This window comes from Pseudorasbora parva, chromosome 13, assembly GCF_024679245.1.
Source record: "Pseudorasbora parva isolate DD20220531a chromosome 13, ASM2467924v1, whole genome shotgun sequence".
Taxonomy (NCBI): domain Eukaryota; kingdom Metazoa; phylum Chordata; class Actinopteri; order Cypriniformes; family Gobionidae; genus Pseudorasbora; species Pseudorasbora parva.
This window is the reverse complement of record NC_090184.1, coordinates 32,388,510-32,497,150: the sequence shown is the minus strand read 5'-3', so window position 1 is coordinate 32,497,150 and position 108,641 is coordinate 32,388,510. Positions and strand designations below refer to the sequence as shown.

At 38.0% G+C, this 108,641-nt stretch overlaps 5 protein-coding genes across 7 annotated transcripts; 4 read left to right on the top strand and 1 right to left on the bottom strand.

Annotated features, from left to right (window-relative positions):
• The first annotated feature begins 8,035 nt into the window (after window positions 1–8,035).
• notch2 (notch receptor 2) lies at window positions 8,036–70,202 on the top strand. Its single transcript, XM_067413980.1, has 34 exons — window positions 8,036–8,376; window positions 31,205–31,286; window positions 46,779–47,044; window positions 47,784–48,125; window positions 49,815–49,937; window positions 50,241–50,474; window positions 50,620–50,775; window positions 50,945–51,130; window positions 51,245–51,358; window positions 52,351–52,464; window positions 53,160–53,393; window positions 54,136–54,246; window positions 55,806–55,998; window positions 56,271–56,416; window positions 56,509–56,622; window positions 57,100–57,219; window positions 57,372–57,524; window positions 57,685–57,913; window positions 57,999–58,200; window positions 58,637–58,790; window positions 58,971–59,155; window positions 59,622–59,754; window positions 59,854–60,096; window positions 60,187–60,299; window positions 62,078–62,583; window positions 63,558–63,908; window positions 64,006–64,148; window positions 64,247–64,451; window positions 65,298–65,388; window positions 65,480–65,633; window positions 65,752–66,074; window positions 67,293–67,440; window positions 67,540–67,637; window positions 67,743–70,202. Exons 1-34 carry the CDS (start codon window positions 8,304–8,306, stop codon window positions 69,129–69,131), a joined length of 7,428 nt encoding a protein of 2,475 aa, XP_067270081.1. The 5' UTR covers window positions 8,036–8,303; the 3' UTR covers window positions 69,132–70,202.
• Window positions 70,203–71,817: 1,615 nt separating this feature from the next.
• On the top strand, window positions 71,818–79,753 carry slc35a3a (solute carrier family 35 member A3a). Of its 3 annotated transcripts, none has more exons than XM_067413983.1 (9): window positions 71,818–72,006; window positions 72,114–72,190; window positions 72,878–73,100; window positions 74,671–74,825; window positions 74,919–75,041; window positions 75,125–75,299; window positions 78,177–78,295; window positions 78,461–78,594; window positions 78,713–79,753. In XM_067413983.1, the coding sequence occupies exons 3-9, from the start codon at window positions 72,911–72,913 to the stop codon at window positions 78,801–78,803; spliced, it is 987 nt and encodes a 328-aa protein (XP_067270084.1). In that variant the 5' UTR covers window positions 71,818–72,006; window positions 72,114–72,190; window positions 72,878–72,910; the 3' UTR covers window positions 78,804–79,753. The 3 variants fall into 3 exon arrangements, with proteins under 3 accessions (XP_067270084.1, XP_067270083.1, XP_067270082.1); XM_067413982.1 differs by having other exon boundaries at window positions 72,091–72,190; XM_067413981.1 differs by having other exon boundaries at window positions 71,818–72,190.
• A 142-nt stretch (window positions 79,754–79,895) lies between these two features.
• fam78bb (family with sequence similarity 78 member Bb) lies at window positions 79,896–89,818 on the bottom strand. Its single transcript, XM_067413984.1, has 2 exons — window positions 84,166–89,818; window positions 79,896–82,832 (listed from the first exon to the last, which is right to left on the bottom strand). The coding sequence occupies exons 1-2, from the start codon at window positions 84,426–84,428 to the stop codon at window positions 82,310–82,312; spliced, it is 786 nt and encodes a 261-aa protein (XP_067270085.1). The 5' UTR covers window positions 84,429–89,818; the 3' UTR covers window positions 79,896–82,309.
• A 7,652-nt stretch (window positions 89,819–97,470) lies between these two features.
• foxe3 (forkhead box E3) lies at window positions 97,471–98,824 on the top strand. The gene has a single exon (XM_067412712.1). It carries the CDS (start codon window positions 97,475–97,477, stop codon window positions 98,738–98,740), a length of 1,266 nt encoding a protein of 421 aa, XP_067268813.1. The 5' UTR covers window positions 97,471–97,474; the 3' UTR covers window positions 98,741–98,824.
• Window positions 98,825–103,336: 4,512 nt separating this feature from the next.
• Window positions 103,337–105,613, top strand: foxd2 (forkhead box D2). The gene has a single exon (XM_067412711.1). It carries the CDS (start codon window positions 103,776–103,778, stop codon window positions 104,883–104,885), a length of 1,110 nt encoding a protein of 369 aa, XP_067268812.1. The 5' UTR covers window positions 103,337–103,775; the 3' UTR covers window positions 104,886–105,613.
• Window positions 105,614–108,641: the final 3,028 nt, after the last annotated feature.

Genomic DNA, 108,641 nt, shown 5'->3' with positions numbered 1-108,641 from the left:
CAATGGCACTGGCGTATTTAAAGATATGTCAGTGCAAGTTTAAAACCAGCCCAACCAGACTGGGAGACCAACAAAGAACAGAAAACCAGCTTTGGTTAGTTTTTTTGGCAGCAGGGACTATCTGTCGGTTCATGAAACCTGTCTGCAAACAGTTATTTTTGCAATTCTGTTTAAAACCTCAAGAGGCACAATAACTTAAATTGAACCTGAAATGTTCCATTAATGAAAACCTCTCCAATATGCCTGCAAATAGTCTGTTCTGCTAAAAAAGCTTGCTGGTTCACCTGCAGTAGAGCTTACTGTGTGTCAAGAAGCTGCAGATGGCAGTATTAATAGTGTCCTATCTAGATTAGCTACACTGCTGTGGGGGTCTGTGTTGAAGTAGGAGGTGTGAATACCATTCATGCCTGCCATCAAGTTGGATTTATGACACAATTAACCCTTGGCAGGAAAAACACCAGGCCCACTTACTTTACACTTTCCCCAATATCATGTACTCACACATGCATATATATATATACACAGTATGTGTTTATACTGCCTGTTATACACAAATCTGTGTATATTTTAATATTTCAACACTTTTGTCACCAGTCTTTTACTTAATTTATCTCTGTCTCTCTCGCTCTCTCTTATTCCCTTCGGACTGTGTGAGAGGCTACCGACCATAGAGAATTACTTTGACCTCAGTGCACTTTTAAGCCAGTGGGACCAGCCTCAGAAAATCAAAAGGGGCGGCATTCGGCATGAACTCTAAAGCAAGCGATTTGCCATACCCCCGACTGTAACCCACATACGCACACTCGTAATGGATCGTCACAAGGGTTCTCACATCAAACCCTAATCAATTACAGTTGTTACATTGACATGGTGCTTTTTCCTCATAGGTTCATCTGTAAGATGTTTAACTTTTTTATCTAAAAGAAAGTTTTTTGTTTTTTTTATGTAAGGAAAAAGCTATATAACATATATTCCACAAAACAAAATAATAACTTTAGACAAATTATCCTGTTATTCTCTTAACTATCTTCTTAATATGGTGTGTTGGTTCTTTAAACATCACATAATAGGTTATTACTATTAATAATAATATGTTTGTATTAATAATATATACATACACACACACGCTGTATTTTTATTAACTCTTTATAATAATAAAAGTGATAAACATCTTACAGATTCTGCAAGTATTATGTAAATATATGATCTGTATGTGTCCACATGCAGACTTTGACCTTGATCTCACTAATGGGTCTACGGCTGAAATGCTATGGCCTTCGTTCTTCATGTCTGTAGGTCAACGCTCATAAACATGAGCGTTCTCCGTTTCCCACAGTGCTGTATAAATAGCCCTTCTCACCGTGTATGTGATGGCTGAGTAGACATCACACTCACAACAGCAAATTCCGCCCACCTGCTCCGGCCAAGACCCAAGGTCCGCTTACAGGACACGAACAAAATTCTCCCCCTTAGGAACCTCACAGCTTTAACAGTCAGATCTCTCCTTACACCTTCTTCCAGTAGCCTCTATACTGTCTTTGCCCCTCTGAGGACCAGTTTTGTGCCAGGCTGTGTCAGAGGGACCGCAAGCCGAGCCCTGACCACTTGAGAAGTAGTGTGATCTGTGGTGATCCCAACACTTGCGCAAAGTGAACCTGATTCTTGAGAACTTGGCTTTTGTCCATGCTACCATGGCTGTTTTAGTTTGAAAATGCCACGCGAAATCTCATAGCCTCTTTTGGGCCCTATTATTATCGCCATATTACATTTCTTGAAAATGTTAAAGATTCATCAGTAATTTACCCCATAAAAGGAGCACATTATCACAGGAGCATATCCCCCCAACACTGCAAAAATGAGTGATATTACTTTTATTTATTATAAAAAATAAATAAATAATGATATTACAAAATGAAATTTTTAGTGAACAGCTCTTAAAGGAACCTTTTTTTTCTTGGTGTGAAAAACATTTGAATAATCTAAAAAAACATGTTTCCACTAAATAACTTTTTGTGGAATGGTAAGGTTCTATACACTGAAAAAAACAAGTAAAATTTGCAAGAATTTTTTTTTCACGCATATTTTTAAAGTAAATTTCACTCTACTTCACTAAGTTAAGTAGAATGAATAAAGAAAACATGTGAACACACAAGTCATTTTGACTTGGACTAAAATGTTGAGTAATGTCTACTTAGTTGAAGTGTCTTTTGCAATACACTTTCCATGTAACCACGCGTTTAAAGCTTTACCTAGAAACATCTAAGTAAATATTACAGTAGTAGATCTAAACTCAGTACCCACCCGAACACAGAGACCACTATACTTGGTACACAATGACTGTGGATCGTTTTTGAGTATGAATGTCATTTTGAGTAGAAAATTAACTCCAAATGTAACAAAATGGCAAACTAAACCAACAAAAGCAATAAAACATTGTAAACAGAGCTGGAAAACAATGTAAATCAACCTTATTACTTATTCATGTCCCAATGCATGATGGGAACACCATTATAAGAAAAGTTGAGTAGTTTTACTTTATTTTATAATGTTGATATTCACACTTTCATTTCTACAAGCTTAAAATGAGTACTAACAGATTTTTTGATTTTTTTAATTTTATTTTTATTATTCTTGTCTGAACAAACTTTTCAGAAATTACCTTTGTTTTTAATGTAGTATTTATTTAACCACAGAATCATTTTTTTCAGTGTAGATGTTAACGGTTCTTCATGAAATCATCGAGAGCCTTTATTTTAGGAGTGAAGTTGATTTGAAGTTCAAAGAAATGTATTTAGGTGTCTTTATTAATTGGAAAAAGCTATGATAAAATGTTTAAAGCCTTGAGCATTCAGGTCTGAAATTGCACGTAGAATTTGCATGATTTGCAATTTAAATTGTTCTTTCTCTCATTCCTGCTGTTCAAAATTTTAACTTTAGTTGCTGTGTCTGTTAATGACAGTTTTTCTGAGAAACGGTGGTCAGTGATCCAAATCCAGGTCATTTTCCTGTTCTCCTTCTGCCTTTGGGTAGTTGAATTTTTAGCATGATGTTGTCAAACTGTACAGACACTCCATTGTGTTCAGAATCAGACACACCTTACATTCAAAAGAGCACAGTTTTCCAGGTTCATGTGTGTCATATTCATAATGCTGATGCAAATGACAGGCCCACTGCATCACATTACAACAGCACGAAAACTCTTTCTATTTAATTCCCATTATGGAAAAAGATAGGCCTATTTTATGAACAAAACTATGCCATTAATTCAAGTCACATGATGCCATTTATATTAGATTTTGATTAGTCACGTTTTTTTTTGTAAAAAGTCATGTGATGAACTAATGTTCATGCATGTATGTTAAAAATACATTAGTAAACATGTTAAACTAATCCATGCATTGTCTTTTCCCAAGCAGGCCTCATCTAACTGGCTGTTTTCCAAAGGTTTGAGCTTTCTGTAATGACACTAGGAAATAAAGGGTTGGGATAAGTAGGGATGAGTTTCACACAAAAAATCCCTTAATCGTTTTTATGTTGCATATTTGGAATTGCTAGAGAAGATCTTAAGCCTATGTGATCAACACTCTCTCATCTTGCAGCCACTGCTACAGTTTTTGCAGTGCCATCAGTTCAGGTTGAAGTGTAAAAGAAGGTCACAGGGGGAGTTAGATAATCTACCACTAAATATACCCCTAACTTCCTTTGCCCGCTCTCCCGTTTCATTTTAATGGAGCGAAAGATAGGTGATGCTTCCGCCGGATTATCTGTCTATCTATCTATCTATCTATCTATCTATCTATCTATCTATCTATCTATCTATCTATCTATCTATCTATCTATCTATCTATCTATCTATCTATCTATCTGTCTGTCTGTCTGTCTGTCTGTCTGTCTGTCTGTCTGTCTGTCTGTCTGTCTGTCTGTCTGTCTGTCTGTCTGTCTGTCTGTCCGTCCGTCCGTCCGTCCGTCCGTCCGTCCGTCCGTCCGTCCGTCCGTCCGTCCGTCCGTCCGTCCGTCCGTCCGTCCGTCCGTCCGTCCGTCCGTCCGTCCGTCCGTCCGTCCGTCCGTCCGTCCGTCCGTCCGTCCGTCCGTCCGTCCGTCCGTCCGTCCGTCCGTCCATCCATCCATCCAGTCTGTCTGTCTGTCTGTCTGTCTGTCTGTCTGTCTGTCTGTCTGTCTGTCTATCTATCTATCATTGGACGGACATGCAGACTACAGACTCCAATACTGTTGCACAATCCAGGATTCTCAACACATAATTCTTTGACTCCCTCCTTCTACATCTTGAACTCACAAACTATTTCCTAACTGTAGTCTGCGTTTCACATTCAGATGGGTCTCCACAACAGTAACGTGACCAGATGTGAAAATCTATCTGATGTCTGTCTGTCTGTCTATCTGTCTGTCTGTGTTAATTTTCTCAAACTGGTAACTTCGTCCTTAAATGTCAAGGCAGAGTTTTCGGTGTGTACTATAGTTTCCCACGCTGATGAAGGTTGGGCAGAAGAGGTGGGGGTTTAGGTAGCCAATCGTGAGGCAATCAGTCTTCTGATGCCACCTAGCCGCCATATATCAGTGTTTTATCCGGCCCCTTGACGCATTACTACTGAGATAAATCACCCTCTGGATGGCAGGCCATTAAAAATTGTCCCAGCATTTTGCAGATGACCTTTGCCTTATCATGGGTACATTCATTCATTTTGATATTTACATTTGCAGCCCTGGCATCAAGTGTCCATCATTCTCAGATAAAGTTTGAACGGTTGTATAAATTTGAGGCCAGTCTATAAAGGTTCTTTACTTGTATGCCATTGAGGAACCATCAAATATGCTGCTTGATGGTGCTCAAACACTTGCAAAACATATACGTATTGAGGTTTTTGTTGTGTGTGATGAGTTTGACGTGCAAAATTGGCAGCTTTACTCTGTTCCCTTTACTGCGGAAAAGATGCTTTAGATCCTGCTCAGACATTTTCATTTTCTAGACGTTTAAAATAACAATAAATGAAACTTAGTTTTACAGATGGGTTCTGCTGACGTATTGCACAGATGTTTTTTTTTTTTTTCTTGGCTAAATGAGTATAATCTGAGCTCAACGGCACAGATGGCACACCCTAAGGTTGAAGCCGTTGTTTTTGTATGGACTTCAGGGGAGATTCCAAAAGAAACTCCTAAAAATGAATAATAGATTAGAATTGTTCAGTGTGAAGCCATGAAATAAATGTGACATTGATAAAACAAACAATGTACGAATTATTCAATATTTTCCGTAAAGATTACATTTATGGAAAAATGTGTATGTCAGCCAAGGCCATAAAAAAACAAAACAGACTGTGATAATCAAATTCCTCTATATTTGCAATAGCAGTAATTTAAAATCACATGATGTGCATCTGAAAAGGTCATCCTTGAGGAATGAGCTGCAGACCTGCAAGCTGCCTGGGTCTGGAAAAATAGGGAAAGAACAGACTACGGCACCCTGGAGAAAGGCATTATGGCACAGCAATCCCTTTATTGCAGTCAGTTTGAGAAACCAAAGCTGGACCCCCTACAGGGAAACTGAAAGGGTTAATTTGCTCTATTCAGTGCAAAGTCTTTCATCAGAAAGGAATGGAGGACATGAACAAAAAAAGGGATTGATTTGTTTATTTTGCCTTTACAACAGGAGCACATTTATGTTAACGTCTTAAACAATGATGTCCACAGCACATCTTTGATGATCTCAGATGGTACTTGATTTATGAGATATTTGTGTTGTAATGTTTTGATGTAATATTGGTGGAAACAACTGGGGCAAGACTCACTGACTGAATTTTTCCATGTCAGCAGGTGACTGGCCACTTTTGTTAGGACTCTCAAAAGCTTTGAATGATGCATATTTTAGGATGCTGTGTTTGCTGTTATGCAAAGATCGAAACTCAAGAGAGCTTGATTATGGTTGTACTACTGAATTGCTGCTTATTTATATTTTGTTTTTACTTGAATCAGACTTGAGTTGGACTTCAAAGTCATCCTGAAATCAAAATGGACAATTCTTATTTAATGGAATATCGCTGGATTTATTATAAATATTTATCAGTGCACATTGACAGGTCAGGGCTGTATGGGCAGCAAAATGTGGGCCAACACACACATAAAGACACACACACACACACACACACACACACACACACACACACACACACACACACACACACACACACACACACACACACACACACACACACACACACACACACACACACACACACACACACGCACACACACACACATATATATGTGTGTGTGTGTGTGTGTGTGTCTTTATGTGTGTGTTGGCCCAACACACACATAAATATATATATATATATATATATATATATATATATATATATATATATATATATATATATATATATATATATATATATATATATATATATATATATATATATATATATATATATATATATATATATATATATATATATGTATGTGCATGTTGGTCCACATTTTGCTGCCCAAACAGCCCTGACCTGTCAGACTCCCTGAAGATGTGCTGTGGTATCTGGCACCAAGATGTTAGCAGCAGATCCTTTCAGCAAGTCCTGTTAGTTGCGAGCTGGGGCCTCCATGGAGCTGGCTTGTTTGTTCAGAACATCCAACAGATGCTCGATTGGATTGATATCTGGGGAATTGGGAGGCGAAGTCAACAGCTTAAACACGTTGTGCTCCTCAAACCATTCCTGAACCGTTTTTGCTTTGTGACAGGGCACATTATCCTGCTGAAAGAGGCCACAGCCACCAGGGAATACCATGAAAGGGTGTACATGATCTGCAACAATGCTTAGGTAGGTGGCACGTGTCAAAGTAATATCCACATGGTTTCCCAGCAGAACATTGCTTAAAGCATCACACTGCCTCCACCAGCTTGCCTTTTCCCCATCCTTGTGCCGTGTTCCCCGGGCAAGCAACACACACGCACCCGCCCAACCACGTGATATAAAAGAAAACGTGATTTATCAGATTCAACAAACTGCAACGCACTGTGTATTCTGATACTTTTCTATCAGAACCAGCAATAACTTCTTGAGCAATTTGAGCTACAGTAGCTCACAATTTGGCATTTGTCAAACTCGCTCAAATCCTTATGCATGCCCATATTTCCTGCTTCTAACTTCAAATTTGAGGACAAAATGCTCACTTGCTGCCTAATATATTCCACCGCTAACAGGTGCCGTGATGAAGGGATACTTAAGTTATTCACTTCACCTGTCAGTGGTCATAATGTTATGCCTGATCGGTGTATAGGCTGTAGTATATGTGTTTTAAATTTAATTTCAATGTCCTTATTATCTTAAAAATAGCTTCCTTTTTCTCCTATAACAATGTGTGGTCATTTGCTCCTTTATTCCATAGCAGTGCTTCAAGATGATTGCTATGCAATAACCACTCATGACATAATTTGACACATTAATCTTTACATTTGAAATTGTGAACAAATCTGCTTTTAATTTATGCTAATATTTAATCTAAATTAAGCATCCAATAAGTCATTCAGGTTTATTGGGACAAATACTATAATGCACAAATTACAGATATTAATGTTTCAAAAACAATAATAACAAAATTGGTTTATTAATGTTACCGCAACAACACAAGTTTGGTATTAATCTGTTTTCTGTTTCTACACATACATCTGGAAAATGTGAAATACGAGGATTTAACACATAAAACTCCCTAAATCAAAACCCCCAGAAAAAGGGGAGGGTAATTTATGAAGTAACGTCAACGGGTGGAGAGGAAAAAGTATTAACGGGTTAATTTTGAGTCATACTCTTCTTTGCCGAATAAGTGAAATTCCTCCGCCACGGAAACAAAATATATTTGTAACAAAATCGAGTTCTCTTCCAAAACCCACTCAGGTTAAAATAAATGCACAGTTTAACTTTAAATATTTGTAATGACTTCTAGGAAGTAAGCTTTTGAGAAGCTCGTTTTTTATGGACTCATCGCAGACTATAGATCCGCCCTTTGGGTAGGCGGAAGAACATCTGCGTTTGCGACTTCAGTGACTGGGACGAAAAGAAGAGAGAAGTTCAGAAAGTTTGATCACAGCGCAACTACGTGAAGAAAACTCTTTCTAATGAAGGCACTATACGGATTTATGTGGTCAAACGATACATTCTGACAGCAAAAAGACAGCTTCTCTTTCGAGTATAATTTTTTTTTCGATCTTTGAAGATCATTTTACGATTCGTTACGCTTTAACCTGACGGAGCACAGCCTCGCGCTGGCGACTCTATGTGGATTTTACTCAAAGTATGGGCCAATTACCCGGTGTCTCTTTGGGCAGAGTCATCCTTCTTGTTATCTGCTCCCTTAAAATAACATATGGTAAGTACTAAAACAACTTTTATTTCAGAACACATGTTTAAAATAGCCATTCGCGGTCAGTACGCATCTGTACGGCGATGTGAAGCATCAGCGCTCACGTTTCAGTTCTGCACGGCCTCGAATGGCGTGTCATCCTCACGTTATTTAAAGCGCATTAATAAAGAAACGTGTAAGATACGTCATCTGTATAGGTATAGCATAAACATTTCAATGGTCCTCGAGATTTTTTTGCTCTGAGGGTAACACCTCTGCCCAGATGTGAGAGAGTATGAGCGGAGAAATCCGCCGCGGCTCTCAGTAACGTTATGTGAATTCAAAATGGACACGTATAAAGGGGAAAATATGGACCTTTTAGAAATATGGAGGAATCAACCACTTTTGTTTTTTTCTTCAAGAGGAAGGAGTAAAGCTTTTTACTGCTAATATTTTGGAATAGGTGTGTGTGGACTGCGGGCTTTCGGTGTTTCCAGAAAGCTGCAGTTGAATGATGGGTTGCATATAAGGTTAGTTGTATTTCCGAAGAAGTTTTCCATCTGACGGCTGTTTATTTATGCTTAGCAGCTCATCTCAGCAGGTTTCAGACACAAAGAGTGCCAGTTGTTGCATTAGAGGCTCTTGTTTGGAGGAGATGGAATAATGTCACATATGACTTCAATTCCACATTCAAATCAGACCCAATCCCTCCAGAATAGAGCCTAACGAAAAAAAAGACAATATAATGACTGCAGGCTCGGCAAGAAGAGGGAGGAATGCTGCTGTTGGTGTTTCACATTCCTCTCTCTCTCTCTCTCTCTCTCTCTCTCTCTCTCTCTCTCTCTCTCTCTCTCTCTCTCTCTCTCTCTCTCTCTCTCACACACACACACACACACACACACACACACACACACACACACACACACACACACACACACACACACACACACACACACACACACACACACACACTCTCTTCTCTTCCCTCTGGATGCACTCATTATCACAATGCTGCAGCTTGCCCATTGTGTCCCACAGATGATGTTTCTCCTTGTTCATCTGTATTGAGTATCATTCCTTGGGGTGGGATTGATTTCGCCTTTCTTTCCTTGCCTGGCATGTCGCCCCGGTTGTGTAGGTCGTTTCAAGTCGCATGTATTTGCTCACATCAGCCGTTACAGCGTGTGCAACAAGAAGTCGACCCATTGTTCCCGCCTGCAAGCGGCATGCATGGTGCTCAGCCACGGTTTTGACCCACTGCTCCTCTCTGGTGTGAAATATGATTTATCTCTGGCAAACTCCCACTTCTCAGAACACAACGGGTCAGTTATGAAATTGCCCACGGACATGCATATATCACGGATGCCCACATCCCACCAGCTGGTGCGGTGGAGGTCTTGACCGGGTCGCTGGAAGAGGCATTGTTGTGTTATGATGACATTTTAAAATAACGCTCGTTCAGGATATAGCGAGTGAGTATTTTTGTACTTTTATTGTTTTTGTTTTTTAATGTGTAGTACCCAGCGAACTGCCAAGCACTTTCTTGCCATTTCATTGGCTGTTGTTTGGTGCCAATTAAAAACCTCAAAGGTGATGATTTGGAGTCTTGTAGTGTGTATTTTGCTTAAAGGGTTAGTTTACCCCAAAATTTAATTTGTCATTCATGACCCTAATGTCGTTCCACACCCGTAAGACCTTCATTCGTGTTCGGAACACAGTTTAAGATATTTATGTTTAGTCCGAGAGCTTTTCTGTTCCTTTAATGAAAGTGTATGCACACTATAGTGTCCATGTTCAGAAAGGTTATAAAACATCATCAAAGTAGTCCATATGTGACATCAGTTGGTTAATTAGGATTTTTTGAAGCATCGAAAATACATTTTGGTCCAAAAAAAAACAAAAAACGATGACTATATTCAGCATTGTCTTCTTTTATGGGTTTGTTTTCAATCCTCAAACAAAGATTAGAAAGGTCATGAATCAATACGCTGATTCATAACCGTTCAACTCTTTATCTGAGGATTGAAAACAAACCCATAAAAGAAGACAATGCTGAATATAGTCATCGTTTTTTTTAATTTTTGGACCAAAATGTATTTTCAATGCTTCAAAAAAATCCTAATTAACCAACTGATGTCACATATGGACTACTTTGATGATGTTTTATTACCTTTTTTACCTTTATACCTTTATTACCAGTATAGTGAGCATAAACTTTCAATGAAGGAACAGAAAAGCTCTCAGACTAAACATAAATATCTTAAACTGTGTTCCGAACATGAATGAAGGTCTTACGGGTGTGGAACGACATTAGGGTCATGAATGACATAAATGTCATTTTTGGGAGAACTAACCCTTTAAAAGTACCTGGATAATGATGGGAGATGCCTTTTACTTCCCGTCTGTGTTGTGTGGATGCCTGGACTGATCATGTAAAAGGAATTGAAGCTCGTAATAAACAAAACTCCACAACTGATGTGTTGCCATTTTTTTGGTTAAGACTGTAGGAGAATGCTGCGGGAGGCCAGAAAGGAGTGAGAGGCTCAAGCTTGTTAAATCCATGGATTAAAACCCCAGAGCAGGTTAACAAATGAAGTGGGAATTAAGACGTTCTGCATTCCTGCCACACGGCAATGTGCTAAGCCTGGCACCAGACACACATATACACAGTGCAAGCAGTGTGTGTGTGTGTGTGTGTGTGTAGTAGTAGTTTTACAGGGTTGATCTGAGAACTATACCATGTCATGCAGCGCCATTTCCTCCTTAGTTCAGATAAGGTGGTAATGTGAAATCATTCTCATCTGCAATGGCCTTGTGATTAGGAATGCACCCATTAATATGGTTGGTATTGGTAAGCTATAATTAAATTGTAAACTATTTTGTCTGAATTAAAAAGAAAACACAAATAAAATCAATTATCATATACACAGAAAAATAGGGTGTCAAATTTGTACCTTTACACTGTAAAAAATTATTTAGAAAAAAAGTTACCTGGTTGCCTTAAAATTTTGAGTTCATTGAAATTAAAATTTTAAGTTAATTCAATGAATTTTTTTTGAGATTTGACAACCTTTATTAAAATATTATTAAAAGATTTTGTAAGCATATTGGGTAATTGTGTGTGTTTTATTTCTGATGACACATGAAACATGCCAAATTGTGCTATTTTCATGATTTATCAAATTATTTATGTGGTCCAGATACAATCATATTTTGAGTTTCTATTTTTTAAACAAATTTCCTTCATTGTATCAACTCAAATTTTTAATTTCAATCAACTCAAAATTTTAAGGCAACCAGGTTACTTACTTTTTTAAGTTAAACCAACAAAAATCAACAATTTTTTTTACAGTGTAGGGGTACAACAACTTGTAGCTGGGGCAATACCCTTAAAAGAACATCTTTGTACCTTTTCTACTCCTAGATGAATATTAGTACCTTTGAGTACAAATGCGTACCTTAAGATACCTTTTTGTGGTAAAAATGGCACAAAGTTATCCTTTTAAGGGTACTGCCCCAGCGAAAAGCTGTTGTACCCCTAAAGGTACAATTTTGACACCCTATGTTTCTGTATAATTGCTACGAGTAAGTTAGGTCACCATTAAATTGTACTGTATAAATGTTTTATTTATTTAGAGATGTAACAGTGTTAGTGTTTTTTAGAGATTTTAAATGAGTGTTAGAAGATTTTGAAGGTAGTCTAATTCAATGTGTACAAATAAATAAAAACCCTTTGGCCAATATACTGTTCAAAAGTTTAGAAAGAATTTGAAATGTTTTTGAAAGAAGGCTCTTAGGCTGTGCTTATTTGATGAAAAATACAGTAAAAACGATAATATTGTGAAATGCTTAAATTTAAAATAATGTTTCTATTTGAATATATTTTAAAATGTAATTTATTTCATTTTAAATATTAAAGTAACATTTTCAGCAGCCATTACTCCAGTCTTCAGTGACACAAGATCCTCAGAAATCTTTCTGATATGCTGATTTGGTGCTTAAGAAACCAATCTTCTTATCAATTTTGGAAACAGTGCTGCTTAATATATTTGTGGGAATGTTTTTTTGTGGATCTTTTTTTTTTTTTTTTGTCTCTTTGCTGAATAGAAAGTTCAAAAGAACAGCTTTTATTTTAAATGTTTTGTAACATTATGTTTTTACTGTCATTTTTGAATAATTTAATGCATGCTTGTTGAATAAAACAAAACTCTTACTGACCCCAAACTTTTGAACAGTAGTGTATAATATCGATTGGTACAGTAAATAAGATCTCTAATATTATCTACCAATATGGCACATTCTTACTTTCTTTTTGTTGTTTGTGCTTGTGGTGAAAGTGTTCATTTAGATTGTTAGTATACAGCCAGCTCTCAGGATACTTTCATTGGAATGTTGTTGCTTTGAGAATTACCAGGTTTCCTCCCAAACTAGACACAGCCTATCATTAAACAATCAGGGTGCTTTTTAGCCACATGTGACGTACAGATTTAATGAGCGCCACTGAAAACCTCCCTTTGTCTTTATGTCATCAAATCTGTATGCAATTACGCCCCCTGCCTCATTACAGATGGCTTCAGGAAGGGTTTATTGTTTGTTGCCATGTTAACGTTTGACAGAATAGAGAGCGCTTGCTGTATATACAGAAATGCCAGGAAATGGGGTTACTTCCTCACTCAGCGTGAACAACTTCCTTCTGCTGTCCAGCATGGATGTGGGCCAATGCCGACAAATCTCTTCTCTTTCTCTCCTTCTCTCTCACTCTCACTCACTCACTGAGTACTTTCCTCTCAAACCAGCCCCATCAGACTCTCATAATTACTTCCCCATCTCTCTCAGCAGCTATTAGCACTAACAGAGAGCGAGGGAGAGACACACACACGAGCAGAGATGTCCCTTGGGTTCTGGGTTTGGTCGCGGGGATGAGGCAGTGCTTTCAAACAAGCAAGGCGTACAGCTGTGAACCAGCTGCTTTGTGCAAGAGCTCCGACACACTCATGCTGCTGCCTGATCCACGTCAGGAAGGAGGAGAAACAGATCGTGTTTGAAACACTCCTTGACCTTATTAGGGGCTGTTTTCATGACTATTGATTATTGTCATGATTAGAGTTTTGAATTCATAATTGATACATCATTTGTGGCTTGTTTTAGAAGAGTTGTGCTATTACTTCTTGAGTAGTCCCACAAAAGCATTAAAATCGAGTTATTTTGTTGCTGTTGTCATTGTCAAAGGCAGATGAAAGGTTACCAACACTTACGTCTGACTGATACAGAGTTGTATAAACCATGTATTTCATGTGTTTTTGTGGGCGTAGTGGTGGGCAGCTCTTAATATCACAGCTGTTTTATGTATTCAGTACTAATTTCCCTCAGCTCGGCAAAGCCTGAGATTTAATACAAGACAGATTTTGTGTTGAAAAAGTTGTTGAATGTAGTTTAGAGAGTCCTTGATCCCAATCCTGCATTTAGTGGGGATAAAAAGGCATGGGACTGCTTTTTATTAAAGGCAGGTTTGAGTTGGCTTTAGATTGTACACCCAACTGTTCATTGCCAGTAAACACACACACACACACACACACACACTCTGTCTGAATGCTGGTGTTCAGTTCTGCATACGCACACACATTTGGTTATGAATCTGCTATGTAGATGTTTTGCAACTGATTTTCTAACCAGCTCTGAGAGAGTTACACTTTCACATCTGGTCACGTTACTGTTGTGGAGAACCATCTGAATGTGAAACGCAGACTACAGTTAGGAAATAGTTTGTGAGTTCAAGATGTAGAAGGAGGGAGTCAAAGAATTGTGTGTTGAGAATCCTGGATTGTGCAACAGTTTCCTGGAGTCTGCATGTCCGTCCGTCCAATGACAGACAGACAGACAGATAGATAGATAGATAGATAGATAGATAGATGGATAGATGGATAGATAGATAGATAGATAGATAGATAGATAGATAGACAGACAGACAGACAGATAGATAGATAGATAGATAGATAGATAGATAGATAGATAGATAGATAGATAGATAGATAGATAGATAGATAGATAGAGTAAAACCCTCTTTGCTAAGTTGCATCTTTAAATTCAACCTCTTTAATTCACCTCCAATATTAACAAACATACATTTTTGACTATTGCATTGCATCATGTGCTGTTTTTTAAGTTAGAAGTTAGAAATAGTCTGTGTGTCTCAAGACCCATGTATTCTATTGCATTTCGTTGCGCTCCGTCTAGCTGTTTTTGAATGCAAGAATGCATGTTATGCAAACACTGCCTGAGAAACGCATCCAATCGGGATCAGGTGCACCTTCGAAACCAGTGGTTCAGGTCAGGAAACACAAAATTACATATTTGTTTGAAAATGATATAGTTGTGCACATTGTTTTCTATCTGATATTATGATTATTCGTGGAACATGCAATCCAGTCATTAATTTCTGAAAGAACTAGATTGTTAGTGAATAGTTTAACAGAAGGGAAGAGGAATATATGTTTGTTTTTAACAAATAAATGTGAATTGCTTTTTAAAATTATTCCACGTATCACCCTCCCACTTCTCTTAGTTGGGTTCCTCTCCTCTTTTTCTCATGTTGTCCTAACATTTGCCCCTCTCTCCATTCCTTCACACCCCAGGGATAGAGCTCTGGCCTCATGAATGTCGATAAATGAAGACAAAATGTTTTGCAGTTGGTTAATCACAGCCCGGTTACTCTAAACAGAGTTCGTGTGAAAGTTTTGGTTGTTGTTTGCTTGTGAGGAAACTCAAAATAAACACAGAGTGAATTAGTCTTGTGAAGAGCAGATGTCTATACAGAGACTTTTAAGCCCATGTAGCTTTCTGACATTGGAACGGTTCACTTCTGCTTGTCTGATTATTACTCAATAGGCGGTTCAGAGTAGAGTCTGATCACAGATCGGGATGCAGTGAATCATGTTGGCTCTAGGCCAGAATGTTGATCGCAGCAGGTGTGCAGGTTTCAGCGCAAGTGCCATGTTTACAGTAGGCAGATCCCAGGTTTAGATGTGCATGAGGTTTAGAAGGTCGCATAGGATTTAAAAACGTCTCTTCAGTATGCCTGGAAGTGAAGAGGAGTTACAAAGAGTTCATTTCTGAAAGCCTGTCTCAAAATCCTTTGAGAACTTCCTCTCCGGCGGTTTGATGAAGCGTATGAGGAGCTTGTCAGACCAGTCAGGGCCAAGCCTCTCTCTGTGCAAGCCTCACCCTTAACTTGTGTGTCTCACTCTGCTACATTTTCTTGTTTTGTCTTCATCATGTTTGCCCATGAGACTTTGTGACCACACTCTTAGAAAATAAATGTTGTCACAATACCATAGTTTCAGTAGTCTGTAGCCGCACCAGTTTTATTCCACAACTCTTTATACTAATTTCAATACCACAGCAAAAACCTGTATGCTATTGAAAACATTTGTAAAAAGTTAAATATTAGAATAAAAAACGAATTAAGTTAAAATTGATGGCACATAGCCATCAAATATTTTTCAATTAAGTAACCACATGTTCAAGTTTTTTAGAGTAATTATTTCTAAAAGTAGTTTCATTCTTCTAATTAACAAAAGAAAATATATTTTTTTTAATTGTCCATGCAATAAAAGTCAGGGTCAATGATTTTGGACCCCATTTACTTTCATTGCATGGACAACATTTTTGATTGCATGAAACTTTCATCAAAAAACCTTCTCAATGTTTCACTGAAAAAAAGAAAATCATATCAGTTTCGAAGTGACATTAGAATAAGAAAATGATGTATTTTTTTTAATTACATTTTTTCATTACATTTTCCTTTAAAGTAGGACATTTATTATATTATATTGTATTATATTGAAAAAGTAAAAAACTATAAACAGGATATTCACACATACATTTATTATTAATCTACAGAAAACTCCTTTCTAACTCTCTTTGTTCAATGTTCATTCAAAATGTAACTATTGGGAATGTGCACAAATACTTGGGTACTTGAGTACTTTGACGTGACAGCGACGATTGATCATAAAAACAATGATCTTAGTGACTGAAAAATACATTTCTGTATTTTCTGACTGATTGACTGATTTATTGCAACATTTTGGGCGTTACCTGGGGTCTGATTGGTCAGCGTTAAGGCCAGAGTATACTTCGGCCATCTGCGTCTGTGCACCGCCTGCATGAGGACATATTCGCCCTCAGGAGGGTTCATGGACGTCTGAACACCCCGCTTGCAAGTTGAGTATACTTTAAAAGTGTGCAGACACAATTGATGCGTCCACATGCACTAATTGAAGTATACCCTGGGCTTTAGACAGCATGCTGTCCAGACTAGTTAAATAAAGTGAAACTATGGATTTGATAATGCCTGGGATCACTTGATCAAGATCAAGTGCAAGCTGTGCAGTGCCATTCTGCCATGTTGTATTTCAATAAGAACAGTTAGTGAAGTTCTTTGTGCTTTAGTTGCCAGTGTTTCAGCATTTTTTTTTTTTTTTTAAGGGAAGAGGGCATCCAAAAGAGGAGTTTCATTTTGGAGCATTTGCATCCTTTTATGCCGATCTAATATAGTTATTTTATGTTGTATATATCTGAATAATCTCATATAGGATCCTAGCAAAGCGCCTCAGTGTTCATTCATACTTCAGTGGTAGCTCAAACTAGATTATTGATTATGATTGGTTTTTACAGACTGTCATATTCCTTTTAGATGTTTCTTGATAATATTAGTCCAGCAGTGTTATTTTTAATCGTCATTTTTTTTCAGCAGTAGGATTAAAACACGCAGGCCGTCTGGAATCACTACATCACAAGTAGATGAAAATACAGTTAAGTGCAAGATATGCAGCACCAATCAGCCACACAGTTATTACACATTATAATGAGGACACTATAAAATGTTGTGAATTCTTTATGCTTAAGTGGACTGGGAAGTTGTTACGGGAAGAGCACATCCACAACGGGAGTATCTCAAATTCACTTGCATTTTCGTCCTTTTGTGCCAAATGTAATGTTTATGTTGTCGTTTCTAGGAGATCTGATTCATCTGATATCGGATGTGCCATATAGAACAGGCTTCAGTTTACTGGTGTTGATTCACTCTTCAGCTTTACCTCATGCAGCTATTACTTTTAGATGTTGCTTTTTCGAAAACAGCTAAAGCTAAAGCAGAGTGGAGAGCCATATACGCAAAAAGAGGATTTTTTTGACTGAACTTAAGGTGCTGTAATGAACATTTATTAAAAAATATATATTTATATAAGAGTGCATTCACAATCCAGTTTCCTTTGGTTCCACAGCTGCTCTCATTATGTTCTCCATTATTGCCTTGCCATCTTGAGCACACTTGACTCCTGCTCTTGCCTTCTATTCTTCCCTCTCATATCTCCAGCACTCCAGTTGCCCTCCTCTTGGCTCTTAAATCTCTGTGAAAGCACAATTTCACACTCAGCTTAGCCACTTCTCCCAAATATTTCCCACCACAGTTGCTGCCAAAAGGGGTGCAACCAAACGCCTTCTCCAGTTGCAGACTTTGACCTCACAGGACATTAAATGCGTGGCACGACACTGTCTCTTCACACGGTGCCTATAGAAAGCATTCATCTTGCTTGTACTTTTTCATGTTTTCCTGTTATACAGCATTGAATCGCAGTGGACTTAATTTGGCACAGTGTTCTCTCAGATAAAAAGAAGACTCTTTAATGTTAACGTAAATGTTGATTTTTACACAGTAATCCAAATATATGAAACAGTTTTCATATAGTAATATAATAATATCATTGCACCGCTGCATCCATGGCACAGCAGCAAAGTTCCTGCATTATTACGTAGGAATGAGAGTGTAGTCCCTAGCCATATTTAGGGCCCTATAAAATTAAAATTTTATTTTTTCCCAAATTCAGTTTTTTTCCCCTCAAAATTCTGTTTTTTCCGTTTTAATTTTTGCAAATTCCGTTTTTTTTACCCTTTACTGTTATTTTGGTGAAAAAAGAGTGTGCTTTTAATGTTAATATAATAGAACATAAAACAAAAAATAGGAATGACCTTAAATGTATTGAGGTAACAAACATCACATTTACTTTTTAGGACAAATACTGCATGATGCAACATAACACTGCACTTCAAGTACTTCAAATAATAATGGTTATTAGCTTTAAACTTTCCGGTAAAATACATTATATTAGTTTATATCAGTTAAAATGAAAGTACTCCATTAGCTTTTTCTTTCAAGTAAAAAAATTAAAAGAAGAACTAAACAAAAAATCATAAGTATCATCTTATACATACAGTACTATTAAGTAAAATATTTAAAGCTGAAAATTAACATGACAAAAATAATAAATTTCACCATGAAATCATGTAGTGAATTGTTCTGTGTGTTTAACAATAACCATTATGATATCCAGAGCTGTGAAAAATAAAAATACACGAAAACACAACACTGCCAGAAGTTTTTTCCCCAACTTCAAAGGCCCCTTTAAATTATTAAAACTAGATGGTTATCTTAACTTTAAGGTTACTTTTATCATGTAAACTACCCATCATGGTAAATGCATCTGTGTTTGGAACATAGGGTAACACGGTCGCATTTGCAGCAGATATGCATTGCTGCCTACTGTGCCTATCAAAAATCAAAGCACTAGATGACAGGGGTCGAGCAGAACACAGGAAAATCTGACAGATTGGACTATATTTGTCTGTATTTGCAATACACAAGCCGCGGTTCAGCTGTGCGCGACCAATGCTGCCTGTGTAAAAGCAGAACGGGCGCATGGCTCCCGCTCTCCATACACAAAGCTTCTGCGCTGCCTGGTGCCTGCGCGCAGTGTGAAACCAGCGTTAGCGTCGAGTTTCTTAACTTTTTCGCTGACGAAAGCAGAGCCACGGAGACCAACTTTGCCATACTTTTAGTGTTTTGAAGGGGGAGCTAAAATGACGGGAGGGGTTGTGTCGCGAAGATTTGCTTTCCCCGCTCTGCATTTTCCTCAGACATGCGTTCTCCTCCCACACAAAACAGAATTTCATTACCAATATGTAAAATTCCAGGAAAATCTGCGTTTGCCACTAGATTCCGCGTTAATATGCCAATTCCGCGATTCCGTCCGCGATTCCGTGATCGCGGAAATTATAGGGCCCTACATATTGGTCTAGAAAATCGCAACTTTTAGTACACGATGTAACTATACACATCACAACATGTAAATAGGAAAATGTTGGCGTTATTTAGTTACTTTTTGAGCAGTAGGCTAGATAGAACCATTTACCTCCAGTCTTTGTGCTAAGTAGGGATAGCTCGATACCACAATTTTGGCTTCGGTACAGTACCACAATCTAATACCGAAGTACCTATATTAAATCGATACCATTTTAACAATCAATATTGATAGTCTGATATTGGCACGGGTATAGCATGAGAGTTTATAAAGAGGGAAATTACCACAAATGTTTATTAGTAAATTAATCAACAAAGATTATCACATCAAATCAGTCATTTGAAAACTTTCTTGTGAGAAATAATTTCAGCAAAAATCTCTCAAAATTAACAATTTGCTTCTGACTTCAAAAGACATCGCACACTAAAGCAATCCGCATGCTCCAATTCAACATTTTCACGTTCGTTTCGGGATGGCTAAGTTAACGGAAATCAATTTTGAACATGCAAGCGATTTTATAGCATTTTGTAATACGTCGAGGAGCTTATACGAACGACGCACACAAGCCTGTAACTTAGGCTCACACATTCAAAATTAAGTTTTCTTTAACAATCAAATACACAACATTATGAAGAAATGTCCGTCTTTAGTGAGTATTCACAAACACAGTCGGTTATGTCTTACGCGAATGTAAATAGTGCAATAGTAACGTTACGCGTGCAAATATTATGAGATCTAAATGTCATTTGGTTGAAACGAACGCTGGAGATTATGATATTCGATCTCATGTTATGTATGTGCGTTGATCAATGTTAAAAGAAAACAAATGTCTAAATTAAATGGTTTGAGTGATGATGCACTGATGGTTTGAATGACCTGTCAATCTCTTAAGTCTTAAAGTTAGGATAGTGACAGATGCTTATAAGTTTGATGGTTCTTCATCACTTCATCAGCAAAGTTATTACAAATTTTACTTCTACTCCTCTCTTTATTAATTCGTTTTGAGCATCCAATTTGAGTGAGATTCAACTGCTGTATTAATTTTGTTCATCTGTGTTGTTGTTGTTGTCGTCACATTTGCTGGTTTCAGTTTGGGTAGCGCACTAGAGATTTTTTTATCCATTTATTTTACATTTTACGTATTTTACCTTTTTTTATAAACTGCAAGAAAACCTCTACAGAATGGTTGTCATAAATAAATGTTACCAGATTATTGGTTGATTTCTCAAATATTGCATGGCTATATTTTTAGTGCTAGCAGTCAAAAATAAAAATAAATATTGAAATATTTTTTGGTGATGTTTTTTGTTCTTAATGAGAATCACCCATAAAAGAGTAAGCTACATTTTTAATTTGCAGGGTGTAAGGTGGAATAATATTCATAGCATAATACTCACTACTCTTGAGTACTTTTAAATCGGCTACTTTTTACTCCTACTTTGAGTAGTATTTAGGACGGGTACTTTTACTCTGCTTAAATTAAATTTTTTGACAAGTAACAGTACTTCTATTTGAGTATGCTTTTTAGTACTCTTTCCACCACTGGTTACACCCCTATTCATAAGTATTCACCAGCTTAAATATGACGTTAAATCATCACAGGTGCAGTCAAATTGGTTTTGATTTTGACATTTGTGTGTAGTCACAGGTAATATAAATTAGCCTTTATTTGGATTGTTCACCTTCTGATAGTCAGTATTAAGGCACCACATATAACATTTAGATAAAAGGACACTTCTAGCAACTCTGTTTTTAAGTAATAAAAAAAGCCACTGTAATTTTTTTTCATATATCTCAGCTGCAGTTTGCCAGAGGTCATGTGGGAGACTTTAAAGTTGACTGGAATGGATGATGGATTTGGATTTGGGTTCTGATGGGACCAAAATTGAGCCAAACACTGTGCGTGAACAGAAACACGCTTTTGAAGTTTAGCAGTAGCAGCATTGTGCCGTAGAGATGCTTTTTCCACAGAAGGTCTTGAACAAATGAAGAAACCTAGAGGGAAATGCTTTTGACTTGGGAAGTTTATTTTTTTTGAGAATAAAATGGTCCAAATATAATCTAAGGGTCCTTTCACTCTGGCAATTTTTGTGTGCACCAGTATTTGGTTGGTTTGTTTGGATGGATGATGTGAACGCAATTTTCTGAGCTTGGATACACACCCATGATGATCCTACCAAGTCCGTCATTAGATTGTGGTCTATGGTAGGGATGTGCGAGGCTAGCCAGCTAGTCGATTAAAAGATAATGCTTCTGCTGCTAGAACTTGCATTATTTTTTGCTTTATATTTTTACACAGGCTACATTTAAATTACCGTCATGTTAATGTTAGATCTTGAAATTAATATATTATTTTTAAAAGTGTATATCTGCAGCGGAAAACAAAATCATTTAATTTAACCTCAGGTTTTGCATGTGTTGGTTTTCTCTGGCACTTGCAGCGGGGTTTATAGAAATGTCGACTCGGAAGTTGAGCAAGACTTCAGTGTGGGATTTGACTGTTCATTGATTAAGTGTTGGATCACATATACAGACTGGGTAGGGTTAGGGAATCATCAAGATGCAAGAATGATTCTGCATTTATTTAGTCTAAGTGGTGATTGATAGTGGATAATAATATATAATATATGAATGGTAACAAAGTCGTATGTTGACACTCGCGCAGCCTCGAGGAGAAATCAAAAACACATGAGCACAGCTTGCACAGAGAAACTAAGTAACATACTGTGGTAAAAATTCTAAATCTGGAGTTTTTATATTTATAACAATACAGTTAACCCGCATCGGTTTGTGGGCGGGGAGGTTGATGCAAGTGGGCGTGTCTCTACTTTTATTTACTTTTGTTTTATACAAACTATTCAATCAACTATCATAAACTGCATCATTTGAAAGCTAAAAGATTTATGTTCTGAACTAATTTTTGCAATAAATACACCAAAAAGGAAAGGGTTAAATGAAATGCTGAAGCACTAGCTATTTAAACATTAGCATAATAAATGCAGTACTCCTCCTATCGTGCAGATCAGATCGAACAAATACTCCTATCGTTGATCGAACAAATACATGAAACAACGGCATACATGTCTGTGTAAGAGTCCACTCTTCAAATCGCATCCCACTTTTTAATCAACACCAGAGAAATAATATGGAAAAAAACTACAATTCTGTAAATAGGTGCATTAGTTTTTCAGGAACTGTAAATGTATTATAATTAGCAGTTTATTGCAGATATATTTGAATGAAAAAACTACTCTTTACATTTACCAATATTCTGGTATAAATGGCCCTTTTGAAAGGACGCCTATTCTTTTTTTTCTTTTCTTTTTGTTTTACATAAAAGCTTACAGAAGCTAAATTTTTGAGAGACTCATCCTCAAATTTGAATCAAAACATGATCAGACATTTTATATTTAGGCTGTTTTCAGAGCCTCAACATTAAAATCTCATACATGTTCCCCTTGTTTTACTCTGTTCCTATACTACTTTAAGTTATTATGACTCTTGGGTAACACAATTTCAAGTGTCTAGTTTAAAATAAGACCAGCTTTATAGACCATAGGGTTTAAGAGCTGCAGACATTATGTCGTTTTGAGAAAATTCTCAAAAATAGGGGCGCAGGTTAAGAGGTTAAACAACATCAAACAAGCAAGAGTGCTGTTTTCCTGAAAACCATCACTATTGAAAATGTGACACCAATTTCATATGACAGTTCCATAAACAATTAAAGGGGTGTGCATGCGATTTCACTTTTTTAACTTTAGTTAGTGTGTAATGTTGCTGCTTGAGCATAAACAGTATCTGCAAAGTTACAGAGCTGAAAGTTCAATGCAAATGGAGATACTGTCTTATAAAGTTATGGCAGTTTATTGCCTAAAAAAACTGGTTTGGACTACAACGAGCTTCTTCCTGGGTTGGTGACATCATAAAGCCTTGCTAGTCCCCGCAGATGTGACTTCTGCCATTAATGGTAAGGGGGCCTCATTCTTAATTAATTTTTAATCAAGTTTCAACAAATCAACTCAGTGAGTGCATTTACATGCACATCAGTAATCAGATAACTCACAGATATCAGCTTATTGATGTGATGACACACATCATTTTTTAACTTTTCTTACTCTGACAAGTGAATGACAGATTAATGTTTAAGGCCTGGCTTAGTATAGTATGTCGGTTAACACTAGAAGATCTCATTCTCAACATTGACTTATTTGGTGGTTTTAGGTGTTGTTTTTATCTGCACATGCAAGTTGTTTGGCCAAATAAAGATGTGAGTTGATGAGAAGACCACATCCACCATGTTTTCAATTTCCATTTGCTGACGTTAAAAGGTTTAATTTCATTATGTAATGTTGTGTGTTTTAAGCAGCTGGTGGGTTCTATATGGTGTGATGAGCCTGTGACTACTCTTTTTTTCCTGAGATTTAAGATCGATGAAGCCAGATTTTAGTCTTGACTTTATCACACAATGTTCTTGATTATTTTCCACGGTGTTCAAGACTTGCCATTTTTTGTATCATATTCTGTTTTTCAGTGCTAGAGTTCCAAGTGTTATTAACTACATGTTGCTGGGCTCAAAGTTAAAGAGCTTTAGGGCTTTTACGTAAAGTCCCGTTTTTAGATGTTGGCTTTATGCCCAGGCCTCGCTTGCTTTCTCTACACTTTTGCACACAGGGATATTTTAAGGCCCGGTCAAAGTACAGGAAGTCGGTATTAGCACTCAGTGCACTTCCTGTCTTGAGCTGTAGTATGTTACTTAGTGTCAGTGCTGCATTGAAGTCAACTGACCTGCCACCTAGTGTCTCAAAGGAAAGTGTGGGCTGGGGCTCACGTCTATTTGCAGAAATTGTGCCTTTAAGCTGGCTGTATAGAGTTTAAAAGTTTTAAGATGTAGTCTAATCATAATCTTTGATAAACTGGGTACGTTTATACATTTCAAATGAGTTTGTTAGGTTGAATTTGCTCAAGTTATGTTACAGCAAGATGCTCATTGGTGTCCAGATGCTTCGTATTTTGAGAGGAAATAAGTCAAAGTCTCTGATCTGTTAGGAATTTCCATCTTGAATGAACTTAACACATCGTTGCCATAAAGGGTTACGGGTTGTTTTTATCTTCACCTTTGTTGCTCTGCCACTTTGTCTCTCACCTCTTTCCCCTAACAAATCCACACGCTGTAGTGTTTGTATCAGATCAAGTGGTGTGGTTACAATCTACAGCAGCTTTTTTCCTTTGCTTTGTGTCGTCAGAAGAATTTTGCCACATTCTTTGTAACATCCTGAAAACATAAAGCAGGTTTCAATATATATATATTTTTTATTACTAAGAACCAGTTTGTAATACAAGCACCTGATTGTATGAATTAGGGATGCAGTGTTAAATCTGTGATCATTTAGGTGTCAGCCATCATTTTTAATATTTTTTTATGGTTTTTTTAAAGATTTGTTTCATATCAGTCTGATTGGGTCTGTATTCAAAACTCATAACATCAAGCAATATAAAAAGTTTATAGACCGAAATCTTTTTAATGCTTTTTATGCAAATCTCAACAAAGGATCACTTTAATTCTCCTCAACTCGAGCTTCATCTATATTTACCCCTACCCTTCTTTACCACTTTCAATGACAACCTATATAAATAAAATAATTTAAACTACTGTTCAGATGTTAGAAGAAGTGTTCTGTGCTCAAACATCCAAAGTGCTTACCAAGAAAGCTGCCTCTCAGACAGTGTGCGGATAGCCTATTAAATCAAGTTCTCTTTCATGTCTTCCTGTGCTTTAACAGACGAATACACACAAAATTATCAAAATACCCATATAGGCAATAGGGCTAGGTAAAAAAATATAAATTTCTCGATTTTAATCAATTCTCATTTTTACAAACTGATATCGATTCTTAAATCCCAAGAATCGATTAGTTATCCTGTATTCAGTTGATTCAGTTGAATGAACAGGACATTGTAGCACTCCTCCCATCCAATACATCGCCATATTTTTTTTCTATTGATATAAAACAAAGTCTCAGATTTCAAATTAGGTCCATTTTATTACGAAATTCAAAAACATAAATACCGTTTTGACACTGTGGGATGAGATCGCTCTTGTGTAGCTTGACTCAAGAGAACATGAGTGCACATAAACTGATCTTCTCTTCCACCTTAACACCAGTTACAGTGCGAAATAAACATTTAAACATGAATGAGCATCGGAAAGTGTGTTAAAAGTAGGGCTGAACGATTAATTGGATTTGCGATAATGTCGCAATATGATAAAACAAGATTTTGTTACCGCAAAGCCTGGGATTACAGTCTAGTCACGTGACGTGAGCATTACACAGTCTGCAGAAGAAGCTTCAACTTGGCACGGCCTACCGCCTACAGGACAGAACAGTTTGTGTTTAATCTATTTAATATTATGTTGATCATACTATACAATAGGCGCGTGGGAGAAAAGATTCTCTCTCCAATGATTCTGGCTCATTTCTGAGCTTAGATTTTAACTGCAGGTGCGCAATGGCGCTGCTTATGTTTTAGAAACACCCGTATTCTGCTAGCTTCCATTTCACCATTTCAGCTCTCAATCTCTCTCTCTCTCTCTCTCTCTCTCTCTCTCTCTCTCTCTCTCTCTCTCTCTCTCTCTCTCTCTCTCTCTCTCTCTCTCTCTCTCTCTCTCTCTCACACCAGTTTGCCCCCCCCACCACCAAACCCATTTAAGAGGGTTTGATGATGTCATGGTTAAGAATAGAATTTGAATATTATCGACTGAATGAGAATATTGAAGTGTGTAATGCAGTGCTTATAAATTAAAAATAGCAAACTCACTGACAGAAGGCTTTTAGTTTCAAATGCTCGCGCCACGCTTTATGAAGAGCGCTCGTGCATGCTGCTCTGTGCGTCTCAAAATGCTTTTATGACGCATAATTAATGTAAACACAGTCAGCAATGTCTTAAGGGATTAAACAGACAGGACAAACCACATCTTATATTTTAAAAGAGATCTGTGCATTAGTGTGACTGTGAATGCAGATCTCCCGCTGTCTGATGTCATCTCTAATAATCAAACAACAGTAAAGATGAGAAAATCAGTCAGATAAGTTTAAATACTGAAATACTCTTTGGTCATTGCTTGTAATATGTCTTTGTTCCTCTTTATTATTTACTAGCTTTTATGTTTTGGTGCAATATTAGTTTATTTATTTAAATTCTTAACATGCACTTGTTTTAATTAAATTTGTTTTTAATTACATTTTTAAGTACTTAATTAATACGAAAAAAGGTCAAGAATTGTTTTGGAATTGGCTCGTGAGGTGCCTAGAGATTCTTTGTTGAATAATACAGAAGATAAATAGCTTAAAAAATTATTGCATATTAAATTGCAATATTGGTTAAAAAAAAAAAAACGCAATTCGATTATTTTCCCAAATCGTTCAGCCCTTGTTAAAAGACAGAGTACAACTTACCGAAATCTCTATTATGTCACATGGAATCACCCGATCAGTGTTTCAACCGTGGAAAGACATCAGTAAAACAGCTGGTAAACAATGTCATATAACGTAACATTTACCACAGAAAAACCATATCCAGTGTCCATAAACTCATTAGTCAGCTAGAAAAATTAACTCCAGATAGGAGCATTTTGATATTCGCACCTTATTACAAATTCATTATAATTTTTTATGTAATGCATGTTTGAATAAATCTGGCAAGTTTTTGACACAATTTAAATGTTTATATTTCATATAACTTTATTATTGTAAAAATTAAGTGTATTTAAAGTGTTTGTATACAAATCAGTAAATTTTTCTTTCAACATTATTGTAGCCTAATGTTTACAGCATTAGTTAAGAGATTTGTTTTCCTAGAGAAAATATGCCATGCATTTTTACTGATATAAATCCAACATAAATTATGAAATTTGTGTCAATACCTAGCCATAATAGGCAAGTATCCTTGTGAAACATAGTTGGATATGTCTTAAGTGAACATAACTAGACTAGTCTCCCAACCTGACTAGTCTCCCAGTTCCTGCCGCTGAAAACATCCCAACAGCATGATGCTGCCAACACCATGCTTAACTGTAGGGATGGTATTAGCCAGACGAGCAGTGCCTGGTTTCCTCCAGACATGACACTTGCCATTTAGGCCAAAGAGTAATTTTTTTGTTGCATTAGACCAGAGAATTTTGTTTCTCATGGTCTGAGAGTCCTTCGTGTGCCTTTTGGCAAACTCCAGATGGCCTTTTACTGAGGAGTGGCTTCCATCTGGCCACTCTACCATACAGACCTGATTGGTGGAGTGCTGCAGAGATTGTTGTTCTTCTGGAAGGTTCTCCTCTCTCCACAGAGAAATGGTGGAGCCAATGCTGGAGCTCTGTCAGAGTGACCATCGGTTTCTTGGTCACCTCCCCGACTAAGGCCCTTTCCCCTGATCGCTCAGTTTGCCCAGGCAGCCATCTCTAGAAAGAGTCCTAGTGGTTTCAAACTTCTATTTACGGATTATGGAAGCCACAGTGCTCATTGGGACCTTCAATGCTGCAGAAATGTTTCTGTACCCTTCCCCAGATCTGTGCCTCGATACAATCCTGTCTTGGAGGTCTACAGACTATTCCTTGGATTTCATGGCTTTGGTTTGTGTTCTGACATGGGTGCGTTCCATTCGACAGGGTACCTGCGCAGTGTCCACTGCTCCCTACTACCTGAGCACAGTATATCAGGTGCAGTGGACAATAACAATCACTGACAATAATCAGTCTTTTAGAACGCCCGGCAACGTCATTAAAGAAAGGCAATGACGGGGTCATGCAGATTATTATATAACATAAATTAATATTGTAATTTACTTTCCTTTCAAATTTCAAACCATATAATAAAAATATACATTTACAAAACTCACAGTATGTATCTAAAATATAATCAAAACATTGTCTATTACTTTTATTAGTTTACATAAACCTGTATTGACTATTAACAGATTTGAAGCTGCACCTGTTATCCAATATGAAAATACATTTTAATTTGCTTAACTATGTATAAATGTATTCTTAACCAATGGTCTTTGTAGCGGTCTCATCTTGTGCGCTTTCTTTAGTGCAGCTGCATAGACAGTAAACATTCCTGTGATAAATAAAGAAGAATATATATATATTAAAAAAAGACAGCCCACGGCTGCTTCTCACCACTTTTAATTTGTTTGGATATTCATATATATAATATGCAAATGTAACAGTTATTGCCATAACCATTCATAAATACTCTAGTTTGTATAATAACTGTGTATATTCAAATGCTTACATAAACTCCTCCATCATAGAGCTGTTTAAAACTCCTCTAACAGCTCTGCTCCAGCGTTAGTTCAGACAGGTGGTGCTATGCGCAATTACAGTTAGTGGATTTTTACTCTCCATTCCATTTGGATTGGAATTTCACTTAAGATGGCAGAGTCCGTTAAACATGAGGAAGTAGTATGTCGCAAAGCTTGCATGCTCTTCTGCTACACACTCAAAAGTATGTACTTTTTCTTCACAAAAAGAGTACATACTTTTAGGGCATAGTATAAGTAGGCGAATTGGGACGCAGCATGTGTACTTGTGTAATTTGTGTTTAAAAAGTTTTCTTTACTTTTATATATATATATATATATAAATAGTACAGGCAAAAAGTTTGGACACATTTCTATTTGTAATGTTTTTAAAAGAAATTTCTCCTGCATTTATTTGATCAAAAATACAGAAAAAAATGTATATTGTGATATATTGTTACAATTAAAAATATTTGGTATTCTATTTATTATACTTTAAATTATAATTTATTTCTGTGATGAAAAGCTGAATTTTCAGGATTGTTACTCCAGTCTCCAGTGTCACATGAGACATCCAGTCTATCACATGATCCTTCAGAAATCATTCTAATATTCTGATTTATTACGAGTGTTGGAAACTGCCTAATATATTTGTATAGTGTTAGAGAGTGTTCTGCTGCCTAAGATATTTGATGAATAAGAGGTTCAAAAGAACTGCATTTATTCAAAATAAAAACATATTTTATCGCCTATACTATCACTTTTTATCAAGTTAACACATCCTTGCTGAATAAAATTATAGATTTTCTTTCAAAAAAAGAAAGAACAAAAATGACTGACCCCAAATTACTGACGAGTAGTGTATATTGTTGTTACAAAAGATTTCCATTTTTAAAACATTTGCTTCTTTTTTTTCTTTTTTTTTACTTTTTAGTCATCAAAGTATTATAAAAAAGTATCCCAGGTTATGAAAAAATATTAAGCAGCAGAACTATTTCCAACTTTGAAAATGAATCATCATATTAGAATGATTTCTGAAGGATCATGTGATGCTGAAGACTGGAGGAATAATACTGAAAATTCAGCTTTAGATCACAGAAATAAATGATCATTTAAAGTATAATAAATTGAAAACCAATTATTGTAAATTGTAATAATATATCACAATATAATTTTTTTTCTGTATTTTGATCAAATAAATGCAGGCTTGATGAGCAGAAGAAACTTCTTTCAAAAACATTACACATAGTAATGTGTCCAAACTTTTGGCCTGTACTGTATAAATACACATTTGAGAGATTTTAAACAAACTTCTTTTACGTTTTCCTGATCTGCCACCGATTTGATTTCGCCCCGCATCTCAGTCTGGAAACCTGTACATTCATTTCTACTGCTTCTGTTACACTTTTGCGGGAACCAATCACAGACTGGCTTATCTACCTGGCACGCTTTTGGCGGGTTTAACACGATGACAGATGGAGAAACGATGGGTCGTTGCCCATTGATCACACACCTCTTGTGGTCTGATTGGTTGAATGACTGTCCAATTGCATACAGTTATTCAAATAATGCCAGCTGATCACGCCTCTTGTGCAGTAGAAAATACAGAGCAGGCTCCTCAGACCAATGTTCAGTTTTAAATTGAGCTTGGTCTGATGATAGCCAGACAAATTGTGGGGTATTGTTTGTAGAATTAGGAAAACATTAATGAATTTAATCCATTTTGGAATAAGGCTGTAACATAACAAAATGTGGAAAAAGTAAAGCGCTGTGAACACTTTTCGGATGTACTGTAACAACAAAAGAAAATCACTCACTGCTCTTCTTGACTAGTTAAACCCTGCTGGATCAGCTCTAAATATTCACTCTGCTATTAAAGTAAAGATACAATATGATACTTATATTTTTATGTTTATTTTTATATGTGTATCTTTCTATGTATATTTAAAGCATTACTTTAGCGATTAGCATATGGCTTTCTATCAGTAGATGAGAGCTGTAACCTCAGCTTATTCACAAAGAGTGAAATCTTACTCCTGCTGCGTTTGTGACACTCACTCACTGGCTAAATCACAATATATTGAACACACACCTTCAGTTTTTTATTGTAGTGTCTGTTCTCTAACTGATCTGATTTATGAATGTGAACGTGGTGGTGAGAAAGTGATCAGTGATTCAGTAGCGGTGGCTTTGGGAATGTCCTCACAGGGCAGCGAAGCATTCTGGGTCTTTCAGCCCCATGAGACAAAAATTTTTTTTCTGTTTTTTCTCAGTCAAATAATTTCACATTTCTACTACATTAATGACCCAGTTTAAATACAGATTCATCTTCCCAGCGCTGAAGTACCCCTTTAAATTAAATAATTGTACATAATTTCACATGAAATATTAATTTGAGTGTTTCTGTGTCTCATGTTTCTTCACAGCTCTGCAGTGTGTGGACCCCGTGAAGCCCTGTGTGAACAATGCTACATGTGTCACCTTTCACAATGGTACAGGCTACTGCAGGTAAGACAGGACGATGATATTTAAACTCCACTGTCTGAAGCTCAATGAGAACTGGAAAAATCCAGTGGTGAGACTGTGTTGCCTAACTTCATTTCTTCACAGCAGTAATGAAATTAGATCACCCTAAGTATTTAATATTGCCAAATCTGCTCTCCTGACAGAGTTGGAGTCCTCCCACAGTACATTAAGAAGTGTGGGTCTTAATAATTGCTTTGTGTGTGTGTGTGTGTTTGCGGTGCATTTAAACTGCCTCTGCGTATAGGAAAAAACTATGCAAAGTGGATTTAAAAAGACGAGTAACAGTTTGGAGTGGAAAAACGGTAAAATGCATCCAATTGTTGTGGTTTCAGAGTTTAAAATACACACACACACACACACAAACACAAGTTTCCTTCACTGTTAAATGCCGGTTCCTTTACGGCTGTTGTTCGTTGAAAGCTGCTTGTGGTAACTTGTAATTGTGCTTTTTATGCTGTATGATTGAGGGTTACATTTATTGCTTTACCCAAAATAAACACTTGCTAACAAACCTATCATGTTACATTTCTATGGGCTGTGAAACACAGAGGGACTATTTTCCCATCATTGAATGAATCCTCTTTCTACAATATACAGCCAGAGAAGCAAATTCTGCATGTCTTACATCACCTTGACAATATTTTGCACTTTGGGTTTGGGTTACAGGAAGTATGTTCCTACTGTCGCATTTCCAGACTTAACAACCTGAAAATAACAAAGAAATAGAAACCACATCTGATGGTAAAGCTCAGCATTGCTGTAAATCAGCACAGGAATGCACAGAAAGTTAAGCTCAGCACCACGCCAAGGACAAAATCTTCAAAAAATATTTGAGACATAAGTGGAATTTTGTCTAGGAATTCCTTGGCCTCTACGGAATGGAGTGACATTTCCCAGTGTCTGTAATTGGCAACCAAAAGTTGCAACCTTGTGATTTTGACAAGAAATATTGCCAGGAAAGTGAATGAGTCACGCCTTTAGCGCAGCTCGGATTGAGCAAGATAGATATGATAAAACCACATATTTATCACACTTCTCTTTCCTACAATTAATTCAACACATCCACCTCAGACAGACTTCAGTGTTCAGTGTGTGAAGAGAATCCTGGTCATAGCTACAACATTTTATTGATGGTTTCCATGGAGACACGTCAACAAAATGGCTTGTGAACAATGTCACTTGTTGCATTTACATCAGGAATGGTAGCCAATGTTCCCAGTTAATTTAGCCATTAAAACACTAGAGAAGAGTTGTAGGCTATACAAACAATTAAGTTTTTATTTGAGTGTAATTATTATATCTGAAAATAAATAACAATTAAATCTAATAGTTTCAGCTCTGTTGTTAATTTTAACCTATTTTGTTCAAATGTAGTATTGGTGCATCTCATTGTTGTATTTTTCATCTTTGTTTTGATTTGTTATATTAAATGCGATATCATAGCTCAGAAAATTTTGTCTTGAAAGAGTTTGAGAAACATTTGAGTTCATATTGAAATCTTTAACTTTTGATTGTACTTATAGACTTTGGTATCTTAGCAAGTCTGAGAACAGTTTGTGATTTTGATCCACTGATATCAAAGTTTTTTTTATTCATCGTTATCTGGAGTTTTTTTTAAATAAATATTGGCGCATACTGGATATTTATTTGATACTGGAATCACTGTAATTTTAATATTATTCATATAGTATTATAATATTTAATAATATGCTGCGTCCCAATTCGCCTACTTATACTACGTCCTAAAAGTATGTACTCTTTTTGTGAAGAAAAAGTATATACTTTTGAGTGTGTAGCAGAAAAGTATGCAAGCTTCGGGACATACTACTTCGCCATCTTTAACGGACTCTGTCGCTTAGTTACGTGCATCCCGTCACCGTTTATCTGCCCTGTCAATCATCGTCAGATTCGTCACAGTTCAAATCCTTCACATTCAGTTTAATCTCCTACCGCATCGGAGAGAAATGTAGCCGCTCGTTGATCTGCCATGTGTGTGTCTTTAATGCAGAGACTCTCCTCATATATTTACAGTTTAAATATAATGATGCATTTAAAAGTTAATGGCCAAACGTGTCATTTCAAAAGTTCTCAATGCTGCTGCGGGTGAAATATAATGTGACAACACTGAATAAATATATTTTTGTCAGGTTAAATATTGATAGTTGGTCACTCAAACCCCTTTATCTAAACTTCTCTACTTAACCGTCGAACTCGCACATCCGTCATGTTTGTAGTTTTTTAACGCTTTTTATCCGCGTTTGTAGTTCTAATCAAATCCTCGTCCAACTCGCAATGGGTTGTGGGCAATATCAGCCGTTAGAGTGCCCATCGATCCATACTGTGAATTCGGACCGGAAATAGTAAACCATCCGGGAATCTTTGGAATACTCCTTTCAACATACTACGATTTGGGACATACTAATTCTATTTTCGAGTACTATTTAGGATGGATAGTATGCGAATTGGGACGCAGGGCTGGTTTCATTTAATTTTATTTCAAGTTCACTTATAGGTTTTAAAAAATGTATTGATTTTTGTGTTTAATACAAAATAATTTATATTTATATATATATATATATATATAGGCCATAACTATCAGCTTATCGGGATTTACTATCATTAAAATATTGGTCCATCTCTATTAATTTCCTAAACTCTACCCAACTATTAGTTGAGAATCAGTAGCTGTCAGTATCTCTAGCAACTCTCCAGTTAATGTAATCACTAAAATGGTTTGCACTTGTTTTTTTTCTATGAGTAAGGAGGGAAGGTGTTTGTAAAAGAGATAAGACGAAAACAAGAAGATTGTGTATTGTCATTCATGCAAGTGTGATTTGTTCCAAAGTTTTTGTTAGGTTCTTCCACTTAACTTTCTGCTGTGAAAACCAAAATGTGACCTTCACAGGCTGACATGAATCAGGCACACCGGTTGCCGCTGGATTCGACAGCATTAGACTCTCTACAGCTCGAGTTCTTGAATGCTTTGAAAGTTCATCTCGGCTTGACTTTTTTGAGAATGCAGGCATTCAGCAACCTGAAATGGCTGCCTGGGTGTGCGTGCGATCTCAAAATGGAACAGGCTGACACAAGGTACTCTCAGGAGTTACTAATACATTCTGTGTAGGTGAGGTGACACCCGAGAACCAAAGTCAACAGGGTGTTTTTCAGTACCCCCCCACCCCCCTGCCACTGAGAGCTCTGTACAGGAAGAGCAGTGTGACAGAGGTTGGCAGAGCAGGGTGTGTGTGAGTGGTCAGACCGGTGCATCTGCAAGCCTCCAGCCAGGGTGTAAGAAGCAAGCTGTGTCACCTGTGTGTCTTTGTCATTTTTGTGTGTTTTGTGTGCGCATGTGCGCGTCTGTCTAGTTTCATGTGTGTGTGCCATTGCACTTGAAAGTTTGTGTGGTGTAGGAGAGAGACACATGAGGAAGCCTGCAGGATTTCCACTGCAGCACCACGGTTTTAAAGCACATTACCTGTAGAACAAAGAAGAATCGAGTATGCATCAGTATGGTCAAATAGTTAGCTAAACCTGAATGCATGATGAAATAGTGATACAAATAAGTAGTTTATCTGGATTTCTTTAACCACAGTGCTTTAAAGGAGAAGAATTCAGAACTGCAAATACAGTAGTACAGTATTCTGCTGACAGATAAGTTCGAAAACATCTGCTTTAGACGATGTCTAATTAAAAACAATTTTGTATTTATTTTTATAAATATGTACACTATCGTTTAAAAGTTTTTTTTATAAGTCAGATTTAAAAAAGAAAGAAAAAAGAAAAAAAAAGAAATTAATACTTTAAATCAGCAAGGACATTTAAATTGATCAAAAGTGACACGTAACAGTTAAGGCCCTTTCACCAAACGTGAAATTATTGATTGTCGCCGTCTAATTCAGACCTGCTCGATAAGTGGTGCTGACCGAGAATGCATTTTTTCCCTTGTTTATCTCGTAGGTTTTTCCATTTGGATTTAACCTTGTTCGCTGCACAACATTCTAGGGATCGACCGATATAGGTTTTTTTGTGCCGATATCGATATTTTATTTTATTCATCAGTCTTAGCCGATGACCAATACAGACTGCCGATTTTCTGGAGACGATACTATTGCTCCCTCAAATTACATCATAAAAATGACACAATAATCACGATGCTAACAAATGTTACAAGTCTCAATTTAAAAAAGGATAATTTATTAACTATTAACATCCTAAAATAATAGTTTTTTAGTTAACATGAAATATTAATTTGAGTGGCCTGTCAACATTTGTGTGTCTTTACTCGTGGTTTATGATGACATGATTTCATTTATGGACTATTGTATGTGACTAAACCTTAGCGGTAGCAAGCAAAACAGTTTTGCACGTCAGACTAGTGTAACGTTATACATAGAACAACAATGGCGTAGCGCATTTGAATGACGAAGCACACTTTGTGAGAACGTCCCCTAGGTTTATGTTTGGGGTGGTTTTACAATAAACAAACTGACACCTATATTGGTCAGCTACACAAATGTATTTAAACACACACCATAAATCGCATGCTCCATTGATAAATTAACTAATGTTATACACGATCGTGTTATTTACTGATGTTTACTTACGTGACGATAACCAACAACACAGACATTTGAAGCAGTTTTACTCACCGCCTGTTTCCAAAGCAGGACCGTGAACCTTTATCGTTGGGACCGCTCCATCAAAAACACACTTCTTTGGTAACATTGGGATTTCGTGAAGTCCTGTGACAGTAGTGACCGCGGAGATCCACTTTTGCGACACTATTGAAGCGTGATGTTGTGACGCTTCTTGTAATTTCTGCGTTCAAATCGGTTCAAATGCAGCGCTGCCTTCCCGGAGCTGTGCGGGCGTGTTAAAGTCGCTTGATATCACCCATAGGAATAAAGTGGAGCGCGGCGCGACAGAAGTGTTGCACGGACAACTGGATCTGCACCTTGAGAGCAGTGTTTATGGACATGCATTTCCTCTCTCGCTCTAGTCACGCGCACACCCTTCCGGGAGAAGTGCCCCTACGGCCCATACAAGGACCTTCCGCTCTGTCGACGCCAAGCCGAGCCATACTGGAAAAAAACTCTCAGAAACTTGTGAGAAACCAGAAGGAGTATTTTTGACAAAGAAATACTCCATCAAACGTCCAACTTAGTTTTTGAAACTTTGTCTATGTTTGGGATGGGAATCCAAGTCTTTAACAGTGTAAAAAGCTCAGTATGCAGAAACAGCATTTCACCCCCCCTTTAACAAAAAATATTAACTAAAATGTTAGCATGTAATTTTTTTTTTTGGTTATGTTAACTAATATATATATATAATTTTTTTTTTTTTTTTTTTTTTAGTTAATATTTTTAATATAGTTAAAAAAATAATATATATATATATATATATATATATATATATATATATATATATATATATAGTAAAAACAGGTGAAGTAGAATTATTTTGTTATTTAAGAATATTTAAGATATTTGGCTTAATGTTTTGTCTGTAGAAACGTTTATCTCAGATGATAATATATGGAACTGAAAATGAAAGAATACAGGACGTCATCATCCGGCAGTTATGATCACGTAATATGATTGACAGATCTAGACCGCATGAGCCCTCTGTACACTGTTTTAAGCACTTCAGATCTCATAATTCAGTTGAAAAAGAAATTATATTCTGTATAAAGAAATATGAAGTAAATGTAAGAATAAATCTGTAATCGCACACCAATGATAACAAGAACTCAACATCTGTTCTCTTTCGGAATACTTTTATTCTCTGACTGGTTTTCAAAACAGCGCCACCAATCTCACCCATTTGTGTAGCAGCGGCGGCTCCGGGCAAATAAGTGCAGCCTTTGTGAGAAAAAAGACTTCCTTTAAAAACATTTAAAAAGTCTTCGTGACCTCAAACTTTGGAAAGGTATTGTCTTTTTGCACATTCCTACCTAAAGAAGCATGATTCTAAGTCGAATTAAGTCAAAGATTTTGCAACTTGCAAATGGATCTGCACTGATCTGAGCCAGAGCGAGTGAGTTAGCAGTAACAGAATAGCTGGTTGTGTGTGTGTGTGTGTGTGTGTGTGTGTGTGTGTGTGTGTGTGTGTGTGTGTGTGTGTGTGTGTGTGTGTGTTTTGAGAGCAGAACAGACTGAATACCTGAGCTCACTACTGCTCTCTGCCCAGAATCTTATTTTCCCTCCTCCACATCAAACAAGATCTCTTTGTCTTGGCCTGCGTAAGGGGTGCAAACTTATTAATTTTTTACCCCTCACTTCCTCCCCCCCCTCCCTTTAGCCATTCCACCCCCTCTTGGTCGGAAGGGAGAATGGAGTCAGCGTGGCGTTTGTTTGATCTGACAGGTAGAATGTGCCTGCAGGGAGAGAGGAGCTGTACGGAGATGTCTTTTAGCGCTCAAGAGGGTGAAATAGGAGATGTGTCTGCCTGTTGGTGAGAGATGAGGTAGAAAGAGAGATTACCCTATCAATACACTCTGTGTCAATCATATCTCTCTCTCTCGCTCTCTCACATACAGTCCTTTTCTTTGCTTTCTTATTTTATTGTTACTTCATCTCTCTTTTTAAAATATTTGATTAATATCATCCCTTCTCTTAACATGCTATATTATTGTTTTTTTTATTTATTCTACCTTCCTTTCATCCCTGTCCTTCTTTCACCTCTCTCTCTTTCTGTTTCTCTATGTGCCTGCAGGCTGGGCTGATTTGTTTCAAAGCCACATTCAAAGTGTAATGGCCCCAAGAAAAGCGTCTGCCAACCAGAAGCTCTAGTCATAAAAGAGACACAGAAAAAGAGAGCGAGAGGGAGCATAGGCGCTTCAGGAACTTGTACCCGATTCTGTATATAACACTCAAGCTAAAGTCAACAACTCGGCTGTGTGTGAAGAGTGGCAAGCAGAGGCTGTGATTTACTCAAAGACCCTCATGCACACGTTTAGCTAGATGACCTATCTAAAGTGACCTTTTGTTTGTATTTGTTTTTATATGTGACCCTTGACCACAAAGCCAGTCATAAGTCTCAAGGGTATATTTGTGGCAATAGCCAACAACATTGTATGAGGCAAAATTATTATTAAGTAAAGATCATGTTCCATGAAGATATTTTGTACATTTCCTACCGTAACTGTATCAAAAATAGTATATGCATTGCTAAGGACTTAATTTGGGCAACTTTAAAGGAGTTCTCTATATTTCTTTTTTTTTGCACCCTTAGATTCCAGATTTTCAGTTGTATCTTGACCAAATATTGTCCTATCATAACAAATATCAACAGAAGTTTTATTTATTCATCTTTCAAATGATGTATAAATATACATTTCCATACATCTACCCTGATAACTGGTTTTGTGGTCCAGGGTCACATATGCTCAGTACAATATCAGTATTACAATAATTTTGATGCCTGGGCTGTGTGAAAAGTGCTTTTAGGGGTGCTCGGATTGATTGGCAACCGATCTCAATCGGCCGATAATCACTTTGGGATGATTGATCGGCGGTCTCTAAAAAGGCCGATCTCATAAACCGATCTAATGCTGACGACACAAAGACGCACGCCTGCCATGAGAGCGAGGGCATGACATGTAGTGGCACTGTCTCGTTCTCTTTCTGCCATGGGTAAAATAACTATAATGCTGAAAGTGAGTTACAATTCATATTTCTGTAATAAATAACTTACGAAGTCATTTGAAAACTTTCTGTGAGACTCAAGTTCACAAACAGCGCTCTCGCTCTCTTTTCCTCTCAAAGTGCTCTAATGGCTTCACATCACCGCATCGCATCTGCACTAAAATCGAGCTGTTGACACGGGACACAGTTGACACAGGTTTTGTCACTTGCACAATCGGGGCAGTGTCGCATTGTCACTAAAGTTTATCATTTCCATTTAGTTTTATATTTTGCCAGTGCAGCACTCGCGAGCTCTCCAAAAAAATCTGGGATCTCACACACCTGTCACACACAGGCCGTCTCACAAAAAGTATAGAATGTACAAAAAAAAAAATTTTTTTTTTGAATGACCAGATGACAATGGCAGAATTTTTAGTTTTTTTTTACAAAGTTAAATGTAAGTCAAGTTTGTTTTTGTTTTTTTAACTACTGCTGATGGGCACAATTCAGCTTAATCCTGTTATGAGATTAAATGCAAATGATCAACAATAAATATAAAGAATAATTTAAAAAATAATTACTAATTTAAAAAAAAATGCTTTTTGAAGTAAAAAAACTAAACGATCTTTTAGGGCATCCTTTAAGGAAGTTTTTTCAGATTTCTGTCTCTTCTGAGAACAATTTTGTCCCTAGTCTAGCTGAATAAACTGGTATACAAACTTAAAGTTTACAGTTATATTTATTCACTTGGCTGACACTTTGATCCAAAGCAACTTTGCAGCATTACTAGCGCCTTGTTTACCACTTGTACTAAACAGTTTGTATGTCGTTTAAACTTTCTGCCTTTCTGCCCAAATATCCACATGAACTCAGTTGTATAAAAAAAATTACGTTTCTCACACAGTAAACATGCTACCGCTTTCTTTCTCTCATTATTTTTTGTACAAATTGCTACCAAGCTCATTAAGGGCAGTTTGATTTCCTGTAGTCTGAGGCCTCACTAGTTGTGTAAGTGTGAACGTAGGTACGTGTTTGAACCACACTCTGGTATGAAACACTTTATCATGAGAGAAAGTTTCTCATCCTTGCCAACTAATATAAGTGAACTACTGCTGTAGGCTAGAAGGGGCCTTCCCATGTCAAGCAGAACCTGAGTGTATTGAAAACATTCTCACAAATTCTCACAAATGTTTCCTTTCGCTGGAGGCCTCGCACAATAGTGGGAAATGTGGCAACCAGGCCCTAAACCCACGACACACTGTGCTGACAAGTAGAGCTGAGTGACAGAAAGATGACATGATTATGAGAACAATGACCCACACACACACATACATAACTTGGGGTGTTAACATTGCTGAGGTATTAGGTTACACAGCTTATAGTTTTGACTGTGATTTCTGATATTTTGTGGTCTTTCCTAACTGTTATACTGGGGTGGAGGGCGATCTGGGTTTCTGCTGACACAAAGGTTGTGAGTTCAATCCTGAGCAGGGACCTTATCCACATTGTGTCCTTGAGAACGGTACTTAACCCTGCGTTGCTCCAGGGGAACCGGCCCTACAATTACAGCACCTGAGGCTCTTGGAATGAGAGCCCTCTGGTAAATAGCAAGCAATTAACTAACTAACTACTTTAAGAGTTAGAGCGTGTTAGCATTTCATTGCGAGAAGGTTCCTGAAAAAAGTATAGTGTATGAGTTTTTCGTCTGTGGATACCTTGTTTTTACCGTTACTGAAATACGAAACAAACATTTGCATTCTCCTCAGCTACTCACTGAACAAATCAACAAGTAAGATTAAGACATTTGAAAATCTTTAGATTTCTTATAACTTTCTAAGATTGCCATGTTAAATCAAAGGTTATTAGTGTTAAGAGTTTTAGTGAGGTCCCAGGGCATGATTCCTCATGATGCATTTGTTTGTTTGTTTATTTGTTTATTTCTGCAAAATGTTTTTTGTGGTATCTTACTTATCATCCTCACATGCAAAGTTGGTTGATATATGATTTATTTGATATTATTACATTTAAGCATCTGGAACCATGTCAGTTTTTCAGAATTTTCTAATTCAAAAAGGCATGGGACATCAAACTAACTTAACTCAACATACTCAACATCAACTGAAATATTTTCTATTCCTGATCCTGAACAGTTCACCAGGCTCTTAAGGGTTGTGACTGTCATATTTCAGAATGTCTGAAGGCCAGGTTTTTCCTAATATCAGTCATTAGAACAGAACACATTTTACATGGGGAAAACTGATTGTTTGGACAATAATCGAGAAGGGCCAGACTTTAAATTTTAAACTTGATTCTAACTTAAACTTGCCCTTATGGAAATGTACCATATGTCTTGTATTTGTTAGCATTTGTTACAAAAAGGACATAATTCACAGGTAACCCCCCCCCCCCCCCCCCCAAAAAAAAAAACAAAACAAAACAAACAAACAAAAATAAAACAACAACAAACAAAAAAACACAACTAAAAATAATAAAAGCTAGTCCCCTATGTTAAATGATTCCATCTGTTAACCTAATGATGGTTAGTCAGCTCTTTTTGGTTAAGCCATCATCGTGTACATGGGCATGTTGTTGACCCCATAACCTCCAGGGGATGTATAAACCTTTCCTGTCATCTAGAACAAAGACTTCTGGGTAATTGCAGATAATTATCTTTATTTTAGGAAAACCGATTTTTTTTTCTTTTTTCTTTTTGCAACATCCGATAACAACAGCATGATTCATTAGTCCTCCGGTTTCACAGACAAGTTTAAGATTAAACCTCGTCTGTGAAACAGACATCACAGACAAGGTTCCCAGATTAAAATGCATGTTTGAGCTGTTTTAACTGAAAGGAACTTGCACTGATATATCTAAAAAATTGCCAGTGCCATTGTTTTGTCTCGAGATGCACGCCAGTAATGTTTTTTTTAAGGCATGTTTATAAAAACTACTTAAAGTTATAGTTCACCCAAAAATAAAAATGTGATGTTTATCTGTTTACCCCAGTGCATCCAACAGGTAGGTGTCTTTGTTTCTTCAGTAGAACACAAAAGAAGATTTTTAACTGCAACCGTTGCTGTGTGTAGGTCAATGATGTGAATGGGTAACGTTCTATGAGAGCAAAAAAAAAAAACATGCACAAAGAGCCCGTTGCGTCATGACGACACATATATTTAGACACAAAACGATCAGTTTGTGTAAGAAATCAAGCCGTATTTATATAATTTTTTACCTCAAATACAACGCTATATCCAAAAGCCTGGAACGCGCTTCAAAGTCAATATCCACGCTCTGGCTTGTATACCCAGAGCATGTATATTGACCTTACCGGAAGTGAAGCATGTCCCAGGCTGTTGGATATAGCATTGTATTTGAGGTAAAAAAATTATATATATATAATTACATTTAAATGGGCCCATATCTTTTGTGTTCTTCACCCATTGTAGCTGTGGATTTGTACAGCCAAGTTTTGTTAAGTCCAGATTTGTTCAGTGTGTGTTTTGCTGCTCAGACTTTACACTAGCACAATGAAGCTTTTCATCACAGCACAGACAAAAATGGTACAGTAACCGAGTGAAGTAAAAAGAAAGAGACCATAGAAGAGAGCAGGAAAAGAAAGAGCGAGGGAGGAAGAGTATATTAAGGAGGAGTATATAAAGAGCAGAAAACCCTTCCTTCAGTGAGACATGCTGTTTTCAGATCAGATTTATAGCACATATGTACTCGAAGTCACGCTCAGCCTTACCACAGCACTTCTGCCTACTCCACCCTGCCCTCCTTCTGTCCTTCAGTTTCTTTTTTCTCCCTTCTCAAAAAAGGAGAATCAAAATGCACTTTTGTTTTTTTAAAAACTTTTACTTATTTTGCTCTTTCTTTCTTTCTTTCTTTCTTTCTTTCTTTCTTTCTTTCTTTCTTTCTTTCTTTCTTTCTTTCTTTCTTTCTTTCTTTCTTTCTTTCTTTCTTTCTTTCTTTCTTTCTTTCTTTCTTTCTTTCTTTCTCCCTCCCTTTCTTGTCCCTCTTTGTGGTTCAGCCCTCCCTGTCTGTGTTACTCTTTTCATTTTGCACCCCTCCCCCTGCCTCCGCTCTTTTTCCCTGTTTTTCCTGTGGTCCTTCGGCTTTCTAGCGAAAATTAGAGAAAGCCAAGGCTGTAGAGGAGGGCTTACTACTTCTATAAATACGGCCAGGTCTTCCTCAAGATAAAGAAGGGAGCATTTTTAGTTACCTTTTGTGTAAGAGGTAAAAACATTTTTTAATTCCGCCCACTCCTGGTGAAACCCACTCCCACTCGACCCTGCTGGTTTAGATAAGATAATCTCAGTATTGTGGGGCAAACTCTAAGGTGGGGTTTTTGCACAAGGAAGTGAGTGAGTTGTAATCAAATTCTTGATGAGGTGCCTTGTAAAAATTTGAGCTAGAAAGAGTTTTCCCCCACCCAATCACCCCAGGCCTCGTGGATGGGACATGAAGAGGTCAGTGAGCCAGAGAGAGAAGAGCGCTAATATGAACCATCTGTAGAAATCTGACACCTCGGGAGAAAGAGCGAGAAAGAGGGGGAGACAGAGGAAGGGAGAGAGAAAAATGCATGAAGGATAACAAAGAAACCTATAGATGAGTTTAGCTGCCAGAGCCAAGTTTGGTTTTTAGATTTAAATGTTTGTGTATATAAATCATCATGACTGTCATAAATAAATTCACTAAATCGCAATAAGCATTGTGCTTGAATAGAAATTGACATCTACTTATTACCACCTTTATGTATATTGCGATTTATACAGTACAGATTTTTTTTTAAGCACACATTTTTTACAGCGATAACAGGAAAATTATTCAATGATGCAAACAAAGTTCATTTTGGCTGTACAGCAGCTCTAAAAAATACATTCATTGTTCAGCTGAAGTCAGTTTAGTGTTGATTCAGTTCTGTTGTAAAGATCATCAATTGTTCAATTAGTTTTCATTTAATTTATAAAGCAGTTCTGCACAAAATTGTTATCATCCAGCTTAGTTCAGTCAATTTCTGTCCATTTTATTATGAAATTCCACTTTACTACTATTTACTGCACGTAATGAATATTAATGAACATCAGAATGTATGTTGAAAGATACAGTACAACTTACCAAAATCTGTATCATGTCGCATGTAATCACACAATCATTGTTTCAACCACAGAAATGTCAATAAAATCTGCTTGTAAACAATGTCATGAAATGTTACATGTACTGCAGAAAAGCCATTCAATAAACATAAACGCTATAGTTTTAAAATAATTAGATAATGTTTAGTTATACATTTTATTATATAGAAAAACTATAGAAAGGAGAATTTTGCTAAATATATGCAGTGTAGTCATTCATTCATCAGTATTAAATGTATGTTTGAACAGCCACATTTAAATGTGTATTTTAGAAAAACCGAATTGGAGTAGAAATATAATTATGTAATTATTAGTTAGTATTATAACGTTATTATTATAAAAAACGTCCTTGTGTTTACTTTAAGTGTTTGTATACTTGTATACAAATCAGTTTATTTTATCTTTTAATTTCATAGTAATGTAGTACCAACTAACTCCCTTTATATTCTATGTACTGTAACTGATATATATATATATAAATATATATATATATATATATATATATATATATATATATATATATATATATATATATATATATATATATATATATATATATATATATATATACAAATTAATTGATATTTAATCCAATATAATTGAACCGGAATCGACTCAATCGAATCACAAGCTTGTGAATCGAAATTAAATTGAATCGTAAAATTTGTGTCAGTACCCAGCCCTATTTATTGTGTTTAAATTCAGGGCTATAATACCTGCAACCCTTAAAAATGTAGATTGTGGTCTGTCTGAACAAGCTTTTCCCTGGTGAAATCAAAGTGGAGATAAAGCGAAAATCCCTCCATGTCTTTGAATGGTATAAAGTGACAACGGTCTGAAAGAGGCCTGTTCCCCTGAGTCCAGCCTGTTTGCTTGTGCCGAGTTTAAGTGTGTTTGTTGTTGTTTGAGTGTCAGCACCGCTGTGATCTCGTGACCAGAGGGTCGCTGTGGGTCTATACACACACACACGCGCACACATGCACACACAGTGAAAACAGAGCCAAATCACATTTCTGCAGTCTGACAGGATGCAGGCTGTAGAGTTTATGCCATTCGTTCACCCTTTTAATATGGGCTTACATATATACAGAAGATTAGAGAGGGTGGGACAAAATGCATGAAGGATAACAAACAGACTTTTTTGATGAGTGTGTGTTGAAGTGTAGTGTAAAGATGTGAAATCCTGTGTTAGTGAGTCCAAATTTAACACCATCTTGCTCAAATGCTAGTACTAATGCACCCTTTTAATTACATTTGAGTACAAATTTTTCTTGATAAAAATATTGACAAATACTATCTCATAGCTGTACATTTATAGATAGAATATACATTTATCTTATCATTTCACCCATTGTTTAATTTTAGACTGTGTGTGGTCGAAATAACTTTGCAATTATCCTGAGCCAAGAACTCTGCAACAGTTTGTATGTGTGTGTTCGGTGTATGATCTTAGGAGACACGCTTTGGGCAACGGGCTGTTTGTAATCTCAAGCAAGTGTGTAAATGCAGTTATACGGGCGTGACTACACACACACAGGTTGTCTAAAGGGCTTCTTTTATCCCTCATCTGTGTTACCTGAACGTCCTCTGGGAGGCCGGCACCTGCATGGCAGCAGGCCGTAGTGAGACATACACAGAAACACTTTACACTGCACTGAAACTGAGTTGGTTTAATGCTAATAAGAACATTTTCGCTTTTCTTTCTTTGCCTCGTCTCTCTCTTTCTCTCAATCAAACTCTCTTTTTGGGAAGTCTATGGATAGAGAGAAACAGACAGAAGGGCAGACAATGTTTTTTTCCCCTCAATCGTATTTTGCAATCATGTAATTTCCTCTTTGTGAGTGCTGGTCATGTGCTGAAATCTCTGTGCAGTGAGGAGGCGGAGGCGGAGGAGTAATGTGTTTCACTGTCTTGTGACGAATGATGTGAAACTCATTCTGCATGGTTTAACATCTATTGGACAGAGTATTGGACACAACTTATAAGAAATAAAGTATTGGAGCTGTACAGTCTCCACCCTCTTCTGGAAAGCAGGACGGGGAGCGTCAGCAGCTCATTTGCTTTCAGATACATGCACAAAAACAGCATGTTTTTTCTTTTCGATTTAAAAATAGGCATTTACAAAATGTTATAAATATTGTGGGGTATTTTGAGTTGAAGCTCACAGACACTTTCTGGGGACTCCTGATAATTATATCTTGTAAAAAGGGGCTTGTAATAGGTCCGCTTTAACACATTTTATTCAGTTTGTGCTCCTACACTTGTATATTTTTATTTTTTAAAAGAGTTATGTAGAAAATGTTGTGTGTGTGTGTGTGTGTATCTGTCTATATACACACACAGTATATTTATGTATTAGATTTAACAATTTTGTCTTATTTGCACAACCTCAGATTTTATAACCATAATAAACGGAGCGCTATAATAAACGGAATATGCAAACACTCTTTTCTTGCTACGTGCCGTCTTCTTTTTTCATTAACATTTATGGAAATGCCAGCGTTTTGTTGATTCCTTATGTGTTTAAAACGTTTTAATGTTTAAAAAATGTTTTTGTTACAATAGATGCTGTCTTGACACCATGCATACAACAGTATAAAATGCCATGATTAGGCACCTATTATGTAGTATGACTCAAAACAATTGAATTAGATCGCAAATGATTCCCTTAAAGACCCTGAATAATATTTGTGCCCTGTTTCTGTGTGTTTCAGGTGTGCTCCTGATTTCTTAGGCGAGTACTGTCAGCACAAGGATCCTTGTTATGTGGGATATTGTCTGAATGGAGGAAAGTGTACCGTGAGCGTAGCTGGTGTACCTGGGAGTCCCAGCTGCGTGTGTCCTCTGGGCTTTGCGGGCCAACGCTGCGAGATGCAGAAAAACTCCACCTGCTACCCCAACAACCCTTGCACCAATGGTGGGAAGTGCTCGCTTCTCCCTAATGACCAGTACAAATGCCTGTGTGCCCGAGGATGGACAGGTCAGATCAGTCTCTTGCTTCCCATCTGTTTTTCTCTCTTTTTCCCTCAGAGACCGTCTTAATAGGCTCATTTTCCAAGTCCCTTAGAGTTAAACAGTTGAGTTTTAGCGTTTTTGAATCCATTCAGCCGATCTCTGTATCTGGCGGTAGCACTTTTAGAATAGCTTAGCATATATCATTGAATTGGATTAGACCATTAGCATCACGCTTAAAAAAATGGCCGAAGACTTTCAATATTTTTCCTATTTAAAACTCGACTCTTCTATAGTTACACCGTGTACTAAAACCAGCAGAAAATGAAAACTTTTTTTTTTTTTGACCGATATGACTAGGAACTATTTTCTCATTCCTGCATAATGAGAGAATAGAATAGTCATGTTTTAGTCTCCAGACTTCAGAATAGTCAAGTTTTAAATAGGAAAAATATTATATTTGAAAAAATAAAGTCTTTGGTAATTTCTGAGCGTGATGCTAATGGTCTAATCCGATTCAATGATGTATGCTAAGCTATTCTAAAAGTGCTACCGCCAGATACAGAGATCGGCTGAATGGATTCAAAAACGCTAACTCAACTGTTTAACTCTAAGGGACTAAAAAAAAGTGAAGTGTTCCTTTAATGTATCTAAACAGCATTGTTGGGCATTGTAGGATGCAAACATTTAAATGTGTCTATGCCAAAAAATGTCAACTCACTTCTTTTCTTTTTTGTTTTTGTTCCATGGTGACATTATCTCCTCAGGTCAGCATTGTGAGCAAGAAGACACATGTCTGTCTAGCCCATGTGCCAATGGTGGTATGTGCCATGCTCTGCCCAACCGTGAATTCTCTTGTACCTGTCCTCCTGGTTACCATGGTCCCCGTTGTTTCAATGACACAGATGAGTGTGCCATCTCCCCATCTCTGTGCAAGAACGAAGGCATGTGTCTGAACACTCCAGGTTCATATCGATGTAACTGCCAACCTGGATTTACCGGCCCACACTGTGAGAATGTGTATTTGCCTTGCTCTCCATCCCCCTGCCTCAATGGTGGAACCTGTCGACAGATAACGGACACAACTTATGTATGCCACTGTCTACCAGGTTTGTTCACTCGGAAATTAAATATATAGCTATTTTGACCATAGCAAAACAATACAGGATTTGAACAGAAGCTAACATTATATATATATATATATGTGTGTGTGTGTGTGTGTGTGTGTAAAGATGTGGGATATACACAACCATTTAAAACCAAACAAGGATGCTACAGTCTGCATTTCCACTGCGGTCTAAAGTACCATGAAGATTAGGCAAATTAGTCTGGTGATGTAGGACTGCGCGCGACTGGTCCTCCCAGCCAGCGACGGACAGCATTAATTTTTGCGCGACACTAGCCATGTTTAGGCTACATGTACATTTATTTGTCATTCCGATTAAATTATTCCGATTGAAATATTTAGTGGACTGTTTACATGAGACGTTATCTAGACCGATCTGGTGTTTACATGTGCCGACTTTCAATCGCAATCATTTTGTGACATGCAGTTTGTCTGCGCATCAGAAATGTCGACACTGTCCTCTCCAGCATCTGGAATGTGTTAACTGTAGCCATAGTAACTCTTAATGGCCACCAGGACTAATACGGTATTATTTAAGCTATTTATTTGTTGTAAAGTGTAATAATCATCAGAAAAAATGCATTATTCTGTCAGGTGCAGTTGAAGTAAAAACTGCCTGGGACAATATATGCTGTCAAGATGAGACGGTGTAGCCAGACTATGTCTGTGTCATTTCTTACGAAATAAAAAGTTTACCCCTCAGAAAAATGAACTTTCCTCTCTTGTCAACATTATAGCCTGGTGTGAGCGCGGTGCATGCTGTCACGTCATGATTACATGGTGAAATTAATAATATGGAAGAGTATGGAAGAGATTCAAGCTGTGCTGCATTTGTTGGTTATGTATTGGTTTACTAAAGAGGTTATTAACAAAACGGCGTAAAAAGAGCACTATGGTATTCTGAATGCATGTTCAGCGCCCAAGTCCCGCCCTCAAAAGTTTGAAAAAGTACTACCTCGCGAGCAGGGCCATTTGGAGGGGGAAATATTTACCCGGAACTTCATTTAGACCTTAGTTCCTGTGGTCGAAACGTACCAAGTACCACCCCAAAGTTATTTTTCCACCGCAGAATCCTAAAGAATCCTAACAAAACATTTCCTCAAACATTTAAGTAGCACAAGGGTTTTCAGGATTGATAATAATAAGATTTTCTTGAACCACAAATCAGCATATTAGAATGATTTATATAGGATCATGTGACACTGAAGACAGGAGTAATGATGCTGAAAACTGTATTTTTAAATAATAAAAATTTTGCATTACAGTTTTTACTGTATTTTTGATCAAATAAATATAATGATATAAATGTTTGCTTATATCACTCACACCAAATACAATTTATTTTATAATTTATACAATTTAATTTAATCACAGTCAAAACAAACTGTTTCTTCATTGAATCACATGCTGTTTGAGACTACAATACAAATACTTTAAATTAACTTTATCAGTTTAGCATTTAAAGAAAGCCGTGCTGGCAAAACAAAGCAACAGGCCAAAACTTCTCTCTCACCTCAGGCAGCGAACACGAGCCGTGAGAAATGTCTGTTCAAGCTTTAAAGTTGAGTAATTACGTTTAATAATGCCAGAGTGAGACAGAGCACCATTGTGTTAGCAATACCTGGGATTGAGAGTGAGTTCAGGAAATGTTCTCTGATTTTTCTGTAATCAGGTTTTAATGGAACAAATTGTGAGGTGAACATTGATGATTGTCCAAATCACCGCTGTCAGAATGGAGCCACATGCATGGATGGAGTGAACACCTACAACTGCCAGTGCCCACCTGAATGGACTGGTATAGAAATGGCTTTATATTCTGTTTGTGTGTTTTTATGCATGTTTGTTCCCTCTTGTTCACTTCTTCACTAGTATAAATGGCTCACAGATGTTGATTCAAAATGTATTTAGTCAAACTGATTCAGGTTTATTCACTGATTCATTGTGAAATTTGACACAATCTGAAATTGGTGAATTGTTTTTTAATCAGGTTAATGAAACAAACCGATTCAAAGAAACAATTCCTTAGTGTGACTCATACTTTTCAATGCTGGCCAGAACCTGAGGTTAAACCTTATTTACAATGTCCTTTTGTTTCCAGGTCAATTTTGCACCGATGATGTGGATGAATGCAGATTGCAGCCCAACACTTGTCAGAATGGAGGCACGTGCAGTAACACACGTAACGGCTACAACTGTGTATGTGTGAATGGCTGGAGTGGCAGTGACTGCTCTGAAAACATTGACGACTGTGCAGCTGAGCCCTGCACCGTTGGCTCCACTTGCATTGACCGCGTGGCTTCCTTCATTTGCAACTGCCCTCCCGGCAAAACTGGTCAGCAAAAACAACCACACATCCTAAAATGATTGTTTTAAAATGAAATAATTAATATATGAAAAAGAATCTGTTTACTGAAGAAGTACACTAAAAACATCTCAAATCAGTTGTAGTAACCACAGCGATTATTTCTATTCTCAAGGTTTGCTGTGTCACATTGATGATGCCTGCACCAGTAACCCTTGTAAGATGGGAGCTCAATGTGACACGAACCCTGTCAATGGAAAATTCAATTGTAACTGCCCCTCGGGGTACAAGGGCAGCACATGTGCAGAGGATATCGACGAGTGTGTCATCGGTGAGACAGCCTGCAGGAAATTCTTACAACTCTCTTTTTCTCTGTCTGTCGGTGTTGCTTCGTATGTCTTTATTTCTCATAATTTTCCCCTTTATGCACACATTACAGTGTGCTGGGCATTTCAATTTCTTAAATTTTCTCTCTCTGACTTTCTTTTTCAATCCATTAGGGCCAAACCCATGTGAGCATGGTGGCTCGTGTAAGAACACAGAGGGCTCATTCACCTGTAACTGCGCTCCGGGTTATACCGGCCCACGCTGTGAGCAGGACATTAACGAATGTGGCTCTAACCCCTGCCAGAATGATGCCACCTGCTTGGACCAGATAGGAGGTTACACCTGCATCTGTATGCCAGGTACTTGCGCACACACTCACACACAGTGTAATCAGGTGGATGGTGATGTTGTTTTGGCTCCATGTCCTCATATTCATCTAGTGAATGTGTGTGTGTGTGTGTTTCCTCCCATAGGGTTTGATGGATTGCACTGTGAGATTGACATTAATGAGTGTGCTAGCTCGCCTTGTCTCAATAACGGTAAATGTCTAGACCAGGTCAGCCGTTTTGTCTGCGAATGTCCTCAAGGTGAGTACAATAATTGGAGCATTGAACCTTTATGACTCGGAATAACTAACATTGTCTACATTCGCACAGTGTACGCCCGCTTTAACACAATATTTGAAGGCCACCCATAAGATTTTCTGCTGTAATTATGACAAAGCTGCCAACATTTATTTATTACCAGAAACTAGGAGTGTTGATATAGTTAAATTAATTAACAGTGAATCATTTTGTGATTTAAGAAGTTTCAAGAATTCAACTTTGTCGTCACAGGATTAAATTAAATGTTCAAATATATTAAAACAATTATTTTAAATTTTAATGTCACACATTTCAAATGTAATAATATCACAATATTACTGTTCTACTGTAACTTCATAATGAGTGGTAACACTTTAGTTTAGGGTCGAATTCTCACTATAAACTTGCTGCTTATTAGCTATTTTGCAGTACTTATAAAGCCCATATTAAAGATCATGTTCCATAAAGATATTTTTGTAAATTTCCAACTGTAAATACATTTAAAAATATATTAGTAGTAGTAATATGCCTGGCTAAGGACTTAATTTGGACACCTTTAAAGGCGCCTATAGCAGCTTTATTTAGATTTTTTTTGTTGCATCCTCAGAGTCCGGAATTTTAAATAGTTGTATTTCTGCCAAATTTCGTCCAAACTATACATCAATGGAAAGCTTATTTGTTCAGCTTTCAGATGATGTATAAATCTCAATAATAAAAAAAGTACCCCTATGACTGGTTTTGTGGTCCAGGGTTACATTTACCAATGCTTTCCTGCAAATCATATATACCCACAAAATAACACCCACAATAACGAACCTCTCATAGTATGGTCATCTAATTTGCATAAACTTTATTGCAACTCATAGTTCAGTCACTCATGTCATTCAATATCTCCAAATCTCAGTGACGAGTTGTATGTGTGGAAACTCCTTAATATATGCTCTGTTGGGTACTGTTTTTTGACATGATACTGAATGTGAGTGTTTTGACCACAGGTTTCACTGGAGATATGTGTCAAGTTGACATTGATGAGTGTGCCAGCACGCCGTGCCACAATGGGGCCAAGTGTCTCGACCGTCCTAACGGCTATGAGTGTGAATGTGCTGAAGGTAAAAACAATCTGACAAAAAATGGGAAGGATAGACAAGACCATTAACAACACAATTTTCCAATACACATTATTTATATATATTTAAATTAAGCTTAACTGAGTGCTTAGTGTTGTTCAGTGACTACCCCTACTAGTCTGAGTGCTGAAGTGCTTGAGCCTGACAGATCGCTAACAGCTTCCTCCAAGAAAGACTCGACTTTGATTGAGTGTAATTAACTTGAAGGGAACACTGTAAAACTGAACATAGACATAAAGAAAATGTCAATGATGTCTTTGCATCATAATTCAGATGTTACTTTCAGATTCTAGCATACTGAGCATGTTCGCTTCCATACAGATGGCCTTACAAACCAGCACTTCAATATTACCTTATTGAAAATACAATTTACACATATCTTTCTTAAAATAGCTTTTTACTCTATTAACAAAGAAAATATTAAAGTAAATACTCACAGATATATTTTCAAAGCCTTTTTAACACAAACCTGCATGGTATAGAAAATTGCTGAATTTGTTCTGATGCAACACCAAATACGGCAACTCAAGAAGGACAAAATTAATTAAAATGGCAATTTTCACTACGGGATTGTTTTACTGAGGTCAGCACATTGTAAGTTATTAGTAAATGTTCTAAATTCTCACAGAGCTGAGCTTATTATACTAATTCCTTGCCTTGTATGCTGTTTTCTTTAGGTTTCACAGGGCCATTGTGTATGGATAACATTAACGACTGTGAACCTAAACCCTGTCACCATGGTGAATGTGTAGACGGAATTGCTACCTTCTTTTGCAAGTGTCAACCAGGTTACATGGGCCCCATCTGCAGCGAGCAGATACGCGAGTGCCAGAGTGACCCCTGCCAAAACAGAGGACGCTGTGTTGACCTGGTCAACATGTACCAATGTAACTGCCAACCGGGTACCTCAGGTGAGTCTTGCACATCTTTATATCTCACAGATTCTTTACATTTGTGTTACTGTCTGATATATTCTCTTGTACCAAAATCTAGTCTTAATTTAGTTTATCGTGACCATTATCCACCCTTTAGAATTACAGAGGCTGATTTTTGTCACTGTACATTTGAAATGTTTGCATGACCTCTGTTTTGATTGGCTAATCTCTATGTAAAGTATGTGACGTGAATTTACTTGGTCATATTTTAATGTGCTCAAGCCTCTGGCATCAATAATGAATGAACCATTTTTGTTTATTTTCCATAAGGAGTCTGGGTTTCTGAGTGTTAAAGTATGTCTACATAGTGCATCAGAATCTTATTTAAAAATAATAAGTTACACTGTCTATCAGACAAAACAAAGCTCACTAAAGCCCTCTGCTGGACACTTCCTCTTACTACACACACACACATGTATGTGTGGTTTATGGGGACTCACCATATGTGTAAAGGTTTTTATACTGTACAAACAATATTCTATCCCCTTCCTCCCTAAAGAGGAATTGTCCTCGTAAACCATGTTTACGCTGAAATACCCTTGTCATTGTACACATTCGTTTTCTCATACCATATGTAAAAAAAACACACACACTCTGAAAAAAAAACCAGCATTACACATTACAGTTGTTTAGAAACTTTTCAAAGGCTGCTGTATGAACTGGATTAGTTTTATTTACCTGCCTGCATTTCCTTTGACTGTTTTGTCATTTGTCATAGGCGTGAACTGTGAGATTAACCAAGATGACTGTGCCAGTAATCCCTGCCAGCACGGGACCTGTGAGGATGGAATCAATGAGTACAAATGTGTGTGCGAACCTGGATACACAGGTTTGTTTACCCGCAGATACATAAAATACACACTTGCAGATGAGATTCATTCATTAATCATGAGCAGATCCAAGTTCTGTGTAAATAGAACATAAACATCATAATATAAATCTTATAAATCATTATAAGCTTTACCTTTAAAGTCCCAGTGAACCTGAAGTAGCAAGTGAGTTTTCTACAGTTCTGTGACATATTTCCAAGTGAATCAGAATAATGAATAGAGGGCAGCGTTCCTCCTCTCCATTGATTGTTCATAGCAGACTAATGGTTGGAGGGGAGTTGTTATGCATTTTCAAATCTAAGCTGTCAAACTGACATCATCTGAGAAGGAACACCATTTCCAGACCGGTAATAATTTTTCAGATTTTGATTAGAGGGGTACTTCAGCGCGGGGAAGAGGAATTTGTATTTAAACTGGGTCATTAATGTAGTAGAAATGGGAAATTGTTTTTGAATTTGGTGCTTTCTAGACTGGGACTAGCATTCCCAGAATGCATTGCTTCACTGCACTGTGAGGGCACTCCCAAAGCCGCCGCTACTGGATTAATGGATCATTTTCCCACCACGTTCATTTTCATAAAATCAGTTCAGTTGGAGAACAGACACTACAATTAAAAACTGAATGTGTGTGTAACAGGGTTCTTTGATGGAAGGAAGGAGGCGGGAACCGGCGAACGTTCAACAAACTTTAAATAAAATAAATAAACAAAACGAAAGTAAAACCGTGGGCAGCCCCTCACAGACGACTGCCCGCCATACACACACATAAAAACGCAGGCAGCCTCTCAAGGAAGACTGACTGCCCACACACACGTAAACAAAACATAACATAAAATCCAGGCCTGGTCCTCTCTCGTCTTCCGCTGCCTTCGCTCCTCCTTTTATGCTCCTGTCACTTGGCCGCGAGACGAGACCGGTGTGCTGCGCACCTGGTACTCATTACCACTCGTCACTGGCCCGCTCTCGCGGTCCCTCGCCCCGCTGCTTGCCACATACCCCCATCGCCCCTCGCAGACCGGGGAGCACTCCCGAGACTGTGCTCTACTCCCCCCGAGCGAGTGCGATCTCCCATCCCTCATGGGAGTGGGTTGAAAACATGCGGAAATAGTTCCCTCTGCTGGCTGTAGTCTAGCCTCTGGCCAAAAAAAAATCTCTTTTCTCAGGGGAATATGAGGAGGGGAAGCACAATCATTTGAATATACTCCAGGGTTTCAACTATGCTAATCGCTGAAGTAAACCTTTAAAGATTACCATGACAAACTATTTTTTTATTTGTATTAAATTCTATGGATTAATTGTTCAGTCTAAGACCTGTAATATGTGCTTACAAAGTAAATAAGGTCAATTTTGATTTCATGAGGACTTTAACACAACCGTTTATGCAAAAATGGATTATATTTATATATATTTTTTTCTCTAATACACAATAGCCACAATTTTGGTTAACTCTAGGAATTCTAAAATATATCTTAAGTATAATAGTTCAATTATAAGAATGCACTTGTTTTATTTATTAACAGTAATTATTCATTAATGACTCTTTCTCCTCTCTGGCTTAGGAGAACGATGTACAGAGGAGATCAACGAGTGCAGTCCGAGTCCATGTCTGAGTGGTGGGACGTGTGTGGACAAGGTGAACGGGTTTCAGTGTTTGTGTCCGGCTGGGACTCATGGTCCTCTGTGTCACTCAGGTGCAGACCACTGCAGACCCATGCCCTGCGTGCATGGAGACTGTATTGAGCAGCATGATGGGTAGGAACAGCCTTAATTTACAAAGCATTTGGTCAGTGTGACTGATAATTATTACTTTTTAGAGCCACATTCGTTTGTTGTACAACCTACCTACATTTCCTGTTGGATTCTGTAAATATGCACTTTTTTTTTTAGCTCTAAGCACCAAATTTATGACATAGCTTACTGCACTGCGAAATGCACACTGCATTCTTAGCGTTGCCGTGAGAGGCACTAATTACCTGCTTCTATGGACAGTTGTCTTTTTTTATATCTAAAATATCTATTTGTAGGTACCATTGTGCATGTGAGCGTGGTTGGGAGGGAAAGAATTGTGAGCGAGAGAAGAATGAGTGTCAGTCCAACCCGTGCCAGAATGGTGGAACCTGCAATGACCATCTCAATAGCTACACCTGTGATTGTGCCCGTGGATTTACAGGTAAAGGTGTTTGTCTATTACCTTTCAGAAACAGATTAACAATGATAATTATTTCAGTCTCCCAACTCTCTGGTTTGCTCTGTCTCTTTCAGGTTTTAACTGTGAGATAAACTTTAATGAGTGTGAGTCAAACCCTTGTAAGAATCAGGGAACTTGTGTGGATGGAGTCAACAGCTACATTTGTCACTGCTCTCTGCCTTACACAGGTGACACAGTTACATTTATTTCAGTCCCAAAACTATATTAATATTATAATTATTTACATTTCTATTGTTACCTATTGTTCAAAGGCTTGTGGTCGGTAAACTAAAGTATGACCATAAGATTTTTGAAAGACGGTTTTTCGAAATATTAGTACAGTTTAAAAGAACGTTTTTCTATTTTAATATATTTACCATTTATTATTAATTAATCTGACGCTCATGACATGTATGTGACACACATCCGATGTCCTCACTCTTTACAGTCATTTAAGAACTTATTTAACAAATTTAAGACTGTGCTTAAGAGGATACTCAATGAAGTGGACATTTTGGCATACTTTTGTGGGGGTTTTTTTGTCTGTTCAAGTGTGAAAAAGAACTCGATGCTGCCAGCACGCTGTGTCTACAGTAAACATTTTGGTACTGTTTTGAGAATCTCTTCAACTATATCCACAACTGACTGTAGTGCTTGATTCTCAGGGAGACACTGCGAGGAGAAGTTGGTCCCCTGTGCATCTCAGCCCTGTCAGAGACGAGGGGTGTGTCAGCCATCCCTGGATTACACCAGCTACACCTGCATTTGCCACAGCGGCTGGGAAGGTAAGTGCCTTAAGTCTGTGTGTGGGTTTGCTTTTATTCCTCAAGAGCATCTTTGACTTTGAGAACCACGTATAACACCTTTTCCTTGATCAAATAACATGCCCATTAGATGAAAAATGTCTAAAGGGTGTCTGTCTGGCATATGTGTGTAGGAGCCCAGTGCACGGAGGATGTAGATGAGTGCAAGAAAAGCCCATGTCAGAATGGAGCTCACTGTGTGAACACAGTGGGCAGCTACCGTTGTGAGTGTCAGCCTGGATACAGTGGGGTCAACTGCCAGACCAACATTGATGACTGCAGCTCCAGTACGTGTCATTCCCACACAGATTGATGGCTGTCAATACAATAAATGAATTGGGATTCATCTAATGACAATAATGAAAAAATAATGTAAAATTCAATAAATATGAGTATTTGAAAAGACCTATCTATTTTAATCTCTTTAATTTTCACTCTCTTCTCCAGATCCATGCCGTAATGGTGGTACGTGTGTTGATAAAGTGGGGCGGTTCCTGTGCGAGTGCAGAGCTGGTTTCTATGGCGAGCGCTGTGAGGTGGAGGTGGACGAGTGTGCCAGCAATCCCTGCTGGAACGGAGGCAAGTGCACAGACTACGTGAACAGCTACACATGCCAATGCCTGCCTGGCTATGATGGCATCAACTGTGAACGTGATGTCCCAGATTGCACTGAGACGTAAGTTTTCCTAACACATATGGATCGTTTTTTATTGGATTTTATCATATCAGTGCTTATTCATCCTCTCTCTATTACGCCGTAGCTCTTGTCTGAACAATGGAACATGCGTGGATGGAATTAACCGCTTCTCTTGCCGCTGTCAGTATGGTTTTTCGGGTCAGTTCTGCCAGTTCGAACTGAACGAGTGCGACTCTCATCCATGTAAAAATGGCGGCACATGCATAGATGGCATAGGGACCTTCGAATGCACCTGCCCTCTGATGTACAATGGAAAAACCTGCGAGGTACAAACTTACCATTCAGTCTTAAAGCCCATTCACACCAAGAACGATAACTATAAAGATAACTTTATTAGCGTAAACACTGCAGTTTTGTCCTCTGTTGCTTTAAATGCTCAAGTTCTTTAAAGTAGCATGGATTCTAATTGGCTGTCAATGTTTTTATTGTTCATTAGCTGGAAAAAACTGTCTAAAAGCGATTCCAACAATCTCATTTGTGCGCTGTTATAGGTTTGGTTGGAACTCTGCTAAACTAAACGTTAAAAACATATCTTTATCATTATTTTTATATTTATAATCCTTGGTGTGAACTTGCCTTTAGTTTGTAAACACATGACTGATGTTGCAGAATGACTACTGTAAATGTTGATTTAAGTCTACGAAATTCGTTTTTTTATGTTTATGTTGTCTGATTAATTTCTCTGGCTGTTTCATTCTGCAGTCGATGGTGAACCTGTGTAGTCAGATTAAGTGTCAGAACGGAGGTACATGCATCCAGAAGGTGATGGATTGGAGATGCAACTGTCAACACGGCTGGACAGGCCTGTACTGTGACATCCCAAACATGTCATGCCAGGCTGTAGCCATTAGCAAGGGTAGGACAGTAAATAAGAGTCTAATGTTAAAAGTTAATAGTGTGTTTGAAATTCCTTTCAGATAACACAGTAACCAATAAGGCTAATTCAGTCTTTTTTCTGTCTAGCTCACTAATTGCAATGTAACTGTAACTGTAATATGTATTTTGAATTCTTAATGTAAATTCTGATGTGCTCCAGGTGTGGCGGTCGACATGGTTTGTAAGCATGCAGGAAGCTGTATGGATAAAGACAACACACACCAGTGTTTTTGTCAGAGAGGTTATACGGGCAGTTACTGTGAGAAGGAGGTGGACGAATGTGTCTCCAACCCCTGCAGAAACGGGGGGACCTGTTTGGACTACCAGGGTGGATATAACTGCCAGGTACAACTGATCTCTCTTACTAACATTGATATATGCTATCATTTAAAAGTCTGAGGTCAGTACAATGCAAGGACACATAAAATTGATGTAAAGTGACATTATAAAGACATTTAACTTTCTGCTCATCAAAGAATCCTGAAAAAAAATGTCTCAAAGATTCCTTAAAAATATGAAATGTGCAACTTTTTCAACATTAATAATAAGAAATATTTCTTAAGTGCAAAATCAGCATGTTAGAATAATTTCTGAAGGCTTATGTATTGTCACACTTCATTTTAAATTAAAAACAATATTGTAAAACATTTTTACATTGTATTTTGATCAAATTAATCCAGCCTTGGTGAGCATAAGAGACTTATTTTGAAAGACATCAAAACATTTAAATAGTGGTGTATATTGAAATAGTTCAGAAGAGGTGGAGAAATCTATTCATCTTCTATTGTAAACTTCTCTCTTTCTCTATCAGTGCAAACTAGGTTATCAGGGTGTGAACTGTGAATATGATGTTGATGAGTGCCAGTCGAATCCCTGTCGGAATGGAGGCACCTGCATCGATTTGATCAACCGTTTTTCCTGTGCGTGCCCTCCTGGCACCAAAGGTATAGACTGAAAGACTGATTCCTAATGCTGTACGTTTAGTGCACAGATGTAACACTGATATGGAAATATACCCTGACCACTCCTCTTTGTTTTTGCAGGTTTGCAGTGTGAAGTGGACGTGGATGAATGCGCCCCAGAGTTTGGCCCGCGCTGTAAGAACGGTGGCCAGTGTGTGGACGGTGTGGGGCGGTACACTTGCTCCTGCCCTCCTGGTTTCACAGGAGTGCATTGTGAGGGAGATGTGAACGAGTGTCGTTCTGGACCTTGCAACCCATCCGGCACCATCGACTGTGTGCCGTTGACCAATAACTATCAGTGCCGCTGTCGTCTAGGTTATACTGGTGAGGTTTCATTCAGGAGTCATAGATTAAGTCTTTGATTCAGCAATTTTCTTATTTTTACACTTTTTTGTGCTCTCCATCTCCCTATAGGGCAACGCTGCGAGTCAATGGTGGATCTGTGCCAGTCCAAGCCATGCCACAACAATGGCAGATGTGCCATGAACATGAGTTCAGTACATGGATACAGCTGTGCATGCCAACCTGTAAGTGCAGTGTTCGTATTTATATACATGTACACTATCATTCAAAAGTTTGGGGTCTGTAATGTTTTTTTAATGTTTTTTGTGTCTTATGCTATATATTTTAAAATTACATTTATTTCTGTGAAGGATTTATCAGCAACCATTACTTCTTTGTCGATCCTTTGGAAAACATTATAATATGCTGATTTGGTGATCATTAAACATATTATTGTTATAAAGGTTGAAAACAAATTCAAAATAAATGATTTCAAACTGAATTCTTACTGACCCCAAACCTTTGTACAGTATTGTATGTGTTTTTTTCTGTACTACAGAGTATTTAAAGGCTGACTTTCTAGTCAGTGGGCCTAAATCACCTCTAAATTTTGGTTACAGTTACTTTTGAGGTGTCCTTACAGTGTTAAAGTGTAATTAATCTTATACTATTAATAGTAATATTGATTAAAAACATGTATACTCTATAGAGTTAGGAACAGGACTTAGTTTAGGATTAGTTGCATGTAATTATGCATCATTTTCTGTTATTACTACAATAAGTACATGTAACTTCTAACAAATTCACTGTAAAATAAAGTGAAAACCAATTTTTGTCTATTTAATTGATTCCTATTAAGGATGCACCAATATTAAAATCATGACCGATACAAATGGCCTTAAAAAATTACTAAATAAACTGCAAAATCTCACGTTTTCTTATACATTTTTATAATGCACGGATTGCTTCTGACAGAGCTGCATGAGCTTGCTGTGCCATCTGCGGGACACACTTAGCATGTTAGACAGGGTTAGACCAATGCGCCAAATGCGAGTAAATGGACGTGCTGTGTTTGAATCGCTTATAAATTGCATTTGGTAGTGCAACATGCTCCAATCATATTTCCAAATTCATAGTGTCAGTGTTAAGTTCCCCATGCGGTTTTCCACCAAAATAAAATCTCATTGGTTTAATGTTTGAAAGCAAAGAAATTAAGGCTGTCATAAGTGTTTGTTTTGTAATTTTACTTTTGTTCTGTAAAAATAAATAAATAATGATCAAATTATTATTATTGGTTTTAATAATGTCTTCCTTATTTTTTTGTCTTAACTGATTATGTGACTGATTTTAAAATACTAATATAATTGTTTTAAATGTTATGACAACATTTTAAGGCACACTATTATAATTTTGAGATTTGCTAAAAAAAAGTAAACACTATTATTAACTAATTAGTGTTTTTAAAGATTTTTTTTTTTTTTTTTAATTCAACCGTTGGATGATGCCATTCTAAATGTAAAAATATAGAAATTGAGCATGCACAATTAAATGTCCAATACTGGCCAGTATGACTACATTAAAAAAAACCTGTAATATCAGCTGTCGTACTGAAGCATTCCCTAATTTGGGTAAATACATAAAGCCTCTATCTAATTTTCACGAACTCCCTGAGAGTTGGAGGAGGGTATTTTAATGACTTATGTGACTTTTACTGTGGTTTCCGGCATTTCTCTTACAACCTTTAACAGCTGCATTTGCTTTGCTTGACTCTTCTTGGCTTTGAGTGAAAATGTTTCCCTTTATCAAGACTGCTTGTTCTCTCCTTACTCTCATGCTTGCACTAAAGACTAAGGCTGCATAAATCAGGTATGAAGTGAAACTCTTGATTCCCTCTTTTAACTAATATTTTACTCTCCTTTCACTCACTGTTGCTGTCTTACTAGCCTCCAGTCATTTAGTTGTAAAGTAGCAGTGTGATTTGGTTTATTTTTGACATCTGACGCCCTCTCTGTGGCTCTTTCAGGGTTACACTGGCTTTAACTGTGGCAATTATGAGATGTTCCCCTGTGCCAGTTTGCGCTGTCAGAATGGCGGACAGTGTGTGGAGATAATGGGTCGCCCGCAGTGCCACTGTTTAACAGGTTTTACTGGAACGCACTGCGAGAGCAACACAAACCGCTGCTTGTGTCATAACGGTGGCACCTGTATGCCAGATGATTCGAACCGCTGCCGGTGTCCACCCGGCTTCAGTGGGCAGACCTGTCAAATTATTGAACCTTCCTGCCCTTATTTGGAATGTCAACGGCGGGCGGGAGACAAAGTATGTGACCCGCAATGTAAGAACCCAGAGTGCGAGTGGGATGGAGGCGACTGTACGCTTCATTGGGACAAGCCCTGGAAGAACTGCCAATCACCAGAGCCCTGCTGGAACTTATTCCATAACGGCCGCTGTGACCCACAGTGCAACAATGAAGGTTGTCTCTTCGACAGCTTTGAATGCCAGAATCATTCGTCAGCAAACACTTGCAAGTATGTGTAAACCTCACTCTTTTCTTTGGGAAAAATTGCAAAGATAATGCTCCTTATATGTTTGAATATAACAGTTTTTACTGTATTTTTTGATATAATACTTCTTTGAGCCTCTTTTAAAACATAAAAAAAATCTTACTGACCCTACAACTTTATTATCATAATTATGATTATTACATAATTACATTTGATATATAACAGTAGGGGTTTCAAATTAATCGTTTCTGCGATACATCGGGACGCAGACGAGGATGATTTGGTATCGGTTCAGTAATAGACCATAACTGATTATTTTCTTTTCAAACAACATTTCTTTTCTGACGTCATTTGTTGTGTGTGTGCTTTGTCGTGGTAGCACACAATGGCAGAGAGGGGCAAGTGCGAGTAATTAAAATGCTCCAACTACTTTAAAAGCTGACATCTTTCATTTACATGTGGGCACATAAATGTGTCTCCGCAAAATGGATATAAATATATACTTCACATCACCGAAAACAACAGATATGAGCTGCATTTTATTGATCATCAGCTAATTTCAACATCAAAGACCGCAATAGGAAAGCGTGTATTTTTCTATTTTTAAATACTCCTGTTGTCTTCTGTGCCCAGACTTGATTTTGAGTTTGATGTTTGATACTTTCAAAAAGTGTTTTTTTTTAAACAGGTAAAATTAAAGGTTCAGTTCATATAACTTACTGACAAAATTGTATGCATGAAGATGCAGTGCATCGTCAATGCATTGTGATATCAAATTGAACCCGAATCGATGACATGATAATCGTAATCTAACTGAACCGTGAGACTAGCGTAGGTTCACACTAGTATAACAGTATATTATTTATATACTGTCAGAGCCATAGCATTTCACATTTATTTACTTTACTACTGTTTGCTCTCTCTGCACAGTGACACAACAAAAGATGAATCGAGTCTGATTCTATCTCCCATCTGTCTTTACCCTAATTCCTCTACAGATATGAAAGATACTGTGCAGATCATTACGCCAATGGTCATTGTAACCAGGGCTGCAACACAGAAGTCTGTGGCTGGGACGGTCTGGACTGTGCCACAGACACTCCTCCCAAGCTAGCTGATGGCACACTGGTGATTGTGGTGCTGTTGCAGCCTGAGGAGCTGCTGGGTGACCTTAAGGGTTTCCTGCGCTCTTTGGGGACGCTTCTGCACACCAACCTGCGACTTAAGCTGGATGGGCAAAAGAGACCTATGGTGTACCCATACTATGGAACTGAGCAGAATGAAATTCAAAGCGGTATCGCCGCTATGAAGCAACGTGGAAAACGAGAGCTGGAGAAGGAGGTTATTGGGTATGTTCCTCGCCCCAAAATTAAAATACTATCTTTACCCTAATGTTGTTGAATTTTTTAATGAATTAACATGATTTTTTATGTCTCCATGGTTTAGATCAAAGGTTCACCTGGAGATTGACAATAGACAGTGTTCTCAGCACTCGAAAGAATGCATCTCCAGTTCAAAACAGGCTGCGGCCTTCATTGCTGCCGAGTACATAAGATCAGAGCTGTCGTATCCCATCTACTCCGTGAGCAGTAAGTAAACTAACAAAATAGGGCTACACCAAAATGCAATTGTAGTTTTCACTATGTTCTCTGTTTCTAATCTTTGTTACCAACCTCTACCACCTCAGGTGATGACACTCCACCTCCCTCTCCGCCTACTCTCCTTTACCTGGCTGCTGTGGCTGCAGCTATCATAATGCTCATTTTGGTGCTGGGTGTGTTGGCTGCCAAGCGTAAACGCAAGCATGGGACTTTATGGCTTCCTGACGGCTTTCTAGCAAAGAATGACAGCAAACGGAGAGAGCCACTGGGACAGGATGATTTTGGCATGAAGTAAGTGTGTGCCTGAACTCCATAATGATGTCAGATGTGCTGCCTTCAAGTCCTCTTGGGAAGCTCTTAACAATTGATAAGTTGGAATTTTTACGATTTGTTCGTTCAGTGTTTGGCAGTTACTGACAAATACGTACGTTTTTAGCACTAATGTAAGTGTGTAACTTAGGCTTTATGGATTGTTTTGTTCTTGTACCCCCACAGAGAATTATAGAAAATGTGTGTTGTTTATTTATCAGTAGGAAAACTGAACAAAATCACAGTTTCCCACTAAACTATATACTTGTGCATTTATCTCGTAAATTAGATTTATTTATTTAATGTACTATATAGGCAGTACATCTAAAATCACATACTGTCAAGTAGGTATTACATTTGAATTTGAACTTGCGTTTAATATAGTATTAATGAGGGTAATATCATTGAAATTCAGATATACTATATCCGCCAGGTTGTTACTGTCACGTGACTTACCAGCATGAGTTAGTTCACTTCTTCACCTCCATTCATAAATCCTCTCCTGTGGCCTCATGGGATAGTAATGTGTCCATCAAATACGCACTTCAGAATCTCGCTGGAAGTATAGGTCATCCAGGGACTTTTCGTCTAAGGTTTTTCGCATACTATATATTCTATTCTGTTAGCGTACCGTTTCTCTCGTACTATATAGTACAAATAATTACTTTTGGTTGCAGCAAGGACATTTTTTAGTGCTAATGCAACAAAATAATCATGTTACCTTAAAGGCAGCAACAGCCTGAAGCTTTTTTACATGCTTCTGTAAATCTGTTCATTTCAGGTGGCATGTCTAATCATTCCTTTTCTCTCTTCTCCACTTTATCTCAGGAGCATGCAAAAGGCACAGGATGGAGGTTTGATGGATGGCAGTTCTTCCCATCATTGGTCAGAAGAGGATCATCTACCTAAAAAATCCAGGGTAAGCAATGATATCTCCCTAACCCCTCAAGATCACAGTAACAGGTATCTTTATTTATGACCCATCTAAATGCATCTCTCTAACCACATAGATGGAGGATAAGCCGTTGCTTCCTGTCGGAGTGGATGGAGGAGTGGACAGGAGAGAGTGGACCCTGCAGCATCACAAAGCCGCTGACATCACACTTACTCCCCCTCAGGCGGACATAGATATGGACAGCTTGGATGTCAATGTTAAAGGACCAGGTTAATAGAATAAGCTTATTTCTTGCTCACAATCTGGGTAGATGAGGAAAGAAGGTTTTCACCCTTTTATTTCCTTTTAAAAGTTTTACTAACTCTGTATTCTCTGTCATGCTTATAGATGGTTTCACTCCTCTCATGCTGGCATCTCTACGAAGTGGCAGCAGCCCTGATTGTGGCAGCATGCTGGTAGAGGAGGAAGAGGAAAGTGGTGCTGACGAGCCTGGCACAAACGTCATTACCGACTTGATTGGCCAGGGTGCATCACTCAATGCCCAGACTGATCGCACTGGAGAGACAGCACTTCACCTCGCTGCACGATATGCCCGAGCAGATGCTGCCAAGAGACTGTTGGATGCCGGTGCTGATGCCAATGCTCATGATAACATGGGCCGCACCCCTCTCCATGCGGCCGTGGCAGCAGATGCCCAAGGTGTCTTCCAGGTAAGGGGATGTGTTCCTACACATCTTGTTAAGGGTATAATAGTTTATGACCCAAGACATGCTGTGAAGAATTAAAAAAACAAGAGTCAGGAGTGCAATTAATAAAATAAAAATGTACTGAAAAATTGTTTGCAGTTTAATCAGCAATTAATAAAGTCTCACAAGGAATTTGTAGGCCGTGCTCCCTCTCTACCAGATCTTTCGTACAGACAGTTTTCACCATAACTCTTTAGTGTTTCAGTAAAAGGAAATAAAATTAAGAAAATATAAAATCAAAAGAAAGACAAATTTATATTTCATCTCTGGAATCTGGGCTAAGTAAGTAAGCTCTGTTACTTACTGCACTTCTGGCATATTAGGGGTGCGTGATAGCTCCAAAATCCAAACACACAACAACATGTTCTGCTATCAAGTGACTAGTGACACATCACACATCCCTAGGACAGACCCTCAGACACTCCTCAGAGACCAAATACAAACTTTAGAAAACATAAATGAAGAAGCAAACAATCAGTGGTTCTATTGGTTAAGTAATATTATAACTGGAAAGAATCATTCAAAATCATAATAATAATAATATAGGAGGATAAATATTGATTAATGCTTTGATTATAAATTTAGTTAGTGTGTATATATATATATATATATAGAGAGAGAGAGGGAGAGAGGGAGGGAGGGAGGGAGGGAGGGAGGGAGGGAGGGAGGGAGGGAGGGAGGGAGGGAGGGAGGGAGGGAGAGATTGTTATAAAAAAACAAATAAAATATTGTATTGCCAGAAAATACTCTTATTTAAATACCTATTATTTATTTATGAATTTGTTCCATTGTAATGTAAATTATAAAACATTGTGATCAGTCTGCTTTTACTTTGGAAATGAGCATATTTTAGTATTTTTCAAGTAAAATGTGTTTATTATAATATATTATAACCCCCCAATTTGTTTAAGAATATTGTGATGAAACTGTTTGATTGGTGTGTTTTTATTTATTTTGATAGCTACTTGGTCATTGATTGTATCTCCTACTGCAGTTGTTTCCTTAATTACGTCATGCATCGTAATATAAAAAAAATGTATGTAATAATATATTTGCACAGCTAGTATAATATGCATAAGTAATATACAAAACTTTATATTTAGGGTTTCTTGTATTTAAAAGAAACATGTTCTAAAGTTTTGTGTGCACATACCCAATCATTACTGTTACGTGTTACTCTAGATTCTTATCCGGAATCGTGCCACGGATCTTGATGCTCGTATGAATGATGGCACCACACCACTCATCCTGGCAGCCAGACTGGCAGTGGAGGGTATGGTGGAGGAACTGGTGCACTGTCATGCAGATGTCAATGCAGTGGATGACCATGGTAAGATCAGAGCAAAGAACTCTGTTGATAAATGGAAATAAAATAAAATCTGGAAATAAAATTCCCTGTTTAATTCTGTCATGCTCCTCTCATCCACAGGCAAGTCGGCTTTGCACTGGGCCGCCGCTGTCAATAATGTAGAAGCCACTCTGGCGCTACTAAAGAATGGAGCCAATCGAGACATGCAGGACAACAAGGTACTCTACCATGTCAATTTGTTTATGTGCATATTTAATCACTTTTAAACACACAAAAGTTTTGGGTGTCAGCCAAACACTTCACTTTTCTGTTCTGTGATGTAGGAGGAGACCCCCTTGTTCCTGGCTGCCAGAGAGGGCAGCTTTGAAGCGGCTCAAGTTCTCCTAGATCATTATTCAAACCGTGACATCACCGACCATCTTGACCGCCTGCCTCGTGATACTGCGCAAGAACGAATGCATCATGACATAGTGCGTCTTTTGGACCAGTACAACTTGGTGCACAGCCCACACTCTGGGCCTAATCACGTGGGCAATGGCGGAGGACACTCCTCAATGGTCTGTGGACCAAATGGCACAGGATTCATCCTCGGTATGCGTCCAGGACCGCAGGGCAAAAAGAATCGCCGAGCCGGAGGAAAAGCAAGTGCTGTCGCAGCTGGGACAGCCAAAGAGCTGAAAGAAATGAAGGCCAAGAGGCGGAAGAAGCCGGCCGGAGGAGAGGGGCCAAGTGTGGTGGCGGTGCCTGGAGCCGGAGGAAATGTCACCAAAGGAGCCAGCGGTCTCTCAGAGAGCTCGGTCACCATGTCCCCTGTGGATTCCCTTGAGTCTCCACACTCGTACGCAGGAGAGGCCGTGGCCGCCTCCAGCACAGCAAATTCTCCCCCTCTGCTAAACAGCCCATCAACGAGGCCCATGTTGCCCCCTGTAAGTCACATGTTGGGCCAGCAGCAGAGCTGGGTGGGTCTGGCCAAACACAGCTACAATAGCCACATGTTTAGCATCATGTCGCCCCACCAGATGAGTGCAGGCCACAACAGCATGCAGCAGCACCACAGCCCAGGCATGCTCACCCCAATGAACGTCACCATGAGCCGTGAACAGCTGCCTCCCATTGTCACCTTCCAGATGATGGCGACAGGAAGCGGGCAGAACCTCCTTAAGCAGGCGCAGCAGGGGCAGATACAGGCACAGGGGCAAAATCAGACGCAAGGTCAGCACTTGCACTGCAACCAGGGTATGATGTTCCCCATTCCTGATGTGGGAATGCAGCACAGCCTGTCTCACACCCTTCCGCACCCCCATGGTCACAACCACGCGCTTCCTCACGGGCTGCAAGAGAGCCAGGCACGGCAGGTGGCATCCTATCAGCCACGCCAGAGTCCCGTGGATAAATATCCCACGCCGCCTTCCCAGCACAGTTGCCCCGCTGGCTCTGAGGGAACCACCCCCGGTCATCCCGCACACAATCCCAGCGAGCACCCCTACCTCACCCCCTCGCCCGAATCGCCCGACCCCTGGTCCTCTTCGTCCCCCCACTCCAACTCAGACTGGTCCGATGTCACCACAAGTCCCACCCCTCTAGGAAACCCCCGCACACTGCCTCCTTCCTGCCACACACACATTCCTGAACAAGCCCAGCTGCAGCCCCCTTCACAGGCTGCGCAGCCGACAAAGTCCCAGCAGTCCCAGCGCAGCAGTGTGTATGCGTAGAAACTCGGACCTTTGAGAGTTTAATTGCACGGCCATTTTGATTCTCTCTCTTCAGCTGTCAAGGGAATGGCCAACTATACTTCTCTCCACCCTCCATGTCTTTGCTACTCTCTGCATTTTGACTATGAAGTTTGCGTATCGTAAATTCCTACTAGCCTGAATATTTTAGTTCACAGGAGCCTAGAACTAAACAGAGAAACAGCTTCAACAACTCGGGAATTCAGTTTACGGCCATCTACGACCTGAGGCACTTTTACCAATGTACAATTACACTGCCAAGCTAAGGAGTCGGTTATTGTCCTCGGTTTGGGGATGTTAATTACAAATTTTAGCCAAACCTTTTATGTTTTGAAGGACATTCTCTAAAGTAATCTGCCATCTTTCTTTGATAGTTTTTGTTGATAATAAATTCAAATATGCTTAGTTGGTACCAACCTTAAAGGGATAGTTCACCAAAAAGTGAAAATGTTATAATTTTACTCACCCTCATGTCGTTCCAAACCTGTGTGACCTTCTTGTTTGGAACGCAAAATTAATTTTTTATATTTTTTTAAAATTTACAATAAAAGTCAAAATGGTTATTAAAACGACCCATTATTGTATGAAGAGAAAATGAGTTGAAACATTCTTCAAAATATCTTTTGTGGTAGGGGTTTAGAATGACATGGTGAGTAATTAATAAATAAGGATTTCCATTTTTGCATAAACTATCCTTTTAATGGATAATTTACATAATATTTTTATATAATGGGTCAGCTTTCATGTGTTCTCAGTTTTTGTTTAGATCATGAAATGTTTCTTAAATGAATTGCCGGTACTCGTTTATTTTTTGTTACTGGTAGCATGGATGTACTCACGCCCACATACATCTCATTCATTCATGTGTGGTTCAGAGCTAAACTGTGGTGTAAATAGTTTAATATTACTTTTTTTTTTCAAATCTCTTTCTATGTCGTCTGTTACGGTTTTTTCTCTGCCTAGCCAATGTTTAAAAGAGGTAAAAGGAGGTTTGTACATATGAATGGGTTCTTTTGAAATGGTATGCAGTATTCAGTGGCCACACAAACACGACAGAGGAACAGCCATCGTCAAGCCACTTGAGCCTATCGGAAACGTCTGGACAAATAATATTATCGGTGCCTTTTAAATTACAACATCTTTGTTACCTTTGTTACTATTTTATTTGTTGTGTTCTGCTTTTTTTGTTACTTTATATTAATATTCTAAGCAGTTTCTGAAGTTCTGAAGATGTACCTTTTATTTACGCAAGTTTTATGTCATGTATTTTCTCTCTTATTTACAGCCAACCTGTCTGTGCAACCGTTTCAATCATAGTTGATCATACTTTATACAATCTAAATGTACTGTTTTACTTTTTCTGTTTTGTGTTTTGAGCAAAGCTTTATATAAATCGATTAGTACAATCATATTCTTTTTCTGTGTTTTGCACAATAAAGCCCCCCCGGGTCTCTTAAATGCCAAATAAACACTCATAATAGTATTTAAAAATGCATGCATACATTAGCCAGAGTGGTGATAAAATACTGTCTAAGGTCTTATGAACTTCCAGTATGCTGTATTTGTTCAGAAATGGGTGGATCAGTAATATTGTGTGTGCTCAAGGTCAATATTAAGAGAGTCTGCTTATGCAAATAGAAACATATTACTATACTATAGGCTCCACATGGCACATTCATTTGGAAAGAGTTAATATCCTGTAGCACTTAAGGGCCCTTCAACAGTATGATCTTTATTCTTTAGGGTACTGAAATCTAAGCAATTTAAAGGGTGTTATTCCACCGAATAAAGATCAAAGCAAGGCTTTTGGAGCATTGTATTTTCACCCAAATGTTATGCAAAGCTATTTTATATGTGCTGTATATAATTTTTTTTTTTATGCCTATTGTACTTTCTTTTCCTCTCCACCAAATATATGCACACAGTATGCTAGAATGAAGTAAATGTTTCGTCTTAGTGTTTTGTAGATTAAAATTTGTGTTTAAAAGAACAAAACCTGTGTATTAATAATCCAAAACAATTGATGATTGAAATAGAGTTGAAACAAATAAAGGCAAACCTTTACAAATTGATCTAGCTCACTGACTGAGGTCCTTTCTGCCGCTGGTACACACCAACAACATCCCATCCTTTGATCAACATTCACTCTCAGCTGTTGAAAACCTGCCTGTCTATCAAATGCTCTGAGGAGCAGAAGTGATACTGTCTGTCTGTCTCTGTTATTTTATCTGTCTGTCTGTTGCGTCTATCTGTCTGTGTGTTGTTTTATCTATTCATATATCTGGATCTATCATTCTGTCCACCTATTTGTCTATCATTTTATCTATCTGGATCTATCATTCTGTCTGACTGTATCTGTCTATCAATCTTGACTTTCCCATCTATCTATCTATCTATCTATCTATCTATCTATCTATCTATCTATCTATCTATCTATCTATCTATCTATCTATCTATCTATCTATCTATCTATCTATCTATTTATCTATCTATCCGTCTGTCTGACTGTCTGTCTGTCTGTCTATTTTATTGTTGTATTAGATTTATTGACATCAATAAGGGATATTTTATAACAATCATCAAATCAGGTGGATCAACGAAGTCCAGTTTGAGATCGAAATAAATTGAACATCATTCTATCCGCCAACCGACAGGTGGCGACAACGACTCGTAATAAAAAGATCGAAACAACAAAACACTAGGAAGTACTGCAAGATTGTTGAGCTTCATATGAAGATTTTCTGGAACTCACTTGACAGTCTGCTTTTCAATCGTGATGAATGAAGAAATCCGCCATGAGTAAAACAAATAGCAGATAACCTTGAGCATGGACACCCGGAACGGTCGATTTTCTCAAGTAATAATAGCTTAGCAATAGTAGCTCTTAGTGTTTAGCTGTCAAAATAAGACACAACTGAACTATTTCACTCACTGTATGTAGATTCAACTTATGTATCTTTGAAGGGGTTGAAAGTTTATGTTTGCCTTCAAACTCCTCAAACTGCAACGCTTCCGGATTCCTGCAATAATCTACAGAAAAGGTGAGACTGAAAATATGTGTAATATTTACATATAAAAACGATGTCGTTTACATTTATTTATTTATTCACTATTAAATTCGAGAATTCAAATGTTTAATGTATTTAATATTTCTGTAGCTAATGTTTCTGAATATTTACTCTTTTCGTCCATATGTTTTACCCTTCAGTTAAAGGAATAATTCACCTAGAAGTTATATCAATAATTGTAAGATAATTTTAAGTGTGATAATCCTTTTTTTCACACCCACATGTTAACCTTTATCTTCCCTGGAAACACAAAGTTGATGAGTGGAATGATAATCTCAGTCACTGTTCACTTTCACTGTATGGGAAAACGATGCATTGATGAATGGTGACCGAGGCTGTCATTCTGACTAACATCTCCTTTTGTGTTTTCATGGTAGAAAAAAAGAGTGACAACATTAATGTGACTAAATGATGACACACTTATAATGTTTGATCCATCGCGTTAAATGTTTAACATTTCAGTTCTGAATTTAGTAAACTGAGGGTTAATGTTTGATTTCTTGGTCAAGGACACTATACAGTTTGGATTCTATATAGCTTCGGACATCAGTGTTGGGCATTAATGTTTACTGAGCAGCTTGCTTGTCAGACCCAGCTGGGACAACATTGTATTTCAACATCTGTCTGCTCTTTGCCCTTTTCTCTCTCATGTCACCCCAGTCTGTCCTGGTCTCCTTGTGAGAGGCTGTCATCATGGCATCAGCCAAGCTTAAGTACCTCTCTCTGGGGGTCCTGGTGTTCCAGACCACGTCCCTGGTGCTGACCATGCGTTACTCGCGCACCTTACAGGGCGACGGGCCGCGTTACCTTGCCTCCTCTGCTGTGGTGGTGGCAGAGTTCCTCAAGATCCTCACCTGTGTGGGGCTCGTCTTCAAAGATCACAGTAAGTTTCATAGCGCTTCCTTCCTCCTTGAAAGCGCTTCAAGAATGAGGTCTAACTGGAGTTCTTAGAAAGTCATTCACCTCTTTCAGTAGGTGATTGTATTGAGATGAATGCCGTGTGAAATTCAATGTAGTGTCTTTGTCTGTGTATTTTAAAGCTTGTTAGATGCGTGAGGCACGTTTGCTTAGTCTGATCTTCTTTGGGATTTACTTAGAAAAGTTTTGTGCTCACCTTTCAACACTAAACAACATCTGATGTAATGCATTTCTCTATAATAAATTGCTGTATTAAAATGTCTCTGTAAGGCAGGGATTTTTTTTGTCAACATTTGACCTAAAATACTTCTATACTTATAATATTTAATCATTTAAAACATGTTCACAGTTTTCTGATGTTGATTATTACATGACAAGCTAGCTTAAACGTATAATTATTCTTTTTTGTTAGCATTTTATTTAGCTTTTTATTTGAAAATGATTCCTTTATACTAATTTTACATCTTTATGGCTTCATTAATTATTAGCTTTTCATGAGCTCAAAAACAATCAAATTATGATGAGGCTGTAAACAGTTGTACAGAAAATACATAAGAAATTGTTTAAAAGTAGTTAATTTATGTAAAGAGTAAGTAAGTAGACCACTGATTAAAATACAGAATTTACAAAGCAGAATGTACAGTTCTGTCCATTAATTTCTTGACATTGTGCCTCAAATTCTAAATATTTTTCAAAGATTTGATACCACTGACCTGGCAAACTTCACTGTAATTAGTAATGATTAGCTCTTTCTCAAGTGCTCATATTATCAACCTGGTACGAATGCGCAGTTTTGAGCAATCTCTCGCCGTGGGTTACAGCCCATGTAAATACTGCAAAAAATAAATGCTTTCTTCCGATGAGACGTTAAAACGAGGTCCTGACTCTATAGCCATTAAAAATCCCATGGCGGGGTTACCTGTTAAAGTAAAGAGTAGGGGTGTAACCCTGTTGTCCTGGCCAAATTCCCTCCACTGGCCCTTACCAATCATGGCCTCATAATAATCCCCATTCACTGAATTGGCCCTTCCACTCTCTCTCTTCTCCACCTATCGCTGGTGTGTGGTGAGCGCACTGGTGCCATTGTACTCTGGCTGCCGTCGCATCATCCAAGCGGATACTGCTGCATATTGGTGGTGGTTGAGGAGAGACCCCTGACATGAGAAGCACTTTGGGTGTACAGTAGTACATATGAAAGCGCTATATAAATGCCTCATCATTCATTCATGTGCAACCTGGGTGTACAGAGTATGTGCTGTTCAGTACGCTCTTCTGATGATGGTTCACGTGCACTGTTCGCTGACCCGTGCACACTCATAAAAAGTGAAGTATACTTTGATATAAGTCACATGATCCTTCAGAAATCATTCTAATATGCTGATTTGCTGCTCAAGAAACATATTATTATTATTGGTAACAATGTTGAAAACGCTTGCTGTAATGTAACACCAAATAGTTACATAAAATAGAAACTACGTCAGGGAGGAATGGCTCTAAATTATTGCTGGGTGACAGGTGTAATTTGTGTGGAACAGGTTACAGCGGCCGAGCGCTGAGCAGTATTCTGAGACAGGAGATTCTACACAAACCTATAGAGACACTGAAGCTGGCGATTCCTTCAGGGATCTACACGCTACAGAATAACCTGCTCTACGTAGCACTGTCCAACCTTGATGCAGCTACCTACCAGGTAAGTCAGTATCCATTCATTAGTTGCATACAATTTTTGTATTTATGTATGGCTATTGTTGTGTGTGTTTTTTTTAATCCTGTGTACTTCTAGGTGACATACCAGTTGAAGATCCTGACCACAGCCCTGTTTTCTGTGTCAATGCTGGGCCGCAGGCTCGGGGTGTACCAGTGGTTGTCTCTGCTAATTCTTATGGCCGGGGTTGCACTTGTACAGGTAAAGATAACTTGATTAAATGCCTAAACATTTGTGTTTTCTGTTGGAATTTTTGATATATTTATGATTGCTTGTTTGGACAGTGGCCAACGGACTCTCCGTCGGACCCTCAGAAAGAGCAGCTGACTGCAGGCTCACAGTTTGTGGGGCTGGTGGCCGTGTTGGTGGCCTGTTTCTCCAGTGGGTTTGCTGGCGTCTACTTTGAGAAGATCCTTAAAGAGACCAAGCAGAGTGTTTGGGTCCGAAACATCCAGCTTGGTAAGTATGTTTTAAAGAAATAAACCGTGCTTGGATAATTGCAGAAAATAAGATCTGTGACTAACAAAAGCTTGCACGTTTTTGTTCATCGTGGTAATCTTCACAAATTAACACCACTTCTATGATTTTTTTAAGGCATAAATGCAAGTGGCAGAAGTCAAAAGCTAAACGTAGGCTTTAAACAAACTACACCATGGTTGCACAACTTCAACGTCACCACCACTAAGCTTCCAACAACTCTTTCAGTCTTTGTTTAAAAAACAGGCTTTACAACACAAGGCTTTGAATGTCGACTAGTGAGTAGCGAGTTTTATTATTCGGCGGATGACGTTTTATGTCCCAGATAACCTTTTTAGTCCAATTTAGCCACTTGTTAACAACCACCTTTTGCAAGATAGGTAAAAGCTTTTAAAAAATCACAAGAGGGTGATACGGATGTAATTATTCTGATGTATTTATATAATATCTTGAGCTTGTTTTCACCACAGACCTTATTTCAAGCATTTAACCAAAAGTCTATTCAAAAACCCGTTGCCTTCAGGACAATGGAACCGGAAGTGCTAAAATACTAACTCGTTCCTGGGTTTTGGTCTATCTCTGCACCACTCTATATATACTAAACCAGGGGTCGGGAATCTGTTTTAACAGCTCATTTGCATGGCTACAGTGTTTGGAGGCTTAAGAACGCATCTTTAAAATAGGTTTTAAAATGGTTTCGAAACGATACCTTTATCTGTTAGCCTGACAAGCCAGACCCACATCCAGATGTTTGGTCTGGAAACTCACCATAGACAGGGCTCAATCCGAGAGACGGGATAAACGGTTGTCTTTCAAACTTTCTCTGCACGCAATAGGATAGCGCTACAACCAACCAGAGCAACGAAGGTGAAGCGGAGCTAGCTGATAGATTAAACTTTCACCATATCCGGTCGGCAAAACTCCGAACACATCTTCCCTTCTTAAGAATGACTTCAGTGCCGGTCTTTGTTCTTTTCTCAGAGAAAAGCTTAACTCCTAGTCTTTTAGAGTCGCGGCTTATTCGAAAGACAGCTTCTGTGTTTACTAGAAGCACGCAAGCGCAACTCAGCCGTCATTATGTTAAGCCCCGCCCCCCGACTCTATACATGATGTGATTGGTCTGACCAGAGTTTGGCTTTTACAGCTCAGAACTGTATTGAGAGTTGCTAGACAAAACTCGCGGCAGATTAGATTTGCTGCCGCTAGTGTGCGTCTAGATTTCTAGGCTAATTATCTGCGATTATCGCAAGAGCAACTACACCAATGCGTGCCAATGTGAAGACACCTGCCTAAAGTTGCCAGCCACTATACTAGAGGCCTTTGCATTTGAATTCACTCAATAAATTGTGGTTTTAGTATAATCAGTAGCTCCTCTCATGAAGGGCAAAGAGTTTAGACTGGGTAGAAATGTGTGATGCTTTTCCTCAATCTAAACATGGTGGTGTTCAGATCAAATTAACACTTCTCATCTCTTAGATAGGTGACAATTAATTAACAACATGAAGCACAATGACACATGTAACCTATTTTTATACTAGAAGTCTTTTGACCTTCTGTATAATCTATATTACCCCAAGATGTTCTCAAATTTCAAACAACTGAAATTTGCATTTCTTTCAACAAGCAGAATCCTTGTAAAAAAACAGTCTGAGGTCACATTCATGAGCTTAAAGCGAATATGTATGTGTGTGTGGCGTGTGTGTTTTTATTCTTGCCATGTGGAGTCTCGGTGTAAGGTTTATTTATAACTGGCAATGTGTGAATTGAGCGTCTGTAGTGATTCACCTCCTAATGTGAACTTCTGTTCATCATAATGAACTAAGCCAAAAAAGCTTCCCTGTTCTTCAGTGAGTGCAAAGATAATTTATTAACCTTTAATTTGATCATATCAAAGTTTATCACAATTATTCAATTTCTTTTCTCAGAATTAAAGGGTTAGTTCACCCAAAAATGAAATTTATGTCATTAATGACTCACTCTAATGTCGTTCCACACCCGTAAGACCTCTGTTCATCTTCAGAACACAGTTTAAGATATTTTATGTTTAGTCCGAGAGCTTTTCTGTTCCTTCAGTGAAAGTGTATGCACACTATACTGTTCATGTCCAGAAAGGTAAAAACATAACAAACATAAGTGACATCAGTTGGTTAATTAGAATCTCTTGAAGCATCGAAAATACATTTTGGTCCATAAATAAAATGTATTTAATAATGTGATTTTCCTCCAACTTTGCATTCTTTTACTTTAATGAAAGGTTAGATTTTTGATGATATATCAAAAGGATAAAAAAGGCAGATTTATTTTTACAGCCATCTTTGATCATATTTACCAGGGGTGCCAATAATTCTGACCACAACTGTATACACACAATATTGGAAAAGTTTTGAGACGCCTGCCTTTACATGAACATCCCATTCTTAATCCGTAGGGTTTAATATGGAGTTGGCCCTCCCTTTGCACCTATATCCTTTAACTTTTCTGGGAAGGCTTACCACATATATAACTATATAGTTTCTTTAGCATAAAATCAGCATATTAGAATGCTTTCTGAAAATTCCGCTTTGCCATCACAGGAATACATTTAATTATAAAATATATTAAAATAGATAATGGTTGTTTTAAATGTACATATTTTACTGTGTTTTGTATCTGATACGGTTACAAAATTTGTCAACAGTAGTTTGATTTACTGTTTACAAATTTGAATTATTAATCATTATTTTAACATTTGAGAATATAAACCTACTCTTTATTTGTCTCAAAATAAATGAATGGTGAATTGCCATTCTGCTTCTATGCTTTCCTTCTGTGACTGTACACGTGTGGGTGGTATATTTCACGTTTATCTTCTGTGTGCAGGCATGTTTGGCCTGGTTTTCGGGTTCTTCGGGATGTTGGCCTATGATGGCGACAGAGTACAAGAACACGGAATGTTCCAGGGCTACAACACGCTGACCTTGATTGTGGTCGCCCTTCAGGTAAGCCCGAACACTTCGCTTGTGAGGTACAAACGTTTACATGCGAGTCAGAATTGATAATTGCTTCATCATTAACAACGAACAGGAAACCAACACAAGAGATTTTCTCTTGCAACATTAATGTGTAACAATATAAATTGATTTTTGAATTTGAATTTCCTGCAGGCTCTTGGAGGGCTCGTGATAGCTGCTGTCATCAAGTATGCTGACAACATTTTAAAAGGCTTTGCTACATCACTTTCAATTATCCTCTCCACATTAATTTCATATTTCTGGCTTGAGGACTTTGAACCTACCAGGTGAAAAATACATGTCTTGTGATCAATGACTGCTTTAAATCCAACTGAATTAAGTTTAAAAATGAATTGAAATTATTATTATTTTTTTTTAAAGCACTTGTTTTTCTCTCCTGTGCAGTGTGTTCTTCCTGGGCACGGTATTTGTCATAATGGCAACGTTTCTATATGGTTATGAGAGCAAGCCGGCAACCAACCCAAGCAGAGCATGATAAAGGGATGGATGAGGTGAAAGTGGAGTGAAACAAAAGGATGAAATGAGTGGAAGGACAGAGAAGAGGAGAGGAGGCATAGAAAGAAGGATTGATTCAAGGTTGGATAACGGGCTAGGCCACTGCTGTGCAGTGCTGAGCTGAAGCACACTGGGTGAAATGCTTTGGGCCTCTGGTTTCAGTGAAACTCTCGTTTAGCTTGAATTCATCAGCACTAATTTCATTAATGGGTGATGGATGAAAACACTTCATGATGTGCCATCTTCAAATGTTTTTGAATGCGCGGACACCTTTTTTTTGGATCCGAGTCGAGCACAGAACTCGTTCGGCAATCATTTGTTGACAATCAGTTCTCAATCATTTAATATTTGTTCATCTTTGAGGGGCAATGGCTGCTTTTGGACTGCAGTAATTCGCCACAAATGAAACTTGATGTGGTCGTTGCATCACTGTATTTTTGTGTCATAATTCAAACTTGCTTAAGTCCTCTAAAAATATATTTTATGTTATTTTACTAGACTGGGATGTTGGGTTAGTTCCATAGAAATTGAGGGAACGATGTACCTTTTGTGAGTATGGTGTAAACCATTTTGATATTATAACAATGAAATAATAATAAGACTTGTGACTGATGCTAGCCGATCAGTTTGCAGGATATGGCTATTACAGATTATTTTATGTATTACCTCTGTCAGCAGGCAACAAAGTACGGAACCCCTAAAGGGACGCTTGCAAAAGTTTTCTGTTCCCCCAAGAAACTTTGCGTTTGCTTTTGAACAAACACAAAGATTTTGCGAGTGAACGCAAAATTTTGGGTCTCCGTAACAAAGAATACTTGAGTTACTCCATTATATATATGCAAGGAAGTGCTTTTTTAGCGACTTTGCACCATGTGTGAAGCTATATTGGTATCTGGTGAGGAGTTATAATAAATCAGGTGTTTAATTTTCTTTCTTTTTTTTCTTTTTTTCAAACAATACATACATTTTCACAAAGGCAGCACAAAATTTAAAAGAAAGGTCTGGATTTTTTCTCTCCAAAATGTGTAAAAACGATGCATGCAATCACAGCTTGGAAAAACGTAATTAAAAAGGCAAAAAGATTTTTCGGTTCTTCCATAAAGTTGGGCATTTAGATCCATGTTTATTTGATCAGTCAGGATGCTCTAGCTGCCCGAGTCCTTCACAACATACTGTGAACCACAAAAACAATAATCTCTGCGGTGACCTCTGAAGACCAGCATCGGTAATGTTGCTTTCGAAGTCTGTGCTTCCCTGGCATCATAAATTTAATTTATACAATTCCAGTGACTTTAATGCTCAAGCGAACTGATTCATTTTTGATAATCAAGCAGTCACTCCACTGTAATTTGTGCAGGCGCTGGAGACTCTTGAGGAGGAAGATGAGGGTGCTTCAAAGAAGAAGAAGGCGGTTGAGTGTTTGTTGTGCTTTTGTGTCTGGATGTGTGTTCGTTATCTCAGTAGCAATGTCTGGATGGTTTTCACCTCTCTAATGAGTAGCGGTGGGAGTTGGTGTTTGCAGCACTGTTCAAATCTTTCTCTTCCCTTCCCTTGATTCCCTCGCTCCCAGGTGAAATGGTAGACAGCTCCAGACATTCTTAAGCTTAGGGCATTGAAATTCAAGCAGCCGAAGGCCTGCCATTACCACTGCAGCAGTATTCACAAGTCCAGGTTATGTTCAGTGGAACTAAAGTCTTATATCGCTTTTTCATTTATGCCGTGTGGTTGGAGCTTTCAGTTTACTTCAGAAGCACTTTAAATTAAGCTAATTAAGCTAAAAGGCAATATTGAATTCAATTGTACACCTTCTCAAGTCATACATTTATGCACAACAGTTTCTCTTGTTTTGCAACATTGTGTTTCTATACGTAGCATCTAAGCTTGCTGCTTTGTCTGATCAAGACTGGCTCCTGTGTAGCGCAGATGTTTTACACTTACAGGGCTGTGCCGGTGAACATGACAACCGCACCACCGCGGTGGTAAAGCGCCAATTTATTTATTAATTTAAAAAAATGTGTATGTGAATGCCTTTTTACGTGAATATGACACAAGTGAAGCATGCTTTATTTTCTAAATAAATAATAGGTTCGCAATTAAATGTTACCTCGCAGCCATGGAAACAACATTCATGCCCAACGAGATACTTATTTACGTCTTTTAAGAAGTTAAAGCTACACTGTAACTTTTTTTAGTTTATTCTTAGCTAAAAACACAGTTTTTTCATAAATATATGTGCTCATTAATGTATATTTACTTCTTTCAAGTAATAAAGTATTCTCTTAAGTTTATAATATGCCATAGAAAATACATACGGGTGAGGGGTTTGAATGCCGGTTGCCATGTTGCCCCTCCATCTTGAAAGTACATTAGCCAAAGAGGGACATACCCATAAATTCAAGCTTCGCCTTTCGCGTTTTAACACTCGATGGCACCATAGATATGTATACGCATAGATATGCATACGTATACATATCTGTGGATGGCACCGTGTCGAATGTGAAGAGAGGGCTTGCCATGTTAATCTTGGACTAAATCGGCCACCGTAGGAGTTAAAACGAAATCAGAATTGAGAGGAACAGAAACTATTACTCACTGGATGGTCATATACCTTTTCACCGCTAGATGGGGGAAATATTACACAGTGTAGCTTTAACCACAACGCTTTAATTACAAAATAAATAATAGGATTTATTATTTATTTTGTAAATAAAGCGTAGTGATTAACTCGTGTCATAATATCCACGTAAAACAGCATTCACATAAAAAATAATAGTAATAATAATTGTTTGGCCGACCACCACCGGTGCTACTCAGCCGCTGTTGTGGGGCGGTTAACGTTCACTGGCACAGTCCTATCTGTAAATAATAAAATTGTCTGTGATACTCCATCCAAAAATGAACATGAATATGCTGCCATCATTTATGTGGTTCCAAACATGTATACATTTCTTTCCTCTGCAGAGGAACATTTTGAAGACCAAAACCCACTGACTTGTTCCACAGTAAAAAAGAGAATCATGCTCAGAATCAAAGTATGGTTAAGTTAGGACAGTAAATTTTTGGGTGGAGTATCCCTTTTATGTATACCCCAGTATGATTTATTCACCTTGATTCTTGAGGTTTTAAGGCAAATGTCAATAACAAATTAAAGGGATGGTTTCCAAGCCTGTTTGACTTTTTCCTCTGTGGAATGCAAAAGAAGATCTTTTTAAAAATTTGTATTTTTTCCTTCTATGCACTGAAAGTCCATGTAGTTTTGTTTCATTGGATGGACAGAATCATTCTTTGAAATATATTCTTGTGCGTTCCACACAAGGAGCGAAAGTCATACAGGTTTTTGAAATGATTTGAGGGTGAGTAAATCATTATTTTTTAAAAATGAACTGTTCCTTTAAGTGTCTCTATGGCCATTCAAGAACCAATCATCTCTTTAAAGGCATTAGTGTGGATTTAAGGCAAATTTTGATTGAAAACCTTCACAACCTGCTACTTGGAGGGAATCACCACTAATGGTGTTCCTCGCTTGGGCCTCCACATTAGCACTTGGGCGTCATTAGCATTAGGTTTACCCAAAGCGTTAGGGGGGATCGGCTCCATATGGGTCAACACCTTGGGCTGGTCCTGGTGCACCCGGCCTGTGAGTCTTGCTCGAGAGCCCAGTGGCTTGGAGGGGTCAACGGCGATGTCCACTTTCATCCTCCACTTCACTGTCTGCAGGAGGATCTTTTCCTGTGTGGCCATATTCAAAGCCACCAGCCATGTGGTGAAGCTCTGGTCGCGTTTGATCCGCGTGAGCAAAGGCACGTTGCTCTCGCTCACCGGTACGGCCCACGTCACGCTGGGGTAGAAGTTATCGTTCATGCTGACAGTGAAGCGCGAGGGTTTGGACGCGGGGCCGGCGAGGGTCACCGTTTCTGTTGTGTTTCCGTACCACGGGTAACTCACGCCGTCCGAGTCGCTGATGGCCTTCACCAATCCTTCACGTAGCTCTGGCAGCTCCCAGCTTGACCTGCGGAAATGTAACGTTTCGAGGTTAAACAAACACGGTTGTGCTGTTGAGCTAAGCCTATTATATGCTGTAAGTGAAAGAAGATGCTCAGTCCAATTGTGCAGATGATAGTTGGGGTTAATGATGACATTCATTACCAGGGTCCCAGCTGCCTGTGTAAAATGACTCAGTGTGAGAGGACGTTAATGTGGCTGGGTGTTGTTAGGTATGACCCGATGCTGGCATTTCTTCTTTGGTACAGCACCATCTGTGTCACAGTTAACCCCACGCAACCACCCGCTCAGGCAGTAATACACACCCCCACACACATGTCCACACCTCCACACAGACAGGCCCCCCAGGCAGCATCAGAAGGGCCCACATCACGCGTCACAGGGCTTGTGGGTGGGTGTGAGAATGTCCCTATCTCGTCTGCTGCTCTGTCTTTATAGATAATTGCATTCGCCTGCAAAACTAAACTGTTTAGTGCGACCACGCTGATGTTTCAGTGCAGCTATTCCGTTTTTATCCGCTACCTCTCCCTGTCTGATCCAGTGACAGGCTGTGAAACTCATTTGTGGGAGTATAAATGAAAGAGCAGTGACTGATGAAGGTGCAAACACTCCTCCCCTCAGGCACTGAGCTGATGTATGCATACTCTCTATAAATCACTGCTGCACTTCTTATCCTTTGCCATGCACTATTTAAAGCCGTAATTGAACAAACAAATCTATATAAATGAAAGATGTACTCATAGATGGGTCAATGAATCTTTTTTGAGTGAAGCTTAAAATTAAATGGTGTAATGTCTAAATTGGAAAAAAATACAGAAGAAAGTCTTTTAAAATGCTTATATTCTTCACTGTAGGAATGTTGACATAAGCAGTTTGGCATATTTTCTTATTGTTACGTCTCAAAATATGAAAGATATCAATATTAAAATAAATTAATATCCTTTGTCCATCAAATCAAAGTCAGTGTGGCATCAATTTGATTACACAAAGTTTTAAGAAAAACCCCAAATACTTTTTTTAATGTCATAATGTTATGTTTTGTTTGGGTCAAAATGAGTAACTTTTTAAGGAAAAATACATGAATTGTGACTTACTCAACGTGCAAGTATTTTAGTACCTTAGCTGATTTATGGCTATATGCTGCTTGACAGTCATTTAATTCGAATTAGGTTTCTTGTTTTTCAAAAATTACAAATGGAAAGGTTTCAAATTGCAATATCTTGGCATATGTTTTAAACAATTTTTTTTGTAAATAATTGTATAATTCGCCACTGACCCAGATAAATGATTGCTTATCTGAATTTCTATCATTGAAGACTTAAAACATGCACCAGGCTTACATGCCGAGGTCTCCGTAGGTGTTGTAGAATTCCATCTGAGTGCACGCTTGAATCCAACCCACAACCCAAGTCTCATTTCGAGGGATCGGCGGCATTACTATCCGGGCGGAGGCCTTGAAGTACGGAGTTTTGTAGCGGAGCACTATGGGTGAATTCTCCTCGATCACTGTCGGGCAATGGTCAATAGTAGCAGACACGTCGAAAACAACGATGTTCTCGCGTTTGATTCGGGGTTTGCAGGCGACACTCTGAAGGCAACCCATGGCTGGAGAGGGTCAGAATCAGGGTAATCGACCAAACAAGTAGGGTGTTTAAAAATAAAATACTTTTATATGTCCAAAAAAAACAGTCGATCTAAGCTCATGGTCAGTCCACGCGCCCAAAACAGGCTAGTTACTCCACAAAATAATACATTTAGACGATTTGAGTGAAGAAAAATCACGAACAAGACAAAAACAGGTGTCAATCAAAAGCACGTGCTTTCCCCCAAGTCATTGCCATTTAGATATGATCAACAACTATCAAATCACTGTCTAGTTACTCGGGATCAACAACAGGTTGCAAGACCTCCGACCATCTCCTGATCTTTGGTTTGCCCATGCCTTTGATTGTCACTCGCGATCGGGTTTAAGGGTTGTTTTGGGCTCTCACTTCAATCTGATATGTTTCCTTTCAAATCCGCATGGCCTTTTGCATCTCTTCGCCCTTTCATCCGTTTCTTTCTGGTCCGAGTTTTCATGTCACAAGCGGAGGCAGAGCAAAAACAGTCAGGTGTGGCGGACCGCTCGCCTCGACAAGAGGTGCTCGCGATTCGGTTTTTCTCGATTGATGTTTGCGCTATCGGAACAGCGGGCGATATCAAAGTATTTCATGATTTACGATGGAGGAGAAACCGCGAAAAGTATGTTACACAGCGTTGTAGTTGCTCTCGGTCACATCTGACGTTCCGTTATAGCGTGTATTCCTTCATTAAACACAGACATCCACACAAACACGCGAGGCGTCCAGATGAGATTGGATAAATCGTTGACATCTACACTGTCAAAGCGACTGCTATTCGGCTTTTTCCCATTCCGTTGTTGATGTGCACGCCGTGGTCGCTGTTCGGTTGCTGTGGTGCTGAATGAACGGTCGAGGGTGCGTGGGAGTACCGGTGCACATTATAGTCCTCCTCACGTAGCTACACTCAGTTCAGGGCTCTCCGTTCAACAAAACCGGGAAAAACTATGTAATGGAATAATGAAATGCATGACTCAAGATTGAAGTACCCCGAGTTTGAGCCTGTTGATGATGTTGAATCTTATGAAATCCTGTAATATTCGTGATTCTTTAGCAGTATTTTATGCTACTTACGCATGCATATAGGCTATATGTAGGCTTAGATACTCGATGTTGAACATATAATGACGGCTCTTTTGATATGGTCGTGCTTACACGAATACGTTGAAAGTGGGTCAAATTTTCAAAAACAAACTGTAAGATGTGGGGACCTCTTAAAAAAAGCGTGAAACGTGGCTTAAAATTGACTGCTTTTTAGATCGCTGACTAAGGGTCGTCAAAAGACCTTTGTGTTAAAAGAAAGTTAAAGAGCTAGTTCACCCACAAAAAGAGTGTTCCAAACCCGTAAGACATTTGTTCATCTTCAGTAGGCCTACACAAATGAAGATATTTATGGTGAAATCTGAGAGCTTTCTGTCCCTCCATTGACAGCTACGCAACTACGTTGACGCTTCAAAAAGTTCTTAAAGAGATGGTAAAACTACTCCATACGAATTGAGCGGTTTATAGTCCAAAATTTCTAAAGAGACTCGATGGCTGAATAGATTAAATTTAACTTAGACTTTTATTCACATAAACATCAGCAAATATAAACAGAAGCTCAACCAAACCTGCTTGACTTGCGAAGACAAACTTTATTGGTTCGTGGAAGCTCAAATAGGATATGCTGCACATGAGAATGAACCTCATTGGTTCTTGCACTTTAAAAAATGCTGGGTTAAAAACAACCCAATTTAACCCAGCATTTTGAGCTTCTGTTTACCAACTGATGTGTGAGTTGATGAATGTTTATATGTGAATTAAAGCCTAAATTAAATATGTTCATTAGGCCTATAAAGCAATTGTGTCTCTTAAGAAAATGTGTAGCCTACTAAACCGCTCAATTCATGTGGATTCATTTGACATTTTACGATCTCTTTATGAAAGTGTTCTGAAGTTGAACGAAAGTCTTGCGGGTTTGGAAGTGAGGGTAAGTAGCCTAATGAAATTTTTGTTTTTGGGTGAACTAACGATTGCGCCATAGAGAAAGCACAGACGAAGTTTATATGCTGCAAGTCAAAAGAGAGAGCCTAAGGGCTTCATTTTCACTTGCAAATTGATTATAATGATTCGTTTTTGTAACTTTGATCCATATTTACCTCCTCTCTTACATATTAGGTTAACACCGGGAGATTACACAGCGCGAGAGACATGTTCCGCTTCTTAATTGGTGGCTTTCCGTGTTACCATGACAACCAACATAGACGGACTGTCGTCACTGAGGCCGATCTCATGTCAAATTTATCCGTCAGGGAAACATCACTGTGAAAATTGGCCGCTGTCTTAAGTACGTGTGAGGTCAGAAGAAGATGATGGTGATTAGTGAATCTAAACTCAACCCAGTGTAAAGTGCAGACTTGACAGATTCAACGTGTAGCTACAGGTGTGTGAGTGACATTAGAGGAACAGTCGAAGCTGCCTCCTTTGGATGTGTTTTGTGTTGTAAATGTTAAGGCGTTTTATATATATATAGCCTATATATATATATATATATATATAATATTTATAATGTGTGTGTATATGTAAGGTCTGCCAATCGAATAAATGTAAATGACAATCTCTCTATTTCTTCTGCTAAAATTATGGACAGCCGAACTGAATGAGGTAGAGCGATAAAAAGACAACTTTTGGATGTTATTTTGTGGATGTTTTTATGGAATGTCACGTGACATGCATATGAAAAATCTAATATAAGTATTATGAGTCACGCAGTCCGTTTTAAGAACACAGAACACCACTCAAAACCAGGGAAACAAGATAAAACTTGTTTTCGTTTTCTTCTTCTTTCTTTTCTTAAAATAGCATGCAATGTCTCTAACGCTCTGCACAGTCTGCATTTACCAAATTATCCAGCAGAGGGAGATATTGTTTCTGAGAAATAGCTCGGATTTTCTGGTGTGGTGTGCACTTTCATACACACCTCTCTCTCTCTCTCTCTCTCTCTCTCTCTCTCTCTCTCTCTCTCTCTCTCTCTCTCTCTCTCTCTCTCTCTCTCTCTCTCTCTCTCTCTCTCTCTCTCTCTCTCTCTCTCTCTCTCTCTCTCTCTCTCTGTCTCTGTCTCTGTCTCTGTCTCTCTCTCTCGCGCGCGCGCGCGCACATGAATGCATACAAATGTTTGGGATATATCTTCAGTTCTTTTATTGGCATACATATCCTCCATATTGGACATACAATCTTACTTTATGCGATATGTGTTAACATAGTCATAAATTATATTTCCATTCTATGCAATGCATCTATACACTGTATCTAATTTGCATATGTGTTCTTGGGGCAACATGTAATAAAAAAGACATGCGATAATTTGGTAATAATTGGTAATATTTTCATATGAGATATTCCTTTTCATAAGAATATTGATATATGATTTCTTTCCCTATCTTCCAAAATGCCTGATGTGCCATGACGTAAATCATGGCACATCAGGGTCATGTAGGAAATCTATGCTGAAAGTCAAAATATGCAGAAAGGCCATAACTAGTTTTTTTTTTCAATTTGAGCCAGTCAGCCAGTGTTCATAAACAGCCAGTGTTCGAAACGATCTCCTTACCTTATCCGGTTCACAATGGTAAGCTTGTAATAATGTGTTTATAATTTGCGTGATACTGTAAGCTTTCCACGGGAAATTCAAGCATGGAAATTCATCTTCGCGTCATTAAGTCACACCAAAACCCACCCAATTGCTCCTCTAAACTAGCCTAATTAATTGAGTTTAAGGATGGGTCCCTCTGGGGGTAAAATCTGCATTCTTTTTGGCAGGGTTCCCCTGCTAAAGTTGACATTCACGGGGCTAAATATTATTGGGATCGCTTCAACCCGCAGACATGAAAAACAGCCTCCTTTAAATACTCCTTTAAACCATTCGTTTCATCCACTCCGAGGAGCCGTGCCGATGCACGACCCACGTAAAGAAGATAATTCAACAATTAACTGCAATTGCAGGTTTCAAACAGAGAGGCAAAACTTACAGACTGCAGCTTTAAAATATGATGTCCTCTACAGAAGAAAACTGCATTGGGTATCAGGACAATGACACGTTTTTTTCATGACGCATATTCATAGTTTTGTGTTTCTGAATCTAGCTGGAGGTTGAAATGACAATGGAGAGAACGAGACCAAGCGATCAATAGAGAGAGAGCAAGAGAAAGAAAAGGGAGGAAGCAGTAATCTTAGTTCAGCCGCCTGGTTCTGTCAGTTCAGGCTTCTAGTGGAGTGGATTAGAGCTCGGGTGAAAAAGAGAACTGGAGAGAGAGCCTAGAGATGTCTGTCGGGTAGCCTATCTGTCTGAGATGGCCCAGCGCTAATGGACAGGTTAAGATGGTCTGTAATCCTTACATGGGTGGGTAAATAATCCAGGCCTTCCCTGTCCTATGCAGAACAGGTCTAGACCACTTTAAACCGTGTAATGTGACTCAGTGGAGGGACAAGCATGAAAATCCTCCTTTAGTAAACAAGTACAACAAAACACTTAAAGCCATGTAATCTAGAAGAAACCAGGTCTGTGGAGTAGAACATGGAAATACCTAAAACACCTGAGCGTTTAAAGCTGTGTACAGGACGTTCAAGGGTTAGTTCACCCAAAAATGCTGTCATCATTTACTCACCCTTGTGTTGTTCCAAACCTGTGTGAGTTTCTTTCTTCTGTTGAACACAAAATAAGATATTTTAAAGAATGTGGACGGCATCCATTGACTTCCATAGTATTTTTTTTCAATGTAGTCACTGTGTGCCGTCAACTGTCTGGTTACCAACATTCTTTAAAATATCTTCTTTTTTGAAAACAAATTTAAATTTTGGGGTAAATTAACGCTTTCAGTAGTTGGCTTCGTGTCTTTTAAGGTGATGTGGAAAGTGTGTGTGTGTGTGTTACTGGATGAATTGTGGGAGGAGCACAGAAGGTGGGGAACTCATCAGAAACCTGTTTTAGGCTGACCTTTCTGCTTTAATGAAATGTCATAAAGATAAAAGAGCAGTAATGTGTGTGCGTGTGCAGACGCAAGACCTGTTTGTGATTGTCAGCAGAATATAGGCCTAGATATGTACGTTATACGTTGTCTTCCTCTTTCTCCCTCCTCTCTGTCTTTCTCTATGTAATAAAAGGTTGGAAATGCTGAAGCTTCATCTCTCATCACTATTCAATGCTCAGCTACATCCCAGATGCCTGGAGACTATGACTCCTGCCAGACTTTCAAGCTAATTACATTTGATCCTTTCACACTATTCGGCCCACTGTGCAATAATGAACATTTTCTTTGAAGAAATCAAAAATCTACATTTACAGTACAAAGTGTCACATCTGGACCTAGTTCATAAAGGTTAATTCAATTATACTAATAAACGAATGTAACTGGAAAGTCAATATTTCTTGGAATTTGACCAAAGCTTTGTACCAGTTTTTTTTAGGCTTTGAACAGAGTAAAGACAAGGACAAGTGTCTGTTGAAAGATAAAAAAGATAAAACTGGAATAAGACAGAAGGCCCTTGTGTCTTTGCGGTCGTCTCCGTCTCTCATCTCAGAGCCTTGTGGCCTCACTTGCGTCACTTGATAATTTTTTTTCACTATGAGATTTTATTGGTGGATTGGACCATCTATTTTTAGATGAACAACTATTTAGTATGGTTTCATTGGTTCATCTTTTTCCATCTCAGATTTGTGAGAAAAAACAAAAAATAAATCTGTGATGCTTCAGGACTGAAAGGATCCCTCAAATCGCCCTTTTGCTTCTATATAGACCCAGACACAGTTAGTCAGTCAGTCAGCAGTCTGAGCCACCTAACGCTTCAGGAATCTCCTGCCTGCTCAGGGCACTTCCCGCTCTGGACAGCAGACTGGAGAATCAACAAACCCACTAAAATCTACAGTAAACACCACAAACACTTTTATGACACACACAATGATTTAAAAGCAAAAGGACTCCGCTTATTAGTGATATCTGTTTAAACATTTAATTTCCTTTAAATGCATGCAACAAGTAGCTCTGTTAATGAGAGCTGACCATTGCACCATTCTCATGGTGCAGTCTTATGAACACAATTCATTGTTTGTTACTTAATCAATTTTAAATTACGTTTTTAATGTTGTTTATACAAACCTGATTTCAGAAAAATTGGGACACTGTACAAATTATGCATAAAAAAGAAATGAAATCATTTACAAATTTCATAAACTTATATTTTATTCACAATAGAATGTGGATCGCATATCAAATGTTGAAAGTGAGACATTTTGAAATGTCATGCCAAATATTGGCTAATTTTGGATTTCATTGTGGCTACACATTCCAAAAAAGTTGCGACAGGAAGCAATTGGAGGCCGGAAAAGTTAAATGTACATATAAGAAATAGCTGGAGAACTAATTTGCAACTTATTAGGTCAATTGGCAACATGATTGAGTATAAAAAAGAGCATCACAGAGTGACAGTGTCACTCAGAAGTCAAGATGGGCAGAGGATCACCAATTCCCAATGCTGTGGCGAAAAATAGTGGAGCAATATCAGAAAGGAGTTTCTCAAAGACAAATCGCAGAGTTTGAAGTTATCATCATCTACAATGCATAATATCATCCAAAGATTCAGATAATCTGGAACAATCTCTGCGTGTAAGGGTCAAGGCCGGACAACTGGATGCCCATGATCTTCGGGCCCTGCATCACAGGAATGCTACTGTAATGGAAATCACAACCTGGGCTCAGGAATTGTCAGTGAACACAATCCACCGTACCATTCGCCGTTGCCAACTAAAACTCTATAGGTCAAAAAAGAAGCTATATCTAAGCATGATCCAGAAGCGCATGTGTTTTCTCAAGGCATATTTAAAATGGACTGTGGAAAAGTGAAAAACTTTTTGGAAAACTGGGACGCCTTGTCATCATGACCAAAGAGGACATGGACAACCCAAGTTGTTATCAGTGCTTAATTCAGAAGCCTGCATCTCTGATGGTATGGGGTTTGCATGAGTGTGTGTGGCATGGGCAACTTACACATCTGGAAAGGCATCATTAATGCTGAAAGGTATATCCAAGTTCTAGAACAGCATATGCTCCAGGCGTCATCTCTAGGTACCTTGCATTTTTCAACATGACAATGCCAGACCACATGCTGCATCAATTACAATATCATGGCTGTGTAGAAGAAGGATCCGGCCACTGAAATGGCCAGCCAGCAGTCCAGATCTTTCACCCATAGAAAACATTTGGAGCATTATAAAGAGGAAGATGCGACAAAGAAGACCTAAGACAGTTGAGCAACTAGAAGCCTGTATTAGACAAGAATGGGACAACATTCCTATTCCTAAAATCGAGCAACTTGTCTCACATTTTACTTGTCCAGATGTTTGCAGACTTATAAAAGGAAGAGGGGATGCCACACAGTGGTAAACATGGCCTTGTCCCAACTTTTTGTTGTTTTTTTGTGTTGATGCCATGACATTTAAAATCAACTTATTTTCCCCTTAAAATGGTACACTCAGTTTAAACATTTGATATGTCATCTGTGTTGTATTCTGAATAAAATATATTACAATTTGAAACTTCAACATCATTGCATTCTGTTTTTATTCACAATGTATACAGTGTCCCAACTTTTTTGGAATCGGGTTTGTACTTTATAAAGTTTTAAATATGGATATTTTTGTGATCAAAGGTGAGTTTTAAGGGATGAAATTGACTACAGGAGGATGTTAAAGGAAATTTATTTCACAGGACCCCCATATTAAAGGGATAGGTCATTCCAAAGCAGTATCATTACATTCCGACTTTCTTTCTTCTGTGGATCACAAAAGAAGACCTTCTTTTTAATGTGTATATTCTGTTTTTGTTTTATTTTCACTCTCTTTGCTCTGTTCCTGTTTAGTTTCCCGGCTGTTAGTTTCCACACATCTGATTGTCTTCTCCTTGACTACATTCCCTGTGTATTTCAGCGATACGTTCTTTCTGTTCAGTGTCCAATATCGCCTATGTCATGTGTTTGTGTTTACATTTCTGTGTTTCATTGTTAGTTTAATAAAGACAGTTTGGTAGCACTTTATTTTGCATAGTTATAACTATAAACTATGTATAATTTCATGCAACTAACCCTACAACCTAACCCTATACTAAGTACACATGGTTAATTAATATTAAAATAAACATAAATGAGTTAATTATTATTTATTTAATATTCATTATTACAATAGACCTTAAATGTACACAGTAAAAAAAAACTGTTAAACTTAAATTACATTGAATTGACTTTAAAAAATGAGTTGGCTCTCGTGTAACCAAAAATTGCTTAACTTATTTTGATGAGTTAAAGTAATGTAAGAACATGTTTTCATAACTTATTGATCATATAGTTTTTTTACAGTGTATAATTATACTGTAACAAAAACACCTTCAAATAAAGTGTAACCGACTGTGTTTGTTTCTCTATTCCTTCATCGGGCACATCATTACAGATAACATTTTGACACATGTCTGTGTTTTTTTGTCCTATATTGAAAGTCAATGGGTTCCAGTGTTGTTTAGCCCACATTAGGGTGAACTATACCTTTAACCAGAACTATACCTATTTTTTACAGAGTGAATTTTTACTCAAAAACATGACTTTTCAGCTTTACATACTTTTACCACTGTATTGACCATATAACCCAACACTGGCAGATAGGATTGCAGATGATTGAAGAAAAGGAGGGAAACAGTTTTTTGGTGAGGATTTGACCTTGTGACCATATTTGTGCTTGTGAGAGTGAGTTTGTGTCTTTGTGCATGACTGCAGGCCCCGAGGCTTAAAATCACTGAGCGCTGTCATTAAGAGTTTGTTGATAAGATCAACCAATGCATGTGTGTTGCTTAAGGGGTGCACATTTAGTGCTACTGGAGGATTACAAACATAAATCATGTTCCAATTTGTATTTTTGCACTGTACATCTCATAATATTTCTTTAATGCAGATACATTATTTAAAAAAATATATTTTAGATGTGTAAATTGTTTATCGACAGGTTTGACTGGTCATGTGAAGGCTGAAATTTAATTTTTTTTAAACTAATATGGTCAAAACTAGACATTTTAAATGTTCTGCTGGTTTGTAAGCGGATTCCTTTTATTGTAAATATCACTTATATATATATATATATATATATATATATATATATATATATATATATATATATATATATATATATATATATATATAAACATCCTTACTATAATCTTAGCTGAGAATGTCAGTGACCTATGTGTTGCATGCTTGTGCGAGCGTGTTAGTAAGTGTGTATATGCATTGTGTCTTTGTGTATGTGTGTGTGTATCTGTGAGAACCATGTTGGAGCGCTTTAGCGAAGCAGCGTAGCGTGCAGTACAGGAGTGATGTGGGCTGAGCCGACCTGACCGAGCCCCGGCCCTCCACTAATCCTGCCGTTTTCAGGAGCCCTGGCCCGTACTTGATGAGCTTGGGTAAGAAAAGGGGCATCTCTTTCTCCCGCTCGCTTTTCCCTCTTTCGTTCCCTCTCGTTCTTTCATTCTCTCTCTCTTTTTCTCATGCACCCCCTCTCAAACCCCAGCCCTGCCTGGAGCCAGTGTGCAAATGAATGAGTTCCAAGTGTTTACTCAGCAGTTCTCTCTCTCTCTCTCTCTCTCTCTCTCTCTCTCTCTCTCTCTCTCTCTCTCTCTCTCTCTCTCTCTCTCTCTCTCTCTCTCTCTCTCTACTGACATATAGCAGAAGTGGGCACCAAGCTATTTCAAACATATCTTGCGACATAACAAAGTTGCCATAGGTTTGAGTTTAAAATTAAATGAGTTGTCTGACTTGTATTAATATACATACAGTGGCTTCAAAAACACTTGCACTGTAAAAATTATCACATTTTAACTGTAAAATTAAAATTGGTTATCGACACGTTCCCTTACTCTCTATGGTGAAAAAATGTAATAGATCTAATGGGACCTAATTTTACAGTAAAATACTGTTAAATGTTCTTTTCCACTTCCAAAACTGTCACCATAATTTAAAGTAAAAAACCACAAACACATCCCTAGAATTGTCACAGCTTGCATTCAATGTTTTTTCATTGAAATAGTGATTGGGTTTTAAGTTGCATCTTATGTTGTTAAATGAATGTTTATTCCATGATTTTGATTTATCCGTTTTGTATTTTGTGTGAATGACATCATCCACCTTCTGTATGTATGTATTTGCTTAGATTGTGGAAAAGCTTGTGAGGAACTTTATCATGTTTTTTTGCACTACCTGTGTTTTAAAGGGGGTTTTAGAGTATATATACAGTAAAAAAAACACATTTTTACTAATTGAACCCTTTCCATTTAAATTAAATTCAGCACTTTCGTACATTGTGTTTTTTAAAGTTGCTTTATAAATACATTTCGAGTGGATTTTTATGGTAAAGTGTTTTTTTCATAAATTTCATGGATTTAAAAACAAAATGTTACAGTGTAGAAATGTATTAATGTCATGGCACATTTTTCAAGCATAACATCTGAACAAAATCTGACAAAAAAAAAATACCGGTTTGGAAGGTGGGTGGGTCATGAGGGTGTCATTTTGTTTTCCGGTAAATGTCCAAACATCACCAACAATTTTTTTTCCTGTGCATTTGCTTAAAGTTGCATAAAATCCAGAGGAACAGACATGTGTATTTTAATGTAATAGCTATTGGGCCATTAAATCTTAACCGCTCATTTAATTCAATACAACCGCCAACAACGCCGTGAGAAAGGAAAAACTTGACTTTTACTGGATATTCACTTGTCATGATATAATGCAGAGCAGTTTGTGTACTTCTTCATGTTGACGCATAAGCAATACAAACCAGGTCCAATTTATTAAAGAACATTTTCAAGAGTGGGGAGACTATGTATCTCTGGTGTGTGTGTGTGTGACAAGAGAGTAATATTACGGGGATTACCGTGAGATGGTAGACCCTGGGGCTGGTGGATGAGGGTGCGGAGGAGGAGGGGCTGTTTCCTGGCTGTAGCCCTTGTTTGTCTGCCTGACCTGGCAGCACTAGGGGCAGATCCTGCTTGGATACAACCCTGATCCCACGCCTGTCTGAAGCTGTTAGCCAGCCGCTCTGTCCGGCTAGCTAGGCTTAGCGCGTCTCTGAGCACAGGGAGGGGCGTGGGCTGGGGCCGCCACATGCTTTGTGCTTGGGCAGTGAGGATTGTGGGCAGGGGCTTATGACTCTGGTCTTATTCATCCATACCATTTCTTTCCTATCAGTCAGAGCTGAACACTATCTCACCCCAAACCCAAACATGCCCTCATGGTTAAAATTATATATCGGCTGTTTGTTTAAGAAAACTTGCTTTGAGCTTTAGTCATAGGCTGAGAGTGAAAATGTCTAGGGTAACTTTCTACCTCCTGACCTTCCTGTAGATCCTTTGTGTTGAAAAGCAAAGCCCTAGTAATTCCTTGATAGGTTTAACTATTCATTTACAGCTGTGTGCACGCTGTTATTGTCTTTTTGTAAATAGATCAGTTAAATCCTGGGCGAGAAGTTGACGCTGAGTGCTATGATGCTGTATTATAGCACCTGTCCCTCTATAGTCTCATTCTGGAGAATAAAAATAAACCAGCAGTATTTTCTTAACATTCTGTAAAGTTTACACAGCCCAATTGCTGTTTTTAAAAGCTTGTTATTATTTTTCAATTGGTGGATTGAGAGGTAGTTTGGGAAGTCGGTTACAGCCTTTCTGTGTGTTGTTTCTGTCCTGGATACACAGTGAGCGGGTGAGAGAGAGCTTGAGAGCGAGATCAAAGATAGAAGTTTCAATGAGCAGTCTGTTCGTTTATTTGTCCTTTCTTGCATTATAAAATATGTCAACCTGATGAGGTGAAAATCTTAAGTTCAATTTCTGCTTTAAGTTGAGTCCAGGTGGTGCAAACAGGGCAATCTGCAAGGAAACTTTGACTTAATACAGACAAGGCAGTTTTATTTCTAAAGCACATATAAAACAGCTGCTCAACAAAGTGTTGTACAATCTACCACTTTGTACAATGAAATACATTAACTTCATCTTTCATTAAAAAAACGAGAATATAATATAATAAAATACATAAAACTGGCAGGAAGACACAGATGATTAAGATTACATTGATCCGAAAGCTATAGAAAAAGATGTGTCTTTAGTGATTTAATAATAAATACCTATAGGCTACTATAATAAAAATATATACTGTCAAAATGTAAATTGATTGATACAACGATGTTTAAATTACAATTTTATAATGGTGCAAAACATTTTTACAGTGAGCTAAGATTGGTCAAAAAAATGAGTAAAACATGCCCCCTTCTTTGAAACTGTTAAACTTAGAATATTTAGCAGACAAGTATTTAACCTCCACCTCTCCAACCTTTCCTTCCTAATCCTATCACTCTTAAAACCCCCAAATCAGTGGAAGCTATTATGTAAGCCACTTTACCTTATCTGATATCTCACAATGTATATTCCATATAAGGTCACCATATAAGGTCAGCAGGTAGCCTACTTCATTGTGTTTTTCCTTGAAGGGTAGAAGAAGCAATTGTGTGTGACAGCTCATATTAATTATCAAGGTAAAAAAAAGAGAAGAAGCTATGTTAGAAGTTAAATATTTCAATTTGTTTACCTTTTCCTCATTTGTAACTCTTTACAATAACGTTTTGTTTGATTTTTTTCTGAAATGGTTTCAGGTTATTCGTGTGTACGCGTCTTCTACAAAATTCAAATGCATCCATCCAAAATTGATTTAACGCGGATCTTCTGAACTTGTATTCTTTGTTAGTGAGGGGAGAACTGTCACCCAATCGATCGTCACGAGGCGGCCGGTGTCGTCACTCTGCCCGCTCTATAAAACTCCCCCCGACTCACTCACCTGGCTAGACAAACACCTCTAATCTACAGCTGAGCGCACGCTTATTTTGATAGTCAATATTTTTAAAGCCTGTTTAGTTGGCAACTTGGGGGAATTTTAAAATTCTGAAAATCCTAGAAGTTTATAAACGACAACTTTTATGAATCTTGCAAATTTTTCATATTTCACTGGCATGTGCAACATGACTGCAGAGTCCCAGCACTCGCCGGCCGAGGCGGCCAGTCCAGTGGTGCTGTCTCCCAACGTGAGCCTGGACTCCCCGATACCTCTTCCTCCACCAGCGCTGAACCACCAGGCTCGAACCAAGGACGGTGTTCTCATCAAAGCCGAGCCTCGGGGCAGCAGCCCAAACACCGAGAGGGAGGAAGGGGTTTCACTGGGTCAAACCGAAGAACATCTGCCTGCCACTGGCAGCCGGCGGAGGAAAAGGCCAGTGCAACGAGGTAAACCTCCCTACAGTTACATCGCACTGATAGCAATGGCCATCGCCAATTCACCTGAGAGAAAGCTCACCCTCGGCGGCATCTATAAGTTCATCATGGAACGCTTTCCTTTTTACCGCGAGAATTCCAAGAAGTGGCAAAATTCCATAAGGCATAACCTCACCCTCAACGACTGTTTTGTGAAGATCCCGCGAGAGCCCGGTAGGCCCGGCAAAGGAAACTACTGGACGCTTGACCCCGCCGCTGAGGACATGTTCGACAACGGGAGTTTCTTGAGACGGAGGAAGCGCTTTAAGCGGACTGATGTTAGCACATATCCTGGATACATGCAAAGCTCGAGCGCTTTCACGCCAACACCGATGGGTAGACAGGCGTACCCCAACACCTTATACCCGGGTGTGACGTCGGGCTACGGGTCTCAGTTGGCTGGTTCTCCACACCCGGCAATGCTGCATCATTATCAGGCATCGGCCGGGGTCACGCAAGGCCAGCCTAGGATGTTCAGCATCGATAATATTATTAATCAACAGACAATGATGCAAAGCGGAGAGCTCAACCCGCAGTCTCTCGGCCTGGGTGCGGGAGACTTGGGTGCCATGGCCTCCAGCTGTTCCGTATCAACCTCTGACCCAACCTGCTTTCAGACACAACCGATAAATCCAACGAGCAACATGCTGAGCAGGAACACGGGGTCTCTTGCTTCAAATATGACGACCAGTTACACGTATCCCTCCTCGACTTCGCCTACTCACCTGTCCGGGGTCACGCAGAACAGCTTCTCTCCGGGAGGTTCACAGGTGTACTGTTCGGGAAACAGGATTTCACTGCCGCCTGTGCGTTCTGGCTCGTGCGCAGATCATACAGAATCCCTTTTAGCTCTCTCCGGACCAGCAATGAACTCCTACAATAATTCGTATATGAGACAAGCCAATTTTGCCTCAGGACTGGATCGATACATGTGAAAACGTCTGCACGGATAGCGTGTCCCATATCAATGACCCCGAGATTGAGTTCATATTCTTGTTGACTGTGAAACAAAAGTTGTGTAGCGCGTGTGACAAAATTAACTAGTTTTTTATATATGTGTTCAAAGTATTTTATATAAAATGAGGAATTACAGTTCTGGTTTTGATATGTAGTCTGAAACATTGTATCAGAAGACAAAACAACGCACAGAACAATGTAAATATTATAAGCAAATAAATGTTTTTGTGTAATAACTTTTTGTTTGTTCTCTGTTTTAACTAACTTTATTTCAGAACAATTTGATTTGTATTAGGTTTATGTTGGATTTTAAATATCCAACAATTGTAGGATATTCATATCTGATCTGCGCACGATCCAACAATTTACCAACAATTTTAATAATTTATCATATGGATATTGTCATCCATAGTTTGGCACGTTAATTGATATAACACGTAACTTTTAACTCCAATCTTTCTATTATGTTCTCTATAGTCCATGTACATATACAGTCCGTATACAATTTAAATAATTTGATTTTAGGTTATTTGACATTGATTAAAATGTTTCGATTTAACCAGTAGCCTAGCCTATAAGTAGTTAATAAAATCTATAGCTATAAATAATAAAGTTGAGATATTTATAGGCTATATTTGATATATTTGCTTTATTTGAGAAGATCATAGGCCTATCTATCTATCTATCTATCTATCTATCTATCTATCTATCTATCTATCTATCTATCTATCTATCTATCTATCTATCTATCTATCTATCTATCTATCTATCTATCTATCTATCTATCTATATAATAGCTATATAAGCCTACATAAGGGGGTGAGTATATATATATATATATATATATATATATATATATATATATATATATATATATATATATATATATATATATATATATATATATATATATATGGATCTTCTCAAATAAGCAAATAAGGATTATGCTACATTTACATTAGCTCATAGATGTTTCGTGCCATTTTGAAGACGGACATTTACGCGTATAAATAGTAGCTTAAAATATTTCAGCACTTTATTTAATGTTCCATCACAAATTGTGCGCACTCATTTTGCTGGTGAGGGGGCGACATCGACTGGCTGTTGGAATAAATGCCTAATAATGTCTGTAAAACAGAGATTGGGAGCATTTCACATACAACCCACTAGATGTCAGCCACCACCAAGATAAGACCACGGCTGGGTTTCTAACCTGAGAACTTTTGTCAAAATGCATTGTTATCCATAACGTTTGTTAATTATCGAGAGCCTCGGAACAATCCACAGTCCATACGTGCAACTGAAACGGATCTTTCAGTTTTATCACATCAAATTTACAATTAGCATACGACAGCATTTTTTTTTATCACCGCAAAGACAGAATCTAAGCTACTTAAAATGTTATGGTAATATTATCTTTAAAACAACAAAAGGCTGTAAAGGAGTTCCAAACGAGCACAAGCTGCATCGATTGCAGTGCCATTGCACTTAGCCTATATATATATATATATATATATATATATATATATATATATATATATATATATATATATATATATATATATATATATATATATATATATATATATATATATATAATTTTAATTTTTATGACATCTATTTTAGTGGTGTTGGTGGTGTTTTCAGTCTATTTTAATATTGCTGATATAAACAGCAATTAAGTTAAGTTTTTTTTTCCACTTGCAACGATACACTTAATTTCGTCTTATTTATGTAGGCTACGATACGTACTGGTTTGAGAAAGATGGCGTTAATATATTGTAAAATATATAATATGTAAAATAGTGTCTGGCCCTTCCAATTAGTGAAGAAAATCAGGACCTCCAGCTTTTTAATTACGGCGATATTTTTTGTTTTGGAATTATATATAATAAACATATATGTTTTATGTTCACAGTAGCTCTACTGGTTTTGGTGACATTTAATAAAAATAGAAAGCATTTTTATTTGTTGGGTTGGTGCGGAGTTCAAGGGCTATTTTTTATATAGGCCTGTTTGTGTAATACCGGGTAGAACCGCAAGGTGGCGGTAATGTGGTTAAAAAGGTTAACAGAGTTACAGAAGCCTATGCTTTGCAGTCATTTTATTCCGTGTAAGCCCCTCAACACATCAACTGGTAAGCCCACTTAAAAGCGGAAAGGAGAGGGGGAAAAAAAGAAAGAATGGGAAGCCTATTTGTCAGTTTAGGCCGAAAACTGATGATGATTATCTGGTTCTTTTTCAGTGTCTCATGTGGTTTGCCCTATGACATTCAAGTTGTCCAGGGCCCAAAACCTGTACATTTCTTCTTCTTTTTTTCTTTTTTTGCTGTTGGTCTGACTAGACATAAAATATTGTTAAGAGAATTGTAGGCTACATCCTTTATCTTAAGACATTAGAGGTTGCATTAGCCTATAATGCATCAATGAAAAAAAAATATATATTCCTGAAAATTGAGTCATATAATTCAGAAATAAAATACAGATTTATAATTATTATTTATTTTTTTATTAGACAGAATAAATGGGTTGCTAACTTGACCTCTGGGTCTCCCAGAGCTGTCACACATTGCTTCGGTCCTTAAAATTGTTTCCTTTTGTATAATTTCAACACCATTATAATAAATAAATAAATAAATAAATAAATAAATAAATAAATAAATAAATAAATAAATAAATAAATAAATAAATAAATAAATAAATATATATATATATATATATATATATATATATATATATATATATATATATATATATATATATATATATGTAATGTATGTAATGTAATATAATGTACATAATTCTCGAAACGCATAATTATTTGTCTAATTTCTAGTTTCGTTGGATTGGAATATTCGGTTAGCCTATAAATTCATTTGGGAAACGGAATAAAAGAAAAAAACATTTGACAGAAAATATGGTCATGATGCAGAGCGTGAAATTTGGCATATCCCGTGGAACAGTTTTTAATCTGACTGAGGCACAACATATGAATAATGAGCATATAATAAAAAATAATTCGATGCCCAACTCCAATAAAGGAAGGTTACTTTATGATGGTTCCATAAAGAACCTTTAACATAGAACTTTCCATTGCACAAACGCTTCTTTATAGTGGAAATGATTCTTATTTTATAATGATGTTCAAGAAAAAAATATGTATTGTTAAGAATTGTTCACTAAAGGTTCTGTAGGGAATCTAAAATTGTTCTTCTATGGCATCACTGCAAATAGCTTCCCCTCTTTTGGAACCTTTTTATGAGTGCGCTTTCTATCGCGCATATAGGCTAGCTTGTCATTCACCAAGCATGACGAATTCGAGCAGGTTGCATGAGAGTGCATGTGTGTTTTTTACATACGTTAGGAGAGGTAGGCTATGTAAGCTGTGGAAAACCATAAACAGAGTTGTTCTGAATTTCTGGCAAGAAAAAAAAAGCCTACGTAAAACCCTTGAGAATTGACGAAGTGAATAACGGGGCTAGAAAAAAAAATTCGAACGCAGGAAGAGAGATACTGAAAAGGCCAACATTTTCTTTGACCCTCTTTTTATTAGCAAATTCTACTATATTTATACAAAGTGTAAGATACTTATAAAATAAATGTAAAATAGCCCGTACACGTACACCTGTCAATTAGCTATAAATTAACTGGTTCATGCTGTTAGTAATACAATGCAAATTAATACAAGCACTTATAATTTGAATTACGGCCTATAAATTCTCAATTGAGGATTACATTGACTAAGTCTCAATAATAAGAAAATAATGTATCCTTATTCTTGCTGTACAATTCTGTGAATGATTAGCATCTCTTGCTTTGTAATTATAAAATGTATTTGCAGTCTCATATAACCGATTATTTAACGTGTCACATTATTGGAACATTTGATTTGTTAAATATATTTGAGGGACATGATTATATATTATTTACTTTGTATGAATTTATATCTCTTGGATAGGCAAATACATACACATCCATATGGTGATTTCATGCAAATAATATGTCTATGATTTTCTTTTCTTTTCTTTGTTTATTTTTTCCTTGTTTCTTTGCCATATTATTGATTATTTCTGCATCGAATATCGATAGACTTTCTAGCACAATACAACAACAAAAAGATACAATGCAAAAATAATTGTTAATTTAATAATTTGGTCTTATTGTTGTGATTCTGTTTTTAAACGTTTATATATTAGGCTATATTAGGCTACTTATATATAATATTTCATTACTTATACAGTAAGCGATGAAATAGTTTGTTTAATGTGTTGCCAATTTATTTGTTGTCATTGAAAAAATAAGTTAAATCGTGCTATATGCCTATAATACGAAAATGTGTATTTCTTTTGTATTCTTTTTGACATTTTGACGCCAATGTCAGATAAATATCCCTGATAACACACTTGTTAAGGCAAGTTGATAACACGTAGGCTACTTGCTGTCTTCTCCCTTATGCTGCTTTTTTCGCCTGTAAACTTCCCGTAGTTCCTGGTTACCGACATGCTGATCACGTGATTATGGTGACTGGATAAATAGTTTTTGGAAGCCGCGCGGGGGTATACTTGGAGGCTCATTCATGCACAGCGCTACGATTGTACACGAGAACAAATAGCCTACTCGAATTATGAAAACTACTTCGTGAATGCATAGTCATCGTGCTATTCGTATGATACAAAAGTTTATTATGCATATGGACCAACTACTCACTCCATGAAGAGAAAATCGAGGTCTTAACCGAGTGTCCAGTTCGACTCAAAAGCGCGCTGAGCTCTGGACAGTTTTTGTGTAGCCTAATGCGAGCCCGGTGTGATTCTTTCGAGTCTTTTTTCGTTTCTTAAGGTACGTTTTCTATGCTGCCCCAGGACGTGAAGACAGCGTATTCTTGTCTTCTGGAGGACGGGAGTTTTGTCTTTCCAGAACGCATAAGTGACTGAGACGACACACTGCTTGTGCTGGGTGCTACACGAGACTGGACACGGAACGCGAGAGAGGAAGACAAAAAGACTCTCCAAGGATGACTCTGGGGACGGACATGTCGGACAGTTCTGCTCTGTCCGACGACGTGGACATCGATGTCGTTGGCGGGGATATTGTAAAAGAGGGTAAATATCTTCACCATCATCATAGTTTTCTCTTGGACAATGACTCCGATGACAATCTATCCCAGAATGCGGGGGAGGGCGCAGTCTCTCCGGGTCAAAGCAGCTTGGACTGTCCGGCTGACCGGGACGGACAACGGGATGACAACAGAACCGGTGCGTTGACTGGGGATAAACCAGGGAAAAATGCGTTGGTGAAACCCCCTTATTCTTACATAGCCCTGATTACTATGGCTATCCTGCAAAGCCCGAAGAAGCGTTTGACTCTCAGCGAGATCTGCGAGTTCATCAGCAACAGGTTCCCGTATTACCGGGAGAAATTCCCCGCGTGGCAAAACTCCATCCGTCACAACCTGTCTCTAAATGACTGCTTTGTCAAAATACCCCGTGAACCCGGTAACCCGGGCAAAGGCAATTACTGGACCCTCGACCCAGAGTCCGCCGACATGTTTGACAATGGGAGTTTTCTGCGCAGAAGGAAGCGCTTCAAAAGACACCAGACCAACGAGATCCTTAGGGACGCGGGGGGATTTCTACCTGGCTTTGGCTACGGACCGTACGGTTACAATTACGGCCTCCAGCTGCAGAATTTCCACGCGCATCACCCCTATCACCCACACCACCCGGGAGGTGCGTTCCCCTTCCAAAACGCACCTTGTGCTCTCCCAACGCCTTCCTCGATATTCTCCGCGCCACACAGCTTGCCTTCGTTTTTAGGTACCGAGCTGAGGAAGCCTTTCTACCCACAACTCAGCCCGACTCTTCCTGGTCTGGCGCCTCTCAAAACGGACACAAATGGCCCAAGTCGGCCTTCCTTCTCAATAGACAATATAATTGGTGCGACTGGCTCACCAGCGTCGCCGTACACCTCACAACCGGGTGGACAGGCTCAGATCTTGGCCATGCTGACTCCCACACTTGCCTCGGCCACGAACCACTTGAATCTAACGCAGGAAACGATGCTTCAGCCCGGCACACAGACTTTCTCGAGCAAAACGTCAAGCCTTAACAATTGCCATTTCTAGAGTGGCAGCAAATAGAAAGTGCAGCAGTCCAGTTTAATATGGTTGTTTCGTCATTTGCTAAGGTAGGATTTACACTTTTGCAAGATTAAAATGCCGCCCGTTTCATGTTTCTGAATTCTTAAGTAAAAGGCTAATTAAGTATATTTATGAACTGTAAATATGTAAGATTTTGAAGAGAGAAACAGGCTGAAGAGAGGAAATTAAGACCATGTAAATAGTAAGCTAAGATTTCACCTTTGGACGGCCAGTGGACCTTTGCCGCTTTGTCCAGAAAGTCAAATAGTTTGTACTCATTGACATGGAATTTCCTCTTTTGGTTGATTTAAATGAAGATTGTTTTAATTATTCTATTGTTTTGTATATTTTGTGAGTTTGTGAAAAGCACTGTCAATACCGAGACTTTAAACTCAGGATTTACTTGTTTTGAAAGCACATTGCCAGAGACAATAGGGGCTGTAAATAGATTACATAGGTTAACGTCCCACTTCCCTTGATTCTCTCAACAGAAGTGTTCTGGTGAATTTTGATTTTGATTTTATTTCTGTTGATAGATGATTATGTGGTTCTTGGTGTAAATCGCATTACCTCTTTCTGTGCATACGTTATTTCATTATCCCATTGAGAAATTATCTGTGAAAAGAATGTTGTTATATGTAAAGAGACAAAACAATGTCCATAGGTCATTTTCTGTTGTAATGGCAAGACAATAAATGTTTGTGAATTTTGAAGATGTTTTCGTTAACTTTTTTTCGTTTAGTCTTCGATCAGGCCTAAAATAATTGTCTAACTTTTATAACACACAATACATAGTCTGAAGTTCAAACAATTACGCGAGTTAAGAAAAACACATCATGTTGACAATATTGTTTTTAGTTAATTGCAGATAATAATTTTTAGTATGCCACAAAATACTAGAACTAATAGGAAAGACAATTCAAAGTCAAATATCAAAAGTGTTACGTTGTTTAAATGTTCGTTTAATATTTGCTGCCACACTACATTATTTATTAAGGCTTCAGATCTTAATAAAACAGAGGAAAACATAGTGTGTGACGTTTTCACACCAGTATTTAGTGCGTCGTGGGCCCAAGGCACATGTTTCCTCTTGTGTGGCGCTTTGAGCCATGATAATTGACCAGTTTCTGGCAAACGACAAAGAGCTAAAGCAATGGGAACATCAGAGCTTGAAAGCCTATAATTGAATGTGATGGTTCTACATGGATACCCACGAAGTCTTTTGAGTATTCGTTGCTAATTTGTGGTAGCATTTTTTTCATCTGGAATCTAATCCACAATAATGCAGCTTTCTGCCCATTTGTTGATGTTGTCACTGAAGACCTTGTCCCAAAGGCTTGAATAGGCACCCAGCAAGTGGTCCCTAGCGAGACAAGCCACACACATTTGCTTCTGAAAGGCGATCGTCTTAAAAGACTCTCGGTTGTCCGCTTTCATGTCATCTGTGTTGTCTTGAGACATGTACAAAAGAAGCAGCGGGACTTCACCGTAGTGCGAAAAACAGACTGATGAATCCATTTCAGAGTTGACCGAGCACACGGTACTGTTCAGAAGGTGGCATAAAAAGCTGCCTTTATTTACTTGGTTCGTGCCCAAATGGGTAATTTTGCTTCGTGGGGTGTTTTTGACAACCGGTTGTTAGGCATAAACGAAGGGTTGACTCACAGTATTTTTTCCCCTCTTCTTTAACTCTGCAAATCCCTTTGACGCGAATGCAAACATCGGCCTATTAAGTTAAAACTTCGTATATTTTGTCATCTAATATATATGGCTAAAACATTGTTCCATATTTTATGCGAACAAAACTGGACCAAACTAATGGTTCAACAGTATTTTCTAAGCACTTCTGGACCATCAGCCAAATGCAGCGCCTATTTTTTGTCATAATAATAGTAAAATAATATCAACATACTAGGCTAGTTATATACACTTTTGTATTTTTTAAATATAAAGACATACCGCTAATTTTGTGTTTTTTTGTTTTGTTTTGTTTTTGTTTTTTTAAGTATGTGCAGAGTGTAGCCTACTATTAATTTGTAAACTACTGAATTATTTAGGATTAAATTAATGTGCATGCGAGGCCTGTACTTTTTATGCAGTGTAGGCTACTGGCACTGCACAGAAATGTGATGTCTTATAATTATAGTGGGACTAGATTTTTATTAGCTTTTTATATCATCATCAACATTATTATTATTATTATTATTATTATTATTATTATTATTATTATTATTATTATTATTATTATTATTTAGGCTGACTTTAGTTTGGGACACCACAGGCTTGCTTAAGGGCAGAGGTCATGTGCTTCTCTAGCAAACACGCGTAAAAAAAAGCCTGGGAGGAAGAACAATAAATGTATTGCTGGTCGGAGGTGACAGAGAGCTGCAGAGAGGAAGGAACATTACACAATAGTGTACTTTTGATCTACTTTCCACAGCGAATAAAACTACTCACGGCTTATGAATGAAATCAGTACAAAAATCTCATCAGCCTAACCACGCTTCCACATGTGGTCGTGTTTACGCCTGTCATAATTTTACAGCTAATGAATTTGTGGTGATTAGTTAAGTTTCAGAATGACTGGCTCTTGATTAAAGGAGGCGATATGCGAGATGGGCTTTAATGTAAAAAAAAGAAGAAAAAGAAGGATATTCATCTTCTCTCTTGACGTTCAGTACTTTTGAGCCTTGTTTTGTCTCTCCATGAGAAATCACATCACTCTCTTTAATCGGATCGAAAGTGTAAATCATGGGTTACGAATCCCACTAATTGCCCGTTCATTTCGCTTTCATTTTTTTCGGTGTGGCGCGTTAGTTACACCATGAGGGGACCACCCACGATTTCGCATGGAGCAAAGCATATCTCTACTTATCTCTTATATCACTGTAATTTTAAGGATATTTCTAAAACAACTCTGTATTCGTGTCTGGCCTGGTTTTTAATGTTGCGACGTTGTCCCTTTTATAGTTTTTTTTTTTTGTTTGTTTGGTTGGTTGTTGTTTTTTTTGCACGGGCTATTCATCAAAATCACCGGTTACTGCGGCTAGTGAAAGGTCTTTTCAGTTATTTAATTATCCGTGCTTCTACTATGTTGATTACAAGATTTCAAGTTTGCATTTACTCGATGTTATAGGCTATGATCGATATTTCGTTCATATGGTTACGCATTAGTGTTTTTTATGATTATGCTAAATCTCTATCTAGGCCTATAGGCTAAGTTATTATTTTTCAAAGTATGTTATAGGCTACCTAGTAAGTTAATTAATAGGTTAATTAATAATTCATATATTTTATGTCTAGGCCAAGTTGTAGCCTAAGATTAAGCAGAAATCAGCACTTTCTTTTTCATTTTAGAAATGTCTTTCTCTGGATGCAAATAAGTATGCTATAGCATATTCCTAGGCCTACATTGTCAGTATTTCAGGATGAATAGCCTAATGCAGTAATTTTTAATTGTTTTGTATTGTGATGCATTAGGCTACTTTTAATAAAATTAATTAAAAGAATAATTTATGGATAATTATCGTTACGAAAAACGACGTTACACATGACGTTTTGCATTTATTTTTGCGGCGAATAATGCATAAAAAAGCATTTAAAAGATTCCTTCTTATTTTCCTCCTCCCCCAGTCACGATTAGGCTGTTTGCAGATCACAGTTTACTTCACAGTTTCATAGTAATTAAATGTGTAAAATATTAAATATTCTAGGCTTATTTGGGCTATACATCTGGCATTT

Excerpts from the sequence above, each read along its gene's own strand:
- notch2 (XM_067413980.1), top strand. The coding sequence starts at position 8,304 with ATGGGCCAATTACCCGGTGTCTCTTTGGGCAGAGTCATCCTTCTTGTT. Across the intron at positions 31,287-46,778 it reads AATGGTACAGGCTACTGCAG|GTGTGCTCCTGATTTCTTAG; the intron begins GTAAGACAGGAC and ends TGTGTGTTTCAG. Across the intron at positions 66,075-67,292 it reads ATGCCCAAGGTGTCTTCCAG|ATTCTTATCCGGAATCGTGC; the intron begins GTAAGGGGATGT and ends GTGTTACTCTAG.
- slc35a3a (XM_067413983.1), top strand. The coding sequence starts at position 72,911 with ATGGCATCAGCCAAGCTTAAGTACCTCTCTCTGGGGGTCCTGGTGTTC. Across the intron at positions 73,101-74,670 it reads GCTCGTCTTCAAAGATCACA|GTTACAGCGGCCGAGCGCTG; the intron begins GTAAGTTTCATA and ends TGTGTGGAACAG. Across the intron at positions 78,595-78,712 it reads GAGGACTTTGAACCTACCAG|TGTGTTCTTCCTGGGCACGG; the intron begins GTGAAAAATACA and ends TCTCCTGTGCAG.
- fam78bb (XM_067413984.1), bottom strand. The coding sequence starts at position 84,428 with ATGGGTTGCCTTCAGAGTGTCGCCTGCAAACCCCGAATCAAACGCGAG. Across the intron at positions 82,833-84,165 it reads ACCTACGGAGACCTCGGCAT|GTCAAGCTGGGAGCTGCCAG; the intron begins GTAAGCCTGGTG and ends ACATTTCCGCAG.
- foxe3 (XM_067412712.1), top strand. The coding sequence starts at position 97,475 with ATGAATCTTGCAAATTTTTCATATTTCACTGGCATGTGCAACATGACT.
- foxd2 (XM_067412711.1), top strand. The coding sequence starts at position 103,776 with ATGACTCTGGGGACGGACATGTCGGACAGTTCTGCTCTGTCCGACGAC.